At 42.3% G+C, this 109563-nt stretch overlaps 1 protein-coding gene across 1 annotated transcript; it reads right to left on the reverse strand.

The window, feature by feature from the left end:
• Nucleotides 1-3864: 3864 nt before the first annotated feature.
• LOC140492916 (15-hydroxyprostaglandin dehydrogenase [NAD(+)]-like) lies at nucleotides 3865-88775 on the reverse strand. Its single transcript, XM_072591728.1, has 7 exons — nucleotides 88631-88775; nucleotides 64969-65092; nucleotides 55603-55709; nucleotides 47422-47518; nucleotides 16088-16164; nucleotides 14747-14910; nucleotides 3865-4156 (listed from the first exon to the last, which is right to left on the reverse strand). Exons 1-7 carry the CDS (start codon nucleotides 88721-88723, stop codon nucleotides 4048-4050), a joined length of 771 nt encoding a protein of 256 aa, XP_072447829.1. The 5' UTR covers nucleotides 88724-88775; the 3' UTR covers nucleotides 3865-4047.
• Between the last annotated feature and the right edge of the window lie 20788 nt (nucleotides 88776-109563).

Below are 109563 nucleotides of genomic sequence, written 5' to 3' on the forward strand. Positions count from 1 at the left end.
CTGAGTTCCCCCAATATTAAGGATGGGGATTCTGAGTTGTTTAATTGTTTGCTACCATTTGTGACTAGATGTGGCAGGACTGCAGAGTTTAGATCTGATCCACTCCATCGACCTGTTTTGTAGCTTCACTGATGACACATTTTTGGATATTGGATTAGTGGTGCTGGAAGAGCACAGCAGTTCAGGCAGCATCCAACGAGCAGCGAAATCGACGTTTTGGGCAAAAGCCCTTCATCAGGGCTTTTGCCCGAAATGTCGATTTCGCTGCTCGTTGGATGCTGCCTGAACTGCTGTGCTCTTCCAGCACCACTAATCCAGTATTTGGTTTCCAGCACCTGCAGTTATTGTTTTTACATTTTTGGATATGCTTGGTGCTGCTCCTGGCATACCCTTCTGTATTCTGCATTGAAATGAATTGGTAATAAATTAAGCTACATATTTAATGTGGTAATAATTTGTTCCCAGTATCCCTGGTTATTGATCCCTCTTCATTAGACACCTCAACCGTCACTGCCCCAAGGGAAACTACACCAGCTTATTCCAATCTTTCCTCATAACTAATACCATCACTATGTTTCACCCTATCACTTTCTCTGTTCTCTTTGAATTTTTCTACAAACTTGTTAAAAAGGTTCTCCTGAATAAAATTGAAGACTTTTGCCTTGCACACTAAAACTGTCCCAGATTAATACCTGGTAAGTTAAAATCCCCTGCTATTGCTGCTTTATTATTTTTAAAGTTTATTTTTACTTTTAAGATTAGATTAGATTCCCTACAGTGCAGAAACAGGCCCTTCGGCCTAACCAGTCCACATGAATCCTCCGAACAGTAACCCACCCCGATCTATTTCCCTCTGACTAATGCATAAAACACTATGGGCAATTTAGTATGGACAATTCACCTGACCCACACATCTTTGGACTGTGGGAGGAAACCGGAGCACCCACAGGAAACCAACGCAGCCATGGGGAGAACATGCAAACTCCACACAGACAGTCACCCGAGGCTGGAATCGAACCTGGGACCCAGGTGCTGTGAGGCAGCAATGCTAACCACTGAGCCACAGTGCCACCCATAACTCCTTTGAAATTTGATTACTTATTTGATCCTCTGTAAGGAGGATGCAGAGGGATAGCACCCTGACTGTTCTGGGGCCAATAACTGACACACCAACAATGGGTCTGCTCCTTTTGTGCATTTGACTTCTACGCATTTGATGATCCTTCCAAGGTATTGTCCCTCCTCGCTGCTATAATTGATCAATATTGGGATTTTTGCCCAACTCTCCTATCCCCATCTTGTGTTCATCTGAATAGCCTATAACCACAAATGTTGAGCTGCTAGTCCTGCCCACAGTGTGGAAATAGGCCATTTGGCCAATAGGCCATCCATCTAGATCCATCTATCTATCCCATTTTCCCCTATAACCCTGCATTTCCCATCATTAACCTACCTAACCGACACATCCCTAAACACTATGAGCAATTTAGCATCACCAATTAGCGTGCACATCTTTGGACTGTGGGAGGAAACCGCCCAGTGGAAACCTATGTAGACACTGGGGAGAACTGAACCTGGGCCCCTGGTGCTGTGAGGCAGTTATGCAAACCACTGAGCCACCATGCCAGTTCTCAGCTAAGCCTTGGTCATTATATAAAAACTTGGTTAGACTGCGCTGTTGTGTAGTTGTGGTCTCCTTACCTCAAGAAGGCTATTACTACAATAGGGGGAGAGCCACAAAGGTTCACCAGGCTTGTTCATAAATGGCATTTCTGTCTCATGAAGAGAGATTGGGCAATATGGGTCTATTCTCTAGAGTTTTGAAAAATGAGAGGTGATCTCATTGAAGCCTACAAAATACCAACAGGGATGGGGGTAGGGTAGATTCAGATAGACGTTTTAGAATAAGCGGCACCACTTAAAAATAAAGTGGATGCCACTTAGGCTCAGGATGAGAAAGTTATTTTCATAGAATCCCTACAGTGGAAGCAGGCCATTCAGCCCATCAAGTCTGCACCAACCCTCTGAATAGTATCCCACCCAGACCAACTCCTCTATCCCTGTAAACCTGCACTTCCCATGGCTAACCCACCGAGCCTGCACATCCCTGGACATGAGAGGCAACTTAGCATGACCAATCCACCTAACCTGCACATCTTTGGACTGTGGGAGGAAACCAGAGCACCCGGAGGAAATTCATGCAGACATGGGGAGAATGTGCAAACTGCACACAGACGTCAAACCTAGGACCCTGACTCTATGAGGCAGCAGTACTAACCACTGAGCAACTATGCCACCCATCAGGGAGCAGGGAATTTTGAACCTTTAAAATTCCCTACCTTGGAGGTCTATGGAAGCTCACTCTTTGAGTATATAGAAGGCAGAGATTGATAGATTTCTGATGACCAGGAGCGAACAGGCTTACTGGGGTGGGGTGAGTAAAAAGCATTGAAGTGTTTGCCACATGCTCTCTTTCACCGTATATTACCCCAAACCCATCCTATTAACTATGGTACTGGCCCCTATGGAACCACTCTCTCTTGATTCTTAGCCATACTCTACCATTCACTGTACCCAGATCAACTCGTTTTTGGTGAGATATACTGGGATGGACTGGTACCCATGGCGCCGGTGCCATCTTTAAAAAGCTACTATGCATTATAAGCCATACATAATACAGTCAAAAGAGAATCTCTCATTGGGAGAAGCTATACCAATAGTGGTAGATGTTGAAAATTGAAAACACCATGAAGGGATGATGGAAACAGAATGCCAACTTTGCTGGAAAATTTCATTAAGTTTCTCATGGGGACAATTGTGTGTTTTTGATGCAAGACAACTAGCTGCTAAGTGATATGCAATAAACCCTCATTGTTTAACTAAGACAGCCCAACCTCTGCCTCAGGACTTATCTAGGCATCTTTCTCCATATGGTCTCATTAGCTTGACTCATATCAATAAGATGAATTGGTGGTGATGAATCCCAGATGGTTCTAGCAGTTTGTTGGCAATGCTGGCAAACAACAATATAAGATAATAACAGCAATTGGCAACTGAAGCTTTCATTCTGTCATACATTAGAATAGATTTAAGAATAGCTTCTATCAGGAAACTGAATAAATGGAAGGTAAAGCCACCATAGTCTTTCCAGACCACAAGGTTGTTCTTTTTTTAGAGAGAGAGAGACAACTGGTGATTGTTTTATTTTGAGGGGTACCATATCTTAGATGAGGGGAGAAGTTGAGAAGGACAGCCCTTCCTAGTATCCTCAGCTGGTGTGGGAATTGAATCCATGCTATTAGCATCTCTGTATTGCAAATCAGCTATCCAGGTAACTGAGCTAACTAATACTACCATGACTAAATGCTTGAAGGGTAGAGTAAAGCAAAGAACTGCAGATGCTGGTGATCTGGTACAAAGAGCAGAAATTGCTGGAGGAATTCAGCAGGTCTGGCAGCGACTGTGGAGAGAGAGAGCAGTGTTAATGTTTTGAGTCCATTTCTTCAGAAAGGGATACGTTTGCACAGTTTTGTGGAAAGAACAGGGGAGTGGGGCTAATTGTGTAGTTCTTTCAAAGGACCAGCAGAAATGTGATGATTCCACAATTATCTTCACAGGATAAACTGAGAATACAATGATACTTTCCTCCCACTTAAAATAATGACAATCCCAAATATCGTAAAACCATTTAAGTATTGAGGTGTTGATGGTCTGGAAACACAGATCTTCCTAGATCTGTTCCAATTTATGAGCACCATTATGGAGCAGAAGCATGTAGTTATAACACTTTTAATTTAAAATGACAAATTTTCTATTGTAAATTACATTGACTAACAATGATACATTGTTTATATTAAGGCTGGAATGAATCATATTATGTGTCCCCATATATATGTAAGCTTTATGTATTGCCTTTTTATATATACAATTGTTTTTATCAATTTACTGCAGTAGAAAGGAGTGCACATTTGGAACCAGTGTAGGAAACTTTGCAAACAAATATTTCTTGCCAATTGGCAATAGTCCAATATCGAGAGGTGGTTTTGGCTAATAGTTCTCAAAATGAATACCCTTCGATGTTGTAATTTTCATGACTGCTCCATTCAAGTTGTCATCTTCAAGCAGTTGTACAAAACCGTTGGCTACATCCGATGGTCTGTAATAAAGAACATGAAGTTTAATAACGTGAAGAACAACTTTTTAAGAAAAGTATTCTGTGAGAGGAGCATTATTGTAACAAAACCTTCTGCAAGACAAGTTGCCATGATATGAATCAGTAAGGGGAATAATATTTACTGTAGGTTAACAAGGTGGATTGAATTATTCGGTGGCATCGCTGACTAAGGGCAACATTTGTTGTTTGTCCTTAATTGTTCTTGAACTGAGTTACTTGCCTGCTGTTTCCAAGTGATGTTAAGGGTCAATCTCATGGCTGTGAGACTGGAGTCACATATGTGTCAGTCTGGGTAAGAACCTCAGATTTCCTTCCCTAAGGGACAGCACTGAACCACAAAGGTTTTTATGATAGTGGCTGACATTTTCATGGTCACCATTGCTAAGACTAGCTTTTAATCTCAGATTTTATTACTTTACTGTAAATTTCACCAGCCGTCACCGTTGAGATTTGAATCTGTGCTTGCAGAATATTAGCTTGAGCCTGTGAATTTTGTTTTATTCAATGAAGAGATGCAAGCTTTGCCACTGAGGACAGCACTTATTGCCCTTCCGAAGGTGGTATTGAGTTGTCTTCTCGAACCATTGCCATCCGTCTACTGCAGCTATGCCCACACGACATTTTCTTTACTCATTCACGAGGAGCAGCCATTGCTATGGGCAAGCATTTATTGCTCAGCCATAATTTCCATCCGAGATGGTGCTGGTGAACTTTTTTCTGCAGCTGCCGCAGTTTTTGGGGTGTAGGGACATTCACAGTGCTGCTAGGAATGGGGCTTCAGCAATGTGACCCAGTGACAATGGAGGAATAGCAATAGAGCTACAAGTCAGAATGACATGTGACCTGTTCTGGAATTTGATGCTCCCATACATCTGCTTCCCCTGTTTTTGTATGGAGCAGAGATTGCAGTGTACTATTGGATAGCCTTGGTGACTTACTGAAATGCATCTTGTCGATAGTACATGCTGTTGCCGAAGTGTATCATTGGTGAAAAGATTGAATGGTGAAGGTAGTGAATAGACTACCAGTCAAGCAAGCTGCTTTGTCATGGATGGTGTTGAGTTTCTAGCGTGTTGTTGGAGTTGCACTGTTCAAGGTTACTCGAAGTAATGATGACTAGTCTGGTAGCGTTACCATGACACCACCCCTCCTATTTTTCTCAGTGCAGTTTTCATCATTATGATTTTGAATTTCTAGGAGATTAGATCTAATGCAAACAAAATTGTTTCATTTTAATTTTGTTAACATTTGAGTATCGTAGAACAAAGTCCCCAGAGTAGGTCAGGCTGAACTGGTGACTTGACCTCACTGTTGTCAGAGGCCATGCTAATCCTTCAGTCTCAATTGGGCGGAGATAAAATAACAGACTCATGATCAGAGGTCAGTCTTGTTCACATGGGCTCAAATCCAAAGTTTTGTAACCAAAATCTTGGAATATGAGAATTATACCAAACGATAAAAGATTGGGACAAAACAAAGCAAGAACAGAGAATATGGGAGGAAAGAGTAATCAAGTAGATAATAATGTTTTGAAAATAATGTACAGATACTTTCTTTTTTACGCTTGTGTTTATTTTGTTAGCCATTGCAAGGATTTATTTCTTTTCAGCCCAAGTCTAATAACACTTTTCAACTACAATGTAGCTTGCTGGTTTAAATTAAAGAAGCAAATTACAAGGTTTCCTGAATGAATGAAAAGGGGATTTTATTACTTACTAACCCAGTGAAAAATAATAATACACAACAATAAAGGCATATGAACGCAAAGCATAGATATCCAATTTAAAATGGGAGAGCATCTAGTACAAAAAGGAAGATCAAGAATATGTTGTTTAAAAGGTCCTTAGTCTCCTTGAGGTGTTTGATTTAACCTGAGACTAAGGCTGTCTCATTGACGTTCTGTATCCTCATCAGCAGCAAAGTTTGTAGTCTGCTTTGAGATCTTGATGAATGATATTTCTCCAACTTACTTTATCGCGAGGTACTTTAAAAAAATTCATTTTTGGGATGAGAGTGTCGCTGGCTAGGCAGCATTTATTAGGAGACAGTGAGGTCTGCAGATGCTAGGGATCAGATTGAGAGTGTGTTGCTGGAAAAGCACAGGTCAGGCAGCACCCAAGGAGCAGGAAAATCAACGTTTCGGGCCTGAGCCCTTCCTAATTGTTTTCACGTCGAATTTCCTGCTCCTCGGATGCTGCCTGACCTGCTGTGCTTTTCCAGCAACACACTCTCAACATATGCAGCATTTATTTCCCACCCCTAACTACCCAGAGACAAGAGACAAATACATTGCTGTGGGTCTGGAGTCACATGTAGGCTGGACCAGGTAAGGATGGCAGATTCCTTCCCAAAAGGGCAGGAGTGAACCAGATGAGTTTTTCAGACAACTGACAATGGATTCATGGTCATCATTAGATTCTTAATTCCAGATACTTTATTGAATTCAAATTGCACCACTTGCCATGGCTAGATTCAAACCAGATCCACAGAATGCTATCTGCATCTCTGGATTAACAGTCCAGTGATAATACCACCGCCATCACCACCCCTTACAAGAGACTGAAAATAATTAGGGAGATTTAGAAAGTCTTCCAATTCTGTTGTTACAATCCACATTTTCTCTTCTCTGCTTGGCCCAAAAATGATGTTAACTTGGCTCAGCCTGATACTTGTTTACTGATGGCTTAACCTGGTCAGATGATCACTACGACTACCTTAAAAGGTGTTTCAGTGTTGGCCCATGAAAGAATCAAGGCACTGTAATTCAGATGATGGAAATTGAAAAAAGGTGGCCTATTTTACCATTACCGTAGCAATGTACACAAAACATTGCACAACCTTGTGCTCAAGAAAATCTTAAAGTGACTGGTCAATATAGATGTGCTGAATGAAGTGCTGAGCTGGTGAAAGATTTGGTCTTGACCTCAGTTTACTTGTTACTGAGCCCCCACTCAAGCCAGATCAATAGGAGCATGTAGGCTAATGTTTGGAACCCTCACTCTTGCTGGTGGCTAGGTGCATTGAATTAGGATTGGTGATGGTGGTGTAGCCAAAACCTGCCACCTTTCAGCCTCTGCCAGACTTAAATTCTGGGTGAGAAGGTCGACGATCAACCTTCCCACTCCATGGTCAATTGAAGACCATTTAAGGGTTTCATCTTGCTCCTGGTGGGTTTAATGCAACTTTTGGTGAGCCCATCACAACTATAAACTTTCACTGTAGCAAATTACCAACCATCCTTCAACAACACATTCCAAAGTGATGACCTCTCCTCAGAAGGACAGGCAGAGCAGATGTACTCTCACTTGAACTATATCACAGTTCCTTCACTTTCACTGCATTAACATTCTAGAACTCTCTTCTGAATAGCATTGTGGGCATACCTGCACCACATGGACTACTGATAGGATCATGGAGTTGTGCAACATGATAACAGACCCTTTGGTCCAACTCATCCATGCTGACCAGATATCCTAAATTAATCTAGTCCCATTTGCCAGTTTATGGCCCTTCCTATTCATATACTTATCCAGATACCCTTTACATATTCTAATTGTACCATTCTCTGGCAGCTCATTCCCTATATGCACCACCCTTTACATGAAAAAGCTGCCCCTTAGGTCTCCTTTAAATCTTTCCCCTCTCACCTTAAACCTATGCCCACTAGTTCTAGACTCCACCAACCTAGGGAAAAGACCTGGTCTATTTGCTCTATCAATGCACCTCATGATTTTGTAAACCTCTATAAGGTCACCCCTTAGCCTCTGACACTCCAGGGAAAACAGCCCCAGCCTATTCAGCTTCTCCCTCTAGCTCAAACTCTCCAACCCTGGCAACGTTCTTGTAAATCTTTTGTGAACCCTTTCAAATTTCACAACATCCTTCATGTTGCAGGGAGAGCATAACTGCCCACAGATATCCAAAACTGGCCTAACCAATGTCCTGCACAGCTGCAACATGACCTCCCAACTCTTATATTTAATGCATTGACCAATAAAGGCAAGCATACCAAATGCCTTTTTTTGTTCAACAAGACAGCTCACTCAAGGACAATTAGCAATAGATGACAAATGCTAGCTGTGTTCACCATATCTAAATTCCTGATGAGCAATTAGAAAAAGGAGCTGCTTGACAAGTAACCTGGATCTCCTTCGATGCTCCTATTCTCAGGAGGTATGAGAGGCTAGAGAAAATGCCTGTGTTTAACCTCACTGCTTCATGATTTCAGTGGTAAAGGAACACAGGAGTATAGGAACTGGAGTAGGTCACTCAGACTATCGAGCCTGTCCTGCCATTCAATACACTCATGGCTGATCATCCAATTCAATTTGGCCTACACTCTCACTATATCTTTACACCATTAGTAATCAGAAATCTATCAATCTCTACTTTAAACATACTTAAGACTAACTTCTATAGTGCTCTGTGTTAGAGAATTGCAAAGGTTCACAATGCTTTGAGTAATAAAAAGCTTCTAATTTCAGACCTAAATTATTTCCCCTTTATTTTTAACTTGTGTTATCAATTCCAGAATCTCAACCAGAGAAATGTCTTACCTGTAATTACCTTGTCTATCCCTTTTCCATATTTTGGAGGTTTCAGTGAACATAGAAACACAGCAATAAAGAAGGAAGAGACAGGAGTAGGGCCTTTCAGCCCTTTGGCTGATCATCCAACTCAATAGCCTGTTCCCGCTTAACTCCATATCTTTTGACCTCTTTCGACATAAGTATTGTATTCAACTTCTGAAAGTCATAATATTTTGGCCTAGACTGTTTTCTGTGCTTCCACAGACTCACCACTCACTGGGTGAAGAAATTTCTCCTCACCTCAGTCACAGAGTCATAGAGCTGTACAGCACAGAAACAGACCCTTGGGTCCAACTTGTCCATGCCGGTCAGATATCCCAACATAATCTAGTCCTATTTGCCAGCACTTGGCCCATATCTCTCTAAACCATTCCTATTCGTATACCCATCCAGAGGTGTTTCAAATGCTGTAATTATACCAGCCTGCACCACATCCTCTGGCAGCTCATTCCATACACGCATCACATTCTGCATGAAAAAGTTGCCATTAGGTTCTTTTTATATCTTTTCCATCTCACTCAAAACCTATGCTCTCTAGTTCTGGACTTTCCCTCCCCAGAGAAAAGACCTTGTATATTTATCTTATCCATGCCCCTCATGATTTTATAAACCTCTATAAGGTCACCCCTCAGCCTCCAATGCTCCAGGGAAAACAGCCCCAGCCTATTCAGCCTCTCCCTCTCGCTCAAACTCTCCAACCTAGCAACATCCTTGTAAATCTTTTCTGAACCCTTTCAAGTTTCACAACATCTTTCTGATAGGAAGGAGACCGGAATTGCACACAATATTCCAACAGTGGCCTCACCAATGTCCTGTACAGCCACAACATGACCTCCCAACTCCTATACTAAAGGGTTTACCTCATACTTTGAAACTGTGACCCTGTTTCTTGACTCCCCTTGTCATCGGGAACCCCCCCCCAACATTTACCCTAACCTAGACCTGTTAGCAGTTTATAGGTCTCTGTGAGATCCCACATCATTCTCTGTTCTTCACTGAGTGTGGTCCTAACTGATGTAGTGCCCCTTCATACATCAGTCCTGCCATCAGTCTGATAAATCTTTGCTGTACTCTCCTCACCTCTAATTCTGCAAAACCTTAGAGAATACAGGCCCAGTTTCCCAAAACCTTTTCATAGGACAGTCCCCCCAACCTAGGTACAAGTCTGGAAAACCTATATTGCCCTGCCTCAATAACAATAATATCCTCCTAAGGTAAGGACACCAAAACTGCATGCACTACTCCATTTGCAGTCTAACAAATGTTCTATACAATGGAAGCAATATTTCATGACTGTGGCAAACAAATCCTCTTCTGATGCATCTTTGTGTTAACCTTCAGTAAATAATCAACAAAGACAGCTTGGCCATTTTCTAACCTCTTACCATCTAAGAAATGCTCTGCATGTCTGTTCTTCAGACAAAAGTGAATGACCTCATATTTGCCACATTAAATTCCATCTGCCATTTTTGTGTCAGTCACTAAGCCTGTAGAAATACTATTGAGCTACCTTCACCTTTCTCTCACCATCCGTTCCCACTTAGCTCTGTGTTACCCGTAAACTTGGAAATATTATGTGCGGTCTCCACATTCAAATTAATGGGGCGAAAGGCAGACAGGACTCCAAGGCCTGATGGCAAGTATTCAAAGGTTTTAAAGGAAGAGGCATTTGAAATAGTTGAAGCATTGGTTGAAATATTCCAGAACAAATTGGATTTTGGGAGGGTTCCAGCAGATTGGAAGACCGCTAATTTGATGAGCGAGTTCAAGAATAGATGGAGCCAAAAATCAGGAAACTATAGACCAGTTAGCTTAACATCAGCCATTGGGATAATGCTGGTGTTCATTATTGAGAAAGAAATAGACAATTAAGAAAGTCTAGCACAGTCAAATGGTCTCAAAATGATTGTTTGAAAGGGAAATTAGCCAGGGCTTTTAATATAATAAGCAGAGTTTATAAAGGAAAACCAATGGATATAGTGTATTTGGATTTCCACAAGGAATTCAATAAGGTGCCAGGTTAGAGGTTATTATTGGGGTAAATGTTTTAGCATGGATTGGAGTTAATGCATTAGCATGGATTGGGGTAACTGTATTAGCATGGATTGGGGTTAATGCTTTAGCATGGAGTGGGGTTAATGCATTAGCATGGATTGGGGTTAATGTATTATCATGGACTGGGGTTAATGTATTAGTATGGATTGGGGTGAATGCATTAGCATGGATTGGGGTGAATGCATTAGCATGGATTGGGGTGAATGCATTAGCATGGATTGGGGTAAATGTATTAGCATGGATTGAGGTAAATGTATTAGCATGGATTGGGGTTAATGCATTAGCATGGATTGGGGTTAATGCATTAACATGGATTGGGGTGAATGCATTAGCATGGATTGGGGTAAATGCATTAACATGGATTGGGGTAACTGTATTAGCATGGATTGGGGTAAATGCATTAACATGGATTGGGGTAACTGTATTAGCATGGATTGGGGTTAATGCATTGGCATGGACTGGGGTGAATGCATTAGCATGGATTGGGGTAAATGCATTAACATGGATTGGGGTTAATGCATTAACATGGATTGGGGTTAATGTATTAGCATGGATTGGGGTTAATGCATTATCATGGATTGGGGTAAATGTATTAGCATGGATTGGGGTTAATGTATTAGCATGGATTGAGGTTAATGTATTAGCATGGATTGGGGTTAATGTATTATCATGGACTGGGGTTAATGTATTAGCATGGATTGGGGTTAATGTATTAGCATGGATTGGGGTGAATGCATTAGCATGGATTGAGGTTAATGTATTAGCATGGATTGGGGTTAATGTATTATCATGGACTGGGGTTAATGTATTAGCATGGATTGGGGTGAATGTATTAGCATGGATTGGGGTTAATGTATTAGCATGGATTGAGGTTAATGTATTAGCATGGATTGGGGTTAATGCATTAGCATGGATTAGGGTAACTGTATTAGCATGGATTGGGGTTAATGTATTAGCATGGATTGAGGTTAATGTATTAGCATGGATTGGGGTTAATGTATTATCATGGACTGGGGTTAATGTATTAGCATGGATTGGGGTTAATGTATTAGCATGGATTGGGGTGAATGCATTAGCATGGATTGAGGTTAATGTATTAGCATGGATTGGGGTTAATGTATTATCATGGACTGGGGTTAATGTATTAGCATGGATTGGGGTGAATGTATTATCATGGACTGGGGTTAATGTATTAGTATGGATTGGGGTTAATGTATTAGCATGGATTGGGGTGAATGCATTAGCATGGATTGAGGTTAATGTATTAGCATGGATTGGGGTTAATGCATTAGCATGGATTAGGGTAACTGTATTAGCATGGATTGGGGTTAATGTATTAGCATGGATTGAGGTTAATGTATTAGCATGGATTGGGGTTAATGTATTATCATGGACTGGGGTTAATGTATTAGCATGGATTGGGGTAAATGTATTAGCATGGATTGGGGTTAATGTATTAGCATGGATTGAGGTGAATGCATTAGCATGGATTGAGGTTAATGTATTAGCATGGATTGGGGTTAATGTATTATCATGGACTGGGGTTAATGTATTAGCATGGATTGGGGTTAATGTATTAGCATTGATTGGGGTTAATGTATTAGCATGGATTGGGGTGAATGCATTAGCATGGATTGAGGTTAATGTATTAGCATGGACTGGGGTTAATGTATTAGCATGGATTGGGGTTAATGTATTAGCATGGATTGAGGTGAATGCATTAGCATGGATTGAGGTTAATGTATTAGCATGGATTGGGGTTAATGTATTATCATGGACTGGGGTTAATGTATTAGCATGGATTGGGGTTAATGTATTAGCATTGATTGGGGTTAATGTATTAGCATGGATTGGGGTGAATGCATTAGCATGGATTGAGGTTAATGTATTAGCATTGATTGATGTTAATGTATTAGCATGGATTGAGGTTAATGTATTAGCATGGATTGGGGTTAATGTATTAGCATGGATTGGGGTGAATGCATTAGCATGGATTGAGGTTAATGTATTAGCATGGATTGGGGTTAATGCATTAGCATGGACTGGGGTTAATGTATTAGCATGGATTGGGGTTAATGTATTATCATGGACTGGGGTTAATGTATTAGCATGGATTGAGGTTAATGTATTAGCATGGATTGAGGTTAATGTATTAGCATGGATTGAGGTGAATGCATTAGCATGGATTGAGGTTAATGTATTAGCATGGATTGGGGTTAATGTATTATCATGGACTGGGGTTAATGTATTAGCATGGATTGGGGTTAATATATTAGCATTGATTGGGGTTAATGTATTAGCATGGATTGAGGTTAATGTATTAGCATGGATTGGGGTTAATGCATTAGCATGGACTGGGGTTAATGTATTAGCATGAATTGGGGTTAATGCATTAGCATGGATTGGGGTTAATGTATTAGCATGGATTGGGGTGAATGCATTAGCATGGATTGGGGTAAATGTATTAGCATGGATTGGGGTAACTGTATTAGCATGGATTGAGGTTAATGTATTAGCATGGATTGGGGTTAATGTATTAGCATGGACTGGGGTGAATGCATTAGCATGGATTGGGGTAAATGTATTAGCATGGATTGGGGTTAATGTATTAGCATGGATTGGGGTTAATGCATTAGCATGGATTGGGGTTAATGTATTAGCATGGATTGGGGTTAATGCATTAGCATGGATTAGGGTTAATGCATTAGCATGGATTGGGGTTAATGTATTAGCATAGATTGGGGTAAATGTATTAGCATGGATTGGGATTAATGTATTAGCATGGATTAGGGTAACTGTATTAGCATGGATTGGGGTTAATGTATTAGCATGGATTAGGGTAACTGTATTAGCATGGATTGGGGTTAATGTATTAGCATGGATTGAGGATTAGTTAACACTCAGATGACAGGAATTAATGGATCTTCTTCAGGTTAGAAAGAATTAGCCAGTAGCGTACCACAAAGATTATTTAACATCTGTATTAATAACTTGGGCGGGGTGGGGAGCTGGAGCAGTGTGCAATGTATCCAAACTTGCTGATAATACAAAAATAACTGGGAGGGCAAGTTGGCATGACGACATAAGGAATCTGCATGAGTTGAGTAAGTAGAAAAAAATCTTGACAGATGGAGTTTAATGGAGCAAAGTGCATGTTAGTCAGAAGAGTCAATAGCAGACTATCATCTGTGCCAGTACATTACCTCCTATCCCAGGTGATTTATGTATACGGGAGACTTTATCAATAGTCTTCTAAAAACTAACTCCCCTTTTGTCAATTCTGATAGTGACATCCTAAAGAAAACCTCTATAGGTTAATCAAACACAATTTTCATTCACAAATCCATGCTGATGATGCCCAATCAAATCATCATTGTCTTAAGTATCTGTTTGTCACATTCTTTGTATTAGATTTTAACATTTTCTCTACTATTGACAGGCCTGCAATTTCCTGTTTTGTTTTCTCTCTCTCTCTCTCTCCTCTTACACAGTTGAGTGTCATTTGCTACGTTATAATCTGCAGGAACTATTCCAGAACTTACAGAATTTGGAAGATGATTGCCAATGCATTTATTATATCCACAGTTATCTCTTTCAAAACTCTGGGATATAGCCTACCAGGTCCTGGGACCTACCAACCTTCAATCTCATTAATTTCTCCAACATATCATTCCTTCTGATACCATTTCCCTTCAACTCCTTAATTCTCCCTAGTTCATTGGACCTCTAATTCTGGGACATTTCTTGTATTTCCTCAATACAAGACAGAAAGTAATCATTTAGCTTTTCTGCTATTTCTCTATTCCCTGTGGTAAATTTCCCTGACACTGCCCAGAGCATCTGATGGACTACGCTCAGAGTCAGATGCAATTATGTTGTAACGCGATGCAATATAGCATGGAAATAGGAATACATAATAATGACTTACTCCAACACTCCAAAGGCCTGCATTAAATTCTTGACATTGTCCTTGAACTGATAAAAGATTCCTAGATTTTCTTCATGGTTTACAGTCTCAAGAATTTCAGTGTTGACAAAACTTGGGCACAGTGCATTTATTCGTACCCCATAATTTCCAAGGCTAGAAGCTTCCTGGAAGAATAAGAGATTCTTATTAGCTCCTTGTACACAGCACTTAGAATCCATATAGTGTGGAAACAGGCCATTTGGCCCAACAAGTCCACACTGACCGTCCGAAGAGTAACCCTCCCAAACCCAGTCCCCAACCCTATGATTCTATATTTAGCCCTGACTAATTCTCCCCGTTGGTTCTTACTGCTCCTCTCCCAGTCCTTTAGTGTCTCAGTTTAAACTTTCAGTCAATGTTTGACTGAGAGGAACAGAGACATAGCTGCTCAATGGGGGCCTGTTACAATTTCCTTAACACCATTGGGCTAAAAATGAGGAGTGGGAGAAGTCTTAGTCAGGGTTCTCCTGTTAAATTAAAATACAGCAGATGCTACAAATCTGAAGTGAAAACCAGAAGCACAGGAAATACCCATTAGCAGATCGGGTAGAACCTGCACAAAGACAGAGAGAAATGGTAAAGTGAAGGTAAGGTTGTCACAGTCCCAGAGGAACAAAGGGGCTGCTCTCTCATAGAGTGAGTCAATATGTCTCAGGTAAAACTGGGTTAATGTTTCACATCACATGTGATACTTCTTCAGAAGTGGGCGGCACGGTGGCACAGTGGTTAGCACTGCTGCCTCACAGCGCCAGAGACCCGGGTTCAATTCCCACCTCAGGCGACTGACTGTGTGGAGTCTGCACGTTCTCCCTGTGTCTGCGTGGGTTTCCTCCCACAGTCCAAAGATGTGCAGGTCAGGTGAATTGGCCATGCTAAATTGCCCGTAGTGTTAGGTAAGGGGTAAATGTAGGGGTATGGGTGGGTTGCGCTTCGGCGGGGCGGTGTGGACTTGTTGGGCCGAAGGGCCTGTTTCCACACTGTAAGTAATCTAATCTAAAACTACAAATGAACCACTAATGAATCAAACCTCTTTACACAGAGTTGTTAGAAGGTAGAAGGTGCAACTTCTCACAACAGGAGAAGTGAATGAGGTAGATACATTGAGGGAAAGATGAGAAACATATCATGGAGAATTGAACAGAACAAAATGCTGGTAGTGTCAGGTGAAGTAGACTTGGAGGAAGCTCTTGTGAAGCAGAAACATTGGTGCTGGACCAAATAATTGGTTTCAACAGTAACTGTATTAATGAATATGAGCCTTGCAGTATCAGTTGATCAACTTTTATTGTTTACAATACTTACAGCAAGAGATCTGGTAAAACCAAGCACTCCATGCTTTGAAGCTGTGTAGACTGGAGCATGTGCTGCTGGTACAAAACCTGAATAAAGTAAAGAAACCACAGCATGAAATTACCAGCTACAGCATCTTCAGTTCAATTTAACTTTCTTCTACTCGACAGCTATTTTCAATGTTGTCATTGTTTTGAAGGAATACAGAGTCATAGAGTCAGCCAGCATTGAAACAGACCCATCAGTCCAACCAGCCCATGCTGACCATAATCCCAACTAAACTAGTCCCACCTGCCTGCTTCTGGCCGAATATGAGAGACAACATGGGATTGGAGAAAGATTGTGTGTCTTAAGGTCAATAAATCTCCAAGAATTGATGGTTTCCCAATAGTATTAAAGAACAAAGAGTAAGTCAGAGAAATGCTGAAGTCTGTCAAAGTTCTGTTGATTTGAGAACTGTACTATTAGTTTAGAAATTTCTGATTTTCCATTCAAAAACATTCCATTGTTTAAAAAACGATAAGAAGGAAAACCCACAACGCTAAGATCCTGCCAATTTAACACCCAGTAAGGAAGAGATCATTTGGAAAAAAAAACATGGTTTGAGAGTTAACCTTTTGGCAAGTCCGATAAAGATATAAAGGTAAGGGACAGAAAATGGGAAGAAAGGATTTGGACTGCTTGGTGGAAATGATAAATGGTGTTCCCAGAGATTTCTTTCCAAGGCTTAAATATTGCACCATATTTATTAAAGACTTTGTTGAAGGGATATAGTGTCTATTCAAATTTGTAGATGTCTCTAAGTTGGCTGAGTTCATCAACTGATTAGTGGGGAGGAGTATTCAATTAAAGGGAAGTTCAATGAGACCTGAAGTGAAGGGTTGAGAAAACGCATATAATGATCAAAGTGTGACAGGAATATATATGCAAAGAGTGCAGCAGAAATTAGAACCAGAGAGAGGAATAATGGCAAGAAGTCAAAGCTTAAGTTTCAATATCTCACTATGTGCAGCATTAGGGACAGGATAGTTGCAGATAGAAATAAACAAACATTACTTGTTAACTAAGGCATTACTGAGGCATGGTTGCAAGGTGACTAGGAATTGGATATTTAAGGATATTTGATGTCCCTGAAGAATATGCAAAAGAAAAAAGAAAGTAGGGTAACTTTGTTAATAAAGGAAGGTATCAGTACCTGTGTGAATAGTAATATAGGTGCAAAAGATTGGGCAATTATGGGGCAGCAGTAATTTCTCCACCTCTGAGCCAGAAAGGCAGGTTCACATGCTACTTGCTCCAGTGGTGTGTAATAGCATCCCTGAACAGGTTGATTAGAAAGTATCAATATGTGCAACAGATCATATGTGGACTCAATTTGGATGGAATTAAGGAATAGCAAGGTAAAAAGGTTTGAAGTGGATATCATCTATATGACCCTGAAGTGTTGCCTCACTGTAGGACCAAGTATAAATGAGGAAATAATGAAGACCTGTAAGCATGGCAATCCAATTGACATGCATAGCTTCAGTCTGCAAATTGATTGGACAAAATTAAAATTGGCAACAGTAAAAAGGAAAAGAAAGCAGGGTAGCTTTGTTAATAAAGGAAGGTATCGGTGTGTATATGAATATTGATATAGATGCAATAGATTGGTCTATTGTGGAGCGTTGGTAGTTTCTCTACCTCTGAGCCAGAAGGGCAGGTCATGCTGTTACAATATGGGGTAAATCCTCCTGCTAAATTTAAAATCAGCAACATAGAAAAGATTTATCCCGTGTAAAAATTTGAGTGGCCAAGAACTATTTAAAGTAAAAATTAACGACTTTATTTTTTAAAGGATAACAGAGAATAATTAACTAGCCACTGTTTACAATTTCTTTCTCTAACCTATCTTTTACCTTCCCTTCTATAATACTAGTCTGATAAAACTTCCAATTAAGATTTATAAAACCACACTTCTTATCTCAAAACCAGGCAGCTTTCGTTCTTCTGTTCAGATCTTCCCATGTCTTTTCTTCTTCTTAGGAATTTCTTCATCACAGGTTACTGAGTGAAAAGGCACCTTTATAAGAGAGCTATTTTTCAGGCAATCTGTTTACCTGCTGGGCTTGTCAGTTCTCCTCTCAACTGTTCAATTTTCCCCGGTCATTTACTCCCAAAGCATTGGATTGTGTCAATGGCTTTTAAGATTGTCAATATACTCAATTCAAACTGGATTGGAGTTTCATATTTTTCGGAGTATAATTTAGTCTGATTGACTGAATTAAAATTTGTTTTTGTCTCCAAACAACAAACTAATCGGATTGTTCGACCAAATGTTATATTGTCTCCTTATTGAGAACACTTGGTGCTGTGTCTGGTAGTTCTGCTACTTTTATCTCTGTTAAAGTACACCCACATCTTCATAACGCCTTCCCCCTTAAGAAAAACTGAACCATCATAATGAAAAGATGGCTTCATTTTTTTCTCTACTTTTAAAACACATTACCCTAACATAGAGATAACTTTAATATAAGTTCACCTTAACTGTTTCCCATATACCTGTATATGTTTAACATTAAATAAAGACAAATCTCATCTAAACTGTATCAGTTAAATCTGCAATAATGCATCTGCGATTACATTCTTCCAGCCCACAGCATAAATGATTTTAAAATTAAAAGTCTGTAACATCAGACTCCAATGAAATAGTCTCATATTCTTATCCTTAAAATGTTCTAAGATTGTAAATGGATTGTGGTCAGTGTACACAACTGTCTCCAACATATTGTTCGTGACATGCACATTAAACTACTGTAAGGCAGTACCAAACTCAATAGTTCCTTTTTGGTGTGGAGTATTTCCTCTGGTGGATGTTGATCTTCTTCGAAAGTAACCAATTGGCAGTTCAATCCCATCCTCACCTTCCTGTAGGAGTGCAACTCCAACTCCAATGTCACTAGCATTGATGGAGATTTTAACAGGTTTTGAAACGTTTAGTGTAGCTAAAACTGGTTTGATGGTTGATATCAATTTCAAATGGTCGAATGCCTCCTGGCATGGTTCTGTCCACCAAAACTTTGTGTTCTTCTTCAGCAAATTGGTTAATGGTGTCACTACGCTGCTGAAGTTTGGAACCGCTGAGTCCTAAGAATCGAATCACCCCTTTCTTTGGGTTGTCGTGGAAATTCCTCGATAGCCATCGTCCTGCATTCCGTGGGGTTTTGTCCCAAGAACGTCACCCCTGCTTTTGTGAATTCCATTTCATTTAGGTTTATCATCAGTTTTGCTTCTCATAGTTGTGCAAAGAGCTCTGCCAGCTGTAACGTGTGATCTTTCCAGGACTTACTAAAGATCACTACATCGTCCAAATAGATTGCAGAGTTTGTTAACCCAGACACAATTCTGTTCATGAGTCTTTGGAATGTGGTGGGTTCATTCCTCATTCCAAAGGGCATCACTTTAAACTGAAATAGACCTTTTGGGGTTACAAACGCAGAAATTTCTTTCGCCATCTCTGATAAAGGTACCTGCCAATAACCAATAAGTACCGCTTGGTGATGTAACTGGCTTGTCTGACTTTTGTGATACAGTTCTCCAATGTAGGAATTGGATAAGAGTCCGATTTTGTAACAACATTGACCTTCTGATAATCTACGTAGAATTGTTGAGTCCCATCTGGTTTGGGAATTAAAACGAACAGCAAACTCCACTTGCTCTGGCTTGGTTCGATGATGTTCTCATTGAGCATGGCCTCCACCTCCATCTGGACCTGTCTGGCTTTGAAAGGATGAAACTAAAAGGGGTGTTGCTTTATCGGAGCAGTACTCCCTACGTCTACTTCATGTACAATAGCATTACTCCTCCCCATCTGATTCTTACAGATGTCCTTGTACTATAGTAAGAAATCTTTCAACTGCGTTCTATGCTCCTGAGACAGATCGTTTGCTAATCTATCCCACTCCTTGAGGACTTCTTCATTTGTTAATCTATTTTGAGTCACCTCAAAATCCACATCATCTGGATTTGATTCCTCGCTCTGCAGGGCAGTAACTAACACCTGTTTCTTCAGTTGTTTCTCTCTAGTATAAATACGGTTTCAATATGTTCACATGACATACCCGATACCTTTTTTTATTTGTCTGGCATCTTTACTACATAGTTTACCTGACTCAACTTTTTCTCAATTTGATAGGGGCCACTAAACCTGGCTTTGAAGGGATCTCTATCACTGGTATCACCTAGGGAAAACGTCCGAATCTCAGAGCTTTTATCTGCCACCTGCTTCATTCTATGCTGTGCCTTCTTTAGATGCTGTTTAGCTAACTCATCTATTCAATTTAGTCTCTCCCTCACCTCCGATACATAATCTAAATGTGAGATCTCCGACTTTGGTCCTGTCAATATTTTTAAAATTAATTTCAAAGGGCCTTTCACTTCATGACCGAATATTAACTCAAAGGGAGTGAACTGAGATTTGTTTCGGGCATCTCTAATGGAAAACAATACAAGTGGGATACCTTTATCCCAATCATTCAGGTAATCCTGACAGTATGCTCTCAAGGTCTGATGCTACCTTTCTAAAGCTCCCTAGGATTCGGGACTGTTCCGTATCACCTGTCCTTCATGGAGAAGTTTATGAAGAAAAACGCCTTTGACCACAAGTCCATCAGGAAGTGGTCAGCACGTAGTGTCCTTGAGACCCTTCAGGAAAAGGAGAGGGCGGATCCTATCGAGCGGTTCCCTGAGCAGACTGTCAAAGCCATTTGGCAGAATGCCTCATCGCTAGAACTTTCCAACAAGCACCAAGACGTGGCTTGGCTGGTGGTGAGAAGGGCTCTGCCTGTGAGATCCTTCATGCACGCCCGGACTCTCAGCCGCACCACACTCTGCCCTCGAAGTGGCTGCAGGTGGGATGAGACTGTCACACACCTCCTTCTGGAATGTGCCTACGCAGAAGAAGTCTGGAGAGGAATGCAGTGGTGTTTGTCGAGGTTCGTCCCAAGCAGCGCCGTGACGCGAGACTCCATGCTCTACGGTCTGTTCCCCGGGACGCACACCGAGACGAGCATCAACTGTGCCTGGAGGATCATCAACTCGGTGAAGGACACTCTCTGGGCGGTCCAAAACCTGTTGATCTTCCAGCTGAAGGAGTTGACCCCGACTGAGTGTTGCAGACTGGCACATTCCAAGGTCCAGGACTATATGTTGAGGGACGTGCTGAAGTTTGGGGCAGCTGCTGCCAAGGCACGGTGGGGAAAGACCACCGTGTAACATCTGCCTGCCTAAGAAGAACAGTGGGCCCACCCAGTCATTTGGGCTCCGCTGACGCCTCAGCAGAAGAGCTGGATAGTTAACGTACAGACTTGTATATAAGAAAAATAAATTTCAATGTCTGTATGTAAAGAAATGTAATGTGTGCACAAGAATGACATGACCAATTGTAAAGAGATCCAAATAATGTTATGAATAAAGTATATTTTTGAAATAAAAGAAAGTTAATAAATGTGAAATCATCCATTTTGGTAGGAATAACAGTAATAAGGACTATTACTAGAATGGTAAGAGATTACAGCATGTTGCTATGCAGAGGGACCTGGGTGTCGTTGTGCATGAATCATAGAAGGTTGATTCCAGAGTTGAGGGGATTGGCTTATGAGGAGAGACTGGGATTATATTCATTGAAATTTAGAAGAATGAGGGTGATCTTATAGAAACATATAAAGTTATGAAGGGAATAGATAACATAGAAGTAGAGTGGATGTTTCCAAGGTAGGTGAAACTAGGACAAGAGGTCATAACCGCAAAATTAGGGGTGGCTGATGTGAGACTGAATTGAGAAGGAACTTCTTCACCCAGAGTATTGAGAATCTGTGGAATTCCCTGCCCAGTGAAGTAGCTGAGGCTTCTTCAGTAAGTGCTTTTAAAGCTAAGGTAGGTAAGTTTTTGAACAGTAAAGGAATTAAGAGTTATAGTGAGCGGGCAGGTAAGTGGAGCTGAGTCCACAAAATGATCAGCCATGATCTTATTGAATGGCAGAGCAGGCTCTAGGGGCCAGGTGGCCTACTCCTGCTCCTAGTTCTTGTGTTCTTAAGGCCCAGGTTCAAGTCTTACCTGCTCCCGTGGTCTGTAATAGCATCCCAGAACAGGTTGATTAGAAAATTTCAAAAGGTGCAGCAGATCATGTGTGACTTCAGTCTGGTTGGAAGTAAGGAATAACAAGGTAAAGAAGTGGATGTCACCTATATGACCCTGAAGAGTTGCCTCACTGTCTGACAAAGTATAAATCAGGAAATAATGAAGACATGTAAGCACAATAATCCAATCAACATGCATAGCTTCAGTCTACAAATTGATTAAAATTAAAATTGGCAAGAGTAACATGAAAGAGGAATTTGCAGAGTGCATCAAGGATTTATTTTTACAACAGTACTTTGCAGAACCAACTTGGGAACAGGTTTTTTTAGATTTAGTAATGTGTAATGAGCTGGAATTAATCATAGATCTTGGAGTTAAGGATTCTTTAGGAGGCGGTGATCACAATATGATAGAATTTCAATTTTTTGGGAGAGAAACTTGGGTCTTAAACCTGTGTTCTCAAGCTAAATAGGACAATTATAGAGGGATGAGGAAAGTGTAGTGTAAAGCAGGCTGGGAAAATAGAGTATTTTGGCCAAAAAGGACTTAATGAGCTGAATTAACCCCCTATGGGTAACAAAGATCTTCAAGAAGAGTATCCAATCAAAAATCAAGGCATACAGAGCAGTAAAAACTAGTCATGGGCCAGAAGATTAGAATTTTTTTAAGGAATAAGCAGCAGATAACAAAAAGGTAATAAATAGGGAGCATATGGATTATGAAAGTAAATATTTTTTTAAAAAGCAAGAATTTCTGTAGGACAGGGAAATTAATAATGGGGAACATGTAAATAGCAAATAATTTAAACCAATGTTCTGCATTGATCCTCATGGTATAGGACATGATAAACATTCCAGGGGAGTTACCCAACATATCCAACAGACAAGCAAGGTGCCAGTGGGAGGAAAGATCTTGTAATAGTCACTATCACAAATATTTGACAACTTAATGCGACTAAAGCCAGTATAGGATTGCCTGAATCCAAGGGTTTTAAAGGAAATGGCTGCTGAGATAATGGAAGCATTGGCTGAAATATTCCAGACCACACTGGATTCTGCGAGGGTTCCAGCATATTGGAAAACTGCTAGCCAGGCACACATGTTCAAGGAGGGAAAAACCGGAACATTACAAGCCAGTTAGTCTAGCATCAGAGAATGCTGGAGGCTGTCATTAATGAAGATAAAGCAGGGCATTTGGAAAGCCTTAACACAATTAAACAAGGTGATTTTATCAGAGATAAATCATGTTTGACAAATTTACTAGCGTTCTTTAAGGATATAATAAACACAGTTGATAAAGACCGAGCAACCATAAAGTACAGGAGAAGAATTTAGCCATTCAGCCTCCTTAGTCTGTTCCATCATTCAGTCATGGATGACATGTTTCTTACTCCCATTGTCCTGCCTCCTCCCTATAACCTTTGATCCCCTTACTAATCAAGAACCTATCTATCACTGTCTTAAATACACTTAAGGACTTGGGCCTCCATAGCTTTCTGCGACAATGAGTTCCACAGATTAAGCACTCTCATAAAGGAGGATCTCTAAATGGAGTGTATTTGAATTATCAGAAGGGATTCAAAAAGCTGTTACAAAAAAGGTTACTGCACAAGGTAACTCACAGTATTGCCATAATGTATTAGTATGGATTGATGAAGACAGACAGTTGGGATTAATGGATCTTTTTAAGTTTGGAAAGACATAACTCCTGGAATGACACAAGGATCAGTCTTAGGGCCTCAATTATTTACTATCTATATTAAAGAGTTGAAAGAGGGGACAGTTCAGTATCCAAATTTGCTTATGATACAAAAATAGGTGGGAGTGCATGTTGAAATCAGGACATAAGGAATCTGAAATAGCGTGCAGCCTATTATTTAACTGAAGAGAAAGTGCAGTGCAGATGGACCTGGGTGATCTTGTGCACAAAACACAGAGAGTTAGCATGCAGGTACCCCAAATATTTTATTGCTAGAGGCTTGGAGTTTAAAAATAGGGAAGTCTTGGCACAATTTCCAGGGTGTTAGTCAGTACGTACCTGGAGTACTGTGTACTATTTTGGTCTCAGCACTTAGCAAACGACACACTGTTATCGGAGGCAATTCAAAAGAGATTCAATTGGTTGATTCCAGGGATGAAGGGTTTACTTATCAAAAATGTTTAAACAGATTTGGTATTTAGAAGTGTGAGGGGTGAGCTTATTGAAAGATAAAATTCTGAAGTGACATGCCAGTTATTGAGAGGGGTGTGTCCACTAATTTGGAAATCATGAACTGGGGGAAAGAAGAAAAGTTACAGAAGAGAGGCACTGATTTAAAACTGAGATGTGTGGAATTTCTCCTCTCATGGTGGAGTGAAAGTCTGGAATTCTCTCCCTGGACAGTTGTGGAAATTAGATCCCTGAGATTATTTAAACAAGAGGTTGATTATATTTTTGAAACATCAGGAAGTTGAGCTGAAACAATAGGAATTGAGGCCTTGGGGTGATCTTGTTGAATGTGGGGCAGTCTAGAGAGATTGAATGGACTACTTCTGCTCCCGTGTCACATGTTCTCACATTCTAGGTGCCATTGCAATATTTCACAAGTGACTTCAAGAATGCTCAGCAATTTTAGCAGAAAGCAGCTTGATTAAAATTGCAGGCAAAGACATTTCTAACGCATGCGCAAGTGCGTTCAATACTAATTGTTTCCAGGTTCATTTTAACATGTATATGTTCTGCAGCTGAAATGGATCCCAAGATCATACATCAAAAATCTCCAGGAACTCAACTTGTGAAGTACGTCACTGACACACATTTTCAGGCGTGGTCATGAGTGGCTGCTTTCTCAATCAGATCCTAAATCATTTTAAGCTCCTGGATTAAATCCACACCTCCTCCCCCCCCGCACCTTTTAGTTTTAGGGGAATTCAATTTGATTTTATGCAACTTTTCCTCAATATATAACATCTGCTTCAGTGTCTTTCTGCTGAAGCTATTGTAACCTCTCCAAAGACAATCTCTACCAGAGGTGCTGCCAATTAATTCTAGGGATGAATGTGTTGCCTATTTATTGCTCATCACTAATTGTCCTGAGAAGGAGGAGGTGAGCTGTTGTCTTGAACTACTGCAGTTCTTGGAATGTAGGAATACACAAAGCAAGCCTTTTGGAAGGAGGTTCCGTGATTTTCACCCAGTGACAATACAAAATGTGCTTCAAAGTTAGGATTGTGTTTGGCTTGGAGGGGCACCTACAGATGGTGGTGCTCCAATGCACCTGCAGCCCTTGTCTTTCAAAATGTTAAGAGGTCATAGGTTTGGAAGATGCTGTCAAAGGAACCTGGGTGAGTTACTGCAGTGCATATTGTAGATGCTACACACTGCTGCCACTGTGCTTTGGAAGGAGTATATGTTGGAAATGTTAGATGGGGTGCCAATCAAGTTGGTCACTTTGCCCTGGGTGATATCTAACATCCTGAATGATGGTGAAGCCAGGCTGATCCAGGCAAGTGGAGAGAATGCACTCACACTGTTGAGTTTATTTTAAATTATTAGATTCTCCACAGTGTGGAAACAGGCCCTTCGGCCCAACAAGTCCACACCGACCCTCTGAAGAGTAACCCACCCAGACCCATTTCCCTCTGACTAATGCACCTAACACTATGGGCATTTTTCTCACATGGCCAATTCACCTGACCTGCAAATTTTTGGACTGTGGGAGGAAACCAGAGCACCTAAAGGAGCACCCACGCAGACATGGGGAGAATGTGTAAACTCCACACAGACAGTTGCCTGTGGCTGGAATTGAACCTGGGACCCTGGTGCTGTGAGGCAAAAGTGCTAACCACTGAGCCACCTTGCCTCGTAGGTGAATGGATGTAAAGTTAATGTTAAAAGTCTAATAATCGGTCATTTGCCAAGGATTGATAAACTCTGTGGAGTAATTTCCTTAAAACTATAAAGCATAAATTATGATGAACATATAAAAGCAACCAACCAACTTCTATATGTTCAGATGGCAAACGCATAGCAGTCAAACTGTCAGGAGTAGTCACAAAATTGTGGATCACAGCACAGCAAGTCTTTAAACGTAAGGTATACATTCAAGAGAGGACAGCTAGGAGTCAGGGGGTGTGTTGCTTGCTGCAGAATTTCCAGCTTCTCTCCATGTAAATATGTTGTCCCCTACATCCTGAGTATTTATTTTTTGTGCTAGCTTTTGATTTGGCACCTTAGCAAATGTCTTCTGGAAATCTAAATACTATACAACCACTGGTTCCCCTTTATCTACAGCACAAGTTACTGTTTCAAAGAATTCCAACAAATTAATTAAGCATTATTTCCCTTTGTTTTCTCAATGTTGGTTCTGCCTGACTACCTTGAATGTATCCAAGTGCCCTTTTATAACATCTTTAATAATAGCTTCAAACATTTTCCCTATGATCGATGCTAAGCCAACTGGCCTGTTGTTTCCTGCTTAATGCCCCCATCCTTTTTTGAATAAAGGAGTTATATTAGTTATTTTACAATCTGAAGGAATTTTCCCTGAATCTAATGAGTTTGGAAAATTAAAACCAACTCTCTGACAAGCTACTTTCAAGACCCTTGGATGAAATCCATTAGGACTTGGGGACTTGTCGACTCACAGTTCCAATAATTTACTCAGTACTACATCCCTGGTAATTACCACTTCTCTGAATTTTATAATTTTCTTAAGTTCAGCTCTCCCTTTTAATTCATGATTTACAGCTTTGTCCTGAAAGCTACTTGCATCCTTGTGAGTGAAGACTAATATAAATTACCTGTTCAACTCATCTCATTCTAATTAATATTACTAATTCTCCAGACTCATTTTCTATAGAACCAACATTTACTTTGTTAACTCTTTTAAGAAAACAAATGAAGACATTTTTCCTGTCAGTTTTTATATCAGTCTTCCTTTTCCATTCTTATTAATCTTATAGTAACTCTCTGCTGATTTTTTATATTCTGTCCAAGCTTCTGTCCTGGCATCCTTTTTTTTAGCATTAGATGTCTTTTCTTTAACTTTGATACTATCTTTGACTATTCTAAGTTAACCACAGGTGGCAGGTCCATCCCTCAGATTTTTCATATTTGTTGGAATGTATCTATTCTGTGTGTTCTGAAATACTTGCCACTGAAACTCTATTAACCTATCCCAAAAACGAAATTACCTGTTCACTTTTGCTATCTCTGCTTTCATGCCCACATAATTGCAATTCAAAATAGTAACCTTGAATCCAAGCTTCTCTCCCTTAAACTGTAAAATTCAATCATTTTATGACCACTGCTACCCAGGGACACTTTCACTATGAAGTCAGTAATGAATCCTTTCCTATTGGTTGACACCAAGTCAAATATAGCCTGCTCTCTGATTGGTGGGATAAATTGCTGGCCTAAGGAATTGATTAAAAAAATTCAATGAATTCCTTATCTCGACTACTTTCTCCTGGTTTTCCCAGTCCATACATAAAACTCTCCATGATAATTGCTGTATTCTTTTGACAAGCTCCCATAATTTTTTTCTTGATACCTTGTTTTACCATGTAGTTACTGTTAATGGCCTGGTATACAACTCCCACAAGGGATTTCTTGTCTTTATCATTCCTCGTCTCTACCCATAACTTTCTCTATTCATTATTTCCCGAATTTAGGTCATACCTCTCTCTTGTGATAATTAACAGAGCAACTCCTCCACCTAGTCCTAGCTTCCTGCTCATGCTCAATGTCATATCCTCTTCAATATTCAAGTCTCAACCTAGTTCATCCTGCAGCCACATCTTAGTTATGGCCACCAGATCATATTTATTTATCTCAATTTGTATTACTAGTTCATCTATTTTGTTTCGGATATTGCTTGCATTCAAATGCAATGCCTTTAGTTTTGTCCTTTTACTATTTTTGAAACTCCTAGCTGGACAGTTGTATCTTAGATCTGCATTCTCTCTCCCTTCCTGTCATTGTCTGTTTAACATTTCCTTCCTCTGTTCCATTTCCCCACTCTTTGATTCACCACAACTTCCCAGATTTGGGCTGCTGACACCAAGATTTAGTTTAAAACCCTTTCTTCCTCTTTAGTTGCACAGTTCACGAGAACAGCAAGTCCAGTACAGATCAGATGTAGGTTTTCCTAATGATAGAGGTCCTATTTTTGCCAATATTAGGCCCCATAAACCAGAACCTACTTCTCCTACCCTAGTCTTTCAACCACATATTCATCTCTTTCTTATGCCAATTGGAGGCTCAGGTAACAAGCCAGAGAAAATTACCTTTGAGACTCTGATTAATTTAGCACCTAGTTCCTCATACTGGCTATGTAGAACTTTCTTCCTAGTTTTAATTGTCTTTGGTGCCTACATGGACCTTAACTACTGGAACCTCCCCCTCCCACTGCATGTTCTTCTCTAGCCTATATGCACAGGCGTAGGCCATTCAGCCCCTCAAGCCTATTCCATAATTCAATGAGATCATAGTTAATCTGTGATTTAACTCCACAGATATGTGGCCTTTGGCCCATATCCCTTAATACCTTTGCTTATCTCAAGTTTAAAATTAGCAACTAATCAAGCATTCACTGCCATTTGTGGAAAAGAGTTCCAAACCTCTAAAACCCTTTGTGTGTAAAAGTGCTTCCTAATATCTCTTCTGGATGGTTTGGCTCCAATTCTCAGACTATGCCCCCTCGTTTTGGAATCTCCAACCAGTGGAAATAGGGTTGGAGCCTTCAATCAGCTCTCTCAACATTTAAATTCTAAAGATAACTGGACTAAGTTTTATCATCTCTTTTCATAACTTAATTTTGAAGTCCAGATATCATTCGTTGTCAGGCTATGTTGAGACCCAGAGCAGATATCCTGAAGCCTGGCACTGGGCAGACAACATGGCTGTCTGGACTCAGCTCTTTGCTGAAGGCAACAGTTTTAATTCCCTCACCCTGTCTATGCTGTCCCTCACAACCACTCCATTCCTTACTCCCAGCTTTGAAACTGCAAACGAGACCCAGCTGAACAGAGGAAGTGCTTCAGTGATACTCTCAAGGTCTCATTGGTGAGGTATGGCATTCCCACCGACACCTGGGAATCACTGGCCCAAGACCGTCCAAAGTGGAGGAAGAGCATCCAGGAAGGTGTCCAAAACCTTGAGACTTGCCGTTGGGAAAAGGTGGAAGCCAGGCGAAAACACCATAAGGAGCACTCTGCCACACCCAACCCCTTCCCGAAACCATCACCTGCCCCAATTGTAACAGAGCCTGCAGTAGCCACATCGGTCTGTACAGCTCGCCCTGAGAGTGTGTAAAAGAGTTATCCTCGTCTGCGAGGGACTGCCAATGACGATTGATTTAGGCTCTTTGCTCTTTGATGGCCTCCTGTACCTTGGTGCAGTGGTCACATTGCTCATCCATCCCACAGACCCCACTCCCATCCAAACAAGCTGAGAGAACCTCAACCCATTGGACAATTGCAGAGGCTGACCCTCCTGCACCCAGTCCTCTGGATCATCTTACCTGCTTTACTTACAGTCACATCCTCTTGTCCCTGACCACTGACCACCGACCATGCTAGAGCACCTTATGCTAAGAGTTATGACTGTCTTCTGGTACAAAAATTCCAGGTTACACCCACCCCCCTCCCTGCTGTATCACAGTATCTGCAGTTCAGTCACCAACTCTCAAACTCTGCTCAAACTTTGGACACTGATTTCAGATATATTTGTCCTGGATCACAATGGTATCCTTGATCTCCCACATTCTGTAGTTTTGACATACCATTAGTATAACCATTCTTAATGAGTCATTAATTAATTCTTGAGTTATATCATCAAATTATTCTCTTGCTTATTATATTAAACTTATCACCAATGTTAAAACTTGAGAACTGATTATGCTTCAACCAACTAACAGATACTCACTCCTGATAAACAAATGTCTGTAGTGAAAAGGATTACTGTAGATGTTGGAGATCAGAGTCTAGATTAGAGTGGTGCTAGAAAAGCACAGCAGGTCAGGCAGCATCCGAGGAGCAGGAAAATCAACATTTTGGGAAAAAGCCTTTCATCAGGAATGTCTGTGTCAGATCTTGATCTGATATTTGGTTTGACCTTTCTGCCTTCAAATCTTCCCTTTCCAGTGTAGTCTTATAGGTTTTGTGATGGATCTCTAAAGGTAAACATGCAGGTTGAGTCCGTGATTAAGAAAGCGAATGCAATGTTGTCTCTTATCTCAAGAGGGTTGGAATATAAAAGCAGAGATGTACTACTAAGACTTTATAAAGCTCTGGTTAGGCCCCATTTGGAGTACTGTGTCCAGTTTTGGTCCCCACACCTCAGGAAGGACATACTGGCACTGGAATGTGTCCAGCGGAGATTCACACGGATGATCCCTGGAATGACAGGTCTAGCATATGAGGAACGGCTGAGGATACTGGGATTGTATTCGTTGGAGTTTAGAAGATTAAGGGGAGACTTAATAGAGACGTACAAAATAATACATGGCTTGGAAAAGGTGGATGCTAGGAAATTGTTTCCGTTGGACGAGGAGACTAGGACCCGTGGACACAGCCTTAGAATTAGAAGGGGTCATTTCAGAACAGAAATGCGGAGACATTTCTTCAGCCAGAGAGTGGTGGGCCTGTGGAATTCATTGCCATGGAGTGCAGTGGAAGCCAGGACGCTAAATGTCTTCAAGGCCGAGATTGATAGATTCTTGTTGTCTAGAGGAATTAAGGGCTACGGGGAGAACGCTGGTAAGTGGAGCTGAAATGCGCATCAGCCATGATTGAATGGCGGAGTGGACTCGATGGGCCGAATGGCCTTACTTCCACTCCTATGTCTTATGGTCTTATGGTCTTATGGTCTTGCAGTTATTTGGCACCTCTGTTAAGCTCAAAGTGTCAAAACCCTCATATATTTTCTTAAAAGGTGTCAACACTATTGTAGGAAAACAGATTAAGTGCTGCAGGCAATTCCTGAGTGACTCTGCTTGTGGCTTCTCTTCAGCATGTTGGAACCGGGCAGTCAGAAGCAGTACCGACGGTGATACTCCGGCACTACTTCGAATAAAAATGTCAGTGTTGTTTCAGTCTTTCCAATAAACAACAGGATTTATGAAATATATGTTTTCTGAGTAGCAGTGTTTCTTGCCAAAATTTGCATTTTATCTGTTGCGTGAGCTGGCCTGCTTGGGCTATCACCTTAACAATCTTTTCCCAAGGCAGCAGCCTAAACAAAATCTTCCAATGAAAAACATATGGAAAATAGCTGTATTCTATTATTCTTGGACAAGGCATGAGGCTCCACAAATACCTCTGTGCCTGCTGCCTTTGTATATGCCTGTGACAGACGCTAAAAGGCTTGTTAAAGCTGGTAACTCCAAATAAAAGCTAATACAACTGAGAAATATCTTGAACAAAAGGCCTATCTGAAACACCATTGCTTCACTGTGACTGACTCATTTAATCCCTTATACTGGATTAGAGGTATTGGAAGAGCACAGTAGTTCAGGCAGCATCCAATGATTTCGCTGCTCGTTGGATGCTGCCTGAACTGCTGTGCTCTTCCAGCACCACTAATCCAGTATTTGGTTTTCAGCATCTGCAGTCATTGTTTTTACATTTAATCCCTTAGGTGAGCGAGCAGGTTGAACTGAGGCATTCAAGGGGGCATTGGATGATTAGCCTGAGAGAGGTGGGGTGTGGGAATGTGGGGAATATGGAGGACATTGGCCATTGATAGTAGAACCTGGGAAGGCACAATGGTTGGAATGGCTTCCTTCTGCACTGTAAAAAAAATTCGTAATTGTTTGAAAATCGAAGATCCTCACATTCAAAGTAGATTGTTGCACTGGCAGTGAAATGGGCTGCGAAGATGGCTTCATTCAGCTGTATCCAGTATTTGATCAGATTAGAATTAAATGAGATCACTTTAATCTGTCTCTGACTGATGCATTCTATTCTGGCTCCATACCAGGGGACTGGAATGCCGTTAAATGTAGCTTGAAGTATAACTGGGACTTCTCTCCGAAGATGTCCTGCTCAACTACTGTAGTCTCCCCAATTAATGACACACCCTTAGTGAAGATATAGTAGCCTTTGGCAAGTAGCACCAAGGAAATTCCTGACCATCAGCTCCTGTATTGTTCTGACTTTTAATATCCACAGACAAAACAGCATCATTTTAAATTAGAGTACATCACAATCACATAACTCTATAGCTTCAAGTTTCTCCAATACTGGCCCTCATGTCACATCCATTGCACCCCTATGCTGATGTGGAGGTGTCGGTGTTGGACTAGGATGGGCATGGTCAGAAGTCACATGACACCAAGGGTTATAGTCCACCGGGTTTGAAATCACAAGCTTTCGGAGCGCTGCTCCTTCATCAAATAAACCTGTCGGACTATAACCTGGTGTCCTGTGACTTCTGACTTTGTTCACTATTCGTGGCCATGCCTTCAGCCAGCCAACTTCTGAATTCTAGAATTCACTCCCTAAATTGACTCAGCTTTTGATTTCTCTGTTTATATTAAGATGGTCATACAAACATATGCAATTTAATTCACTGTAACAGAAGGCTGTGGAGGTCAGATCATTGAGTATATTTAATACAGAGATAGATAGGTGCTTGATTGTAAAGAGGATCAAGAGTTTATGGGGAGAAAGCAGGAGAATGGGGGTGAGAAACTTATCAGCTATTATTCGAATGGTGGAGCAGACTCCATGGGCTGAATGGCCTAATTTCTGCTCCTATGTCTTATGACCTTATGGTCTATGCATTATGAGTAAGCCATTTGGCCCATCCAGCCAGCTCTACAATACAATAAGAACATGGCTGATCTATTTGTGGCCTCAACTCCACATTCCCATGTATCCCAGATGACCATTAACTTCCTTAGCATTCTAAAATGCAAGTGAACATTATGCTCACTATCCCTTAAATGACTTGGTGACCAATGTTTTCGGATTGGGGTTCGGTGAAGTACCATGGGATGTTTTATTGGGTCCATATTGCTCGATAAATTGAAGTCATCCTAAAGCTAAAAAAGTCTCCCCTCAACAGCATGCTACTTATTTTTAAATTGTGTCTTCTTGTTTGAGACTCGTCAAACCCATAAAAACATCTTGCCTACATTTATCCTGCCTATCCATGTAAGTATTTTGGTGGTGTGAATGATATCACCTTTCATTCTTTGAAATCCTAGAAAATGCCAGTTGAGTTTGCCCAATCTCTTTTCTTAAGACAATCTTTCCATCCCGGGAACAATAAATAATAAATAACAACTTCCATTGCCTTCCGACTCACTTGCTGTACTTGCATACCAACTCCTTATGATTCTTTCAAGACTATGGGGCACATTTTTAAAGTGAGAGGAGAGAGATTTTAAAAAGAAATGTGACATATTTTTCAGACAACATTTGGATTGATCCATGAATAGGAAGGGCCAGGAGCAGGCAAGTGGGGCTCATGTAGTTTGGGATTATGTTCAGCATGGACTAGTTGGACCGAAGGGTCTGTTTCCATGCTGTATGACTCTATGTACCCAGACCCATGCACTTTTGAGTTTTGCAATCTTTCTCCATTTTCATAAAATGTTGCTTTTCTGTGCTTTTCACTCCCTAGCTATTGACAACATGCCAATCTAAAAAGGACACATTTACCTCTACTTTCTGCTTCCTGTTGGTGAACCTTTGTGGACGCATAGGTCCTTCCCCCCACACCATGAACTTTTATTTTGTGTAGTAGCCTTTGATGAGACACCTTATCAAATGTCTGTTTGGAAATCAAAATGTATGACAGAAAGAAAGTTCCCTTTATCCACTTCCTCAATGAACTGTAATAAATTTGCCTTTTCTTTCAAAAAACCATGTTGACTCTGCCTGATTGCATTGAAATTCTTAAAGTGGCCTGCTAGATCAGTGTTAGGTTAACTGGCCTGTAGTTACGTTGCTGTCTTCTTTTTTATTGCTCTTTCCCAATCTGTTGGGACCTTTCAGGAATACCAGTGCATCTAGCATCCCTATAGCTGCTTCTTTAAGAACCAGAAAATGAAGTTATTCTGGTTCTGGTGACTTGTTAGCCTTTAATTCTAGTTGCTGTTCCATTTCCCTAGTGATTGCAACTGTATTAAGTTCTTTGTTACCTTTTACTTCACTTGACTTACAAGCATTTCTGGGATGTTACTTCTGTTGTCTACAGTGAAGACAGATGCAATATATCTGTTCAATTTTCATATCTTGCTTTTAAGGGAATTCACCTTGAAGCACTCCATGTATTATATGTATACAAAGTTGTGAGTTTTACTCCTGTTGTTATTCTGTTATTCTTCTGCCACCTGCATGCATAGAGATCAGTTGGTTTTGCTGTTGTCTGCCTCATAAGTTATAATGTGTTTCACTGTTTTAAATGAGCTAATCTGGCAAGGATAGATTACTACACTATTATCATTAACATCACATGGTGAACTGCGATGGAAAATATCATGCTGAAGACACCTTGAACAGTCAGTAAATAAGTTAATCCACAGGTGAAACACATGGTTGTCATTATCAATTCGTGCTAAAGTGTATGAGACAACCCTTGATGTTATAGCATCAAAACGTGTTGAAAACAGCCTGATGATAAACAGACAAATCCCTATCGAGCATCATGCTGTTTCCAAATGGTCAAATGACTGTGTGAGCTGTTGCAACCGGTTCATAGAATCCTTATGGTGTGGACGCAGGCTACTCAACCCATCGAGTCTACAACAACCCTCCAAAGAGCATCCCACTCAGACCCACCCCCTATCCTATCCCTCATGGCTAATCCATGCATCCTATACATATCCCCTGAACACTAAGGGCTAATTTAGCATGGCCAATCTACACATCTTTGGACTGTGGGAGGAAACCAGAGTACCTAGAGGAAATCCATACAGACACTGGGAGAATGTGCAAACTCCACACAGACAGTTAGCTGAGGCTGGAATTGAATCTGTGTCTCTGGCACTGTGGGCAATCAGTGCTAACCACTGAACCACTGTGCCACCCCTAAGTGGGCTCTAAATGGATTTTATATATACACTCTGAAAGATTCCTAAGACCATGCAAGGGTTACAAATTGCATGCATTCTTTCATCATTGCCAGCTTCTTTGCCACTTAAAAAAGCCACTGACATTTAAACTATTATGGTAATCTTGATGTGTCTGAATCTGTACTCCTTGAACTCGTGAACTTGGCGACTCATGCAGTTGAGTTCTATTTCAATGAAACCATGTATGGTCACATAAATGGCATTGGTCTGGAATCACCTGGGGACCCAGCTCTTGATTACACACCTTTGCTGTATACAGTAAAAAAACACATTTTTGACAGAAAGGCCAATAACCTCTACCTCTTGCATATTTCTGAAATGTAGATGTGATGTTTGCAATATTTAAGTCTGCAGATGAATGCATTAAAGAATTTCTTTATTCAGCTTAATAAATTCCATCCTGACAATTGTAATGGACCAATCAAATAAGCACTCCATGTTTTTGTTGAGAAGCCAGCCAATATGCTCTCAATTACTATTCACTGAGAGGCAATGTTCACCAATCAATATACAGTATATGTTAGGTTTCTACAGTCCCATGTGCTACTGGAATAGTCCAGTAATCCTTCTTTAAACTATTTCCAACACATTAACATCCTTCCATAAGTGCAGTGACCAGTAACATAGCCAGTACTCCAGATGTGGTCTCACCAATGCCCCACATAACCTCCCTATTCTTGCATTCAATTCCCCTCACAATAAACGATAACATTCTTTTAGCTTTCCTGATTATTTGCTTCCCTGTATACCAACCTTCTGTGACTGATGCAGTAGGTCAACCAGATCTTATTGTATCTCAGAGTTCTGCAACCTTTAAGATTATATGTTTCTTTATTTTTTCTGGCAAGATGGACAATTTCACACTTTCAACATTTGTCAGACCTTCGGCCACTCACTAATCTATCTAAATATCCTTCTGTAGGGTAGATTACCAAAAGATTAAGTCATAAGTTAAGAGTGATGATGTGGACGTGCTAAACCAAATTCAGAGTGCTGCTCCTTCATCAGGTGACAAAGTTGAGAGGCCGGGGTGTAAGAAGTAGGATATGGCATGGGTAGAGAATTGGCTGCTGGGCATGAAACATTGAGCGGGATTAAAGGGTTCTTTTTCAGGTTAGTGACTTTTGACCAGTGGGGTTCCACAGGGGTCACTGTGAGGATTTCACCTGCTTACAATATATATTAATGACTTGGAGGAAGCAAGTGAATGTACTTCAGCCAAATTTGCAGAAGACACAAAATAGGTGGAAAGGTAAGCTTTGAGATGGATGCAAACAATTTACTGAAAGATTTTGAAGAAAGCATTTGATATGCCTGCCCTCATCAGTCAGAGTATTGAGTACAGGGATTTGGACGTCATGTTACAATTGTTGGAGACATTGATGAGGCCACATTTGGAGTACAGTGTACTCCATCTACCACCCCCAGAAAAAAACAGGAAATGACATCACCACAAGAAATGATGTCATCACAGGAAATGACATCACCAACCCAAAGAAACCCAAACATATAAATAGAAAGCAGGAATTATCGACAGTGCTTCGCCCAGTGGCCCACTGAAGATGTTACCTAGTGGGATGACAAAATGTCTGGAAATGAACCTTCCCGCTCAGCGAGCAAACCTACACCAGAACCTCAACCTGAGCTACAAATCTTCTCAAAACTTGCTAAGTGTACAATTCTGGATGCCACTTTGGAGGGATGTTATTAAACTGGAAAGGGAACAGAAAAAAGATTTACAAGCATGTTATGGAGACTAGACGATTTGTATTATGAGGAGAGGCTGGATAGGCTAGGACTTGTTTTCCATTCGCTCCCTTGATGCTGCCTGACCTGCTTGCTTTTCCAGCACCACACTCTCGACTCTAATCTCCAGGATCTGCAGTCCTCACTTTTGCCTTTTTTTTTCCGTGGAGCATTGGAGGCTGCAGTGTGACCATATAGAGCCTTATAAAATCATGAGGGGTATAGCTAAGGTGAATAGCCTAAGTCTTTTCACCTGGTAGGGGAATACAAAACTTGAGAACATTGGTTGAAGGTGAGAGGGGAAAGATTTAAAAGGAACCTAATGGGCAACCTTTTCACACAGAGGGTGGTTCATGAATGGAATGAGCTGCCAGTGGTAGAGCTGGGTACAATTACAATCTTTAAAATACATTTGGACAGGTACATGGATAGGAAAGGTTTAGAGGGATATGGGCCAGACACAGGTAAATGGGACTAATTCAGTTCAGGAAACCTGGTCAACATGGATGGGTTGAGCTGAAGGGCCTGTTTCCATGCTGTATACCTCTATGGCTCCATGACTTCATAAAGATATTCAGAGGTTAAATAAGTGGGCAAAAAGTTGGCAAATGGAGTACTATGCAGAAACAAAGTGAAGTTCATTTTGGATGGGAGAATAAAAGGATTTCTGCATAAAAACTGCAGAAACCAGCAACACAAAAGGACTTAGGATTAATCGTGCATGAAGCATAGAAAGCTAGCACATAGGTACAGCCAGTCATCATGAAGGCCAATGGAATGTTACCCCTTATTTCAAAGGGGTTTAAGTACAGGAGTAGGGATGTCTTACTGAAGGTGATCATGAAAACACATCTGGAGTACTGTTTAGTACTGTTATTTAAGGAATCATAGCATTTTATTGGAGGCAGAGAAGGTTCACAAGAATGATCCCTGGTATGAAGGGATGACCTTATGAGCAAACGCTAAACAGGTTGGGACTCTACTCAGCGGATTTTAAAAGAATGAGAGGTAATCTCATTGAAACATATTGGATTCTTAAAGGGCTTGACAAGGTAGATGGTGAGAGGATAGTTTCCCTCATGGGAGATTCTAGGATCGGAATATATAATGTCAGAATTAAGCAGTGATAATTTAAGACTGGCATGAGGAAGACACGGTGCTCAGTGGTTAGCACAGCTGCATCACAGCACTGGGGACCACAGTTCGATTCCTGCCTTGGGTGACTGTCTGTGTGGAGTTTCCACATTCTCCTTGTGTCTGTGTGGGTTTCCTCTGGGTACTCTAGTTTCCTCCCACAATCCAAAAATGTGCAGCTTAGGTGAATTGGCCAAGCTAAATTGCTCATAGTGTTAGGTGCATTAGTCAGGGGTAAATGTAGGGTCTGGGTGGATTAGAAAGAACAAAGAACAAAGAAAATTTACAGCCCTGGAACAGGTCCTTTGGCTCTCCAAGCCTGAGCCGATCCAAATGTACTGTCTAAACCTGTCGGTCAATTCCTAATCATCTGTATCCCTCTACTCCCCACCTACTCATGCATTTGTCCAGACACATCTTAAATGAATCTACCATGCCTGCCTCTACCCCCTCTGCTGGCAACGCGTTCCAAACGCCCACCACCCTCTGTGTGAAGTACTTACCGTGTGTATCCCCCTTAAACTTTCCGCCTCTCACCTTGAAAGCCTGACCTCTCATTATTGAATCCTTCACACTGGGAAAAGGCTTGTCTCTATCCATCCTGTCTATACCCTTCATGATTTTGTAAACCTCAATCAGGTCCCCCCTCAATCTCCTTTTTTCTAGTGAAAATAAATCTAACCTACTCAACCTTTCTTCATAGCTTGCACCTTCCATACCAGGCAACATCCTTGTAAACCTTCTCTGCACCCTCTCCAAAGTGTCCACATCCTTTTGGTAATGTGGCGAACAGAACTGTACACAGTATTCTAAATGCGTCCGAACCAATGTCTTGCACAATTTTAACATGACATGCCAGCTCTTATACTCAATACCCTGTCCAATGAAGGCAAGCATACTATATGCCTTCTTGACCACTCTATCCACCTGTGCAGCAACCTTCAGGGTACAATGGACCTGCACTCCCAGATCTCTCTGCCCATCAACCTTTCCCAAAGCTCTTCCGTTCATTGTATAACTCGCACTAGAATTAGTCTTGCCTAAATGCATCACCCCACATTTTACTGGATTGAAAACCATCTGCCACTTTTCCGTCCAACTCTCCAGTCTATCTATATCCTCCTGTATTATCTGACAGTCCCTCATGCTTTCTGCGACTCCACCAATCTTTGTGTCATCTGCAAACTTGCTGATCAGACCAACAATGCCCCCTTCCAGATCATTTATGTACGTCACAAACAACAGTGGCCCAAACACTGACCCCTGTGGAACACCACTGGTCACCTTTCTCCATTTCAAGAAACTCCCTTCAACTACTACTCTCTGTCTCCTGTTACTCAACCAGTTCTTTATCCACCTAGCTAGAACACCCTGCACACCATGTGACTTTACTTTCTCCATTAGTCTACCATGGGGAACCTTATCAAATGCCTTACTAAAGTCCATGTATATGACATCAACAGCCCTTCCTTCATCTATCAACTTGGTCACTTGCTCAAAGAACTCTATTAAGTTAGTAAGGCAAGATCTCCCCCACACAAAACCATGTTGCATATCACTAATAAGCCCATTCTTTTCTAAATATAAATAGATCCTATCCCTCAGTACCTTCTCCAGCAACTTTCCCACCACTGACGTTAAGCTCACTGGTCTGGAGTTACCCGGAATATCCCTACTACCCATCTTGTACAGGGGGACACCATTAGCAACCTTCCACTCCTCTGGCACCTCACCTGTATTTAAGGATGCCACAAAGATATCTGTCAAGGCCCCAGCTATTTCCCACCTCCTCCCTCAGCAACCTGGGATAGATCCCTGCCAGTCCTGGAGATTTGTCCACCTCAATAACCTCTAGCCTACCCAACACATCTTCCCTACTTATGTCAACGTGATCCAGACTAATCAATCTTTATCTCTAATCTCAACATTCATCATGTTCCTCTCCTCAGTGAACACTGATGCAAAGTAATCATTCAGAATCTCACCCATTCTCTCATGTTTGACACACAGCCTTCCTTCGTTATCCTTTAGTGGACCAATCTTTTCTCTAGTTACCCGCTTGCTTCTTATATAAGAATAAAATGCATTGGGATTCTCCTTAATTCTGCTCGCTAAAGCTATTTCATGACCCCTTTTAGCCTGCTTGATTCCTCATTTAAGACTTGTCCAACTCTTCCCATATTCTTCCAGGGCCCGTTCTGTTCTTAGCTACCTGGACTTTATATATGCTTCCCTTTTCCTCTTGGCTAGTCGTACATTTTCTCCTGTCATCCACGGTTCACAAATCTTGCCCTTCTTACCCTTTGCCTTCAAAAGAACATGCCTATCCTGCACTAGCTTTAACCTATCTTTGAAATATTCTGATTCAGAATGTGGATGTACCTACGAGAGAAGGTGCAAAACTTGACCTACTCTTGGGAAATAAGGCAGAGCAGGTGACTGAGGTGTCAGTGGATGTACAGTATTTGGAAAGGCAAGGACTGATTATGGATAGTCAACATGGCTTTGTGCATGGGAAATGATGTCTCACAAACTTAACTGAGTTTTTTGAAGAAGTAACAAAGAAGATTGATGAAAGCAGAGCAGTAGATGTGATCTATATGGACTTCAGTAAGGCATTGGACAAGGTTCCCCATGGGAGACTCATTAGCAAGGTTAGATCTCATGGAATAAAGGGAGAACTAGCCATTTGGATACAGAACTGGCTCGAAGGTAGTCAGAGGGTGGTAGTGAAGGGTTGGTGCTGGGCCCTCTACTTTTTATCATTTACATAATTGATTTGGATGCGAGCATAAGAGGTACAGTTAGTACGTTTGCAGATGACACCAAAATTGGAGGTGTAGTGGACAGCGAAGAGGGTTACCTCAGATTACAACAGGATCTGGACCAGATGGACCAATGGGCTGAGAAAGATAAAGATGAGGTGCTGCATTTTGGGAAAGCAAATCTTAGCAGGACTTATACACTTAATGGTAAGGTCCTAGGGTGTGGTGCTGAACAAAGAGACCTTGGAGTGCAGGTTCATAGCTCCTTGAAAGTGGAGTCACAGAAAGATAGGATAGTGAAGAAGGTGTTTGGTATGCTTTCCTTTATTGGTCAGAGTATTGAGTACAGGAGTTGGGAGGTCATGTTGTGGCTGAACAGGACATTGGTTAGGCCACTGTTGGAATATTGTGTGCACTTGTGCTCTCCTTCCTATCGGAAAGATGTTGTGAAACTTGAAAGGGATCAGAAAAGATTTACAAGAATGTTGCCAGGGTTGGAGGATTTGAGCCATAGGGAAAGGCTGAACAGGCTGGGGCTGTTTTCCCTGGATTGTCGGAGGCTGAGGGGTGACCTTATAGAGGTTTACAAAATTATGAGAGTCATGGATAGGATAAATAGACAAAGTCTTTTCCCTGGGATCGGGGAGTTCAGAACTAGAGGGCATAGGTTTAGGGTGAGAAGGGAAAGATATAAAAGAGACCTAAGAAGCAATCTTTTCATGCAGAGGGTGGTACGTGTATGGAATGAGCTGCCAGAGGATGTGGTGGAGGCTGGTACAATTGCAACATTTAAGAGGCATGTGGATGGGTATATGAATAAGAAGGGTTTGGAGGGATATGGGCTGGGTGCTGGCAGGTGGGTCTAGATTGGGTTGGGATATCTGGTTGGCGTGGACAGGTTGGACTGAAGGGTCTGTTTCCGTGCTGTACATCTCTATGACTCTATGAAAGCCTCCCACATCTTAAATGTGGACTTCCCTTCAAATAGCTGTGTCCAATCCACATTTCCGAGCTCCTGCCTAATTTTCATATAATTGGCCTTGGCCCAGTTTAGTACTCTTCCCTTAGGACCATCCTCTTCTTTATCTACGAGTATTCTAAAACTTACAGAATTGTAGTCACTGCTCCCAAACAAATCTGTCATTGCAACTTCTACCACCTGGCCTGGCTATTTCCCCAGTACCAGGTCCAATATTGCCCCTTTCCTTGTCGGACTATTGACATACAGCTCTAAAACATTCTCCTGGATGCTTCTTACAAATTCTACCCCATCCAGATCTCTGACATTAAGTGAATCCCAGTGAATGTTGGGAAAATCAAAATCTCCCATCACCATTACCTTATAGCCTCTACATCCTTCCATAATCTGTTTACCTATTTGTTCTTCTACCCCACGCTCACTGTTGGGAGGCCAGTAATACAGCCCCAACAGTGTAACTGCACCTTTGTTATTTCTTAGCTCCATCCATAATGCCTCACTACCCAAGACCTCCATAGTGTGCTCCATTAGCACAGCCGTGATATCGTCCTTGACCAACAATGCAACTCCTACCCCCCCCCACTTTTACTTCCCTCCCTGTCCTGTCTGAAGCGTCTATATCCTGGAACATTTAGTTGCCAATCATCATGCCCTTCCTTCAACCAAGTCTCTGTGATTGCAATAACGTCATACTCCCAGACACCAATCCAAGTCCTAAGTTCATCTGCCTTACACATTGTACTCCTTGCATTAAAGCAAATGCATTTCAGGCCACCAGTTTTTTTTGCGCTCATCTGCTCTCTGCCTACTCTTCCCTTTATTAATACTATCTTCATAATTCTTACAGTCTCCAGTCTCCACCTCGCTGCCTACTTGTTTTCTCTTCTGGATCCCAGCCCCCTGCCACATTAGTTTAAAACCTCCCCAACAGCAGTAGCAAAAACTCCCCCAAGGATATTGGTTCCGGTCTGGTTCAGATGTAGACCGTTCATTTTGTAATAGTCCCACCTTCCCTAGAACTGGTCCCAATGTCCAACAAATCTGAACCCCTCCCTCCTACACTATCTCTCAAGCCACGTGTTCATCCTGCCTATTTTTTCATTTCTATGCTGGCTAGCACGTGACACTGGTAGCAATCCCAAGATCACTACCTTTGAGGTCCTCTTCCTTAACTTCTCTCCTACTCTTCGGCGGGTCGGTGTGGACTTGTTGGGCCAAAAGGCCTGTTTCCACACTGTAGCTAATCTAATTTCTCCCCTCAGAGAACTGAAAATCTTGTCAAAGTGCAGAACTGGCAAAGCTGGAACCCTAAAAAGAAAATGCTGCAGATATTCAACAGGTCTGGTGTCATCACTGGAAGTCTTGACTTCACAGATCTTGGCATTAATATTGTTTCACTGACTTCACAGATGCTGCCAGACTCACTGAGAATTGCCAGCCCTTCCTGTTTAATGTACCTCTGAAGTCTGACCACAGTAGTTTTTAAGATGAAAACAGTGGTCAAGTTATACACAGTAAGATCCCACAAACAGCAATGAGAAGATTGAATTGTTCTAGTGGTCTCAGTTACAAGAAGAATACCTTTTGAGAAGTCAGGAAATATCATTTCCCTTCAGTGGAAAAAACGCACCTGTGATGCCTCGTTTGCATTTCTAAAAGACGCAAATTATCTCTATTTTTGAATTTCTAGCATAGAAACAATGACACAAATGAACCACGGGTCCTTCTATTTATTTCATCTCATCCAATCAACATATCTTTCCTTTCCTTTTGCCCTCTGAATTCCCTTTAGAATATCTATATCGATAGAATTTCACAATGGCTCCAGTAAGGGCAAATTAAGTCATAGAGTCATAGAGATATACAGCACACATTCTGGTCAGTTATAACCCTGACTATGTTGATGGGAATTTGGCAATAATGAGGCCATTAATTGCTAAGTGGAGATGCTTAGATTCTCTCTTGCTTTCATTGGTTGCAAATGCTGCTTGTTACTTAACAGTCCAGGCTAGATGTTTTCCAGGTATTCTGCATATGGGCCACAGACTGTCTCAGTATTTGATGGTGCTAAATGATGCTAAATATTGTTCAATCTTCAGCGAACATCTGATTTTACAATGGAGGGAAGGTCATTGATTTTTGCAGCTGAAGATGATTGGGCCTGGGAGCCTAACTACCCAGAGGAATTTCTGCAGAGATGTCATAGAGTCATAGAGGCCTACAGCATGGAGACAGGCCTGTTGGCCCAAACTGGTCCATGTTGACTGGTCCATGACTATTTTCCTACATTTGGCCCACATCCTACTCAACCTTTTCTATTCATATATTTGTCCAAATGTCTTTTAAGTGTTGTTAATGTACCTACCTCAACCACTTCCACTGATGTACCATCCTCTGCGTAAAGAAGTTTCCCCTCAGGTTCCCTTTTATTCTTAAATTGATGCTTTCAAGTCCTCGATTCTCAAACCATGAGAACATGACTGAGTACATTCATCCTATCCATGCTTCTCATGGTCTTATACACTTCTATAAGATCCGCCCCTCAGTCTCCTATGCTCTAAAGAAAAATGTCCTAACTTGTCCAATGTCTCCCTGTAGCCCAGTTCCTTCAGTCCTGGCAATATCCTTGTAAATTTCTTCTGCACTCTCTCTAATGTAACAACATACTTCCTATAGTAAGGTGACCTAAACTAAATAAAATACCCCAAGTGCAGCCTAATCAACGTCCTGTTCAACTGCAACATAACTTCCTAACTTCTGTACTCAATGCCCTGACTAATGAAGGCCAGTGTGCCAAAAGCTTTCTTCACTGCCCTGTCTACCAGTGACTCCACTTTCAGAGAACCGTGTACCTGAACTCCAAGTTCCCTCTGTTCCTATTCACTCCTTAAGGCCCCATGAAACTCCTATCTTGATTTGATTTTCCAAAATGCAAGACCCCACACTTGTCGATATTAAACGCCATTTGCCATTTCTCAGCCCACTTTCCCAGCTGATCAAGGTACTGGTGCAATTTCTGATAACCTCCCTCACTCTCCATGGTACCTCCTATTTTAGTGTAAACTGCAAACTTACTAATCATGCCTTGTATATTCTCATCCAAATCATTGATATAGATAATAAACAGCAATGTGACCAGCACCAACTCCCTGAGGCACTCCACTAGCCAATAGTCACTTGTCACTCCAACTAGTACTTTAGCCTGGAGGTGAGATGACTGATTTCTAACAACAACCTTTTCCTTCTTTGTTAGGTCTAACTCCAAGCGGTGCAGAGTTTTGCCCCTGATTCCCACTGACTCCAGCTTTGCTAAACACCCTGTGCCATATCTGGTCAAATGCTGCCTTGATGTTGATGCGATCTCACCTTGGAAATTCAGCTCTTTTGTCCAGTTTTGGTTCAGGACTGTGGTGAGGCCAGGAGCTAAGTGGCCCTGGCAGAACCCAAACCAGACCCCAGTGAACAGGTCATTCTCTTCCAATTTGGCTTGACAATCCCCTTCTATCTCTTTGCTTATGATCAAGAGTAGACTGATATGGCATTAATGGAATGGAATTGATGTGTCTTACTTTAGATGTACAGGACATACAGGGCAATTTTCCATATTGTCAGCCAGATGTCAGTGTTATAACTACACTGGAAAAGCCTGGCTAGGGGAGCAGCAAGTTCTGGAGCACAAATATTCAGTACCATTGCTGGAATTATGTCAGGGCCTATCGCCTTTGCAGTATCCAATGCTTTCAGCCTCAACTTGATATCAAGTGGAGTGAATGGAATTGGCTGAAGCCTGTCTTCTGTGATGCTGGAAACTTCAGCAGGAGATTGAGATGATCATCCACAAAACATTTTGAGCTGAAGACGATTGCATTTGGTTTGGCCCTTTCTTTTTGTGCTAGGCTTCCCCATTATGGAGAGCTGAAAATGTGTTGTTGGAAAAGTGCAGCAGGTCAGGCAGCATCCAAGGAACAGGAGAATCGACGTTTCGGGCAGAAGCCCTTCTTCTTTTCTCCCCATTATTGAGGAGACTTGTGGAGCCTCTTCATTGTGTTAGTTGTTTAATTGTCCACTACTACCTACAGCTGGATAGCATGGCACTGTAGAGCTTACACCTGATTTGCTGGCGGTAGATTGCCTAGTTCTGCCATTTTGCATGCAATTAATTCATGTTGTAGCCAGGTTGACATTTCAGGTATGTCCAGTGTTACTCCTGGGCTGCACTCCTTCCCTATTCATTGAACAAGAGTTGATCTCCTGACCCGCTGTTAAAGGTAGATATGGGGTATATGCCGAGCCATGAGCTTACAGATTGTATTTGAGTACAATTCCACAGTTGCTGGTGATCCACAGAGTCTCATGGAGGCCCAGTCTTGAATTGTTCGATCTCTTTGAAATTCATTCTATTTAACACAATGACATTGTCACACACAACACGAAGGAGGGTATCCTCAATGTGAAGATGGGAATTCCTCTCCAGAAGACTTGTCCAGTCATCACCCTTACTGTCATGGAGGGAAGCACTTACAACAGGTTGAAAGTTGAGAAGATGAGGTAAAGTAACTCCTTCCCTCTTTTTGGTGACCTCATCACTGGCCAGAGACCTTGTACAGCCCCTGGCTTTGGATTTGCACAAGTGGAATCATCTTTACCATGTCTGATCTTCCATGCTAATTTTCCACGTCCAATCTAAAAGGCAACGCTCCTGACGAACCAGTAGTCTTTCAGTACTGCAGTAAAATGTCAGTTTTTACTCTGGTTTTATGCTGATGATTTTGTGAGTCAGAGGTGAGGTATACGTCCATGGAAGTAAATTGGACCAATTTAAACTAGAGTTAAAAGGCTTAAAAGAAGCAGGTGTAATTAGTCTGCAATACTTAGTGTTAACATGACTTGGCACTCTTCCAAGGTGCCTCACAATGAATCATTTTAGGATTGCTGTCACTGTATTTCTGTGAACAAAAATGCATTGAGACTTACTCCTGTGGAACTGAAAGAGCATAAATATGCACTCCTTATTGTATTCAGGACTTGTTGCAACAGGTTATTGAAATTCTTTTCATACTTGTTATAAGATCATCCTATAAAACATACAGAAGCCATCAACCCATTCTGAGCCTTTGAAAAAAGCTATCCAGTTATTTCCACTAGTCTGCACCTTTCCCATAGCCATATGTTCCATCTGCCCTTCAAACTACTCATTTAATCTGCGTACACCACTCTTTGAGCAGTGCATTTTAGATGACAAACATCATTTGCACAAAAAACTTCTCATCCTGCCTTTAACTCATTAGCCAATTCTCAGAAACCTTTGCTCTTTGATTAGTGGTCTTCTTGCTCAAAAAAGCAGCTGTTTACTTACTTACTCTATCAAAACCCTTGCAAGCTTGAAAAGCTCCATCAAATGCCCTCTTGCTCTTCTCTGCTCTATGGAGAATAACCCCCATTTCTCTCGTTTCTCAGTGTGACTGAAATTAATTTGCCTATTCCTGATAGAAGATTACACTTTGAAAATTCAGTGCTATGTGTACCTTATTGTTCTTACCTGACATGGAAGCCACGTTGATAATACTTCCACCTTTTCCACCACGATCACGCCTCATATGGTCCAAAGCCAGGTAACTTGCTTGTATCAATGCCACCTGCACAAAGACATGCCTCTTATAAAACTGATTGAGTGATTTAGACACAACTGTATATACACAAGAAGTGCCATTCATCTATCACCCTGTGATTGTTGACCTGTATTGGCTTCTAGTCTGGCAATACCTCATTAGTAAAAATCTTAATCATGAAATATCTTTGAGGATTTGCCTTTGCCTGCCTTTGTAATGTTCTCCAGCCCTACAAAACCCTGAGAATTCCATTCCCCTCCAATTTGGACAGGTCATGTATTTCTGATATTCGTTGCTCCACCAGGCTTTGAATTGTCAATGCCCTAGGTTGTAGAGTTGCCTTCTTCTGTCCCACCATGTCCCAAAGTCTCCTTTTTCTCCTTTAACGTGTCCCTTACAGATTACTTCTTTGACGTTTGATCACTTCTCCTAATGTTTCCTCAGATGGCTTGCTGTCAAATTCTATTTGAAAAGACTCCTGAGAAGCATTCTAAAATATTTTATCGTATTAATGGTGGTTAACAATGGCAGGTTGCTGTTGTTCAGAACCTTTCCTTGCAAGAGTTCAGTTCAGGGTCTTTATTCTTGATACCCCTTTTCTCTTTCTTCAATGATTTACTCAAAGTGTACCATTTTGTTTTCAGATTCTTTCAATGGATATGGACACTATTGGCAAAGCCAGTATTGGTTGCCTATCAACTGAATGGGTTGTTGGTCTAATTCAGCGGGCTATATTGCTATGTGTCTGGAGTCAAACATAGGCCATATTGGGTAAGGATGGCAGATTTTATTTTATTTTATTTTTTTTTTGTTTTGTTATTCATTTGTGGTATGTGGGCATCGCTGGCTGAGCCAGCATTTATTGCCCATCCTTAGTTGCCTTGAGAAGGGGGTTATGCGTTGCTTTCTTGAATCACTGTAGTCCATGTGCTGTAGCTAGACTCACAATGATGTTAGGGAGAAAATTCTAGGATTTTTACCCAGTGACAGTGAAGGAATGGCGATATATTTCCAAGTCAGGATGATGAGTGGCTTGGAGGGGAACTTACAGATGGTGGTGTTCCCACATATTTGTTGTCCTTGTCCTTCTAGATGGAAGTCATTTGGAAGGTTTGGAAGGTGCTGTCTAAGGATATTTGGTGAATTTCTGTGGTGCATCTTGTAGAAAATAGACATTGCTACAACTAAGCTTTAGTGGTGGAGGGAGTAGATGTTTGTGGATGCAGTATCAGTCAAGGTCCTGGAGAGTATTGTCGAACAAAGAGACCTTGGAGTGTAGTTTCATAGTTCCTTGAAAGTGGAGTTACAAGTAGATAGGATAGTAAAGAAGGTGTTTAGGATGCTTTCCTTTATTGATTAGTGCATTGAGTATAGGATTTAGGAGGTCATGTGGTGGCTATACAGGACATTGGTGAGGCCACTTTTGGAATATTGCCTGCAATTCTGGTCTCCCTGCTATAGAAAAGATGTTGCTAAACTAGAAAGTGTGCAAAAATGATTTGCAACTATGTCGCCAGGATTTGAGGGTTTGAATTATAGGGAGAGGCTGAATAGGCTGGGGCTGTTTTCCCTGGAGCATCGGAGGCTGAGGAGTGACATGATAGAGGTTTACAAAATCATGAGGGGCATGGATAGCATAAACAGACAAGGGATGGGGAATCCAGAACTAGAGGGCATAGGTTTAAGATGAGGGGGAAAATATTTAAAAGCGACCAAAGAAGCAATATTTTCATGCAGAGGGTAGTGTGTGTATGGAATGAGCTGCCAGAGGAAGTGGTGGAGGCTGGTACAATTATAACATTTAAAAGCAAACTGGATGGGTACATGAATAGGAATGGTTTAGAGGAATATGGGCCAAGTGCTGGCAAATGGGATTAGGTTAATCAGGAATGTCTGGTCAGCATGGACGAGTTGGACCGACGGGTTTGTTTCTGTGCTGTACATCTCGATGACTCTAACTGGCTGCTTTGTCCCGGATAGTGTCAAGCTTCTTGAGTGTTGTTGGAACTCCAGCCATCCAGGCAAGTGGGGACTATTCCATCACACTCCTGACTTGTGCCTTGTAGATAGTGCACAGGCTTTGGGAAGTCTGGAGGTGAGTTACTCCCTTATGTATTCCTAGACTCTGACCTACTCTTTTTTTATATGGAAAGTCCCATTGAGTCTCTGGCCAACATGAACCTCAGGATGTTGATAGTGGGGGTTTCAGTGATGGTGATGTGGTGGTTGTTAGAGTGTCTCTAAGCATGGGAACATTGCAAGTCCAAGATGGCGGTGGAGTAGTGGCACTACATCTGAGCTCCTAGCCCAGAGCTTGTCCGCTTCCATCTGCTTTCTTTGTTTCTTTTTACTTTCATTTCTTGGTTTTGTTCTTTTCTGTTGTTCTCTTTCTCTTTTCTTTTTTTTCCTCTCCTTGGAGTTCTTGTTGGCTTCTTCAGCAAGGAGAGAGAAGGCCCGGCCTCCCGAACATCTGGGGCCATGATGGCAGATTTCAGCTCCTTGGGAGAGCGAGCCCAGTGCAGAGCATTCATGACAGTAGCGAGTGTGGGCCCAGCAATGATAGATGGCACCGGAGCATGGCATGTTTAACGCTGGTGGGCCCAATGCAGGAATCCAGGCAGTGGCAATGGCAATGGTTTTCAAGATGGTGGTGACAGAAGGGCGGACTCTGTGGTCGGTGGAGAAGGTGGCATCTGTGGTTGGCGGACAACTGCGACAATGCGGTAGGCCCAAGTCGGTACTCCTGGTGGATGGAGGGGGAGCGGTGACGTAATAGGTCCAGTGTGGTGCTCCTGGTGGTGGAGCAGTGGCAGCAGTGGTGGTGCCAGTGTGGGAGTTTTGGAATGAACTGTGATAGTGGGCACAGAACCCATTGTGGAGACCCCTCTCTCTCAAACCTCGATGTCATGCACAGCACAAAAAGGGAGGATGAACTCTGTTTTTAGCTTTATCTTCATACCATCTGTAACTCAAAATGGCACTGGAGGGTGGAATACTATAGTTTTTGCTGTATTAGTTTGTTAAGATATTATCAAACTGGACAGGGTTCAGAAAAGATTTACTACGATGTTGCTAGATGTGGAAGGTTTGAGTTATAAAGAAAGGCTGGAGAGGCTTGGTCAAAAGAGGCCTTGATGTCAAGGGCTGATCAGCCTCATATTGCCTCTCTAATTGAGCTCTTCTGTCTATGTTTGAACCAAGGCTGTAAAGAGGTCAGGAGCTGAGTGGCCCTGGAGGAATCTAAACTGAGTGTCACTGAGCAGGTTATTGCTAAGCAGGTGCTGTTTCATAGCACTGTTGATGACACCTTCCATCACTTTACTGATCAAGAGTAGAGTAGACTGATGGGGTGGTAATTGGCTGGGTTGGATTTGTCTTGTTTCTTAGGTTCAGGACATAACTCGGCAGGCATTTCTTGGAAGAGATGGGTTGGTACAGCAATCAAAGATACGCTCCTGTCATGACTAGTTTTATTGCTTCAATCAATAAAATCTGGACTTCAATTTCCGCCAGCCGCCATGGTAGGATTTGAGCACATGGCCCCAGACAATTAATAAAAGCAGAAACTGGTGGTGAAACACAGCAGTACTGGCAGCATGTGAGGGGATGTTTTGAGGCTGGTGACTCTTCATTAGAACTGCAGCATCCGCAGTTCTTTGTTTTATTTTTGTCTCCAAAGAATTAATCTTGAGTCTCAAATACCAGACCAGTGACTATCACTTTGCCACCGCCTCTCCCTGATTTCTCCCCATGCCCTTTAGCCCTGAGAACTATGTCGAACTTGCCCCTGAAAACATTTATTGCTTTAATTTCTGTGGAAGAGGAATCCACAAACTCCCCACTCTCTGGGTGAAGAAACTTCTCATCATCTGAGTCCTAAATGGCTGACCCTGCATCTTTAGACTTTAGACTGGTTCTGGACTCCCCTCTCACTGGGAGCATCCTTCCTCTGGTTACCCTGCCAGTCTTGTTAAAATTTCTTAAGTTTCTAAGAGATATCACCTTATTCTTCTAAACTCCAATGAATATTGTCCTAGCCGTCTTAATCTCTCTTCAAGCATCAGTCCTGCCATCCCAGGAATCAGTCTGTTAAACCTTTGTTATACGCCCTCCATTGGCTAGAACATCTTTCCTCAGATAAGGAGGGCAAACTGCAGGCAATACTTCAAGTATTGTCTTCCCAAATCCTGCACATAACATTTCAGTATTGTTCAATTGTTACGGCACATCTGGATAATAGTAACAGGATAGGACAGAGTCAGCATGGATTTATGAAGGGGAAATCATGCTTGACTAATCTTCTTGAATTTTTTGAGGATGTAACTCGGAAGATGGACGAGGGAGATCCAGTGGATGTAGTGTACCTGGACTTTCAGAAAGCTTTTGATAAAGTCCCACACAAGAGGTTAGTGAGTAAAATTAGGGCGCACGGGATTGGGGGCAAAGTACTAGATTGGATAGAGAATTGGTTGGCTAATAGGAAACAAAGGGTAGTGATTAACGGCTCCATTTCGAAATGGCAGGCAGTGACCAGTGGGGTACCGCAGGGATCCGTGCTGGGACCGCAGCTTTTTACAATATATGTAAATGATATAGAAGATGGTATCAGCAATAACATTAGCAAATTTGCTGATGACACAAAGTTAGGTGGTAGGGTGAAATGTGATGAGGATGTTAGGGGATTACAGGGTGACCTGGACAAGTTAGGTGAGTGGGCAGATGCATGGCAGATGCAGTTTAATGTGGATAAATGTTTGGTTATCCACTTTGGTGGCAAGAACAGGAAGGCAGATTACTACCTCAATGGTATCAAATTAGGTAAAGGGGCTGTTCAGAGAGATCTGGGTGTTCTTGTCCACCAGTCAATGAAGGCAAGCATGCAGGTACAGCAGGTCGTGAAGAAGGCTAATAGCATGCTGGCCTTCATAACAAGAGGAATTGAGTATAGAAGCAAAGAGGTGCTTCTGCAGCTGTACAGGGCCCTGGTGAGACCACACCTGGAGTACTGTGTACAGTTCTGGTCTCCAAATTTGAGGAAAGACATTCTGGCTATTGAGGGAGTGCAGCGTAGGTTCACGAGGTCAATTCCTGGAATGGCAGGATTGCCTTACACGGAAAGACTGAAGCGACTGGGCTTGTATACCCTTGAGTTTCGAAGACTGAGAGGGGATCTGATTGAAACTTATAGGCTTATGAAAGGACTGGACACTCTGGCAGGAGGGAACATATTTCCGTTGATGGGGGAGTGCCGAACCAGAGGACACAACTTAAAAATACGGGGTAGACCATTTAGGACAGAGATGAGGAGAAACTACTTCACCCAGAGAGTGGTGGCTGTGTGGAATGCTCTGCCCCAGAGGGCAGTGGAGGCCCAGTCTCTGGATTCATTTAAGAAAGAATTGGATAGAGCTCTTAAAGATAGTGGAGTCAAGGGGTATGGAGATAAGGCTGGAACAGGATACTGATTAGGAATGATCAGCCATGATCATATTGAATGGCGGTGCAGGCTCGAAGGGCAGAATGGCCTACTCCTGCATCTATTGTCTATTGTCTATTGTCTATTGTCTATTGTCTAATTGCTCCATAGATGAAATAAAGACAAAGAACAAGGAAAATTTACAGCCCAGGAACAGGCCCTTAGGCTCTCCAAGCCTGAGCTGGTCCAAATGTTTTGTCTAAACCTGTTGGTCAATTCCTAAGCATCTGTATCCCTCTACTCCCATCTACTCATGCATTTATCCAGATGCAGCTTAAATGAATCTACCGTGCCTGCCTCTACCACCTCTGCTGGCAACGCGTTCCAAACGCCCACCACCCTCTGTGTGAAGTACTTACTGCGTGTATCCCCCTTAAACTTTCCACCTCTCACCTTGAAGGCGTGACCTCTCGTTATTGAATCCCTCACCCTGGGAAAAAGCTTGTCTCTATCCACCCTGTCTATACCCTTCATGATTTTATAAACCTCAATCTGGTCCCTGCTCAATTTCCTTTTCTCTAATGAAAATAAACCTAACCTACTCAACTTTTCTTCATAGCTAGCACCTTCCATACCAGGCAACATCCTCGTAAACCTTCTCTGCACCCTCTCCAAAGTGTCCACATCCTTTTGGTAATGTGGCAACCAGAACTGTACACAGTATTCTAAATGCGGCTGAATCAATATTTTGAGTAAAGCATGATAATTTAAGAACATGAAGTCTAATTAGATACAGTCTTAAAATTACCTACTGAACTCATAGCATTGTTCAATTGCAGCAAGGCATCCCTGCTCCTGTACTCAATAAACATCTTCATGTGACTCACTGTGTGGTTGACTCTCAATCATTCTCTCGGCAATTAGAAATGGACAAAAAAAGGCTGACCGAGCAAAACTTTCCCATGTACAAATAAAAACAAATGAGTGTATGGGAATAATTATTCAGGCAATAAATAAAATTTGGACTAGAACCTTTACTCATAAAATATTGATGCAACTTCCTTCAACATATCGTCTTGTTATGAAAGCATTTTGCAGCCCTCCCCCTGGCCTATTACTTCAGAGTGCAATGATTAATTGTCGTGTAAGCAAAATGCCGTGGATCTCCTGTACCAGTAAGATCCTACACACAATAACAAAAACAGGAGGATAGGAATAGAAGGGTGCCTTGCTGCTCCTTCAGCCTGGGAACAAATTACTGCAGATACTGGAATCTGTACTGAAAGCAACAAATGCTGGAGATCTCACCATGAGAGACAGCAAGCTAACGTTTTGAGTCAAGATGACTCTTCATAGCTCTGATGCTGTCTGACCTGCTATGATTTCCAGCATTTTTTGATTTCAGTGTTGTTCTCCAGCCTGTTTTGCCATTAAGTTATACCATGGCAGCTTTGAACCTAAATTTCATGCACCTGCTCTGGTTTCATAACTCTTGCTTAATAAACCTGCTTTGACATTTTAAACTATCTTCCCAGCCTCAAAAGAGTTCTGCCAGCCTTTATCTAGCAAACTGTTTCATGAAATCATTCCTCAAGAAACTTGCTCCTATTTCAGTGACAGCCTCCTGGTTCTGGAATTTTCCAAGAGAAGAAATGGTTTCTCTGTATCTAAACTGCCAACTCCTCAAATCATCTTAAGCACCTCAGTTAATTTATCTTTACCTACACTGTCAATTCCGTGTATCATCTTAAGAACCTCAGTTAGTCCAATACTTAATCTTGAGTGGAGTGGTTGAGTCTAGTTGGTGCAACATGTCTTTATAATTAAAGACATGTTCCTGATTATTCCTGATGAAGGGCTTTTGCCCGAAACGTCGATTTCGAAGCTCCTTGGATGCTGCCTGAACTGCTGTGCTCTTCCAGCACCACTAATCCAGAATCTGGTTTCTAGCATCTGCAGTCATTGTTTTTACCTCGTTGATTTTAACCCTACTGCGAATCCTCTTGCAAGGATGCCTGCCTTGAAGAAGTTTTCCTCCTCTCTCCACAAGAATCTCAGGGAGTCCCTCTCCCACTGCAACTCCCAGGTCATTTCCTCTGCCCTGAAGCTCTTCAACCGCTTTATTCCTGATGAAGGGCTTTTGCCCGAAACGTCGATTTCGAAGCTACTTGGATGCTGCCTGAACTGCTGTGCTCTTCCAGCACCACTAATCCAGAATCTGGTTTCCAGCATCTGCAGTCATTGTTTTTACCTCCTTTATAATTAAACTCTACTCCCCTTGCTCTCTCGCCGGTGAATCTTTGCTCTAACTCAGCAATTCCCATATTTTTTCTGTCTGTGACCCCATTTCTAGGTTTGAAGATGTGAGATTTAAAAGCAACCTCTACCCCTTCCAAACCAACATATCCTTTGTAAGGTGCACTGGTGGGACTGAATGCTTTACTCTAAATATAGTCCAACTAGAGAAACAAAAACACAGGGAGGCATAGGGAACAGAATGGAGAGGAAAAAAACCCTTTGACATGGTGAGCCTACCTGGGGGAGAGCAGTATCCGGGCAGAAATCCAGCAAGGTTAATGGGCAGCAATTGAAGGAATGATTGCAAGACAGGCTTTTCTATAGGCTTTGCTTTAAAGTCCCTGATTTATTCAGATAGACTTGGCAATGAAATGGCATTCCATCATACAATACTTACCAAGTTGACAGAAATGGTCCTTTCCCAGGAATTTTCATTGTTTATTCCAGCATTATTGCACAGTACATCTAGTCTTCCAAACGTCTGCACTGTTTGACTAAAAACATCTGGAAGAAATGGTGAATGGTTTTTGATTTGTTTGATCAGATTTAAAATTTGCAATTTCCCTGTAGCTTTCCACAATAGATAGATGTGGAAAATGTTTAGATCGCTGGAAGATTTCAAGATGTCATGAATTCATGTGGCTTGGGATTGCTTAGTATGCTGTTTTAGTTCAGCTTTAAGTGAAATTCCTACCTCCGCTGCATTGTGTGGAGAGAATAACAGGCTAACGCTTCATTTGTGGACTCTTTGTCAGTTCATAGAATCCCTACACTGTGGAAGCAGGCCATTGACCCATCAAGGTCAGGCAGCATCCAAGGAACAGGAGAATCGACGTTTCGGGCATGAGCCTTTCTTCAGGAATCCCTGAAGAAGGGCTTATGCCTGAAACGTCGATTCTCCTGTTCCTTGGATGCTGCCTGACCTGCTGCGCTTTTCCAGCAACACATTTTCAGCTCTGATGTCCAGCATCTGCAGTCCTCACTTTCTCCATTGACCCATCAAGTCTATACTAATCCTCTAAAGAGCAGCCTATCCAGCCCCCTATCCTATCCCTGTAACCCTGCATTTAATCCACCTGGCCTGCACATCTCTGGACACTAGGGGCAATTTAGCATGGCCAATTCACCTAACCTACACATTGTTGGTCTGTGGGAGGAAACTCACGCAGACACGGGGAGAATGTACAAACTCCACACAGACAGTCGCTCGAAGCTGGAATCAAACCCTGGTCCCTGGTGCTGTGAGGTAGCAGTGCTAACCACTGAGCCACTGTGCCACCCATTCAGAAACAGCACAAGTGAATTCTGACATTTAATTGTCGGTTCTTCCCATACATCTTGAATGGACAGCATTGAGACTTCTGAACTTTCTGATCCACAAACTTTTCTTTCCAGCTTGCATGACTATTAAGGACGTCCATTTAGGCTCCATACTCTTACCGCCTACCCACCGGAGGGGGCACAGCAAAGGTCTGAGCTCTCTCTCTATATGTGGGGGCCTGTTTCATTTGGATAGCTGCCTGGTCCCAAAAACATCTGGAAGACAAGGTCAAGCATCACCTTGGGGCGACCCTTTAGCTCTGAGTTGCCAAGATGAACAAGTCGACTGGCCTGAAGGTGTGGGGAAGGAGGGAGGCCTATGTCTAGATGGGGTTGATGGTGGGGGTTGAGGGGGGGGTGTTGGTGGCAGACAGGCAGAAGAATGGTGGGGCTGGGCTGATAGAGAACCAGAATTGCTCTGGACTGGGCTACTTTCTCCCACAGACTAAGCAGCTCTGCCTGCACCTCACCAACACAAAATAGGATCGCACCTTTGGAGATTTGCCATCCAATCACCAGGTGAGGAAACCGACTCTGTGCAACACCGGTGTTCAGGATCCTACATGGGTTTTGGGACTTCAAATTGCATTTTGCCTGGAGCTAGTGTTTGACTCTTGACTCAAAGTGTTATTCCAAGCATGCTAGTGTTAGGTCCCAATTAATAGCACTAGGTAGGTATGTTTAGGGAGCTTCGAAATCGACGTTTCGGGCAAAAGCCCTTCATCAGGGCTTTTGCCCGAAACGTTGATTTCGAAGGTCCTTGAATGCTGCCTGAACTGCTGTGCTCTTCCAGCACCACTAATCTGGTTTCCAGTATCTGCAGTCATTGTTTTTACCAGGTATGTTTAGGGTATGGCTGGTCTGTTACCACTAGATAAGGGATCTTAACGTTCACCCACACTAAAGTTAAAGTTGGACTACAGGGGTTTAGTACCTGTACCAGGCTATAGTTTTAAAAAAAACCACTTTTCTTTCTCTTCCATCATCCAAATCTCTCTCACACACACACACACACACATACACAAATGACAAACACTCACACATACTCATGCACACACAGACAGATACCTGTGCATGCACATGCACATATAGAGACAGGCATTTCATGCATGCACTCATGCATTCGCATATACAGGCATCATGCATACACACACACTGATAACACACATACAGACAATATAGACACAGATAATCTCACAGACATGTACACACACAAAATAAACATGATGAAGATTTTAATTCTGAGCTTGTTTTAGGGTTTTCCCTTTCGTCAGTCAAATTTTAATGCAAGGGAATGATATTTACTATAAAACCAAGAATGTTTGTTGGATGAAAACAATAAATGCTGGAAATCACAGTGGGTCACATAGTATCCATGGAGAGAGAGCAAGCTAATGCTTTAAGTCTAGATGACTCTTCATCAGATGAAAAGTCATCTAGACTTGAAATGTTAGCTTGCTGTCTCTCCATGGATGCTGTGTGACCCACTGTGATCTCCAGCATTTATTGTTTTCAGTAGATTCCAGCATCTGCAGTAATTTGTTCCTAACACTTGTTGGATATTCCCTAGCCCATCATCTAGACCCAGCCATGACATCTACCTGTTTCACAAGAATGGGATTTTGTTACTTATTTTTACCTGGTTCTAATTTAACAGAGGATAATCAATTTGTGACTCAGAAGTGAATCTGGATGCTGCTGTTCCAGAGCCTGGGAGGAAAATCATGGGCTCAGTGCTTCTCCTGTTTCCTGGTCTCTGATTCAATTCTGTCCCACTGCCAGTCCTTGCCCACCCAAACCTTAACTCTCCACCCCCATCCTTAATCCTTCACATCACATCTTTCATACTTCGGAAACTCATGCAGACACGGTCAAAATATGTCTTTTTTTCCCTTGTAGGCTCTGCAGATTTTCAGAGACTACTTCTTCATCCTTAATATTTCATTATTAAGTAATGCAGTCACATAATAACAGCACTCTCTATAAACCTATTGACGTTTAGGGTTTTTGGACTTTCACAGAAGAGAACATCAACACTTCTAATAATTACTATCCCTGCCCCATCAAACTTAACATTACAACACACAATCAAAGCAATAATTTCTTGCGCCCCCTCCCCCAAAGTAATTAAATTTGTTCAAGGCAACAGGTATAGTTTTTCAATAAATATTGTTTCAAACTAACTGATATGTTCAACATACAATAAGCCATCACAAATGCACAAAGCTGAAACTTTTGAACCAGCCAATTATTACTTCTGTCACTGCATCTCAGATCTCAGACTCAGATTTAAATTAACAGTTAACCACTATGTTCATTGCAATGGCATCCAATGCATTTCCCTCCTGTACTGAAATTCCTGAACATATGCAGTTTTAAGCAAGAAATTCCACATTTTTTTGCAAGTTACACATTACCTCAATTATTTCCAGTTTTCTTGGAACTTAGCCAGCTGACTATTCCTTTGTTGACAGGTTTAAGGCTGCAGATTCTCTTCTGCTGCCTCACTTGCCTTGAATTGCTGACTTTAGATGAGAGTGGTGCTGGTAAAGCACAGCAGGTCAGGCAGCATCCGAGGAGCAGGAAAATTGATGTTTCAGGCAAAAGCCCTTCATCCTCCATTCCTGATGAAGAGCTTTTGCCCGAAACGTCAATTTTCCTGCTCTTCGGATGCTGCCTGACCTGCTTTTCTAGCACCACCCTAATCTAAACTCTGGTTTCCAGCATCTGCAGCACTTTTGCTTAGTTGAATTGCCGACTCTCTACTCTTAGATCCCTCAGTCTCCACCATCATAGTGCAATTTCTCGTTGAGAGGGGTCCTCATAGAAACCTACAAAATTCTAGCAGGACTAGACAGGTTAGATGCAGGAACACCTCCTGATGATGGGAGAGTCCAGAACCAGGGATCATAGCTTAAGAATAAGGAGTAACGTTTAATCATAGAAGCATAGAATTTACAATCAGAATGAGGCAATTCAATCCATTATATCTATAGCGACCTCTGAAAGAGCTACCCAGCCAGTCCTATTCTTCAGCCTTACCTCCATAAGAACTGAGATGAGGAGTAAGTTCTTCACTCAGAGTGTGATGAGCCTGTGTAATTAAACTACCACAGAAAGTGGTTGAGGCCAAAACATTGTGTTTTCAAGAATGAGGCAGATATAGCTATTATGGCTAAAGGGTATGGCGGAGTGGGGGGGAATAAGGCGATTGAACTTTGCTGATCAGCCATGATCATAATTATTAGAGGAGCAGGCTCAAGGGGCTGAAGGCCTACTGCTACTCCTAACTTTTATGTTTCTGTAACATTCTACTGAAAGCATGCTCTTCTCCTGTAACATAGGTAAGTGTTAGTCCAGACACCTCCATGCCTGAAGTTAGTTGCATTAAATATCTGTTTGATTGTTCAATGTCTTGATGTCAACATTCAGCTTCTTATGGGAGATAACATAAGCATTGCAGCATCAGTTAAACCACTCTGTTAGAAGAAAATGCACAATACCCTCCATAACCTCCAAGTCTGGAAATGGGCATTGCAGAAGTGCATGTCCACATCATAAGACTGCCAGTACCACAATGATGAATTATTTTATTGTGCCCTTAGATTTCTGTACGTGGCTCAGATTTATTTTTTGTATGAAGTGCTACAAATTAGAAATTCACTAGGGATAGTAAATTGAATAGGTAGGGTTCTGAAGAATTCTTTTTGAACAGATTTAAATAAATGATCTTTGAAAATGGTGAAGCATCACAAATTCAAAAGCCCTTGTACGATATCATTAGACTGCACTGGCTCATCCCATTTAATTCTTGCTTTTGGGACGAGGGTCAGGTTTTTGTCATCAGTCTGTTTACAAAGAAGAGAGAGCACTGCTTCACTGATGGCAATATGCTTCAGATTATATATTAAGCTAGTATTAGAATATGCATGAATCACTCTGAAACTGACCAACTCATATAACTTTGAAATTCAAATCTGGCTGATGCGTTTTGTCAACCAAATTACAGAGGGATTGCATCTGAACTGAATTCATAATGCCAAGATTTGATCCAAGACCCCTACATACTGGGGCTGCCACCCCTTCAGGATTGGCCTGATGTCCCAGGAATTGAAGATCAAATATTCAAGACAATGCTCTGTGTGCAATACCGGAGAAAAATCTCAGACACACTAAGAACAATTTTTTGGTCACTTCCTTTGAACATTTATCTTTGCTGGATATAAAATAATATTGGGAGTGGCTAAAATGTCAGTTTGGCTGACACTCAAGCACCACCTGATTTGGTAATGATTCTTTCTGCTTTCTGCTTGGTTTGTAAAGACTGCATGGCACAAGGAGGCGTATTTAAGACCGAGATGAGGAGTAATTTCTCTCTGAAGGGGGTACTAACTTTATGGAATTCTTCACCACAGACAGCTGTTGAGGCTGGATCATTGAAGTAGTGAAATGATGTCATTCATGTCACTGAGTGAACAAATAGTTTAACATCTTATCTTAAGATATGCCACAAAGAACGGTGCAATATTCCCCTCATACGACATTGTAAGTGTTGGTGTGCATCTTGTGCTCAAAGCTTTGAGGTAAACATAAAGCTTCTGGCTCAGAAGAGAATCTGCTAAGCAGTGAACCACACTTGGTACTCTTACTTACAATGCATGAAAAACAGTCGAGATAAAACTGAAACAAGCACAACTTAGAATATGGTTAGACCACTGAACTCCCAATCCTTGCAGTAGACAAAAACACACCACAATTACCTGGGAAAGTGATTCGAATACAGTGCAGTGAGGATAACAGTGGTTTTGAGAGCATTGCAGAGAATGACTGACACTTGCCCAAGCTTGGTACAGAAAGGGCTGGTTATTCAACTGTCCAGTTTAAGAGAAAAAGTTCTAATCTGCTGATTAGGGGGAGATTACAATGTGGTTGATTGGCACTGATATGTCTGCCTCCATGGACTGGATTGCTTCAATGTACTCAAGCCTACATTATTCGACCATCTTGGATTCTACCATGGGGTCAGAACATTGGATGTCTGTACTGTGCTCTCAAAGCTCCTTGACTCAGCTAGACTACTCCAACACTCAGTCTGCTTCTGTTGTCTTTATGTTATGAAGAGTAGCTATTATAAAACTCTCAGTAAGTCCAATAAACATGAGCATTCTAATACCCAGAATACTGGTAACAGCTCTCTGATACGGTTCTTCCATTCCTCTCTTTTCATAACCTCAATAATATGTGGCTGTTGCTGTCAGAGTTACATCAACACAATTAACATATTCATCACGAGTACAGTTTTAGGCCCCTTATCTAAAGAAAGGTATATTTGCACTGGGGATTGACCAGAGAAGATTCACTAGTCAGATCCAGGGTATGGAGAGACTATATGATAAGCAGAGATTGAGTAGATATGGGCCCGTACCCATTGGAATTTAGAAGAATGAGAGGAGACTTTATTGAAATATGCAAGATTCTTAGGGAACTTGACCGGATAGTGGTTAAGACGCCATGTGGGAAGCATGATGTGGAGGTGCCGCTGTTGGACTGGGGTGGACAAAGTTAAAAATCACACAACACTAGGTTATAGTCCAAAAGATTTATTTGGAAGTACTAGCTTTCAGAGTGCTGTTCCCACCTGAGAAGGTTCCACAACACCGGCCTGCTCCACAGCTACCTGATGAAGCTACTGCTTCCAAATAAACCTGTTGGACTATAACCTGGTGTCATGTGATTTTTAACCTTGTGGGAGAGTCTAGGACCAGAGGACATAATCTGAGATGAAGGGGACACATATTTAAGACAGGGGTGAAGATGAATTTTTCTCTCAGAGGGTACTGATTTTGTGGAATTTTTCAGCACAGACAGCTGTTGAGGCTGGATCTTTGAAGTATGTTCAAAACAGATATTTAATCGGGAAAGAGATCAGGTGTTATGGTGAAAAAAAAGTGGAGTTGAAGATTATCAGATCAACCATGCTCTCATTGAACGGCAGAGCAGACTTGATGGGCTGAATGGCCTACATCTGCCTCTTACATATTATGGCCTTATCATTTTGAATCCAAGTACTTTGAAACATTTATTACTCTTCTCAAATTGTCAACCATTTTAGTTATTCTACCTTCCCTTAGCTGGCTTTTTCTCATTATACTCTGGTATATTTCATGGCAGAGCTAATTAAATTGTCCTTTATTTCTGCTATAGGGAATTTGTACATCTTGCATATTTCCTATTTGCTTTCAGAGACATTATGAATAAAGAGTTTATCATTTTTGTACAAATAATTGTTCCTGCAAGTTTCGTAACAAAGCGAAACCATAGCAACAACTGTAATTGTTCTCTGCTCCTTTCATTCCTTTTACTGTGACAACCTTGTCCCAGTTGGTTATGCAGAAGTCAGAAAGTTATGGGCATGAGCTACCAATTCAGAGCCCAGAATCTAGGCTTTCACTGTGCTGCAACACAGAGAGTGTGCTGTAGTCTAAAGATATGCAGGTTAGGTGGATTGGCCATGCTATATTGTCCGTCATGGCCAGTGGTGTGCAGGCTAGGTGGGTTAGCTATGGTAAGTGTGGGGTTATGAGATAGGGTGATGGTCTGAATCTGGGTAGGATGCTTTTCGGAGGGTGTTGGGACTCAATGGGCCGAATGGCCTCCTTCTGCCATTCTATAATTGCTGGGGTCCTATTTGTCAGATAAAATGCTCAACCTAGACTGTGGTCTTGGATGCATATTCTGCGGTGCTTTTTTTTGTCATAAGAGCAGGGGAGTTCTCTGGTGTCATCACCAATATATACATTCGTCAATCAACAAGATGCCAAGGGCCAGATTATCTGCTCTTCTCAGTTTGCGAGCTTGCAGGGTTCAAATTGGCTGCTGTGTTTTCGACATTACTAGAGTTATATGACTACATTTTTGGAAGCCTTTGGGCATCCTGATATTGTGAAAGGCACAATATGAAATTTCTTCCTCCTAGCATATTGGGGTAAATTGACACTCTCTTCTCTTCTGTTATAAAATGCGTTGGAACAATATTTTGCGCAAAGGAAACAACTTTTTTTTTAATCGAAATGCCAGTAATGCAAAATCATAATTACTTCCTCAGCCTGATGATTGGACTTCAGGATCTTGAAATGACATTTCAGTTAAAAAACACATGATTATTTAGCACCCCTGCTTTAAAGTTCGCTTGAGATGATTTTAATGGGATGTGGATCTTTTAAAATAGAATAATCATGACTTCTGCTGAAGCCAAATGACTGATGAAATGATTGCAGTGGTAGGGAGGGTTTATCAGCTGTGAAAGCATTTTCTTCAAAGCCAGCCTCCCTCTGCCCTGAATGCAATTTTGCTTTGACTAGTATCATTCATAACACTTCCACCCACTTTATTGATGTTTCTCGGTCAAGTTACAGTAACCATTGACATTCGGAATAAAGGCGAAATACTGGAAGCGCTGAGGTCGTGTGATACCATCTAAGGAGATGACAGCTAAGCAAATAGCCCTTCCTCAAAGTTGAACAAGCTGTTACAGCGAGACCAGGAAGGCTGAATCAACATCTCTATTTTCAACCTCTGCGATTAGCTGTGAGAAGCATTAAAGTTCTTTTTGAATATGGGCTCAAATCTCTCTTCAATTGAAAAGCAATGAACTATTTCACCAGAAACATTAAGGGCCCATTTACAAAGTTTTATTGAGTGAATAAAAGAGAGCAAATTTATTACTTTCACATTCCTAGGAACACCTCTACTTTGGCTGTGCTTTTCTTAGCCTCACACAGGATGCTCCAAGACCCTAAACTTAACTGTCCACACTTCAGATAATTGGCAATTCCCCAGGTGGGAGGTGAGGAGATTGGTCTGAATACAGTGATTTGTTTTGATCTGGAATGACCTGACTGACAGGGTGGTGGAAACAAGTTCAGCAGGAACTTTCTAAAGGAAATTGGAGGCTTGCATGAAAAGGAGAAACTTGCCTAGAAAGAGAAGACGAGTGTGACTCATTGGATAGTTCTTCCATTGTGCAGGCATGAATTTGATGGGGAGAATAGCTCTACTTAATTCCATCTTCACTTCTACAACTATTCTCCAATAATTCAAGAACAATGTGAGCGACTTGTGAGTTTATGGAGCCCCAATCATCATATGATATTAACTGCATTTTTTGCCATTTGATTTACCAGTGTTTAGTATGATTAATATTAATTGTGTATTTGTGATGAGGTGCAGAGAAGCACCAATCGTGGTTCCATCACTATGAGAACTGAGCTGTTTCTTGGAGTTAGCTACTTCACTAACCTCCACATATTAGCCCATGCTGATATCGTGGCGTAAGCCATAGACAATGACAATGCTACATAGAAAGAGAGAAGTAAAGTATAAATATTGGAAGAATGCACTTAGATGAAAAGTATTTAAACTGTAAAATAATATTCCTACTGACCTTTCAGTTGGGGCAATGATGTGACATCGCAGGTGATAAAGGCAGTTCTTCCAGGTCCATATCTCAAGTCAAACTCTGCTCTAGTGATTTCACCTTGTGCCTGGTTGATATCGCATATAACCACCTGAAAAAGTGAAAAATAGACCCTTATACTGCCCATTGAAAGATAAAGCTGCTTCATGAGATGAGAGACAAATTACTCCAATAACCCATTGCATATTTAATGTTCAGGATGGTGTAAAAGTTTCAAGTTACTAGTCCTGAAGAAGGATTATACAGGTTGTTCTGCTATAATGCACGTTTTGTTAACACAAATTCACTGTAACACGACTGATGAATTGGGGACACTGTTCTAAAGCATGAAATTTTAAAACATGTATTGGTTATAATGTGATTATGTCTGCATTAATTTAAATGGTGCTGCTATTTCGCGATTTTCTTATAACACAGGATTGCATGAGAATGGAGCTACTGCATTATAGCAGAACTGACTGTACCTGAAACATTGACTTCTCCACTTCCTGATGCTCCCTGGCTTGCTGTGTTCTTCCAGCCTCATGTTTGTCTATTCAGCCCATTTAGTCCAAACTACCCTTCCAAAGAGCAACCTATCCATACCTACCCTTTCAACCCTTTCCATGCCCCATAGCTAACCCACTTAGACAGCACATCCCTGTGCACTATGTGCAATTTAGCATAGCCAATCCACCTAACCTGCACATCTTTGGACTATGGGAAGTGTGCACAAACCCATGCAGCTACTGAGATATGTGCAAACTCCACACTGGCATTCGCCCGAAGGTAGATTCAAGCCCGGGTCCCTGGCATGGTGAGGCAGCAGTGCTAACCACTGTGCCACCCAGGAAAGAACAAAAGAGCATAGCTCCTCTCAGAATGCCCAAAGGTATTTCATAGATGATGGATCGTTTAAAATCTGTTTGCAATATCATAAACCATTACAAAGCTTAAAGAAAATCCATTCAGGAGTGAACTCTGAGGCTGAGTGGACTTCTGACAGACTTAAATGAAAATAGTATAACATTTTGTCATTTTACAAAGCTTTACATTTTGTATCAAGGGCTTGAACACTTATGTTTCCATAGAGTTTGAAGACAAAATTTTAGAGAAGCATGATTTAATCATCACCTTCTGCAACATTAAGAGCATAAGACCATAGGGTATAGGATCAAAATTGGGACATTCGGCCCATTGAGTCTGCTCTGCCATGGCTGTTATGTTTCTCAACCCCATTCTCCCATTTCTCTGTATAACCTTTGATCCCCTTGAGAACAAAACCTATCCATCTCTGTTTTAAAGACAGTCAGTGTCTTGTCCTCCACAGGCTTCTGAGGCAATGAGTTCCACAGATTCACCACCCTCTGGTTGAAGAAATTCATTGATTCAAAGATTCATACAGCACAGAAAAGGCCCTTTTGCCCATTGAGTCTGCACCAACATAAATAGCACAAAGTGCACTAATCCTAATTTCCTGCACTTGTCCCAGATCCTCAAATGTTACGACATTTGAAGTACTCATCCAAATATTTTTTAAAGGTTGTAAGGTTTCCAGCCTGCACTACCTTCCTAGGCAGTGCATTCCAGACTCCCACCATCCGGTGAGTGAACAAGTTTTTTCTTCCCAAATTCTCTCTGAATCTCCTGCCCCTTACCGTAAAATTATGCCCCCTCGTAACTGACCGCTCAACCAAGGGGAACAGCTGCATGCTATTCACCCTGTCCATATCTCTCTTTATCTTATATGCCTCAATCGTGTTCCCCTTCAGTCTTCTCTTCTCTAAAGAAAACAATCCAATCCTGTCTAGTTTCTCCTTACAGCTCAATTTCTCCATGTCAGGCAACATCCTTGTGAACCTGCTCTGTACCCCCTCTAATGCTGTCACATCCTTCCTGTAGCGAGATGACCAGAACTGCACACAGTGTTCTAGCTGTGGCCTGACTAGCACACTATACAATTCCAACATTACCTCCTTACTCTCATACACTGTGCCATGACTTATGAAAGCAACTGTCCCAAAGGCCTTCTTAACCATTCTGTTCACGTGCTCTATAGGCTTCAAGGATCTCTGAATAAGTTGCCCCTTTGAGAAAAAGTTGCCCCTTAGGTCCCTTTTAAATCTTCCTTCCTTCATCCACACAATTGATCACATTTTCAAACATGCTATCAAATTTGTTAGGCATGACCTCCCTCTGCTAGCTATCCCTAATTAACCCATGCGTTTCCCAGTGGATATTAATTTGCTCCTTCGGAATTTTCTCCAGTAGTTTCTCACTGACATGAGACTCACCAGTCTGCAACTTCCTGCTTCATCTTAACCACTTTTCTTAAAAAGTGTAACCATATTATCTGTCCTCCAGTCCTCTGGCACTTCCTCTTTGGCCTGAGCGGAATTAACCCTTACATTTCAAGAACTGAAAACACCAGCCATCAGTATGTTAGTTTCCTTTATTGCAATCACAAAGAAGATTTCAGATTGCAATGTCATGTACTTGGAGCAGAGCTGGTACATATTGGACAACAAGTCTTCTATGCATCAAGAACATCCAAGTCAGAAGAGATGAGATATACATTGATTGAGAAAGAGTTTTTATTGGGTGTATTCCTCTGTACTAAGTCAAGGAGTGAAATAAGATGGATGTTGATCATTGCTCATTCATATCAATAGTGCTCGAGCCTCTAAACACCAGAGAAGGTTGCTGAGTCTGAAGTAGAATAGTCTGCTTATTTTAAATTATGTTAGTGAGGGACAAGAGAAGGGCCAATTGATGAGGGAGTGAGTTGTAAATCTATGAAGAAGTGAGTTGGGTTCAGATTCGCATTAAAGCATTCCATCAAGAAACTAAAAGATATGGAATCCTGGATGTTTTGACCAGTGTTGGGAATACAGGGAAGAAACACACTGTTCAATCCAATGTATCCATGTAAGATTCATGCTACACACGTTTAGAAACTGCAGGTGGTGGAAATCTGAAATAAAAACAGAATGCTCCTTCTCGTCTCAGTTCAAAAGGGTTGTCCCTTCATTCTGAAGCTGTACAATTGGGTCCTACTCCCTCCAACTTGTGGAAACACCATCTCCATGTCCACTCTATCCAGACCACTCAGTATCTCCACTCATGCTTTTATAATTTGCTAATAAATATGCCCTTCAATTAACAGAAAACTCTGTGTCAAAATCACAAAGTAATGGTGAATACTAAAGTATGACAAAGCATTTGCTTCCTATTGGATAAGGAAATCAGGCCTAAAGATTCAGGGGAATTATGTAATGCAGGAAAAGGTACCATTCAGCTTGCTCAACTGTTCAATCAGTGATGGCAAAAATCATTACTGCCTTGGTGTCAGAATTTGCCCAAGTCTTGTAATTAACTATAATTTCTTGCAATTGTCTGAATCTGAATTCAGGTGGTTATTGTTTTGAATGATGGAAGTAGAAACTACAGCAGATATGTTGGCTACATGTCATGTGTGGTATGAATGTTAGTTACTATATAGAGCAATGGAAATATCCAAGCAGTATCCCACTGATGGTTGGGGATTGGCTTTCTGATTCTTCTGTAGTATAACTACTCAACAGTTAAAGCATCGAGAAAGCCACCTTGCTAAGTCTGGCTGAGAAGGAACCCACTTCCATATATAGTTCATAGTTCCTTGAAAGTAGGGTCCCAGGTAGATAGGATAGTGAAGAAGACATTTGATTTGCTTTCCTTTATTGGTCAGCGCATTGAGTATTGGAATTGGGAAGTCACGTTGCAGCTGAACAGGACATTGGTTAGGCCACTTTTGGAGTACCACAGACAATTCTGGTCTCCTGCTATGGGAAAGCTGTTGTGAAACTTTGAAAAGGTTAAGAAAAGATTTACAAGGGTTGGCAGGGATGGAGGGTTTGAGCTAAAAGGAGAGGCTGGGGCTGTTTTCCCTGGAGACCGGAAGCTGAGGGGCATGGATAAGATAAATCATCAAGGCCTTTTCCCTTGTGTGGGGGAGTCCAGAACTAGAAGCCATAGGTTTAAGGTGTGAGGGGAAAGATTTAAAAGGGACCCAAGGGCAATTTTTTCACAAAGAGGGTGGTGCGTGTATGGAATGAGTTGCCAGAGGAAGTGGTGGAGGCTGTTACAATGATAACATATCAAAAGCATCTGGATGGGTATATAAATAGGTAGGGTTTAGAGAGATATCGGCCAAATGCTGGCAAATGGGACTAGATTTATATAGGTAATATGGTTGGCATGAATGAGTTGGACCGAAAAGTCTGTTACTGTGCGGTGCAGCTCAAAGACTCCGGGCATCGCATGATATAACCCATCATGAAAGATTGCATAGAATACCAGGGAACAACCACTTTAAGGTCAGAACTCTAGGTAGCATTCGGAAATCCAATATCTATCAAGTTTGATTGGTGCACGTCTTCCAGAAACCATACTGTATTTATTGCTTGCTTAGCCCTACTAGTACTGTGCTATTGGTGTCTGAGTAACTACCTTGCATTTGGATGTCACACTCTGCTTGAATCACGAGGAATTATTAAGCTCTGTGTCAAATATTTTCGCACACCAGGTTAGGTATATCCTATTGTCTATCCAACTCAGTTTTAAAATGATTGGATGACTTCTTGGTGTTAACCTGAGGTAGAAGATCAAATTCATACTCTAGACTTTGAACTTAAAAGTAAGGCAGTAGTTTTCAATGCTGAGGGAGGGCTGCACTGTCAGAGGTAAATTTTTTCCATTGAGTTACAACACCAAGGCACTGGCTGCTTCTTCAGATGACTCTGAAAAGTCCCATCATACTTTACAGGAATCTCGGGTAAATTCTTCATAGACTTGTGGTCATACTTCCAATCAACATAACCTGGAAAAAACAGAGTATCTGGTCATTAACACAGTGCTATCCATGAGAACTTGTTAGGTGCAAATTCCTTATATTACCATAGGAGTTACAATGCAGAATGGTTAGAAATCATACAACAGTAGGTTATAGTCCAACAGGTTTATTTGGAAGCACTAGCTTTTGAAGCGCTGCTCCTTCATCAGGTGAAGAAGCAGTGCCCCGAAAGCTAGTGCTTCCAAATAAACCTGTTGGACTATAAGCTGATGTTGTGTGATTTTTATCTTTGTATACCCCAGTCCAACACTGGCACCTCCAAATCAGTGCAGAGTGGAATTCATTTGTTGAAAAGCTCTGCACAACATCCTAAAATCACAAAAGGTGCAATAAATAAACAGTCATTCCAGACATGAAATGTTAACTGTGTGTGTCTCTCCAGATGCTGCTAAACCTACCGATTTTCTCCAGCGTTCTTGGTGTTTGTTTCAGTATTCCAGCATTCACAGCATTTTGCTTTTATTACGATATAAACTGCCCCACTTTCTCTGCCATCTGTAAACTCCTCCAGCCCTACAGCCTTCCAAGAACTCAGACTTTTCCCACAAAACTGACTGTATGCTTGTCCATGATTTCCTTCACGCCACAATATGGCTGAAAATCTCCTTATGAGGTTCTGCGCAAATACTGATTTATAACGTTTCTGTGAAACCCTTTGATACATCCCCACCACCTTAAATGTGCATATAAATGGAAACTGTTGTTTTCTTGTTGACGCCTAACTGGACCTCCAGCTTCATTACTTTATTTTGACTCCTATCGGCACTGACATATCTGTGTTCAGGTGTTTTGCCTTTCACTCCCTCCATTCCACCCCTTCCCACCCTCCATTCACTAGTTTTATGTTCTGGGTACATAGCTGATGTAGTTATGGCTCCTCTGTTCTTGACCCCAAGTCAACTCACTGAAATGTTATTTAAAAGCAAGCATTAGGTGCTTTGATGTGCAGCCTCTTGTTTCCATAGCAACAATTTTCTCATCATAGAAGCAATCTCAGCTAATGATCAGCTCCATGGTTCATTATTTAGTAAACAATTAATTAACTTCTGTAGTTTTCAAGGCTGTTTTGTCTGGCAGTGGAAACATCTCACATCTTCGCTTCTATAATTTGTTTCTGTCTCCCTCTAACGCCCCTCCCCACTCTATCCTTAAGGGCTTTCATGAGGTATTTCTTTTTAATAATCATCTCAAAACAGAGGATGCTATCCCTGGATTTTTGTTTAACATTCCAAATTGGCTCTCAGCACATTGTCATCTACCAGTCACCATTCCATCTTTATCAAAATTATTTAGCAGTTAAACATCTATCTTCCTGATCAGAAGTTACACAAGAATTTACAGTTCTACATCACCTTTTGTGGCAGCCACAGCTTAATGGTTACCATTGTTACCTCCAAATCTGCTGATTATTTGTTAAGTCTCACCTGACCATAATATTTAGACTGAAATCACTGAAGGAGTACCACATTGCTGGAGGTGGTACCTCTCTGATGTGTTATGAGCAGGAGTTTGACCCAGTGACAGTGAAGGAAATAGTGGTTTTGTTCCAGGTCAGGATGGGTGTGTAGCTTGCGGGTGAGAGTTGAGAGGCTCCGGTTGGTGGGGGATGGAATTTATAGATGGGCAAATGCCTTTGCCCTACTAGATGGGTTTGGAATGTGCTGTCTGAGGAATCCAGGTGCGTTACTCAATGTACTGACTTGGAAATAAAGCGCCATTCCTTCACTGTCACTGGATCCAAATCCTGGGCATGCCCCTCTCTAATGGCATTGTGGGTGTATCTACAACAGAAAGACTACAGCGGTTCAAGAAGGCAGTCACCTTCTCAAGGGCCTTTTGGGACAGAATATAAATGCTTGCTTAGTCAGTAGCATCCATGTCCCATGAGTGAACAAAAAAAATGCCTTATCAAATTGGCTCCTTTAAAAACATAAATTCATTTGGTTTGGGAGAAAAGGATGCAAAGGATCTTTTATAAAGTAATCTTGTCACAACCAAAGAGAGAGCCTAAATAAAGAAGGGGAGTAAGTTCATTCCGCATCAGCCAGAAATTTGACAATTTGGGTTATCCCATATAGAGTTGTAATGAACTGAGGAACCTCACTGAGGGCTGGTGCACTAAAGCTGACAATGGAGGGAGTCAACAATAGTAATAGCTATGTTCAGGGGCGATGGTTCGATTCTCCCTTGCTGGAGATGGTCATTGCCTGGTAGTTGAGTTGTGAAAATCTTACTCGTTAATTATCAAGCCAAGACTATGTCTTGCTGTGTCTGAATGCAGGTTGCTTCAGATCTGAGGAGTCACGGATGGTGATGAGCGTTCTTTCAGTCATCAACAAATATTCCTAATTTGGTCCTTATGATGGAGGAAAAGTCATGGATGAAACAGATTCTGTGCCTAGGACACCACCCTGAGGAACTCCTGCAGAGATGTTTGAGATGATTGGCTTCGAGAAATTACTTCAACCTTCCTTTGTGCTAAATATGACTCCAATCAGCAAAATATTTTCTCCTGATTCATCTTGACTTCAATCTTGCTAGGAGACCCTGATGCTGCACTCAGTCAAATGCCGCCTTGATGTCAAGGGTGGTTGCTCTCACCTCACATCTGGAATCCAGCTGTTTTGTTCACATTTGAACCAAGTCTTTACTGAAGTTGTGGGCCTAATTGAGACCTAAGCTACTGTTGTGTAATGGTCAATGATGGCACCAGTATCAACCTCTTCCATCACTTGGATAATCATCATAAGGAAACTGATATTTTCTTTCTATAGTACATGTCTTAATGATAGTCAGCATTGCTGAGTAGATGCTAGCACTGTAGCGGTAATGGAAACGCCTGACCTTGGGTATGGTTAGCACGTGAGCATGAGCCTTCGGTGCGACTGCCAGGAGATTTCAAAGCCTTTACAGTGCCGAGAGCCTTCAGCCCCTTTCTATCCATCATATGGAGTGCATCGAATTGGCTGAAGGCTGGTTTCTGTGATCCCGAGGACCTCAGGCTGAGATTGACAATCCACTCAGCACTTCTGGCTGAAGATCATTGCAATTGCTTCATCCTTGTCTTCAGCTGTAGCAAAAGGAAGACTGGTGCGGAGCAAAAAAAATCAAATAGGATGCTTCCTACTTGTTCACTCGCCACGTGTGCCAGATCCAGTCTGGTAGATGTGTCCTTCAGCACCTGACCAGCTCAGTAAGTGACTGTGCATACTGCCCAGGGTATATGTTGTGCCCTTGTACATCCTCCAAGTGGTGTTCCAAAATGGGGGAGCTCCAAATCATCAGCTGAGGAGTGTGAGTGGTACCAATTAGTTAGAGATTCATGTGTTAGCTAGGATAACATGAGACTTCATAGGGATCAGGTCTCTCCTAAAGAAAGTCTAGTGCATCATCACTTCTGCTGCTGATTGGCAGGACAGACCTAGTGATGGTGATTGTGGTGGACCTTGTCAGTAAGCTATGATAAAAAGTAAAGGTAAAATTGCCTCAGTCCAACTGTCCCATATGAGAGAGAGAGAGAGTGAGAGAGAGACCTCCAGTAGTGAGTTCAATCTGAGAGTCAACATACCTCAAGTGAGGGGTGAGATTGAGCCTTCATGGAATTTAACCTGTACAGTGGGCATGACTCTGCATTGTAAACCAGCCATCTAACTGTCTGAGGAATCAATCCCCAACTAAGACACATTACAATGAAAATGACTATTACTTGATTGCTCTGTGGCTCAGTTCTCCCAATTTCAGCACAGGATGTTAGTAAGGAAAGCTTTGTACCGTTGAATGGCTGGGTTGGCCATTTTCATTCTAGTGCCTAAGTCAATGCTGAGGTAGAGTCAAATTGGACTTGAAACATTAACTCTGTTTCTCTTCACAGATGCCGCCAGACCTGCTGAGTTTCTCCAACACCTCCCATTTTTATATGAAATGATTTGCCTGGTTTCATTCCTTTTTGATTTTCCTGCAGTAGCTTGGTACAACTGAATGATTTGGTAAGTCACTTCAGAAGGTAGTTTAGAGTCTGGAGTCACACGTGGGCATGATCAAGTCAGACATCATGAACCTTTGTAAGGACTGTCTCTTTTTACTTTCAGTACTTTTTTTTTTGGTCATGGACTGACATGGGAAAAGGACCGATTTTAAAGCCAAGGAATGGAGAAGAAATTTCTGCACTTGTGAAAATAGGTTACTTGAGCTCATTGTGAGTTATGTTTACACTGTTATTTTGAAAGCAGTGGGTGAAGTGACATTAGGTGGCATGACACCAGGGTTTGTGAATAAAGTGAGATGGAGTCAGTAACAGGGAGTTGATTGGTTTGTGCAATTGTGACCACTTGCAGATGCCAAAGTTCATCAGCCTGATAACATCTTTCTGATTGGACCCTGGGCAGAAAAACACCTTTGGAGAGCAGTAGATTTTGTGTTTTATCTCTCTGTAGGAAAAGAACTTAAAGTTTGAATGAACCTATTCACTTTTTTTGTCCTCTAGTTGCAATAAGCCATTGCTATTAAACAGTAACAAAAAGACTTTGTAATTACTGTTTCAAACACCCCGTGCCTCCTATGAATGATAGAACTGGAGAAAGGAGAGTGAAGAATAGGAAATCTAATAAACCAAAAAAAAACACCATATCAAAGCCACTAGATTTGTGCTATTAAACAGTGTTTCTCAGTCTTTTCCTCCACTCATAATACCAATGTTTCTTTATTTGCCTATGTTTAAATTTGTGTGTAGGGCATTTAAAGGGGGTTAATGTTTCAACAAATAGAGTTACAAATATATGAACAAGAAACAAACAAAGCCCTTTGAGCCTTCTCCTTTAACCTCAACTTGACATTCCTACATATTCCCAATAATATTTCATCCCCTTGGTCATCAAGAATCTACCTAGCTCTGCCTTAGACATACTTAAAGATTGTTCATTCACTGCCTTTTAAGAGAATCCCAAAGACTTAAAACCTTCTGAGAAAAAGTTTCCTCATTTCCATCTTCGGCATGGTTACTCAATGGCTAGCACTGCTTGCCTCACAGTGCCAGGGACTCCCATTCGATTCCAGCCTTGGGCAACTGTTTGTGTGGAGTTTGCACATTCACCCTGTGTCTGCGTGTCTTTCCTCTGGATGCTCCGGTTTCCTCCCACAATGCAAAGATGTGCAGGTTAGGTGAACTGGCCATGCTAAATTGGCCATTGTGTTCAGGAATGTGTAGGTTAGGTGCATTATTCAGGGGTAAATGTAGAGTAATCGGCGTAGGAGAATGGATCTGGGTGGGGTTCTCTGCAGAGGATCGGTGTGGACTTGTTAGACCCAATCACCTGTTTCCACACCGAAGAGATACTAATTCTAAATGGACAACCCCTAACGTTTTAAACAGTGACCCCATAACTATGACTCTATCACAAGAATTACATGTTGATCGTTCTTTAGTTTGTTTACCTATGGATCAAACTTATTCAGTGGTAACAAGCAGACTTGTTAAGTATAGAAACCTTGTCAATGTTTCCTATTAACCAAAGTTCTGCAGACAGGTAGAGTTGGGACTCTGTGTACTTTGATTCAATTACCAAACCAGGTGGCTTTTTAAAAAAATTAATGATATTTGTCATGGTCACTATTACTGAAACGAGCTTTCAATTCCAAATATTTATTAACTAGTGTTGTGACGGTTTTATCACTTTAAAAAGTTATTTTGTTCTGTTTGTTTTTTAAAGGGAGGTTGTAAAGGCAGATGCGCTGAGCTCTCTACCAGAAACACTAGAGTAAACAACTGTAAGGTCTTTCAGTTTTTTTAAAATGTTGGAACAATGGAAACAGTCTGAATGAGTGTGGCCAGCCCTCACAGACTAGGCTTTCTATTTAGTTTAGCTTTAACATCAGAATCTGTTTGGGGTCGCGGAAGATTTGGGAGCTTCAGCGAATGATTCTTAGCAGCTACTTTCTCTGAAATCTCTCGATGTTGTTTCCTCCTGGAGTGGAGAACTGCATGTAAATATCGTTGTTTGAATTTGCCTTTCTTGTCAAGGGGTATGTTTATGGGATGTTACTATATTGGAGTAGTTAATTAGTAATACATACAGTATGTATTGTTAGGTTAAGTTGTCCTATAATTAAGTTATACTGAATTCCTCTTTCTTCGGTTTGAATTTTAACTGCAGTGTTTAAATAAATTGCATTTTGCTTAACATTAAGTAATTTGACCTATCACACTGCAACTGAAAAATCACCTCTAACTTTAAAACAAGAAAACGTTAAGGTCTAGGCTACCTTAAAATATTCTGAGGGGGTCTGGTCTGCTCTGATCGATAACTCAGTTAAGTTTGAACAATTAGCATGATAGCATTTGAACCTGTGTCCCCAGAGTATTAGCCTGAGCCTGAATTACTGGGCCAATGACGTTCCCATTTATATCTTTCCTCGCTACCTAACCCCCTCCTTGTGTACATCAGGTGGCATGGTGGCTCAGTGGTTAGCACTGCTGCCTCACACAGCCAGGGAGCCTCCGGCGACTGTCTGGTGTTTTCACATTCTCCCCGTGTCTGCATGGATTTCCTCCGGGTACTCCGGTTTCCTCCCACGTTCCAAAGACGTGCAGGTTATGTGAATTGGCCATGATAAACTCCCCATAGGGTTCAGGGATGTGTAAGTTAGGTGCACTGGTCAGGGGTAAATGTAGTCTAATAAAGTCTAATGGGTTGCTCTTCTGAGGGTCGGTGTGGACTTGTTGGGCCTAAAGGCTTGTTTCCACATTATAAGGATTACGAGATCTATGAAGTGCAAGAGAATCAATGATGCCTCAGTGCTGGACAGGTAGGCTTGGGTGAGGAACCTGCTTTCGGATAAGTTTTCTTGCTGCTGGGTTTGGAGGATCTTGCGATCGCAGAACTGACGTTACTTTTCCAGTGCTTAAAGCCAATATTAGAACTGGTTAAATGTTATCTCTCTCTCCATTTTCCTTTCCACACAAGCCAATGCAATTGGGTTTGGATGGTCGTGAAACAGAAAAAAGAGAAAATCAAAAGGCTAAGATGCTCAAGCTGAGGAGGTAGGTTTATGGCAATGGGTTGAAAGAAGGATGAAAGGTGAACTACAATCAAAATAAAAGAGGAAATGTGCAGTCAGAGTCCTTCAACAATGAGTTTAAATGCAGACTAAACACATTCTTGCAGGGAGAAAAGGAAGGAAATTTGAAAGTAGAGCTCCCGAGGTGATGAAATATGCAGCAGAAAACAGAAAGAAAGAGGTTTCTGGTACATCCGAATTCAATAGCAAATCAAGGGGCGGCATAGTGGCACAGTGGTTAGCACTGCTGCATTACAGCACCAGGGATCTGGGATGGTTCCACCCTCAGGCAACTGTCTGTATGGAATTTGCTCATTCCCCCCATGTCTGCATGGGTTTCCTCCCACAGTCCAATGATGTGCAGGTTAGATAGATTGGCCATGCTTAATTGCCCATAATGTCCAGGGATGTGCAGGCTGGGAAGATTAGCCATGGGAAGAGCAGGGCTAGGGTAGGAAATCTAGAGATGGGGGTATGCCCTTAGAAGGTTCAGTGTGGACCCAATGAGCAGAATGGCCTACTTCCACTCTGTAGGCATTCAAACTGATGTAAAAAGTACCTAGAAAGATAGAAGGAAAACAAAAGGGAGAAATAAGTGGAACCAAAGCTCCTCTACAAACACAAATATTGCATGAGTGTTCAGAGGAGAGGTGGGGCTGGTTAGAAAATCTTCTGGAGGTCAAGGCTTCTGTCTTAGCTGAAGAAAAGAATGCAACTAATATCTCAATGAAGGAACTGGTACGAGACAGGATTGGAAAGGGTTTTAACACAAAAAGGATAAAGAGGTGGCCCCAAAGAAAGGTTGAGATGTGCATGAGGTTGCTCAGTGCAGTGAAAGTAGAAGTGGAAATTGCCAAAGCTTTGGCCACAATTGTGCAATTCTGCTTTGATATGTGAAATATGCCAAGGAACTGGAGGACTGGAAATTCTACATCCATTGTTCAGCAACTGCAGCATGGCCAGCAAAGGTGAGGAGGGGTTTAGAGGCAATAACCTGTAGTGTGATAGGGACAAGTTAAGTAAGTGGGCAAATACATGTCAGATGCTTTATCTGTGACTTTATCAATTTTGGTAGCAAAAACAGGGAGACAGATTATTATGTGAATGGTGATGAATTGAGAAAGGGGAATGTATAATGAGACTTGGCTGTCCTTGTATACAAGGTACTGAAAGTAAGCATGACGTGCAGCAGACGAATGAGTGCTGGCCTTTATAGCGAGAGAATGTAAGTACAGGAACAGGGATGTTTTAATCATTTTTCAATGTGGGCATTGCTGGCTGGGTCAGCATTTTTTGCCCATCCCTAATTGCCCTTGAGAAGATGGCGGCGAGTTGCCATCTTGAATGCCTTGCTGCATCTGTGCAGAGTATTTGCTGAGGCCACACTTGGACTACTGCCTGCAGTTTTGGTTTCCTTATCTGAGGAAGGATATTCTGGCTAATGAGGGCATGCAGCAAAGGTTTACCAGGCTGATTCCTGGGATAGGCAGAACTGACATATGGAAAGACACTGGATGATAGGACTAAATTCACCAGAGTTTAAAAGCATGAGGGGGGATTTCATAGAAATCCAAAAAATTCTACCATTCAAAGGAATGCATGATGAACAGAAAGACTCAGGGAAGTACAGAGGATGAGAGGGATCTTGTCGTGTATATCAGTCCATTAAGCTTTCAGGACAGGTGAATAAAGTGGTTGAAAGGCATACAGTACACTTACCTTTATTCGCTAAGGCATGTGGTTTAAGGGCAGAGAGGAAATGCTGAAACTGTATTGAATTGAATTGAATTAAATTTATTGTCACATGTACCAAGGCACAGTGAAAAGCTTTGTCTTGCGAGCAATACAGGCAGATCACAGAGTTAAGTAGCCTAAATAAGTAAATAATAGGTAAGAAGCAGCAAAAACAAAAACACAGGTGCAGATGAATGTTAAGAGTTTGTGAGTCCATTCAGTATTCTAACAACAGTCGGGTAGAAACTATTTCAAAATTGGCTGGTGTGTGTTCAGGCGTCTTTATCTTCCCCCCAATGGTAGAGTTTGTAGAAAAACATTGCCAGGGTGGGATGGATCTTTGAGAATGCTGGCAGCCTTTCCTTGACAGCGGGCCTGGTAGATGGATTCTATAGATGGGAGGATGGCCTTTATGATTGTCCGGCTGAGTTGACCACTCTCTGTAACCGTCTCCGAACTTGAATGATACAGTTGCCATTCCAGATGGTGATACATCCAGTCAGAATGCTCTTGATGGTGCATCTATAAAGGTTGGCAAGGGTATTCACCGTCATGCCAAATTTCCTCAGCTGTCTGAGGAAAAAGAGACCTTGTTGGGCCTTTGTAACCAGTGCATCCACATGGAGAGTCCAAGAAAGCTTGTTGTGGCTGACCACTCCCAGGAGCTTGACACTCTCCACTCGTTCCACCTCTGTGCTGTTACTGTGTAGGGGGCATGAGTAACATCCCGCTGAAAGTCAATAATGAGTTTCTTGGTTTTGCCAGCATTGAAAGCTAGGTTGTTCTCAGTGCGCTATTTTTCAAGATCTTCCACCTCCCACCTGTAGTCTGTTTCGCGATATCTGAAATTTGACCGACTATGGTGTTGTCATCAGCGAACTTGTAAATGGCATTAGTCTGGTATTTGGCGACGCAGTCATGGGTATAGTGAGTACAGCAGGGGGCTCAGTATGCATCCCTCGAGGCTCCAGTGTTGAGTGTTAGTGAGGATGAAATATTGTCCCCAATCTTCACTGACTGTAGCCTGTGGGTCAGGAAACTAAGGAAACAGTTGCAGAGAGTGGGGCTTAGTCTGTGATTACTAAGTTTAGTAATCAGTCTCAATGGGATAATAGTGTTGAAGGCTGAACTGTAGTCAATGAGTAGGATCCTTACGTAGCTTTCTTGGTGTCAAGGATGTTCTAAGGAGGAGTTAAGGGCAAGTGATATGGCATCTAACGTGGATCTGTTGGTCCAATAGGCAAATAAAACTTTGGTTAGGTCACAGCTAGAGTATTGTGTGCAGTTCTGGAATCCACATGATGAGAGAGAATGTGACAGCACTGCAGAGGTGCTGAGGAGATTTACCAGGATGTTGCCTGGGCTGGAGCTGTTCAGTTATGAAGAGAGGTTGGACAGCCTGGGGTTGCTTTCCTTAGAGCAGAGGAGATTGACAAGGAACATAATTGAGATGTATAATATTACAAAGGGCATAGATAGGAAGAAATATTTCCTCTTGATGGAGGACCAGAGTATAGGTTTAAGGGAAGAGGCAGAAGGTTTAGAGAAGAGGAAAAGCTTTCTGCAGATGGTGGTGGGAAGCTGGAGCTCACTGTCTGTAAGGGCGGTAGAGGCAATAGCCCTTATGACATTGAGGAAGTATTTGGATGTATACTTGCAATAACAAGGTGTACAAGGCTGTGAGCCAAGTACTGGAAAATGGGATTAGAGTAGTTAGGTGGTTATCTTTAATCAGCGTGGCTACGATAGGCTATATGGTTGTTTTCTGTGCTGTAGACCTCTGTGATTCTATAACTCTGAGGATGGGACAGGGTCGTTACAGGAAGGATGTTCCCAATAACCAGGGGATCCAGAACCAGGGGTCACAGTGTGAGAATACAGAGTAGGCCATTCAGGATTGAGGTGAGGACGAATTTCTTCACCTAGAGCACGGCGAGGCTGTGGAATTTTCTGCAACAGGAAACTGTTGAATCCTTCAAGAAGGCATTGGATATAGTTCTTTGCACTGAAGAGATCAAAGGATAAGAAGAGAAGGTGGGAACAGGGTACTGAGTTGGATGATCAGGCACAATTAGACTGAATGGTGGTGCAGGCTCGAAGGGATGAATGGTCTCCTCCTGCTCCTATATTCCATGTTTCTATGAGCCAAAATTAATTGCCATTTGGAAAAATATAGATTAACAAATGCAAGTCACCAGATTATAAAATATTTGAGGGAATCGAAGAGGAAAACATGGAGAAGTGCTGCAGGTCTGATTGTGACAGTAGGTGCAAAAGTCACAGAATAAAATGGGTGAAGGAAAATTAAACATTTAAGTTGGTTTGTTTTCATCAAGGCATTAACAAATAGAATGGACCTCCAGGTAGAACATCTGAGGGGTGAATACTGAACAGGTGGTTTCCTATTTCAGTGGGCTACTGCCTAAACCAAAACAATAGGCAAAAGGAAACCAAACAAATATGTGAAACATTTATCCATTGATACTGCCAACAGTAATTGGGACCCTCTTAATGTACTTGCAACTTGTGTCATGTTGAGGAAGCAGGAAGGCTGCAGAAAGACTTGGACGGGCTAAGAGAGTGGACAAAGAAGTGGCAGGTAGAATACAATGTGGGAAAGTGTGAGGATACACACTTTAGCAGGAAGAATAGAGGTGTAGAATATTTTGAAAATGGGGAAAGGCTGCGGAAGTACAGATAACTTAGGTGTCCTAGTTCGGGATTCTCTTAAGGTTAACATGCAAGTTCAGTCGGCGGTTAGGGTGAGAAATGCATTTCATTTGAAGAGGGTGAGAATACAAGAGTAGGGATGTACTGCTGTGTAAGGTTCTGGTCAGATCGTGTTTGGAATATTGTGAGCAGTTTTGCATCCCATATCTAAGGAAGGCTATGGTGATGCTGGAGGGGGTCCAGGGAGGTTTACCAGAATGATTCTGGGGATGAGGGGCTTTTTATATGAGGAGTGGTTGAGGTCTTGTGGTCTGTACTTAATGGAGTTTAGAAGGATTCATCGAGATTCATCAAAACTTACAGAATACTGAGAGAGCTTGGATAGAGTGGGCGTGGAGAAGGCGTTTCCATTAGTAGGATTGAACTAGAAACTGACATTGCGGCCTCAGAGTGAAGGAACACCATTTAGAATTGAGATGAGGAGGAATTTCTTCAGCCAGAGGGCGGTGACTATGTGGAACTCATTGCCACAGAAGGCTATGGAGGCCAAGTCAGTAAGTGTACTTAAAACAGAAATAGATGGGTTCTTGATTAGTAAGGGAATCAAAGAGGTACCTGATTTTGAAAAATCGAGGCACCTCCAAAACTTTTGTCCAAATTGAGCTCTGAGCAGAATAAACCATAACCCCCATCCAAATTTCAGCCCTCCCCCTCGCCTCCAAATTCCAGCCTGAGGTGGGGAAGGAGGATTCTAAATTTCCTAATGGTTCATTGCCATGTAAAACAGCACCTCCTCCACAATAACACTCAACACTGTTGCCCTACAAGGATGCATTCTTAGCCCCCTACTGTACTCCCTGTACACTCGTGACTGTGTAGCCAAAATCCAAATGAACACCATCTACAGGTTTGCTGACTACACCACCATGGTAGGACAGATATCAAACAACGAGGAGTCAGAATACAGGAAGGAGATAGAAGGCTTGGTGTTGTCGTGCAATGATAACAATCTTTCTCTCAATGTCAGCAAAACAAAACAACTGATCATTGACTTCACGAAGAAATGAGGAGGACACTTCCCTGTCTACATCAATGGAGCTTAGGTGGACAGGGTCGAGAACATTAAGTTCCTTGGAGTGATGACAGCTGACAACCTGTGCTGGACTTCCCACACAGACGCGACGGTCAAGAATGGACAAAGTCTCTTCTTCCTCAGGAACTAAGGAAATTCTGTATGCCCATAAGGACCTTTATAAACTTCTACAGACACATAACAGAAAGTATTCTATTTGGGTGCAGAATGGCCTGGTATACCAACGGCTCTGCCCAGGACCGTAAGAAACTACAGAAGGTGATGTGCACAGTCCAGACTATCACAGAAGCCAACCTTTCATCAATGGGCTCCATTTACATTTTTTGTTGTGGTGGAAAGGCTTCCAATGTATCAAAGACCTGTCCCGCCTCAGTAATGCTCTCCTACAACCTTTTTCATCAGGTAGAAGATACAGAAGCTTTAACACATGCACTAATAGGTTCACAAATAGATTCTTCCCAGCCATTATTAGACTGATGAATCAACTCTCTAACTTCAAACAATGTTGACCTTGCTAATGTTGATCTTGCTTTGAGCACCTCCTGTGCAGCCATAACCTTGTATCCCTCGCTCTAAGCAACCTGCGATCTGATTAGATTAGATTTTTTAGATTAGATTAGATTACTTACAGTGTGGAAACAGGCCCTTCCGCCCAACAAGTCCACACCGACCCGGCGAAGCGCAACCCACCCATACCCCTACATTTACCCATTACCTAACACTACGGGCAATTTAGCATGGCCAATTCACCTGACTTGCACATCTTTGGACTGTGGGAGGAAACCCGGAGCACCCGGAGGAAACCCACGCAGACACGGGGAGAATGTGCAAACTCCACACAGTCAGTCGCCTGAGGCGGGAATTGAACCCTGGTCTCTGGCGCTGTGAGGCAGCAGTATGTCCTTGTTTGCTATGAGCTGCCTGTACTGCCTGCAAACAAAGCTTTTTACTGTACTTAGGTATATGTGACTGCAATAAATCAAATCAAGTTGTGAGCAGGTTGTAGGCTGCAGGCAGCAGGATAGCCACTCGGCGAATTTTACGGTCAACCCCACTCTCTGCAAAACCATGGGTGGGTCCTTTAAAAGTCTGCCTCTAGAAACAGTGGGGGTGAAATAAATGTTGTGCCCAAGGTAGTGAGGGATGTGGGTCAAAGGCATATGGGTTATGCCACAGGTCAACCATTATCTCATTAAATGGTTGAACAGGCTTGATGGGCTGAATGGTCTTCTCTTGTTCCCATGTTCCTCGATATAGACAATTAAAGTTTTATCAATGTGTACAAGACTTTGGTCTGTCTTTGTCTAGAACTCTTTTGTTCCCATTCTAGATGTGCCACAAGATGTTGCCTGGTGACCTGCTGCTGTTGATGCTTGGCAAGTTCTCACTCAACATTGAACCTTACACCTTATATGAATCTCACACGTTTATGGAGCACACCCTTAAATTCCTATTTACACCTCAAAACAAGAAGGGTTGATAAACAAGAAAAGCACTTTGGGCCGATCATTCAGTCCAAGGCCGTGCCCCTGATCTCCATGGAGGGCTGAATGGCCTGCTTTTGCTTGTAAGCCTTAAGTCCCCTTCTGTGCTTGGCTGGTATTGTGCTTTGCTATGTAAGGGGCAGGCAAGCACCATCATCGTCATCTCTCTTGAAGTTACAGCTCAGATTATTGATCGCTGCATTACCTCAACACTCAATGCAAGGTGACAGACAGGAGGCAATGCCCGAGTGGTATTATCGCTGCACTGTTAATCCAGTGACTCATTTAATGTTTTGGGGACCAATGTTCACATCCCACCAGCTGGAATTTGAATTCAATAAAAAAAATCCGGAATTTAGAGTCTAACGATGACCGTGAATCCATTGTCACTTGTTGGAAATCCCACCTGGTTCACTAATGACTTTTAGGGAAGGAAGCTGTCATCTTTACCTGATTTAGCCTGCATGTGACTCTATAACCATAGCAATGTGGTTGACTCTTAACTGCCCCCAAAATTAGGGATGGGCATTAAATGCTGGCCTAGCCAGTGACGCCCGCATAGAGTCATAGAGTCAGAGATGTACAGCATGGAATTAGACCCTTCGGTCCAACTCGTCCATGCCAACCTAATCTAGTCCCATTTGCCAGTACATGGCCCACATCCCTCTAAACCCTTCCTATTCATATAGCCATCCAGATGCTTGTTAAATGCTGCAATTGTACCAGCCTCCATCGCTTCCTCTGGCAGCTCATTCCATACACGCACTACCCTCTGTGTGAAGAAGTTGCCCCTTACGTCCCTTTTATATCTTTCCCCTCTCATCCTTAACCTATGGCCTCTTTACCCTATCCATGCCCCTCATGATTTTATAAATCTCTATAAGGTCACCCCTCAGCCTCTGACACTCCAGGAAAAACAGCCCCAGCCTATTCAGGCTGTCCCTATAGCTCAAATCCTCCAACCCTGGCAACATCCTTGTAAATCTTTTCTGAACCCTTTCAAGTTTCATAACATCAGGAGACAAGAATTGCATGCAACATTCCAAAAGTGGCCTAATCCCGTGAACGAATTTAAAAACAGGCTTAACACCGGCTGCAGTAATAAGGGAGCAGTGCACTGGCTGGGATCTTCTTTAGATGAGATGTTGAAATGAAAGCCATTTCTCCTCTTACAAATATGTAAAATATCACACCGCACTGTTCCAAAAAACAGGCAGAGCAGTTTTCCATAGGATCCCGGCCAAAGTTTAGCCTTTAACCAAATTGAGTATCTGGTAAATATTATAAACATCACTGTTGGTGGGAGCTCGCACTGTGTAAATTAGCCACAATACAGCAATGACTTACTTCATTGGCACTAAAGCATGTTTGGAAATCCTGACATCATATGTAAATGTTAATCTTTCCCTCCTTTCCCTCCTTTGACCCACAGTTAAATGCTATGTAATTTGAAGGGAGCAAAGAGAATGGAAAATCAGCTGACCAGAACTTGAACAAAAGGAAAGCAGCTTGGAATTTCCCTTTTAGTTCACTGGCAAATATTTAGCAAAAGCAGAATAAATGACTAAAAATGGATATTTACTCCATTTCTCCAGTGATTTTACAAATCTCCCATTAAGATGATGGAGAGAAAGGACAAAATGATTTGAGACCTCATGTCTGTTTTACATATTAATTCCTGTGGCTAACTTCTCCTCTTCTGTTCCTTTACGTTCAAGCTCTCTGTCAAATATTATTGCATTTGGTCTCTAGTATCAAATATTTAGCTAATTTCTCTCATGCTTGTATTTTATAGTCATGATGTACACAACCAACTGATTGACACTTTATTCAGCACTTTGACCCTACCAATCCTCTCAGCTTATTTATTTTCAAATTCTGCCTTTTTCAATTAAATACATTTGACTTTTGAATGCATTTGTGCAAAGTATAACAGACGACCATTTATTAGGGGCATTAATTACTTAGGTAAAAACAATGACTGCAGATGCTGAAAACCAAATACTGGATTAGTGGTGCTGGAAGAGCACAGCAGTTCAGGTAGCATCCAACGAGCAGCGAAATCGACGTTTCGGGCAAAAGCCCTTCATCAGGAATAACTAAGTGGTTTATCCACCGACATTCGAAGGTACAAACCTCAACACACTCTAATTACTAAACAATCCATAACAATCTTGAACCTAACAGAGTTATGATCACAGTCTGCAAAATGCTTCTCCCAGTTAATCAAATGGGCAAAAGTTGGTAAATGGAGTATAATTTGGGAAAATGTGAAGCAATTTGTTTTGGAAGGGAGAACAAAAGGACAGTATTATTTAAAAGAAGGAAAACTACAGAAAGCTGCAAAGTAATGGGACTTGGTAAGTGAAATTCCAAGCTGTTTAGCCTTTGCTCAGAAGACAATATGTCCATACCGGGGATTATCCTAGTAAACCTTCTCTGAACTGCCTCCAATGAAATGCTATCTTTTCCTAATTAATGGAACCAAACTTGCTCACTGTACTCTAGATGTGGTCTCACCAGCACCTTGAACAGTTGCAGTAAGACTTCCCCACTCTTATACTCCAACCTCCTTGAAATAAGGGCCAACGTTCCATTAGCCTTCCTGATGACCTGTGTGCTAGCTTACGGTGTGACATCCACAAGGACCCCAACTGTGCTTTATTGTTCGTTGATACTCTGACCAAATGTTGGATCTAAGGGTGAAAGTGAGGACTGCAGATGCTGGAGATTAGAGTCGAGAGTGTGGTGCTGGAAAAGCACAGCAGGTCAGGCAGCATCCGAGGAGCAGGAGCATCCATTCCTGATGAAGGGCTTATGTCCGAAACGCCGATTTTCTTTCTCCTTGTATGCTGCCTGACATGCTCTGCTTTTTTAACACCACACTCTCGGCTGTTAGATCTCAGTCTTATAAATATCAATTGAGCCCAGTGTTTGAGGAGTCAGGGTTCAAGGTTTGAACTAGCCTCCGTGTGAGAAAATACTTTCTGATTTTGCTCTTGAATGGCCCAGCTCTAATTTTAAGCTAAAGTTGCCATTGTCCTTCATCTCCCACTAGAGGAAATAACAATTCCCAGAACAGATCAGCTGTCTTCCCAGTAAAACAATCGCTCCTACCATATTCAATTATCCTCTATCATGCTGTAAAATCTCCAGCAATAGTGTGATACAACTCCAAAGCCTCTCCTCTTCCTCGCCTTCTCTTTAACACTCTACTCACTTTTCCCAAAATCCTCTCAAGCCTTCTCTGCCTTCCCTCCATTTCACACCCCTTCATTTACTCCATCCTTCCCCCTCACTCTATCTCTCTTCACCCCTATCATCCCCTCTTCCCTTCCTTCTTCTGCCAAAGCCCCACTCCTCACCCTCCCATGGCTGCTCCCTACCCTGCTCCCAATTCCCATTATCCCATTCCCAAACCAACAATCTCCGCTGCACCCCTTCTTTAATCTCTCCCAGCCAACCCACTGCCTTATTCCCCTTCCACCATCGATTCCCATCCCATCTTCTTTCTCCTGCCAACCCCTCAACTCTGGGCAACTCTCTCCTTGCCCCCTCCTTAACCCTATTCTTCCCTTCCTTAACCTCATGACAACCCCTTGCTGCCTGTGGAACCTTATCCTGGCAATGGGTTCAAATCTCATCATGGCAGCCAGCGAAATTACAACATGAATGAATTAAACAATCTGGAATTTAAAGTTAATTTCAGTCATGGTGGTTATGAAACCATTGTTGATCTTTGTAAAAACCTGAAGGATTAATGCCCTTTAAGGAAGGAAAAATCTGCCGTCCTTTACCCAGCCTGGTCGACATGTGACTCCAGTCCCACAAAAATGTGGTTGGCTCTTGACTCCCCTCTGAAAATACCCCTGTGAGGCCATTCAGTCCAAGGGCAATAAGGGAATGGCAATAAATGTTGGTCTTAACAGTGACAACCCACATGGATGGAAGAAGAAAAAAAACTTTTTTCCAGTAACAAAGATTGCTGGAATCTTAATCAATATCGATCACCATTCCTCCATGCTTTTAGATTCAATCTGGAAACATGGAGAACAGCAGTCATCAGCTGTGTTCTTAAGAATGCGTGTCATTTGCCAGGCTAAGTTTGAGTACACAAAACTGTTTATCACTGATAGTAACAATTTCCTCTCCCAGTGCTGAGCAGGAAACATATGTACTGGATCACTGTCAATCCCTGGCCCCCTTCATCCACCCCCATAGGAAAGATACCTAGTTGGGTCCATAACAAAGCAGAGTGTGTTCTAAATGGTTTCAATATTCAACTTTCTCTGTGCTGTCTGCAGATTGGAAGCCTGAGAGCGTGGAATGGAACAGGAGAGTCTTGAATCGACAGGACGGGACCAGGAATGGGGTGGGTGGGGATTGACACAAGGATGTCAAGGGTGACTTGAGCTTTAAGTTCAACTCCAACCCAATCAGCAAAGCACTCCTCTCCCACCCACTCTGTCATTGCAACAGGAAAATAAAACCTTCTCCATACACTTCTCAGTTCATGCTGCAGTGACAGAATTCAGGATAGTTGTACAGCACAGTCTGAGAGACTAAAAACTGAAGGTGAAGCTGCGAGTCAAGGAAAGGCAAGCGACATTTAGTTAACCATTGCTCCCTGGCAAACAAATACATGTCAGCTCCTCTCCGGAGGGAAGCGATAGCAGTTTCCTCCACACTCCAATGATTCTGGAATAGTATGCCCTTGTGTGTTACCTGTGCGCCTTTCTTTAAGAGAGATTCAGCGAACGCCTTCCCCAGCCCTTGTGACGCTCCCGTTATCAAACCCACACAGTTCTTCAGGATCATCTTACTGGCTGTGCTGTCAGGTTTTCCAGCCGGGAGCTTGTCCTGCTCCTACCTGCTCTCGCACTAACAAGGGACTTCTTGCTGTGAACAACACTGCAGGCTGGCCCCTGGCCAGGAAACGCCTGCAATAGCAACTCTTTCAAAAAGTAGCAGCCAGTTTCTGAACCCTTTTCTGCCGCCTGCTCGTTGTCAGTCAAACTATCCAGGATGTTCCACTCGACAAAAATAAAACAAAAACCCGATTTAATAATCACGATGCACCCTCAACATTCAGTACCTCCACGTGTCCAGTCTTATAATATTTCAAAATGAACTTTATTTATTAAAAAAACTTTGTATTAGATTAGATTCCCTACATTATGGAAACAGGCGATTTGGCTCAACAAGTTCGCACCGACTCTCTGAAGAGTAATCCACGCAGACCCATTCCCCTACCCTATATTTACCCCTGCATCTAACACTATGGGCAATTTAACATGGCCAGTTCACCTGACCTGCTTATCTTTGGACTGTGGGAGGAAACCAGAGCACCCAGAGGAAACCCACACAGACACGGGGAGGATGTGCAAATTCCAAACATATATATGTGCATAACCACAAATGCATTTGCATTCTGTACCGTCAAAGAAACAAAATCATTGGAGTTAAATACTGAATAAAAATGGAAAGAACTACAGATACAGCTGCTGGAAAAGCTCAGCAGGTCTGGCAGCATCTGTGGAGAGAAATCAGAGTTAACGCTCTGGGCCCAGAGACCCTTCCTCAGAACCCACTGTGCCCAGAACATTAACTGTGCTTCCTCTGCACAGATGTTGCCAGACCTACTGAGCTTTTCCAGCAATTTCTGCTGAAACACTGGAGTTTGACTCTATCCAAACAAACCAAAGACATCTCTTACTTGAATCGGACTGCATTTGCATGCATTTGATGCCAGTTTTGTTTTGTTGCTGACAGAGAGCTTTATTTTCTTATTTTCTTATTTCTATCATTCTTTTCAAAATGCAGATGTAAATATGAGTTGTATTTCGCAACTGTTTCACACTCAGAGTCACTACTTGAAGTGACCCTATCCCATTATTTTTAGACGATGAAATGACTCTGCTTTAAAATGGAGGGGGGGGGGGGGGAATGTGTAAGGTGTTTGTTTGCAGTGAGTGAAGCTAATTGATACATCCATAAATTCATCCTTGACCACAATTTTATCTTTGACAATCAGTTCTTCATCTAGCCCCACGGGGACCATATTTACACCCCAATATGCCAACATTTTCATGCATAGGTTCAAACAAGATTTCTTCCCTAGGCAGGACCTCCAACTGGCACTGTACACCAGATATATTGATGACATTTATTCATCTGGACCCATGGTGAGGATTCACTGAAACATCTATATTGTGATATCAACGAGTTTCATCCCACCATCAGACTCACCATGGACTGTCTCATTCTTGGACATGCACATCTCCATCAAGGACAGGCACTCAGTACCTCTCTCTACCACAAACCCACAGATAGTCTCATGATGCTACGCTTCCCTAGCTTCCACCCTGAACATATTAAAATAGCCCTCCCCTACGGACAAGCCCTACACATACACAGGCTCAGTTCAGCTGAGGAGGAACATGACGGACAGCTGAAGGTGATCAAGGATGCTCTCATAAGAACAAGGTGTGATGCTCGATTCATTGATCGCCAGTTCTGATGTGCCACAGCGAGAAACCGTAATGACCTCAGGAGACAGACACGGGATGCAACAGATAGGGTACCCTTCGTCGTTCAGTACTTCCTGGGAGCGGAGAAACTATGCCATATTCTGCGTAGCCTGCAACACATTATTGATGAGGATGGTCACTTCGCCAAGACCTTCCCTACACCTCGACTCTTGCCTTTAAACGATCACCCAACCTTAAACAGACCACTGTTCACAGCAAACTGCCCAGCCTTCAAGGCAACATGGATCACATAAATCTCTCTCCTCTCACCTTAAAAATGTGCCCTCTAGCCATGAAATCGACGATCCTAGGGAAAAGACAACTACCATTAACTTTATCTATATCTCTCATTATTTTATAAACTTCTATCAGGTCGCCTCTCAACCTCTTAAGGTCCAGTGAAAGAAGTCCCAGCCTATCCAGGCTTTCTTCATAACTCATACCTTCCATACATAACAACATTCTTATAAATCTCTTCTGAACCCTCTCCAAATTGATAATATCCTTCCTATAACTGGACAATTTAAAAAAAGGAAGCTGTGTAAGAAAGTGTTTGCAGTTTTTAAAAACAACTTACTGCAAAACATTGTGAATTGAAGATAGAACCGTGCCTTACTGGAGCAGTAAGTGATCATTCCAGACAAATCAGCACCAGCGATAATGGATCAGGAGAGCTCAGCATAGAAATTGGATCGTTCCTGGGAAGGTTAGTACAGCCTTGTGCATGGACTATTTGGCAGAAACTTCCAGCCTGCAAACAGAAAGCATCAGTCTCTCTTTCTTTCCCTTCCCTGTGGGGAGAGCAGATAGCTGTTCTTCCCTCACCTTTCCCCTGTCAGCTGCGCTCTCTGCAAATTCTTTGTTAAGAGGAAAAGCCATCTTCAGAGACATAGAAAAGGCTAATCCTCAACCAGTAAATCCAAGACAGAGAATTGGTGTAGCCATGATCCCATGTCATTGGAAAAGCATCAGAAAAGTGATTGAAAGAAACTGAGAGGAATCAAAAGGAAATAATTTATCAATGCCCATGATCGGGACTGGTGACAGAACTGTGCTATTTTGACTCATCCGTTCTCCCTCACTCATAATATTTGTATGTCTGTTTCTATGGGAATTTTAAAAAGTAGGAGAGTTTAAGTTATAAAGTTATGTTAGCAAGTTATAGAGTTATGGATTAAAGATAATTTATTCACAATAGATAGCTGTTTCCTTGTTAATGGAATACATGAGGTGAGCTTATACTTTTAACTTGAATTAGACAGTCAAATGGAAATGGGCAATTCGGAGGTTTAATCACATTTTCACTTCTGTGACAACTTGGAAAACAATGGGCCTTGACTTATAGCCCAGTGAGTAATGACAAAGTTTTGGAGCTCTTGGCTATTTCAAAGACAACATAAGATGGTGTGTGGAGTTAGAGTAAGTGATAAAGAATGAAAGGAAACATGAGGTTTTGTACTGAAGCAAAAATGTCAATAGACAATAGACAATAGGTGCAGAAGTAGGCCATTCTGCCCTTCGAGCCAGCACCACCATTCACTATGATCACGGCTGATCATCCTCAATCAGTATCCTGTTCCTGCCTTATCTCCATAACCCTTGATTCCACAATCCTTAAAAGCTCTATCCAACTCTTTCTTGAAAGTATCCAGAGACTTGGCCTCCACAGCCTTCATTCCATACACCCACCACTCTCTGGGTGAAGAAGTTTCTCCTCAGCTCTGTTCTACTGTGTTCTCTGGTTCGGGACTCATCCATCAGCTTCCTGCCTCCAGAGTGTCCAATCCTTTAATAATCTTATACATCTCAATCAGATCCCCTCTCAGCCTTCTAAACTCAAGCGTATACAAGCCCAGTCGCTCCAATCTTTCAGCGTAAGATAGTCCCGCCATTCTGGGAATTGACCTCGTGAACCTACACTACACTCCCTCAATAGCCAGAATGTCTTTCCTCAAATTTGGAGACCAAAACTGCGCACAATATTCCAGGTGCAGTCTCATCAGGGCTCTGTACAGTTGCAGATGGACCTCTTTGCTTCTATACTCAATTCCTCTTGTTATGAAGGCCAGCATGCTATTAGCTTTCTTCACTGCCTGCTTGCTTTCAATGACTGATGTACAAGAACACCTAGATCTCATTGTACTGCCCCTTTACCCACTTGACTCCATTTAGGTAGTAATCTGTCTTCCTGTTCTTGTCACCAAAGTGGATAACAACACATTTATCCACATTAAACTGCATCTGCCATGCATCTGTCCACTCACCTAACCTGTCCAGGTCACCCTGTATTCTCATAACATCCTCCTCACATTTCACTTTCCACCCAGCTTTGTGTCATCAGCAAATTTGCTAATATTACTATTAATACCTTCATCTATATCATTAATGTACACTGTAAAAAGCTGCGGTCCCTGATCCCTGCGGCACACCCCTGGTCACCATCTGCCATTCCGAAAGGGAGCTGTTTATCACTACTCTTTGTTTCCTGTCAGCCAAACAATTTTCAATCCATGTCAGTATTTTCCCCTAATACCATGTGCCCTAAGTTTGCTCACTAATCTCCTATGTGGGACTTTATCAAAGGCTTTCTGAAAGTCCAGGTATACTACATCCAATGGATCTCCCTTGTCCATCTTCAAAGTTACATCCTCAAAAAATTCCAGAAGTCAAGCATGATTTCCCCTTCATAAATCCATGCTGACTCTGACATATCCTGTTACTGCTCTCCAGAAGTGTTGTAATTTCGTCCTTCATAATTGACTCCAGCATTTTTCCCAACACTGAGGTCAGACTAACTGGTCTATAATTCTCTGTTTTCTCTCTCCCTCCTTTCTTAAAAAGTGGGACAACATTAGCCACCCTCCAATTCACAGGAACTGATCCTGAATCTTTCAAACATTGGAAAATGATCACCAATGCATCCACGATTTCTAGAGCCACCTCCTTCAGTACCCTGGGATGCAGACCATCTGGTCCCGGGGACTTATCAGTCTCTTCAACGCCATTTCCTGCCTAATATAAATTCCCTTCAGTTCAGTTCCTTCAGCCACTATTACATCTGGGAGATTGCTCATGCCTTACCCAGTATGACAGATCTAAAGTACCAATTCAATTCTTCTGCCATTTCTTTGTTCTCCATAATAAATTCACCCGTTTCTGTCTTCAAGGGCCCAATTTTAGTCTTAACCTTTTTTTTTCTTTTCACATACCTAAAAAAGCCTTTACTATCCTCCTTTATATTTTTGGCCAGTTTATCTTTGTACCTTAATTTTTCTTTGTGTATTTCCTTTTCAGTTATCCTCTGTTGTTCTTTAAAAGCTTCCCAGTCCTCCGATTACCCACTCATCTTTGCTATGTTATACCTTTTCCCTTTATATGGTTGAAAATGTGTTGCTGGAAAAGCGCAGCAGGTCAGGCAGCATCCAAGGAACAGGAGAGTCGACGTTTCAGGCATAAGCCCTTCTCCATTCCTCATTCCTGAAGAAGGGCTTATGCCCGAAACGTCGTTTCTCCTGTTCCTTGGATGCTGCCTGACCTGCTGCGCTTTTCCAGCAACACATTTTCAGCTCTGATCTCCAGCATCTGCAGTCCTCACTTTCTCCCCTTTATATGGTCCTTAACTTCCCTTGTCAGCCACGGCCATCCCTGCCTCCCCTTTGGATCTTTCTTCCTTTTTGGAATGAACTGATCCTGCATCTTCTGCATTATACCCAGAAATACCTGGCATTGTTGTTCCACTGCCATCCCTGCTAGGGTATTGCACCATTGAACTTTGGCCAGTTCCTCCCTCATAGCTCCATAGTTCCCCTTACTCAACTGAAATATTGTCACTTCCGATTCTACCCTCTTCCTTTCAAATTGCAGATTAGCACTTATTGTATTGTGGTCACTACCTCCTAATGGCTCCTTCACTTTGAGGTTCCTGATCAAATCCGGTTCGTTGCACAACACCAGATCCAGAATTGCTTTCTCCCCGGTAGGCTCCAGCACAATCTGTTCTAAGAATCCATCTTGGAGGCACTCCACAAACTCCCTTTCTTGGGGTTCAGTACCATCCTGATTCTCCCAGTCTACCTGCATATTGAAATCCCCCATAACAACTGGAGTAATATCCTTGCGACACGCCAATTTCAGATCCTGATTCAACTTACACACTACATCCACACTACATGTCACTAGAAAGTGTTAAAGCAGGTGGGAGACGACTTAAAAGAGATCCCATAGGCCAGGTTGGTTGAATTGGAAAGTAAATTGAAAGTCGAATTGCCTACAAGAGCTAAGAAAACAGAAATAATTAAAGTACTAACACAGCAATTGCATTTGTTTGAAATACAAGACAGACAATGTACTCTGAGTAGTGAGACATTTGAATAAATTCACATTTAGTTGCTGTCAAAGCAGTTTGAACATGAAGAGACAATGAAAAAGTTAGAGAGGGAAGTCAAGGGAAGATAACCATGATTTCTCAAATGTTGCAGTTAAGCTCACAACTATATTAAGGGATCAGGAGCTATTCAAACACTTTGAACATAGAACATAAAACATTACACCACAGTAAAGGCCTGTCGGCCCTCGATGTTGTGCTGACCTGTGAAACCAATCTAAAGCCCATCTAACCTCCAGTATTCCATTCTCGTCCATATGCCTATCTAATGACCATTTAAATGCCTTTAAAGTTGGCGAGTCTGCTATTGTTGAAGGCAGGGCGTTCCACACCCCTACTACTCTCTGAGTAAAAAAGCTACCTCTGACATCTGTCCTATATCTATTCATCTCGATTTAAAGCTATGTCGCCTCATGCTGGCCATTGCCAACTGAGGAAAAAGGCTCTCACTGTCCACCCTATCTGATTATTTTATATATCTCAATTAAGTCATCTCTCAACCTTCTTCTCGCTAATGAAAATAGCCTTAAGTCCCTCAGTCTTTCCTTGGAAGACCTTCCTTCCATACCAGTCAATATCCTAATTAATCTCCTCTGAACCCTTTCCAAAGCTTCCACATCCTTCCTATAATGCGGTGACTATTGTATGCAATAGTGTGGCTAAACCAAAGTTTGGTACAGCTTCAACATGACCTTATAGTTCCGAAACTCAATCCCTCTACCAATAGAAGCTAACTCACCGTATGTCTTCTTAACAACCCGATCAACCTGGGTGTGAACTTTCAAGGATCTATGTACTAGGACACAGAGATCCCTCTGCTCATCTACACTACCAAGAATCTTATCACTCACCTAGTACTCTGCATTCCTGTTACCACTTCACACATTTCCGCATTAAACACCTTTGCCACTTCTCAGCCCAGCTCTGCAGCTTATCTATGTCCCTCTGTAACCTAAAAACTCCTTCAGGACTATCCACAAGTGTATCTACCATAGTGTCATCTGCAAATTTACTAACCCATCCTTCAATGCCCTCATCCAGGACATTTATAAAAATGACAAACAGCAGTGGCCCCAAAACTGATCCTTGCAGTACACCAGTCATAACTGAATTTCAGGATGAATATTTCCCATCAACCACCACTCTCTGTCTTCTTTCAGCTAGCCAATTTCTGATACAAATTGCTAAGTCACCTTCAATCCCATGCCTCCATATTTTGTGCAATAGCTTACCGTGGGAACCTTATCAAATTCCATACTGAAGTCCATATGCACCACATCAACTGCTTTATCCTCATCCATCTGTTTGGTCACCTTCTCAAATAACTCAATAAGATTTGTGAAGCATGACCTACCCTTCACAAAACTGTGTTGATAAACCCTAATCAACTTATTCCTTTCTAGATGATTATAAATCCTAACTCATATAATCCTTTCCAACAATTTGCCCACAACCAAAGTAAGGCACACTGGTCTATAATTTCCAGGGTTGTCTCTACTCCCTTTCTTGAACAAGGGAGCAACATTTGCTATCCTCCAGTCTTCTGGCACTATTCCTGTGGACAATGATACCATAAAGATCAAAGCCAAAGGCTCGGTAATCTCCTCCCAGCTTCCCAGAAAATCCTAGGATATATTGCATCCAGCCTGGGGACTTATCTAATTCAACACTTTCCAGAATTGCCCTCCTTGTGAACCTCAATCCCATCTAGTCTAGTAGCCTGTATCTCAGTATTCTCCTCAACAACATTGTCTTTTTCTAATGTGAATAGTGACAGAACGTATTCATTTAGTGCTTCCCCTATTTCCTCTGACTCCACACACAACTTCCCACTACTATCCTTGATTGGCCCTAATCTTAATCTAGTAATTCTTTTATTCCTTATAAACCTAGAAAAAGCCTTAGGGTTTTCCTTGATCCTATCTGCCAATGACTTCTCATGTCCCCCCCCCCCCACCCCCCCAGCCCTTCTGAGCTCTCTCTTTAGGTCTTTCCTGGCTAACTTGTAACTCTCATGGTCCCTAACTGAGCCATCACATCTCATCCTAACGTAAACCTTCTTCTTCCTCTTGAAAAGAAATTCAACTTCCTTAGTAAACCACGGCTCCTGTGCTCGACAACTACCTCCCTGCCTGATAGCCCGCAGACGCTGTTCCTTGAAAAAGCTCCACATTTCAATTGTGCCCATCCCCTTCAGCTTCTTTCCCTATCCTATGCATCCTAAATCTCACCAGATTGCATCATAATTGCCTTTCCATCAGCTAGAACTCTTGCCCTGTTGTGTACACCTATTCTTTTCCATCACTAAGCAGAACCGAATTGTGGTCACTATCACCAAAGTGCTCATCTACCTCCAAATCTAACGCCTGGCTGGGTTCCTTACCCACTTCCAAATCTAATGTGGCCTCGCCCCTTGTTGGCCTACATACTGTGATGAGAAACCCTCCTGAACACATTGGATAAAAACCGAACCATCTGAAGTACTCGAACTATAGTATTCCCAGTCAATATTTGGAAAGTTAAAGATCCCAATAACAACTACCCTGACACTCTTGCTCCTATCGAGGATCATGTTTGCTATCCTATCCTCTACATCTCTGGAACTATTTGGAGGCCTATAGAAGCTCTCCTTCCCTGTTTATAATCTCAGCCCATACTACCTCAGTAGGAGAGTCCTCAAACCTCCTTTCTGTAACCGTAACTCTGTCCTTGACTAACAATGCCAACCCCACCCTATCTTTTATCATTTTCTCTGTTCTTACTGAAACATCCAAATCCCAGAACCTGCAATAACCATTCCTGTCCCTGCTCTATCAATGTCTCTGAAGTGGCCACAACACCAAAATCCCAGGTACCAACCATGCTGCAAGTTCACCTAACTTATTCTGGATGCTCCTGGCACTGAAGTAAACACACTTCAAACCAATTTCTTGTTTGCCAGTGTCTTCTTGCGACCCTGAAACCTTATTTCTGACCTCACTACTCTCAACCTCCTGTATACTCAAACTATGATTTAGGTTCCCATCCCCCTGCTGAATTAATTTAAGCCCACCCAAAGAGCCTTAGTTAATTTTTTCCCCAGGATATTGGTACCCCACTGGTTCAGGTGAAGACTGTCTTGTTTGTAAGGGTCCCCTCTACCTCAGAATAAGCCCCAATTATCCAGGTATCCGAAACCCTCCCTCCGGCACCATCCATGTAGCCACGTGTTCAACTCCTCTCTTTCCCTATTCCTCGCCTCGCTAGCACATGACACGGGCAGCAAACCAGAGATAACAATTCTGTTTGTTCTAGCACTAAGCTTCCACCCTAGTTCCCTGAATTTCTGCCTTAAATCCATATCTCTCTTCCTACCTATGTCGTCGGTGCCTATGTGGACCATGACTTGGGGCTGCTCCCCTTCCCCCTCAAGGATACTGAAAAAAATGATCAGACACATCACGAACCCTGGCATCTGGGAGGCAACACACCAACCGTGAGTCTCTCTTGTTCTCACAGAACCTCCTATCCGTCCCCCTAACTATGGAGTCCCCAATGACTAATGCTCTGCTCCCCTCCCCCCTTCCCTCCTGAGCAACAGGGGCAGACTCTGTGCCAAAGACCTCTGCCCCGTTGCTTACCCCTGGTAAGTTATACCCCCAACAGTATCCAAAACAGTATTCGTGTTGTTGAGGGGAACCACCATAGGATATTCTGGCACTGCCTGCTGGTTCCCTTTCTGTCCCCTGACAGTAGCCCATCTATCTTCTTATTTTACCTGAGGTGTGACTACCTCCCTGTAACTCTTCTCAAAAACGCCTCCTCCTCCTGAAAGATCCGAAGTTCATCCAGCTCCAGCTTCAGCTCCCTAACATGGTTTTCGAGGAGCTAGAGTTGGGTACATTTCCCACGGATGCCGTCAGCAGAGACACTAGTGGTGACCTTTACTTTCCACATTCTGCAGGAGGAACATTCAACTGCCCTAACCGCCATTCTCACTATTCTAAATGCCCAAGGAGATTACTGAAAAACTGAAAAAGAGGAACTAGTCACCTTCCCAATCAGGCACACAGAACCTTTGTTTTGGTTAGAGGAGGAGGATGAGTGGGAGACGCTGCCCGAGTAGTGTTTAAGGTAAAGCAACCGCCCAAATATAAAGCCTCACTTGCCCAGCAGTCCCATGTCCGTACCTGCTCAGTGTCTGCTCCACCAATACACGAGGTAAGTTTTTATATATTTTAAATTTACCTTTCTGTCGGGTCTCTGGTCCTTGCTGTCACTCCTTCCACTCCAACTGCTGCCGAAAACCCATTGGAGTTGTTTAGAAATTACTCATGGATGGAATTGACTTACTCCAGGGTAATGATGAAGCTTCACTTACAATTGCTCTATAATTTATAATGAAGTTGAAGAGATGGAATAGTTCCAAGAATAAATTCCAGGTTCACATCTCTGAAACCATTCTTGTAAATCCTTCTGCATTAGGTATAAAAGGTGTCTTTATAGTCTCTTGTACTCCCTGCATCTGTTAATAAAGCCCAGAGAAGTGTATACTTTATTAACTGCTCTATCCACCTGTTCTGACACCTTCATTAATTTGTACATGTATGCAGTGCAGTCCCACTGCATATGCACCCCACCCTCCAACAACTGCTTGCAATTGGACAGTCAACAAAACTGTCAGCCTGACTCATATCCCTGACAGAAATGCACATCTCAAGGCAAGGGATAATGACAGCATGGCTTCAGTCTGAGAGATCCTGCTGTAGATTCAATGGCCATAGAGTCTATAAAGTTGTACAGCACAGAAAAGGTCCTTTGGACCATCAAGTCTGTGCCAACCTATCTACACGCCAATCCTACAGTGATAGGCACAATTGCTTGTTCACCTTGAGGAGAGTACCATCTATTATATTGCATTCATGGCTGAACTAGAAGCATTTGCTGAGCTAATCCTCTTGAGCAGGACTACAAAGTGTACCAGCTGAAGATCTTAGACAATATTAGCTGGAACAGGGTGGTGTCCTATGCTTTTGTATACAACAAACCAGGTGAATGTAGATTGAAGTTGATTGTGATACTTTTCATTCATGGGTACCTACTCTGGTCAAGTGAGCCATTATAGATAGAGATGTGATTGAGAGTAATGCCACCAAGAAACTCTTTCTAGCTCTGGCAGTTCTTCTTTGTCAATACTATGCCCCCCAGAGAATGATCCTCAGCTTCAGACTGAGCAGCCCAGAATGTGTGAAACCACTTTCTGTTTGCAAAGACTTAATCTACGCACCTCAGCAAATAAACTCGCAAAAAACGCAAGCCCAGTTTCTGTGAAAAAAAATTGTCGAAAATCTGGAGATATGGGTGTGCTGTTGCTTTCTGACCATTTAGAATAACACAACTGAGTAGAATTGGAGAACTGCAAGATTTAGCAATTGATTTTTTTAGCCTCACCCATTGCAGAAATGCATCTCGGAATCTGAACATGTCACTGAAATGTTGGCCAATTAGATTCTTCCTCTATAGAATTCACTTGTTCTGCTGGTGTGAGACCACAGGCTGACCAATCCTGTGAGTGTCAAGCAGCAGAACGTAGCAGTTGTTACAGTGTCTTGCTGTTGTTGAACATGAATGATGTTTCTCCTTACTGATGAGGGATAGGGCTCCTGATATGTCAACAAAATATCACCATGTCCACACTCATGAGTAACTGAATGATCCGCCAGCAACAAGCTGGGAACTTGTTGCTCCAGGGACAAGCTGAGGTGCTTTGGCACAGCACTGACAAGTTTGCAGGACAACAAATTCTGCATTGAGAAGCTGCAGTGGAAAATAACTGTGCTATTATGCTCCCTTCTTCTTAACACTCCACCATGAACCCCCTGTCACCATCACCATCTGATGCCCTCTCCCCAAAACATTCTCTTCTCCCAAAAACACCCTTGTCTCCCCATAACAGTCCCCCTCTTCTCAAAACATCCCCCCCACTAGTCACCTTCTCAGTCTCTCAGATACTGCACCTTCTCGCAAATACCATTATACCTCCCTGCGAGCTCATCATCCTTCCTCGCACTGTGTTCTGCTTTAGCCTCTATCGCCCCATGATCTGCCTGCCTCACCGTGCTCCCTCAAATTGTCTCTCCTCTCACCCTTTTCCCTCCAAAATCCTCACCCACAACACCTGCCTCACTGCCACAGAAGGCTGTGGGGGCCAGGTCATTGGGTACATTTAAGATGGAGATAGAGAGGTTTTTGATTGTCAAGGGGGTCCAGGGTTACAGGGAGAAAGCAGGAGAATGGGGTTGAATGCTTCAAAGAGAACACTATCATCCCAGTGCCGAAGAAAAATCAGGCAGTGTGCCTTAATGACTATTGCCCAGTGGCTCTGGCATCCATCATTATGAAGTGCTTCAAGAGGTTAGTAATGGCTCCCATCAACTCCAGCCTCCCAGTGTAGTGATTATAATGAGGTCAGCCAGGTAGGCCTCATAGAGTATGAGCTCCCTGACTGGGGCTGTTGATCCGGTCCAATCAGGGAGCTGTGGCTGACATATAAGCAGGAGTAACAGAAGTTCTGTTCATGCTGTGAGCTGGCTCTGAGGAAGCCAGACCAGTGTTAAGTATCATGCATGTGTAAATTAAGGGTTGCTTAGTGATGGGATACCATCCTCTGTGTGGAGTTATTTCACCCAGATTGCGTTGATCCACTACAATTCACCTACTGTCATAACAGGTACATGACAGATGCCATCTACCTGCCGAGACACTTATCCCTGGAACATCTAGATAACAAGGACACCTACATCAGACTCCTATTTATTGACTTTAGCCTTCAACACAATGAATCCCACCAAACTCAACTCCAAACTTGGAGATCTATGACTTTGCTCCCCACTTTGTAACTGGATGCTCGACATTCTGACCTATAGGCCACAATCAGTAAGGACAGGAGAGACAACACCTCCCCCACGAGTCTTCAACACTGCTGATCCACATTGTTGTGTACTCAGCCCTTTATTATACTCATTATATACTCATGGCTGTGTGGCCAAATTCAGCTCGAACTCTAACGAAAGACCCCTTCCACCTTTTTGCATCAGAGAGCGGTGGGAGCAGGGCAGAAGTGAAGGCAGAGCACAGAGCCGGCCGGGAAGGTAAGTGATTGTTATTAGAGTGGGTGTGTTCTAGATCCCAGGTCCTACAAAGTAGGGCCTCCCTCCCTCCCTCCTCCTCTAACCTAAATTAAAAGTCCACAGACTTTCCCCAAAAAGAGGGTCCAAGGAATTTCCTGTGGATTGAAGAGTGAGGCTTTAGCTCAGGAGTCTTTGACAAGGAGGTTGAGGGTGAAGACATGACTGCCAAGTGTGCTACGTGCGTGATGTGGGAGGTCAACGACTCTGGTGTGTCTGGCTCGTATAAGTGTGGAAAGTGTGTTCACATTCAGCTATTGACCGAGCATATTGCAGCACTGATGAAAGAACTCGAGGACCTTAGGCTCATCCGAGAGAACGAGATCTTTCTCGACAAGACCTTCAGCGAGGTTAATACACCAATCATGCCAGAAGAGAGCAGACGATGAGGAAGGCAGAGAGGAGACAGGTGCAAGAGACCCCGGGGAAAGTACCTATCAGGAACAAGTTGAATCTTTTGGAAACAGGAGAGACAGATGAGACTGCCAGTCCGTGAGGCAGCCAGGTCTGGCAATCAAAAGTTGGTGCAGAGGCAGAGCGGAAGAGTCGGACATCGCACAGAGCCGTGGTAATAGGGGACTCCATAGTGAGAGAAACTGACCGGGGTTTTTTGGCAGCAGGCGGGACTTAAGGATGGTGTGTTGCCTTCCTGGTGCAAGGGTTAATGACATCACAGACAGAGTGCAGGAAATCCTCAAGGACAAAGGTGAAGAGCCAGAGGTGGTGGTACATGTCAGCACAAATGATGTCAGGAAGAAGAGGAGGAACATACTACAGCGGGACTTCGGAGAACTAGGAAGAAGGCTGAAAAGCAGGATGTCCAAGGTGGTTATCTCCGGTTTGCTTCCAGTTCCTCGGGCTGGTGAGGCCAGAAACAGGGAGATAATGGACTTGAATGTATGGCTGGGGAACTGGTGCAGGAAGCAAGGATTCTTGGATCACTGGGGTATGTTTTGTGGTAAGCATAAATTCTACAAGAGAGATGGTTTGCACCTTAATAGGTTGGGGACCAATATTCTGGCAGGCAGGTTTGCTACTGCAACACAGCTATGTTTGAACTAAGTAGTGGGGGGGAGGGGACAAACTGGATGTTTAAGAAGGAAATTGAAGGGAAAGTTAGAACAAGGGAAGTCAAGAAAGACAACTGTATCAATGAGGCAGAAAACCCGGAAAGGGATCATGCTGTAAGGTTGAGTGAAATAGGGGTTGATGGGAAGGGTCAGGGCAGTAATAAATTAAAAATACTATACATGAATGCACGAAGCTTTAGAAATCAGATGGATGAGTTTGAGGCTCTTTTGGAAATTGGCAGATACAATATCGTGGGGATAACTGAGACGTGGCTTCAAGTGGACAGGGCCTGGGAAATGAATATTCAAGGCTACACGTGCTATTGTAAGGACAGACTGACGGGCAGAGGGGGTGGGGTGGCCATGTTGGTAAGGGATGATATTCAGTCCCTTGCGCGGGGGGACCTATAATCAGGGGATGTAGAGTCACTGTGGATAGAGCTGAGAAATACTGAGGGTAAAAAGACCCTCTTGGGAGTTATCTACAGGCCCCCAAACAGTAGTCTGGATGTTGAATGTAAGTTGAATCAAGAGCTGAAATTGGCCTGTCGCAAAGATGTTACTACAGTTGTTATGGGGGATTTCAACATGCAGATAGACTGGGAGAATCAGGATGGTATTGGACCTCAAGAAAGAGACTTTGTGGAGTGCCTCCGAGATGGATTCTTAGAACAGCTGGTGCTGGAGCCAACCAGGGAGAAGGCAATTCTGGATCTGGTATTGTGCAACGAACCAGAATTGGTCAGAGACCTCAAAGTGAAGGAGCCATTGGGAAGTAGTGACCATAATACAATAAGCTTCAATCTGCAATTTGAGAGGGAGAGGGTACAATCGGAAGTGATAATATTTCTGTTGAATAAAGGGAACTATGGAGCTATGAGGGATGAGCTGGCCAAAGTTCAATGGTGCAATACCTTAGCAGGGATGACAGTAGAGGAACAATGGCGGATATTTCTGTGTATAATGCAGAAGTTGCAGGATCAGTTCATTCCAAAAAGGAAGAAAGATCCTAGGAGGAGACATGGGTGGCCGTGGCTGACAAGGGAAGTTAAGAAACATATAAAGTTAAAAGAGAAAAAGTATAACATAGCAAAGGTAAGTGGGAAAACGGAGGACTGAGAAGCTTTTTAAGAAAAATAGAGGATTACTAAGAAGGAAATACGCAGAGAAAAAATGAGGTATGAAGGTAAACTGGCCAATAATATAAAGGAGGATAGTAAAAGTTTTTTTAGGTATGTGAAAGGCAAAAAAAAAGGTTAAGACTAAAATTGGGCCCTTGAAGACAGAAACAGGGGAATATATTACGGGGAACAAAGAAATGGCAGAAGAATTGAATTGGTATTTCAGATCTGTGTTCACTGGGGAAGACACAAGCAATCTCCCTGAGGTAACAGTAGCTGAAGGACATGAACTTAAGGGAATTTATATTTGCCAGGAATTGGTGTTGGAGAGACTGTTAGGTCTGAAGGTTGATAAGTCCCCGGGGCCTGATGGTCTACATCCCAGGGTACTGAAGGAGGTGGCTCGAGAAATCGTGGATGCGTTGGTGATTATTTTTCAGAGTTCGATAGATTCGGGATCAGTTCCTGTAGATTGGAGGATGGCTAATGTTGTACGACATATCTGGATAGTAGTAAAAGGATAGGTCAGAGTCAGCATGGATTTATGAAGGGAAAATCATGCTTGACTAATCTTCTGGAATTTTTTGAAGATGTAACTCTGAAGATGGACAAGGGAGATCCAGTAGATGTAGTGTATCTGGACTTTCAGAAAGCTTTTGATAAAGTCCCACATAGGAGGTTAGTGAGCAAAATTAGGGTGCATGGTATTGGGGGCAAAGTACTAACTTGGATTGAAATTTGGTTGGCTGATAGGAAACAAAAAATAGTGATAAACGGCTCTATTTCGGAATGGCAGGCAGTGACCAATGGGGTACCGCAGGGATCAGTACTGGAACCGCAGCTTTTTACAATGTATGTTAATGATATAGAAGATGGTATGAGCAATAACATTAGCAAATTTGCTGATGATACTAAGCTGGGTGGCAGGGTGAAATGTGATGAGGATGTTAGGAGATTACAGGGAGACCTGGACAAGTTAGGTGAGTGGTCAGATGCATGGAAAATGCAGTTTAATGTGGATAAATGTATGGTTATCCACTTTGGTGGTAAGAACAGGAAGGCAGATTACTACCTAAATGGAATCAATTTAGGTAAAGGGGCAGTACAGAGAGATCTGGGTGTTCTTGTACACCAGTCAATGAAGATAAGCATGCAGGTACAGCAAGTAGTGAAGAAGGCTATTAACATGCTGGCATTCATAACAAGAGGGATTGAGTATAGAAGCAAAGAGATTCTTCTGCAGTTGTACAGGGCCCTGGTGAGACCACACCTGGAGTACTGGTTGCAGTTCTGGTCTCCAAATTTGAGGAAAGACATTCTGGCTATTGAGGGAGTGCAGCGTAGGTTCACAAGGTCAATTCCTGGAATGGCTGGATTACCTTACACTGAAAGACTGGAGCAACTGGGCTTGTATACCCTTGAGTTTAGAAGACTGAGAGGGAATCTGATTGAGACATATAAGATTATTAAAGGATTGGACACTCTGGAGGCAGGAAACATGTTTCCGCTGATGGGTGATTGCCGAACCAGAGGACACAGCTTAAAAATACGGGGTAGACCATTTAGGACAGAGATGAGGAGAAACTTCTTCACCCAGAGAGTGGTGGCTGTGTGGAATGCCCTTCCCCAGAGGGCAGTAGAGGCCCAGTCTCTGGATTCATTTAAGAAAGAGTTGGATAGAGCTCTCCAGGATTGTGGAATCAAGGGTTATGGAGATAAGGCAGGAACAGGATACTGATTAGGAATGATCAGCCATGATCATATTGAATGGTGGTGCAGGCTTGATGGGCATTGTCTATTGGCTGTACTCTCTTCCAACCTTTTCAACCGGGCAGAAGATAACAGAAGTTTGAAAATACGTACTAACAGATTTCTTCCCCGCTGTTTTTAAACTTATGAACAGATCTTTCATATACGAGAGTTGATCTTTCTCTGTAGCTATAACACAACATTCTGTATGCTGTTCTATTACTCTGATGTATTTATGTAAGGTATGATTTTTATGGTTGGCATGCAAAACAACACTTTTCACTATATCTTGGTATGTGACAATAACAAATCAAATTAAATTATTGGGCATTACGAAGGCCTGGGAAGTGATAATGTAGTGGGTTTGATACTGGACTAGTAATCCCTAGACCCTGGTGATGCTTGAATCCCAACATGGCAGATATTGGAATTTAAAATTTAAAGATATATGGAATCAGAAATCTAATGATGACCTCAAAACCATTGTTGATAGTTGTAAAAACACACTTGGTTTTAGATTAGATTACTTACAGTGTGGAAACAGGCCCTTTGGCCTAACAAGCCCACCCTCCCAGACCCAATCCCCTACACCTAACGCTACGGACAATTTAGCATGGCCGATTCACTTGACTTGCACGTTTTGGGACTGTGGGAGGAAACCCACGCAGACGTGGGGAGAATGTGCAAACTCCACACAGACAGCTGCCTGAGGTGGGAATTGAACCCAGGTCCCTGGCACTGTGAGGCAGTAGTGCTAGCCACTGTGCCACCCATGGTTCACTAGTATCCTTTAGGGAAGGAATATCACCAAGGGCCATGTTCTGCAAAAGGAGGTAATAACCAAATCAATACACCAAATGTGCTGCCCGATGGTATTGGCACCCTACAATTTAATTTCTGGCGATTGATTCGCTCAGCTGCTTGGATGGTTGCTTTATGATATAGAATCACACTAACAGTGTGGGTTCCTTTGCAATGGAGAATGACACTAACAGTGTTGGAGTGATCTCCAGGTGAAGGAGATGTGCTGGAGGGCAATGTTGATCATGTGGGAGGGGAAATTGCGGTCCTTGAAATAGGAAGCCATCTGGGATGTGCTGAAGTGGAACTGCTCCTCCTGGGACCATATACAGCGGAGGGTCCACCCACACCTCCCCTGTCACCTCCATCCAAGGCCCCAAAGGATCTTTTCACATCCAGCAGAGATTTTCCTGCACGTCCACCCACCTCATCTATTGTGTCCGTTGCTCTCGATGTGGTCTCCTCTACATTGGGAAGACAGGACCCTAACTTGGGGAACTTTTCAGGGCACATGTCTGGGAGATACACACCAAACAACCCCACTACCCTGGGGCTGACCACTTCAACTGGCCCTTCCACACCACATGCAAGTTGTGGGCCTTCTCCACCGCCAAATCCTAGACACCCAACAACTGGAGGAAGAACGCCTCACCTTCTGCCTTGGGACCCTCTAACCACACAGCATCAACATTGACTTCACCAGTTTCCAAATCTCCCCTCCCGCCACCTCATCCCAGATCCAACCCTCCAACTCCACAATGCCCTCTTGATCTGTCCTACCTATCCATCTTCCTCCCCACCTATTTGCTCCACCCTCCCCACCTACCCATCACTATTACCCCCCACCTGCATCTACCTGTTGCCTTCCCAGCTACCTTCTCCCTACCCCTACCCCCACCCTGCTATTTATATTTCAGCCCCCTTCCCCCTCCACATTCCTGATGAAACATCGATTCTCCTGCTCCTTGGATGCTGCCTGACCTGCTGTGCTTTTTCAGCGCCACACACGTTTTGATTCTGACTCTCCAGCATCTGCAGCCCTCACTTTCTCCTAGCAGTGATCTTAAAGTAAATCCTGGGAGCAACATTGGAGTAATACGGTCTAATGGTGATAAATGTGAATCTGTTTAAGTTAGTGGGTGGCAGTAGATAGAGAATGAAAAAAACTAGGGATGAATATTCCTACTCGTCCTTAACATTTCACTTCATTTGCAAAAAAAAATTGGATTCAATAAAAATATCTCTCCAGGAGATGGTGAAGAAAATGTCCATTTGGAACAACTGCCCACAGCATCCGTCTCCTCCCTTATTCTTCAGAAGTTGATCCTGGGAGGGGGTTCTTAAAGCAGTGATGAGGGCCCCCAATGGTCTTCAGGAAGACATTCCCACACTAAAGTTAAGCAATGGCCTGGAATACTCCTAAACAAGACCTGCTGGAAACGGCCAATGGCCTGGAGGCTCTAATAAAATGGGCACATGCGATATCACAGCTAAATTACATTGGCATCATGTCTATTTAACACGTGAGAAAACAGGTAGCATGCTTTCCCATTTCCACCTGGGGATTTCTTAAGGACATGAAAAACTTCATACAAATTTGAAAGCAGCAGCATACATTTACAGTATTCAAATCCCACTTTACTGGGTCTTTGTATGGTGAATGTTTGCTGTCGTGGAGCTGATACCAAAGTGCACTGAATTTTTAATGTACCCATTGCCAGTCTACATTATTTTGACAACAGTTTTTGCCTTTTTTCCTCATAATCAAACTACTCAGAGATATTATTACACACCTCCAGAACATGTGGGGCTTGAACCCGGGTCTTCTCATCTAAGGTAGGGACAGTACCATTGCACCACAAGAGGGCTCTTACTTGAGTGGCCTTAGCTGGCAGCTACAATTCTTATCAATGTCTGCAGTACAATGGAAGGAAAATCGGTCAGACTTCCGTTTTGTCTTGTTACCCAGAGACCCTGTGGTCTGTGCTGATGCTGGGCAAGGACAAGGTCAGCCTCTGCTTGGGACTGTCACCTGCAGTAAAATAGTTTGCCAACACAGTCTTGGATATGACTGAAGGCTTCATGGATTCAACACTTGAAAAGCAGCTATGTGAAACCCTGCCTCAAACAAGAGTTGCTGCTCCCAGAGCAGAAACAATGTGCAAGGAAGTAAAAATATGAGCTCAAACCAAAAGCTAAATTTGTCCAAGCCTTAGGTTTGACAGTGACTTTTATATTTTTGCTATTTTCCACTGCAGTGCCTTTGAGATGAGGCAATACTGGTGTAATAAATATTCCACCAACACTACTGCATAATTATGATTGATTCCCCCAAATGCATGAGGATTGATTCTCAGACAGAATGCTGGCATTCAGCACAGAATGAATACTTTATGTACTGTGAGAGTCAGTCGCTGTTGTACACATTTCATTTTACACTTTATGACTTGTTAGGCAATGTTTACCGAAGGTGTGAAAGAGACTTGACAATATGGACTAATTTGAGGGAGGGGGCAGATCGACAAACTACAAGACCAATATTTTAACTCTTTCCTGTCCATCGCCTAGCACTCTGTTCTGAAGGACACAAGGCAAGTCGGTCCAATCTGCACCAGTTCCTAAGTGTTATTGGAGTTTGCTTCTGGGTCTGTTTTGCTCAGTAGTGATTGACGGCTGGAGAGGGTTGAGAGGGGACTTGGTGAGAGTGGGAGACTCAGTGGTTAGCTCTGATACCTCAGTGCCAGGCACCCGGGTTGAAATCCAGCCTTGGATTACTGTGTGGAGTTTGTACATTCTCTCTGTTTATGTGTAGGTTTCCTCCCACAGTCCAAAGGTCT

This window comes from Chiloscyllium punctatum, chromosome 2 (assembly GCF_047496795.1).
Source record: "Chiloscyllium punctatum isolate Juve2018m chromosome 2, sChiPun1.3, whole genome shotgun sequence".
Lineage (NCBI taxonomy): Eukaryota > Metazoa > Chordata > Chondrichthyes > Orectolobiformes > Hemiscylliidae > Chiloscyllium > Chiloscyllium punctatum.

Excerpts from the sequence above, each read along its gene's own strand:
- LOC140492916 (XM_072591728.1), bottom strand. The coding sequence starts at position 88,723 with ATGATCCTGAAGAACTGTGTGGGTTTGATAACGGGAGCGTCACAAGGG. Across the intron at positions 55,710-64,968 it reads ATCATTGCCCCAACTGAAAG|ATGTTTTTAGTCAAACAGTG; the intron begins GTCAGTAGGAAT and ends CATTTCTTCCAG. Across the intron at positions 4,157-14,746 it reads CAGGCCTTTGGAGTGTTGGA|ACCATCGGATGTAGCCAACG; the intron begins GTAAGTCATTAT and ends TCTTTATTACAG.